Source organism: Danio aesculapii, chromosome 19 (assembly GCF_903798145.1).
Source record: "Danio aesculapii chromosome 19, fDanAes4.1, whole genome shotgun sequence".
Lineage (NCBI taxonomy): Eukaryota > Metazoa > Chordata > Actinopteri > Cypriniformes > Danionidae > Danio > Danio aesculapii.
The window spans coordinates 41,740,168-41,843,121 of record NC_079453.1 but is presented as its reverse complement, the minus strand read 5'-3'; the positions used below and the strand labels follow the sequence as shown (position 1 = coordinate 41,843,121).

General features: G+C 36.2%; 2 protein-coding genes across 3 annotated transcripts; both read right to left on the bottom strand.

Annotated features, from left to right (window-relative positions):
- Positions 1-8,247: 8,247 nt before the first annotated feature.
- On the bottom strand, positions 8,248-54,626 carry LOC130246321 (zinc finger MYM-type protein 4-like). Its single transcript, XM_056479199.1, is given in 35 exon segments — positions 8,248-8,873; positions 10,580-10,703; positions 10,775-10,864; positions 10,867-11,010; positions 13,843-13,957; positions 14,048-14,199; positions 15,503-15,633; positions 15,762-15,855; positions 17,409-17,672; positions 17,753-17,924; positions 20,185-20,294; positions 20,401-20,500; positions 20,635-20,666; positions 22,813-22,941; positions 23,340-23,508; positions 24,492-24,667; positions 24,772-24,922; positions 25,516-25,740; positions 25,824-25,843; positions 25,846-25,938; positions 27,622-27,772; positions 27,854-28,069; positions 30,376-30,505; positions 32,593-32,767; positions 33,193-33,241; positions 34,295-34,340; positions 35,180-35,235; positions 35,325-35,380; positions 37,637-37,745; positions 37,747-37,895; positions 37,898-37,933; positions 38,906-38,941; positions 38,944-38,986; positions 40,281-40,538; positions 54,251-54,626. Coding segments are annotated over 35 exon segments (4,521 nt in total). The 5' UTR covers positions 54,551-54,626; the 3' UTR covers positions 8,248-8,653.
- A 2,090-nt stretch (positions 54,627-56,716) lies between these two features.
- Positions 56,717-100,885, bottom strand: zmym4.1 (zinc finger MYM-type containing 4, tandem duplicate 1). 2 transcript variants are annotated; one of them, XM_056479517.1, is made up of 27 exons: positions 100,714-100,885; positions 95,551-95,883; positions 93,705-93,739; positions 92,657-92,821; positions 89,686-89,749; positions 89,344-89,578; positions 87,641-87,770; positions 86,753-86,968; positions 86,524-86,674; positions 84,360-84,475; positions 82,209-82,412; positions 81,315-81,465; positions 79,570-79,745; positions 79,305-79,470; positions 78,032-78,184; positions 75,822-75,847; positions 75,570-75,714; positions 74,428-74,534; positions 74,179-74,350; positions 70,957-71,166; positions 70,657-70,754; positions 64,552-64,705; positions 62,041-62,192; positions 61,731-61,845; positions 59,363-59,596; positions 59,153-59,282; positions 56,717-57,369 (listed from the first exon to the last, which is right to left on the bottom strand). In XM_056479517.1, the coding sequence occupies exons 2-27, from the start codon at positions 95,759-95,761 to the stop codon at positions 57,153-57,155; spliced, it is 3,933 nt and encodes a 1,310-aa protein (XP_056335492.1). In that variant the 5' UTR covers positions 95,762-95,883; positions 100,714-100,885; the 3' UTR covers positions 56,717-57,152. The 2 variants fall into 2 exon arrangements, with proteins under 2 accessions (XP_056335492.1, XP_056335493.1); XM_056479518.1 differs by lacking the exons at positions 56,717-57,369; positions 59,153-59,282; positions 59,363-59,596; ... (1 more) ...; positions 62,041-62,192; positions 64,552-64,705 and adding an exon at positions 68,233-69,044.
- Between the last annotated feature and the right edge of the window lie 2,069 nt (positions 100,886-102,954).

Below are 102,954 nucleotides of genomic sequence, written 5' to 3'. Positions count from 1 at the left end.
ACTGCTGTCAGCTAAGAACAGGAAACTGAGGCTACAATTCTCACTGGCTCACCAAAATTGGACAACAGAAGATTGGAAAAACGTTGCCTGATGTGATGAGCCTTGATTTCTGCTGCCACATTCAGATGGTCGGGTCAGAATTTGGTGTCAACAACATGAAAGTATGGATCCATCCTGCCTTGCATCAATAGTTCAGGCTGGTAGTGGTGGTGTAATGGTGTGGGGGATATTTTCTTGGTACACTTTGGGCTCAATGCCACAGCCTACCTGAGTATTGTTGCTGACCATGTCCATCTTCTGATGGCTACTTCCAGCAGGATATCGCACCATGTCATAAAGCGTGAATCATCTCAGACTGGTTTCTAGAACATGACAATGAGTTCACTGTACTCAAATAGCCTCCCAGTCACCAGATCTCAATGCAATAGTACCTTTGGGATGTGGTGGAATGGGAGATTCGCATCATGGATGTGCAGTCGACAAATCTGCAGCAACTGCGTGATGCTCTCATGTCAATATGCACCAAAATCTCTGAGGAATATTTGAAGTACCTTGTAGAATTTACAACAAGATTAAGGCAGTTCTGAAGGCAAATGTGAGTCCAACCCAGTACTAGTAAGGTGTACCTAATAAAATGGCCGGTGAGTGTGCTTGTATGTGTGTATGTATATATATATATAAATATAAAATCTCTAACCTAATTTGAGGAACACCTGCTAAATATGCAGATTAATTTCATATTGTAAAAATAACCAAAAGCAGATATTTTACACACACACACACACACACACACAGCATATAAAGATACTGCTGTAGTATTTGCAGTATAAAAGTGTTATTTGTGTGTAAAAAGCCTTACACCATTTATCTGATAATTGTATGAGTTAAATGTCCATACTTGTGAGTTTTCTAACATAGTATCAACTATCCGAACTGCAATTATAAACATATCCATCTACATAAAATAGTCCTGTTCAATTGTCTAAATTACTCTTTAAAAAACAACGCAAAAATAACACTACATAGTTCCACATTACTTTCATATGTGGGCATAAGATTGTAATATATAACTTTTCCTCCCCCAACACTGGTCTTGTTTTTATTTGCAAGTTAACTTGCCTTATTATTTATTTTTCTAATTTTGTGTGCTTTATGTTTGTCTGTTTTTCTTGCTCCCCACTATTATGCATGTTGTCAAAAGCATAAATACCACTACTAACAATAATAATACTATAAAATAAATTTGACCCTCACAAGTATAGCTAAACCAGCGCACGCACACACACCTCTGTTTCTTGTTGTTGGTTCTAGTTTTCGTCGAGTTGGTCCTGTCAGACCGTCTGGTGAAAAATGTTCACAGCACACCCGCAGCGCCCGGATTGATTCAATGGCTGAGTTTATATCCAGTTTGAGAGCAAGCAGCTACAGCTGCTGGATGGAGTCGTATTGCTTTCTCTTGTTAGAACCACCAGAAGAAAAAAAAAACCACGCGGACCATTTCAGAAAATAAATCTCTTAAATGGAACGTAAAGCCGCCATGTTTGGACGGGCAGAAGCGAAAACACGCTCGCAAGCTAAGGAGATGTCAAGATATCTCCACGAAAATGCATTTCATTCGTCTCTTTTTGTGAGCTTTGAAATTAACTCGGAGGCAGTTCGTTTAGACGAAGACAGCCATCCACTTTTACACGAAAAAAAAAATCCTTCTAGCGGATGGTTACAAAACAAAAAATGATGCATTTGCCCCACCATAGCGGACTGGGGCTGTAATACAAGATATAGTTAAAGAATCACGCCCCTTTTTGGAAATACTCTTAATTTTACAACTGCCCCCTAGAGTTAAACAGGTGAGTTTACCATTTTGAATAATTTCAGCTGATATCTGGGTCTGGCAGGAACACTTTAATGTTTGCTTAGCATAGATCATTGAATCAAATTAGACCATTAGCATCTCACTCAAAAGACCAAGGACTTCTATAAATTTCCTATTTAAAGGTCTTGTGAAGTGCTTTGAAACGTGCATTTTTATTTGATGTTTGACTTAATCTCAATAGAAACACGATGAGAGGATGGGACAGAGTAGCTCATCCTCTTTTTAAAAACAAAACAGCTGCTAGAGAGCTATTGAGGGGTTATAATGTAATGAGAAACTGTCAGGTCTGTGAATCACAATGATCCATTAGGGCGGAAGTGACAAACTAAGTTTTATTACATGTTTATATCAGTTTTATATCTTCTAAATGTGAATTTTGTCACTTTATTTTAATTTCATGCAACCTTTACAGCTTTGGAAATGCAAGAAACTATGCACTACCTATCAAAACTCTGCAACAACTAATACATACTCTACAAGCCAACTGACCCTCAGTGATGGCATTTCACAGCTACCGAACAACAACAGCAGTGCTTTTTTTTTTAATCTGCTCTTTCAAGGGAACTAAAATATGGATGTTACACTTACAGACATGGGTGATGATCCACTTGGTCCTGCCTGTACTCTGAAGATTGTTGGGATGGCAGTATCCTTTAGACGCCGTCCCGTGGGACTGTCCATGTTTACCCAATAATAGTCATCTGGTTGAAAATGCTCTGAGCAAACACGCCATTTCTTGATCGTTTCTAACGGTGTTTTGAGATCTATGTTCAGAGTAGCCAGCCATTGATATTTTAGCATGTCGTTTTTCGTTGGGATTCTATGAAACATGATGGTGGAGTACACCTTCGACTTATTATCACAGCCCTTTACTGCGCACATAACCATGGCTACACTGGTATAATCAGCCAATAACCAATTTGTCGGCTTTAACTCTACACAAACTTAGTGCAGGTCACATTCAAAGCTAGCTGGGGAGTTTTTTCAGGTGCTGTGTAATAATTGCGCCTGCTGTAGCCATGGTAATGCAGCAAAGTTCCTTGATTACTATGCCGAAATGAGAGTATAGTTCCTAGCCATATAAGCCTAGAAAATAGTAACTTTTAATTAAACATTTGTCTTAGTACACGGAGATTTGAGCTTTAAAAAGGAAAAATATCAAAACGTTTGAGTGAGATGGTAATGGTCTAACCCGATCCAATAATTTATGCTAAGCTAAGCTAAAGTGATACTGTAAGACCTGGAGATCGGCTGAATGGATTTAAAAATGGCAAAACTCGACTGTTTAACTCTATAGATGTCGTCAAATCAGCCTATTATATTTATTTTCTTAAAGTGTAGTGTTCGTCTAAAGAAAGTGATTTTATAATATTACCAAACGACTAAAGGATCACTAATGTACTAAAATAATACTTTTAATTGCTTTAAACTGCACGTAGAAGAGTTAATTAAGGTTATAATTAACAGGTTTTATTCTAATTTGAATTAAACGAGCGATAAACTTACATTATACTTGAATAACAAGTTACCTGCTTCGGCTGAAACATCCCCGCAGGCTTACAAACAGCAGACTGTTATATTGGCTGTCCCTGATTTTGCTTATAATACTCGAAGCTGAATTATCCACTGCACATCAAGCGTTTAATATATCTTTTCTTATTTATATTAACATCTCAGCAAATCGCGATCAGCCATAGCCTCAGCAGCTCGGGATTATTAACGTTAACAGGGAACGTGTTAAATTCTACAGGCAAATATCCAAGCTCAAACCCTCGCACGTAATCTTTAAGGGAGCATTGCGGAGATACACACCGGGATAAAACGCCGTATTGTAACCAATAAATATGTGTGAATAGCTAAAACAGTTATTCGGGGGGGATTTGCTTTGTTGTTGTCCAGCCCTCCCTCGCTAACTTCTTCTGTTGGATTTTTTTTAAACGATGAACGCAATCCCGCCACCCACTGATCAGGAGAGCTCTTCTCGATCCAGTTAAACGGGTTTTTTTTCAATGCCACAAGAACAAGAGGTATTACATATTTAAATAGTTTCTAAAATATAATAATAATATAATAATAATAATAATAATAATATAATAATAATAATAATATACACATTAAATTAAATGTTTTCAGAGCATTGCATGTTTTCAAGTGTTTTTTGTTTTGAGGTTGTTCTAACAGATTTACATATTATTTGAAGTCATTCATAAAATGTGGAAAGTTTGGTTTACATTGAGCCCACTTATTCTTATGTATATGGTATTTTCCTAACAATAAACACATTAAATTATGCATTACAATTTAATTTCTTATGATCAGAATAAAAACAATACATCAAATAAACAAATTTCTATCTTTTACTCCATTTTCTTGTTAATAAAGAATTTCAGATCTTTCCAAAATATTCTTAAATACAATGAAAAAAAAGATTAAAAAAATATATTTTCTTGACCACAAAATTCACACATATATGAAATATTAAGTTTGAATCTTTGCAAAACATGTTTAGCAGGAGAAATTTGAAGTATTTTGTAAGACACTTATGTTATTCATGTAAAACTTATGTCAACTTCCAAGCTTTAACCCAAGAAATAATCAAATAATGAAAGCCAAAATATCTTGCTGTAGGTAGAGACCAGGAACAGAGAGCATTGCTTATAATCAGGCCCACGCGAAATCTGCACACAAAGAAATCCGCAGATTTTCAGCCAATTGAGTGCATTTATTTAGTTGTGTGTAAATTTATATTTATTCAGTTTTTAAATTAATTTTTGTAATATTATTGACTAATTTGAAAACGTTCATATGATTTACTTACAATACAGTTTCTTTTAGTAGATATATGGTAGATATTAGATGAGACTTGCTTCGTTTATAAACATATCTAATAGGATTTGCATTGTAAACATTAAATACAAGTAAAAAAACTTTATGACTTATTATTTCATATATTAAGTTTTTAAATTACGATACACCCAAAATCATTCCGCATAAATTCACAGATTTTTGCAATATTCTGCGCAGAAATAGCAAAAAATGTCAGCGATTTTGTCTTGTTTGACACAGGTGCCTGAAAAGTGCTTCTGCATACACCCTATTAAACCCTTTCTTTTTAATTTCTTGCAAATATTTCCATATACATTCATAATTTGCGATCTTTTGCATGAATAATACACAATAGCAATAATAATAATAATAATAATAATGTGTAAATAATAAAAATAGACAAAAAGTAAATAACACTGGTCAGTGCAGTTCAAGAATTTGTTAGCAAATTCTATCACAACTTTTATCTAATCTTCTTACCTGTGCAATGCCATTCTCCACTGCACAAACAAACACCACAGAGGTGGTATTGACCATGTTAATAATGTCTGCATTTTTTTAAACAAGCCCTTTTGTTCATTGAGTGACTCATTTGAAAACGTTGTACCCGTTGTCTTCTTTAGGAATGCATTTTTACATCATGCGTCAAACATCAAGAAGTCAGTCATGAAGTTGTCTAGATTCTAGATTCTACATTCGGCAGCCACTAGAAGTCAGTGGGTTGAGTTTATAGTTTGAAATTTAGAAACAATGTGGTTACAAAAACAAATCAATTTGCTTTATAAGACATGTTAACCTGTGTATGGGTCATATACACTGAAGATGAGTGAGTAAATTATGGGGCAATTTAAATTTTTAGGTGAACTACTATTCCTTTAAAGGGACAGCTCAACAGAAAAATAACTCACCATTTACTCACCCTCAAGAGGTTACAAACCTTTGAGATTCGTCTGTCGAACACTGAAAAATTATATTTTGAAGCAAGCTGAAAACTTGTAATGATTGACATTCATAGCAGGTAAATATAATTACTATGGGAGTTAATAGTTACAGGTTTTCAGCTTTCTTCAAAATAGTTTCCTTTGTGTCCAACAGAAAAAAAGAAACTTTGGACCAAGTAAAGCTGAGTAAATTATGACAGAATATTCAGTTTTGGGTAAACTGTCCCTTTAAGCATGCCAATAATACACATTTATACTCCGAGCCATCAATAGAGTTTTCAGTGTAATCTTTTCTATCCCTATACAAGATGTCTTGTCCTGAAAATCTTACACCAATCGTATGCTCCATCCACTTGACAGCTATAATATCACTACCATCTCTGTTCTGTAAACCCCTACTTGTTCAGAAACTCATCTATTAACTTAATAAACTAGTAGAAAGTATGGGACGATAACAGTTTTGAAGTTATACCGCGGTTTCGAAAAGTCAAGGTTATAAAGCCGTCAACATTTTCTGTTATACCGTTCCTAAGGTATGTGTACGGTTTTATTTTTATTTTTTTAGTTTTTAGGACAACAGTATCTCCAGAAGAAAAGATATCCAAAGATGCCGTTTAAATTGTAAAGAAATCTGTGTTTTAATGAAGACAAAGCCAATAAGGACGCTCCGATCGATCAGCCAGAGGTCGCTGTCGACTGACTGACTGACTGATCCCCCCCATCCACACTATTCCCTAAAGCCAACTGATTGTGTTCTCAAAAGCACCAATTGGCCAGAGCCCACCGCCTTTCCTAAACCCAACCAATAGTGTTTTCAAAAGCATCCAGAAAAAAGCCCTCGTCTCAGCCTGATTTTTACCACGTTTTCAGATCTTACCACATTCTCATCCTGTTATTTACTTGCTTATTTTATTTTTTGCCTTTTGTTTTACCTGCTTTCTGCAACTGTTTTTCGCCGGACTCGAACCCTGTTGTTCTGGTCAACTCCTCTCTGAGTCTTAAGTCTTTTGACGTATGTGACGAGCAACTGGGCAAACTGGTGACAGCGGAAAAGCTGTCCACACAGAGGTAAGCGGTCAGCTGGTAGCACGAAAAGAACAGAATCCGTCTGAGGCATCATACCGCCCCTTAGCGTTTGCTTTTAAAGAGGAAATGCAGCCATACGTACCTCTGGCTACATAATTCGCACTCTCCAGAAATGAATACAGTGGTACGTATCCACAATGATGTTAGATAAGTTATTGGACAACAATGGGTCATCCTATAGGCTAGGGGTTTTCAACCTTTTAGGCAAACTGCAGTTAAAGTTGAAAAATTATGAAACACTCAAAATGACATGAAACTGTGCAGGAAAAGTGGACAGTGTGGTGACGTAACATTTAAAAAGCACTTCATGTAAAAACCTTCTTGTCTTATTCAGATTAAGGCAAATAACTAGATTACTGCTCTCCATAAACATAGTTAGTAGTGTCTTCAAAGTAAGTAAAATCAAGAGTTCACACTTGTGCTTGGTATTAATAGCAGGTTTGGCATGCTGTCCCAGGAGAGAACCCAAGCTCGGAGATAATTGAGCCCAAGGCTCCCACCTGGTCTATAAGCATTTAAAGGGGGTCCGAGATTAGGTAGGTCTCCAGAGCTCCCCTTATAAAAGGGAGAAAAAGGAGGAGATGGGGTGGAAGGAGGGCTTCTTCCAAAACAAAGATGAGGCAGTAGGCTAAAATCAGACTATTTAATGTAAATTGGGATCAGTCTGATTGGATTATTGCTGATTACGGATAAGAAACCAGTCATGCTCAATCATATCACGTGCTCCTCTCGAAATTAGTTTGTGAAACTACACTTAGGTGTGAACATGTCATGGTCAGAATATAACAGAACATAATAGTAAGAAAATTTACTAACAATGCAATTTGGAAACATTGCAAATGATGAAAGAAGAATTCAGCGTCTCAATCAAGAGAAAGTTGGCACACGGGCATGTTTGATGCATGAGAAGTTAAAATGCACACCTATAAATACTTTACTTACTAAAAGGAAATAGGCTTATAAACTACTGTTTATTGCAATGATTAAATTACAAGAAGTTATATGATTAAATATTTATGTTAAAAAATATAATTTTAAAGTTTTTTTTAATTCATTTAATATTTCCAGGCAGGGTTTAGTGAACTTAAAGGAATTGAGAGTTCTGTGTTTTTGACAATATTTTATGTAAAAAGGCCTAAATACATGCAGTAGCTGCGGTGTTTAACCCAAGTGCGCACGTACATCTTCCTCTGCTTATAAATGCATAAATAAACATTTGCGGTCCGTTCATGAGATCGGCCAGATGAGCGAGTAACAATCGAGTCATCAAATGTGATTATCGTCCGATACCGATCTCCAGCCGATTGATCATAGCATCCCGAAACAACAACATCCATAATTTCTGGAATATTAAAGATTGAAGACTTGAATTAGTTTCTTAGTGTTTTTTTTCTCTCCATAAAACAAACAATGATATCAATAATTTCAGAAAATAAAGATTGAAGGCTTAAATTAGTTTCGTAGTGTTTTTATCCATAAAACAAACAATAATTTCAGAAAAATAAAGATTGAAGGCTTGAATTAGTTTCGTAGTGTTTTTATCATCCATAAAAAAACAAAAACATCCATAATTTCAGGAACATTCATTCAATACATACTAACATGGTTTGCGATGAAGAACAGCAAATGTCAAAATAGTGTTTTTTTGGAATGATGCTGCCAATGTCTTTAATGTATCGATAGAATACATAATGTGGTGACTTACAATAATCCCACTGGTGTTTAATGAGTGATCAGCTTCCACTACTGGAGGAGTTCAAGCATCCTGGACATCCGGGAGAAACTTTGAAAAAATGAAAGATGTCGGGGAACAAGACATATTGGTATCTAGAGCCAGTAATATATAACAGAATGAACGACAACGGACACAATAACAAACCGCTTGCTTTCCAGAACAACTTCAGAGGACGTGCTCTGTTTTGTGGTCTTAAAACTGATTGTAGTCAGAGTCGCTGTCTGAATCGGTGTCAGCGGTTGTTTGCTCTGTCTCCATATGAAGCTCTCTGACTGTGAGGAGGCGGGATAACATGCTGTCCAGAGCCTCGTCGCTCAGAGCACTGATGGAGAACCACGTAGGGCTGCTGGGAACACAGGAGCGCTCGGGGCTAAGGTAAAACTTGGTCGCGTGATGCCTAATGCCTGGCGAGCTGCAGGAATAAAAATTATACATAAATAAACAAATATAACAGTTTGATGACAACGTTAGGTAAGTTCAGTCAAAACAGAAATGAATAACTAATGACATTATTAAAATAGTTTTAAAATGATCTGACTAATTGCTGAAAATGTATTTACCCAAATTGATGTAATTAGACTCAATACTGCTTAACCATCATCTATCTATCCATCCATCCATCCATCCATCTAAATGCACAGACAACAGAGATGACATTTTTAATACTTTTTAAATGCCACGATTAAAGAGAAAACTGAAGTGATTGCGTTTGGGAACAGAGATGAGGTTCTCAAGGTGAATGGGTACGTTGGCTCTAAGGGTCGAAAAAAAAAAATAAGGTCAAGAATCTTGGTGTGACTCTGGAGTCAGATATGAGCAGTAACTAAATCAGCATACTATCATCTCAAAACATTGCAAGAATTAGATGCTTTGTTTAAAGGGAGGACTTAAAGAAACTTGTTCATGCTTTTATCAGCAGCAGAGTGGATTACTGTAACGGCCTCCTCACTGGCCTTCCCAAAAAGACAGCTGCAGCACATACAGAACTCTGCTGCCAGGATTCTGACCAGAACCAGACAATCAGAGCACATCACACATGTCCTCAGGTCTTTACACTGGCTCCCAGTTACATGCAGAATAGATTTTAGTATTATTGTCTATAAATTACTAAATGGCCTAGGACCTGAATACAATACAGATATTCTCACTGAATGCAAACCTAACAGATCCCTCAGATCATTAGGATCAAGTAAAGTAGAAATTCCAAGAGTTCTTTCAAAGCAGGGTGAATCGCCCTTCAGCTCCTGTGGCCCCTCGCTGCTGGAATCAGCTTCCAGAAATGATCAGATGTGCTCCAACATTAGGCACATTCAAATCAAGACTGAAAACACATCTGTTTAGCTGTGCCTTTACTGAATGAGCACTGTGCTACGTCCGACAGATCACATTATTGTCTTTCTTTTCTTTTTCATTCTATTAAAATCTGTTTTTAAACACATTTGTTTTTATCTGTTTTAATCACTTTTATTTTCTTAAACTAGTTTCTTTTATTTCTGTTTATGTAAAGCACTTTGAATTACCATTGTGCATGAAATGTGCTATTTAAATAAACTTGCTTTGGTGCCAAATGAGGCCTTTTAGTTCCAGTTAGTTTCAGATAAAAGTAAAAACTTAAACAGAAATACTGCACACAAAAAAAAACAGTAAAAGTCAAAACTAGCAGAGTCAAACAATTAATCACATCCAAAAAAAAGTCAGTATTAGATTAGTATATATTAGCCATATAGATTAGTATTTTAACTCAAATGGTTTGTAGTAATCGGTTTCCTCAAATGGTCTGAGTTGCCTTAACTTATTAGGTTTTACAGTAGTCAGTTTGTTTGAGTTCTTTTCGTTTATTGGGATTTACTGTGCTCAAATTGCTTTGTTTACTCAAATGGATTAAGCTCACAGTACTCATCAGTATTAAATTCTGAAGGATTACAGAATGATTACATTTATTTTCAGTATTTAAGGCAAGTATACTGTAAATTACTATAATTAAATGACCAATAAATTAATAACAATCCCTTACTTTAGTTTTGTCAAAGGAGAAGTCATTTAATGACACAAACAACAACCAATTAATTACAGTGATGACAACCAAGAATCATTTAAAAAAAAAAGCTTCCAACATACCATTTGGAGAGATAAAATTCGTAAAGCCTGACGGGACAATGGAGAGGATTATCTGAATTCTGCCCTATCTTCAGCACCCTTTGCCTTTCATCGTCCTTCTTTCTTTTCTTTACAGGGACGCCATCTATTATTAAGAAAAATGATTAGCTGTTACATAATTAACAACAGCTTATTAAAGTATGACTGATTACTGACCATCACTTGTGTCTTCTTTTGGTGGGTAGAAACGCAGAAAGGACACTTTACTATTGGCTGGCCCACGAGTGTAACGTTTGACGTGAGCGGAAGGAGACGGTGCTGCTCCACGGTCCTGTAGTTGAAGTACTTTGTGAAGAAATAGATTAAAGTGTTAAGCAGAACGCCGGGTGAAAAGGCCCCGAGCTGCTTACAGTTCCACAGATACTCCTCTTCCACACGAGAGTGAACATAACCTGGAAAAAATAAATAAACGCTGATGTTTGCAGAGTGACAGCCAAACAAGCAACTCATTTATGAGGCTCTGTTTCATAAACATGCATTTTTAGTGACCTCAGGACAGACTAGTGGACTATTTTAAGAAATTCCTTCATAAAGTCTACATGAAATCAAAATGTACAATGTTTATTATGCTAGTTTCTTTAGGTGAGGAATTAATCCGCTGAATTTTGTTTTGCATCTTCAATCAGTCAGACCATTTACTTTCAGGAGTGGTGGTGCTTTCCTGTTGACGTTAGTTTGATGGCTTCAGCTACAATATCTTTAAAGAGAACCAAGACATGTACTCCTTAATATTATAGTACTGGTGCCTCTTTGAGAAATATATAAAAAATCCTGACATTTACTTAATAAAAAAAAAAATCCACATTTATTCCAGTTTGTTTTGGACCATGGCACCTTTTTGATGACTTAATTTGACGTAAGATGACTTAATCAATTCCCATTAAAAGCCCAAAAGTAGTCATACAAATGCTCCCACAATGCCACATACGCTGCTTTTGGTTGTATTTTTCCCCTCAAAGGGATCTTGATCCGGACATTAAGTGAAATTTACATTGAGAAAATAAGTAGCCAATAAACACGCCAACGCTTCATAGCGATCTTAAAATGCCCATACATGTCTTGATGCCAGTTTTTCCCGTTAACCTGCTCCTCTTACCGTTAGTTTTGCTAGGAAAAATGTACAAAAGGAAAGCCCCGACCCCCTACCTAAAATTAATTTTAAAGCACATCAACATACTGAAATAAAGGTCTCAGCAACTTTCAGTTTATGCAGACTTGATTATTTCCTTGCTGTTTTTTTAAATTGACCCTTCCCTCACCAAAAAAATCCTCTTAGAATGTTCTTATAAATTTTAACTAAGACTGTTCTCAAGACAAAACCATAAGAAGAATTATAATTATTTTTATGCAAAGGTTAAAGCTTGTAAGTTTTATCACTCTTGGGGCTGTTTGATAGGCTATTTTGAAAGTGACAAGGTTTTGTTTTCATCCAAGATGTAATTATCAGGAACAAGGATATTTCGATACAAACGGACAGCCCACACTTCTTTTCTATGTATGAGTGGGAAAGGGTAAATATTTTTGCTTTGTGTATGTGACCTTGTAGGAACATTGTATATAATTTTGATTTAAATAGGTCTGCTTATGTTGTCTCTCTATTCAAAAAATGTTTTTTCTGAAGGAAAGTTTTAAAAATCATCTTAACTTAGTCTTATATGACATTTTCTTTTTCAAATATTAATATTTTTTAAATGACACTTTTAAACAATAAAAAAAAATTAGTGCTGGGCAAAGATTAAATCGCATCCAAAATAAGAGTGTATATTAAAAGTGTAAAAGCGTGTATGTAATATATTTATTATGTACAATGTGATCGAAACAGAACTATACAAAACTATTCTGTTACATAATTAAGCTGTAGAAGCTCTGTCACGAAAACAAATTCCTCGTATGTGTGAACATACCTGGCAATAAAGCTCTTTCTAAAGCTCTTTCTGAAATATAACAATGTATATATAAATTTGTATCATATTATATTATATCATATTATATATATTAGTGGTCCTCAACCACCCGGGCTGCGAACCGGCACGAAAGTCAAGGGGTACCGGGCCGCACCAGAAATCATTTATTATTTCCATTTTGAGTCTAAACAATCTTTTATTTAGAAAAAAAAATTATTTAAAAAAAATGACCGTATTCTCTTGCTTACATCTCGGTCACTCGAGTGCCCAAATTTAACCCACAAGCAGCAAAATGAGTAAAGAAACCAACCATCTTCGGAAATTTTCTTTGCGAAGGGCAAAAGGCCCAGTGAAGGACCCACGAACTGCTAAGGAATAGATCCACAACCCATTTGTCAACAAATCAGGTGAATCCAGCATGTCTGTACAAGAAGAAGATCAACTGATGGAGATCACTTTGCATATCCCTTTTCTAGAGTTCGCTCAAGTTCGCTATTTCCAATGGAGGTGAGTGGTGTGACACACTTATGCCTTCCAGACGCACCTAGTTGAATAACGCCGGGAGCGCACCGCGAGTCCACGTTACAAGGAACTGACCGATCAGCTTGAACTTGTATTGAATATACATATTTCGGTAACGTAATTATTTCAAACAAACACAGAAGACTGAAACACTGCAGTGCTTTGTAATTTTCTCCATAAAACTTGTATCAGAGTTACAGCAATGTTTTGTCAGCTTGTCATCCTCTGAGAAAATGGTTGAAGGTCACCTAGCTAGCAACCTACGAAACACCACCCCCCCCCAGGAAAAATCGTCCAGCGTTGACCGTCTGCAGTCAAAATGGTTGGGGACCACTGAGAGATATATATACACTTTATATCTAAACATAAATAAACATTTTGTCAAATGTATACATACATGTGTGTATTTGTATGTACACATAAATATACCTATTTTGCTGTCAAAATAAACTTAATTTGGATGCGATTAATCTCAGAATTAAAAATTCTCATGTCTAATTAGTGCAGTAGTCTACTCTTTTCTGCAATTAAATTCTCTTTGACAGTTAATGTTATTAAAAATGCTTTAATGCTGTATCCTGGTAGCCAATAATTTCTAGTGCTTTTCTTCTACTTTGAAAATTAATTGTTACAAGTTGTCATCATTCTTCAAAATATCTTCTTTTGTATTCAACAGAAAAAAAGCAACTCAGAAATGTTTGAAGCCATACGAGAGCAAGCAGTGACTAAAATTAAGTTTTTGTGAGAACCGTCCTTTCATTACCAGGTGTAAACAGGTCATGATCAAAAACTACTCACCACTAGGCAGAATAGTTGGTTTCCACCCCTTGAGTACGTTGCTCATTTCGCAGCAGAATTTAGTGTAGAAAACGTCTGAGAAAATGTTCTCCATCCTATTGTTCTCAAACAGGTACTGCAAGCATGAATGACGAGAACTAAATCAAATCAAACCACACAGCACGGACCGATTGTGTTTAGTTTGTGCCTTTTCTTCTGGGTTTACCTGCTGGATGCCCAAGCAGAGGTAATAGATGCTGTCAGGACTGTATTTCTCTCCATTGGGTCGGCGGACATCAGTAATGAACTTACAGAGACCGTAGCTTAATTCTGCCGTGCAACACTTCAACACGTCCTCCTTTAGTGTCATACTGCGCGCTGTAGGAGATAAAAATAGCGTTTTTAAGTAATCTGTGCCTGTCATTAAGAAAAAAAATAGTTTGCCCTTGCAATCTAAAATTAAAATCTGAAAATGCACTTCCTGTTTGTTTTCAGTTACATAATTAGATTAAGTGATTGAGGTATTGGGCGTGGCTAACACACTAAACACACCCCTCCAACAGTCAGTTTTGGCAACAAACAGAAATGGCGAGGAGATGTCTGTTAGGTTGTAATAACTCTCCCCAAACCCTCTTTCTGAATGAAATACCTACTTTACTACATCCAATCAGCTTGCAGCAGAAAAACAAGCCATGCCACTGTTGTCATTTCATATTCGATTTCAATAAGAACTGTGTCACAGTACGGAAAAAAAAAGGCGCCGTTTTCGCTTCATGTGGACTTTATTATTATTATTATTTTTTTATTTATTTATTTTTTATTTTTTTAAACCAATAAAGTCCACATGAACAAACTAATAAAAATCACAACTTTTCCAGCTAATTAATTATAACGAAACAGTCTGGGGGAAAAGCAAACAAACAAAAAACTGAATTACAAGTTTTCTGAAATGTTTCAACATGCAAATGATACATTACTTAATTTGCATACAGACAACTAAACCTCAACAATCTAAACTGCTGAATTTATTCTGTGTACAAGTAATTGTCATAAATAGTGATAAAGAGGATTTACTTTTTTTTACACTGATATTGTTTTCAACTTGTTCCTCGAAGTAAAAAGGACGACTTCTGTCACATGTTATTTGTTTTCATTCTACTTGCATATTATTTTGGTATGATAGGGTGAAAAATATTTACTTCAAGCTCTTTTACTTGAAGTGGTTATAAGAAAAAATAAATTTATTTGGAGTTTTTCTTATGTTCAGTTTTTAAAATGTATTTATCTATCTTGTATAAATAATAATAATAAATTTGGACATATCTTTTATCTCTCCATAAGACAAATATTTCTTCGAAGTGAGAGAAAAAAAAAAGTGAAGCTTTTTGAAGAAGATAATTTTGGCAAAAAAAAAACCTAAACTCTAATATAACACACACACACACACACACACACACACACATATATATATAAATAAAAGTAAATAAATAAAAACTCAGGCTGACATCGTGTAGTCTGAACTTGTTATTAAATGGTACAATGTTCCACAAGTATACTGACTAAACCAACTTTCTTTCACTGGTTCATTTACATTTGTCAAGATGCTCCAGAATCAAATATAGTACATTACAGATATTATTTGAGAAATGAAATGCTGGATAAAAAGCAAAACAAGACTTACAGCCAAATTTGGGAGCATCCATGTTGGGTTGGGCGTTTCTCCAGCGCACCCAGTCCCTCCAGGCCTTGACGCCGTACTCGTGTTGAAGTTTGGAGAGGATGTTTGAAGGAACGGATGCACACTTACGACCCTACATGCAAACAACAGACTTTTCAGCATTTTATGATGACGTGAATAATGTCAGGATCAAATCAGATTGCCTTTAAAAGTGTGAGTGTTTAGATGGCGGTTAGAAATAATGCTGCTTTAGTTATTTTACCGTTTCTTCTGAGATAAGCCATCAGGTACTTTCTTGCAAGATCTCCGTTTTCCAGAATCATTTTCCATTTGCTCTCGGAGAAGCGCAATGGTCTCTGAAATGTGAAAGAAACCAAATATACATCAAGTTAAATGGAGGATCATAAACAGCTTTGATTGCGTTTGTTAGGGATGCACCGATACCAGTATCGGATCAATACTTGGTTAAATACTTGTACTTGTATCGTACATGAAATGCCGATACCACAATACACTTCATTTACACTAATTTCGTTTGGTATTATTTGTATCTTTATTTTAATGTATGTTTAGTTGGTCAGTTATCTACAAAATAAACAAGTTCAATAGAGGTGAAGTGTTCAAACCAGTCCACTATATGCTTCAGAGCCAAAACTCAAACTGGTTTGTGAAATCAAATAATAGTATAAATATAAAGTGAATTATTGTTTCAGAGAAGTCTTTATTAAACTGTTTTCACTGTTAATGACAAAAAAAATGTATTTCGCCTGTCAGTTTCAATCCCCTATTCGCAGCACTGAAAATATTCCCAGATTACCTTGGAAGGACAAACTCGTTCAAAGAGTGAGAAAACTCAGAAACATTGCGAGATGATGGTTGCGCGATTTTTAAAATGAGAGTATGTGTATTTGTGGCAGCATGTCAAGATAAAAATCACTTAAAACATCTTAATATTTTAGAGAAAGTAGTCAAAGTTTACATAACCAACTTTTGATCTTATCCTCCCCGCGACCCACCCATATTTAAACATCATGTAGCCTACTTTTTGATTACCTGACCCGTGGATTAACAGCAGAACTCGTGAATATAACGAAGAACCACGCATAAAATTATGCGTCTGTAATGGAGGCCAGCTATTGAAGTGCTGCGCAGGTAAACCTCACTTCTCTCACTTCTAAAGTTGCTCTAATGACAGACGCCATAATCTTTAGCCTCCTTGATAAAGCAACCGACTCCTATGTGAAAGGTTGCCGGTTTGATCCCAGCTCTGAGCAGGTTGGGTGGTGCAGGACCGGCGGGGTTACATTGGTGCCGTGACCCAGATGGGAGTGAGTGTAACGGAGGCCAGCTAGTGAAGTGCTGTGCAGGTAAACCTCACTCCTCTGACTTCTAAAAGGTGCTCTAGCGACAGACGCTAGAGGCCATGGCCTTTAGCCTGCTTATTAGAGCAACCGACTCCCAGTCGGAAGGTCGCCAATTTGATCGGTTACATGTCCCCAATATGCAATGTCAAGAGAGGGACTCCATAAGGTAACATAAACTGCACACACTTGATTATGTAATGTGTGAAGTTGTGGACATGTCAGTGTAAGAATAACTTGTCCGTTTAAACGTCCATGCTTAATCGGTCTATCAATTTACAGGGTTATCAACAATGTGTGTATATATTTGGCTTGGAATAGCCTTCTGTTAGTGATTTGGGTGTTCATTCTTGCTACAAGCAAAACATAATACCTCCTTAAAAATTAATTGCACTTTCATTGCAACCAAATCTAAGAAGTATTGGAATCAGTACTCTGTATCAGTGAGTACACAAATGAAAATACTAGTACTCATATGGGTTCGTAAATAGTATCGGTTCATCCCTAGTGTTTGTTAACTCTTATTAACTCTTCAACAGAAATTTTACCAATTGGGAAATCTGCCTCCAAGTCCATCAGTGGCTCCCCTGCTTTGGTGGAGACAAGTGTCATTGTGGCAGATCTGGATGATGGCGCAGGAGCAGGAGCTAAAGTAGGAGTAGGAGTAGAAGCAGGAGCAGGAGGTGGTGGTGGTGGCTCAGGCTCTGGGGTTTGATCCAAAATTTGAGCAGGAGACACAGGATCCTCCTCCCAGCTCAGATTACTGGAAAGATCTTGCAAATCGAGATCCTCCATAATGTTATCAGTCTGATCTAAGAAGCAAAATAGGACTTTTTAGAGATATAGCTGATTGAGCCCACACACTAAAACCATCAATGCTTTCTTCATTTACCACAGGAGCTGATGTGTTTCTCCTTCTCTGCATCCTCCGCCACCATCTCCGCCATCATGATGAGGTCGGCCTCCAGAGGATCATCAGGGATCTTCTCTTTGATTTCCTGAATGGTCTGTACAATGTGTTCGGCGCTGTCCAGAGTCGTGGGGAAGAACAAGGGTACTGGTACCTGTGGAGAGAATTAAAGGGACATTTACATCATCATGGACTGAAAAATGACATTCAGTGTTTAAATCTTAAACGAAGACTGTAGCCTTAATTCACTTTAACATGCATTACCATTATGTTGTTTTTTTTTGTACACAATTTAATGTCACAGGTGTCCAAAAAAATGTGTCAACTACTGATACCCCACAGGTAATTTATTTTATACAACAGTTCTGTCTGGTTCTCGAATTTAATTGGCTGATAGCCATGCAATATTCCCATAATAATAGCACTCGTACAGCCTTCTTACGATTGTGTATTACTCAGCCAACCTAGAGTGACAGGAGATCAATAAAGCCACTACAGTTTAACAAATATTGCAGCTGTTGGACAACATAATGCACTTTGAGTTTTTTTCAGGTGAGAATGTAGTTGTTAGATTGCAACTATGCAGTTTATTTATAAAGACAGTGCCTATTTTAATTATTTAAAATTTCTGAGATACAGCGCATCGGCATCCATCAGCCTGTCATACTGAGCAGAGCGAAGACGGTTGACATTCTGCCACAAGATGGTGACAGAGATCACAGAGATCAGTTGTACATTTCAAACTACAGCTGATCAAATTATTATAAAACAGGTAAGTGACATTCTAAGTAGATCTCTCTTTTTTGTATGTTGTAGTGCTGCATTTATACTGTAGTAATTGTTGCGTTTCTGGAAGTGTTTGCTTTGCTTTTCTCTGGATTAATTTTTGTGATATCCCGATTGCAACACAGAAATACTGGGAAATCTCTGTAGACTGATGGCATTTCATGCCGTTCAAGCCTTATAATCTTAAAATGTGAGCAAAATCACCTGTTTTGTCATCACTTTAGACCAGGTATGTCAAACTCAATTCCTGGAGGGCCGCAGCCCTGCACAGTTTAGTTCCAACCCTAATTAAACACAGCTGATCAAACTAATTAAGTCTTTCAGTCTTGTTTGAAACCTATACAGGTAAGTGTGTTGAAGCAGGGCTGGAACTAAACTGTGCAGGGCTGCAGCCCTTCAGAAATGTCTGCTTTAGACATTACGCTAGATAATCATTCAAATACTAGCTCAAGTGACGTTTGTGAAGTAGCAACAGATTCTGCTGTCCTGACGTTAGCTGCAGATGTGAAGCAATGGTGGAAAAAAGTAGTTCCTCATACAAAAGGATTTTTAGACTCTGTGTTTGATTTTCTTTTTTATATAGACGATTATGCCATTGAACTGTTGCATAAACGCAATAATCACACTCATACCAGTGCGATATGCACACCTCCCACCAGTGCCAATATACAGCCATATTGCACTGCTACTTGTGTAATATTGCTCAAATAGCATGCTGCAAATGCCCGTTTGAGAGCAAGCATGCAAATGAGCTTCATCTCTTTTTGAAAAGGGGCGGAGACTTTACAGCTGTGCCTCAGTTACTCTGGCATTAACATACAAAACAACTACATGCATGTAAAATCTTGTCATTATTCTTATAAACTCGTATCAAAAGTTACTTCCTTTGTGGAAAAAAATATTTTAATGAGCTAAAAATCTTCTCACTCTGCATCAACATTGGATCAATGAACTTATTTCCTACTGCAGCCCTGAATAACCTCTGTTCAGTGTCAGAGGATCACCAAGGACTTCTGGAAAAAATCTGAGGAGCTTTTCTAGTGTATCTACCTTTCACTTCTTAGTTGCATGCATTTTTATTATTATTAATTTATTTTTAAATCTCTTTGATAGAGATTTTTTCCTATTTGCTTTTGGTAAACAATAAAAACAAAATATTTGTTAATGTTGTGCAATATGCTTTGTTTTACATATATTTGAAAATAAAACTGGGGAAAAAAATAAATGACTTCCTTTGTAACATTACACACTAGAGTCTGGATAACACAGAACACTATTATTTTTTAGCAGCGAGAGGTTTTGTGTGCTGCTTGGGAGCTCTGAATGCCTTAAGTTGAACAAAAAAAATACATAAATGAAAATAACTACAAGAATCATTTGTGTTGAGCGCCTACACACCCATATAATAATTTTTTTTTTAAATACGGCACACTGCTCTTTTCTAAAGTCAACCAAAAAGGCAGTGTTGTGTGCCTCACAATTTCAGATCTGAAATCTGTGTGATTCCACCTAAAACAAGGTAAAAGTGTAGAAAGTAGGAAAGGATCACTTAAAAATATTTGACATGCTCACTATAAACAAAACTATTTGAACTTGTAAAAGTGATGATGAGAAAGGTGTAGATGTACCGGAAGGGGCATCCCAACAGACTTTGGAACATATTGAGAGTAGAGATTCATGGGAACCGGCACATAGACTGGCACCGGAACAGGCAGCACTATCACTTTCGGTGTCTCATCTGCAAGACACAAGAGTTCAGATACATAGCATCAGATTTGAAAATATATTCTTTATTAATAAAGAATGCAGAAAAACAGGGTAAATTTGCATGAAGTAGCCAGTACCTATCTGTATCCCAGCATCAGCGGTGTGGGGTTTACAGGTTGTGGATTTGTTTTTGCTTGGGGATTTGTTCTTTAGGATCTGGGATCTCAGATCACGTTTCTGATAGCAGAAAAAGGAGCAAATGTTAAATTCACATCTAATCGGACTGATCCTAACAAGCACTTTGAGAATCTGATTTTGTTTTCAACTAATATTGTGTTACTCCGAGACAGTTTTTTTGCTGATAAACTCACATGTTTTACGGTCACATCTGCTTGAACAGAGCCTGAGGAAACAAATAGTTGTAAGTAAATGATTTGAGCAACAAAACAAAGCAACACATCTTAAGTTTACAGTACACTGAATCTAAAATTCACACGTTAAAAAATTTATTCGACCTTGCGTTGTGATAATCACACTGACACACTGCCTCTAATACTTTTATCTATCATCAGGTTTGTTTTTTCCCCCCAATTTTTTGCATCCAAAAAGCCATTTTGAGGGGTGTTTTGATAATTCAGGGCCGCCATACAAGTGAAAGGTAAAATCCAAAATGTCACCACAGAAATTAATCCACTTGATCTCGCAACACAAAACCTTTGCTAAGCAAAGACCGATTGTGTCAGGCAATTGCAGAACAGCTTGGAAACCAGGATGTTAGATACCAATTTCAAATTAAATAGTTTGCGAAAGATTATAAACAGGGTTCCCACTCTTTTAAACAGCAAATTCAAGGACTTTTAAAGCACCAATTATTTCAAGTCAAGTACCTTTGTAATTCACACCGCCAGCATATGTAGCACCATGAAAGTCTTCACAATTCCCTTACACTTAATATTTTCATTAAAACGTCAGAGTGATGATGTTTCGAATGTGTCATTTTCCAAAAAAATGTCAAAGTACTTCAATAAAATTTGTTGAATTCAACACTGGTGATAAATATTTATGAAATGTGCATTATCTGTCATAGTTCATGTACAAGATTTTAAGCAAGATTTGTAAATTAAGAATTTCTCATTGCTTTTTATTCAGTTTTCGACAGCAGCACATTGCAATTGTTAAAAACAAAAACCAATAAGCAAATTTAAAGGACACTAATTTGACCACTTTTCAAGAATTAAGAAAAGTCTTTTGTGTCTCCAGAACGTGTCTGTAAAGTTTCAGCTCAAAACACCCATCAGATTATTTATTCGACCTTTCAGAAGTTTGTAATTTTCTGTGTTGAACACAATGTAGCTGTTTTTGTTGCCTGTGCCTTTAATCCTATTCTCCTACCGCTCACCGTTCCCACGTGCCTGTCAGAGTGTGCCTCAATCTCCGGCTGTGTCAGAGAAACAGCACAGTGACAGACATGAAGGAAGCAGCTCTCACTTAACATTTGTGGGAAATACTACAGTAAGAACTTTCCCAATGATTATTTGATTTATTGTGGAGTTTATTCAAGCCTTTCTGCAATGATGAGTCACACACAATGTCGTTCCACGCATACAAACACACACACAAACACGTGTGTACATTACTGGATTACATGTGACAGGATATACATTAATATCCACCGATGTATGGACGTTATGTTAAAAATGTACAAAATAAACCTGATTTAACGTCCACAAACCGGGATTGAAGCGTCTTCTTTTAGAATTGTACAGACACTTTGCGGCTGTGGTGATGAATTACATCGATTTTGCTGTATTTATTGCAAACATGCACCGTTTTAAAAACGTTTTAAAACTTGTAAAACTCATTCTTGTTCACATTTTATGTTGATTGATGATCACAGTGAGCTGAACAGATCTTTTAATCCCAGTTGCTTTGCGCAAGTCCTGTCTTGTTGATATGATTATACAAGTTACAACAGAAACATGTTAGTACATGGCTATCAATCAATTCAGTGGGCAGGGAAACCACACTCCTATTTCATGGTGCGGTGGGCCTCAAAAGGGGAGGAATTTGGATCCTATTTTAAAGACAGAAAAAAATAAATAAATAAAAAAGAGACTTTTATGTCATTGTTTCACCCCAATACGACTGTGGACACATTATACCTACACACAAACTCTGTACAAATAGCTTACAAAAGATGAGTTTCACCAAAGGTGCCCATTAATATCAGATTTAATATTCAAGCACCTGTTTGTTTTTAAGTACTTTTAAGGCCTTAAATTCACATGTCTGAAGTTCAAGTATTTTCAAGAAGAGTGGGAACCCTGTGTAAAGTAAGGTTGGTGAGGTAAACATTAATACAAATTGAATTCGGTGTGCAATTTTGTGCGCATGACCAATTTTTCGGATTTGAATATAAAACAAACAAACAAAAAAAAAAACACATATGAAAATTTCAGACTTCAGTGTACAAAACCTTCTTGTTTACTAGTTCTTTAATCATATGTTATGTAAAAGTGTTTCATTTCAATACTAATATTTCTTATCACCTTTCGTGTTTGTGTTTCCTGAAACGCCTGGCTGTTTGCTGGATGCTCCTGAAAGTGAAACGACACTGGCAATGACCGGCGTGGCCTCTTTAGTGTTTTGCTGGACTGCAGATGACATTGGCTTTGCACCTGTAAAGAGAACATGGGACTCTTTGACTTTTAGCCAGTCAACGTATATACAGTTGAAGCCCTCCTGAATTATTAGTTATTGTATAACAGTGATTTGTTCTGTAGACATACGAAAGAAAAATATTGCTTAAGGGGGCTAATAATATTGACCTTAAAACAATTTAAAAACAAATTTTAAAAAAGTGCTTTCATTCTAGCCGAAATAACAAATAAGACTTTCTCCAGAAGAAAAAAAACATTATAGGAAATACTGCGAAAAACTTCCTGTTAAACATCTTTTGGGAAATATTGAAAAAAGAAATTCACAGGAGGGCAAATAATTTTGACTTTATGTAATGAACAAAAGTAGATTAGATAAAAGCAGAGCGATCAAGCCAATGATCTGCATGTGGACATACACTGTGTGGTCAGAGATTTGCTTGTTGCCTTGATGACGGCTCCAGTGATGCCCTGCAGACTGCAGAAAAACATCAGGCACCGCAGGCTGCAGAAGTGCTTCATCTCTCCCAGCCATTTCACAGACTCGTTCATCTTCTTGATCTGCCTGCACATTGAGCACTTTATTTCCTGTCAAAATTGTGCAACAGGAACATTTACTGTTAATTTCAGAAGCCACATCTGTTGCATAAAGTGTAAGGTTGCAGCACAATGATGCTTACAAAAAGAGAGCAGAAATAGCTCACATTTCTTCAAATAAATAGGCAGTGATACAACTAAACTACCAATAAATGTGTAGTTAATTGAATAACTAAAATATATATTAATATTGCTAAAAAAAAACAAAACAAATAATGACAACTAAATTGCCTAAATAAGCCAAAACAAAAACAACTAGATTCATATTATTGGAATTAACTGAAATTAACTACAACCCCCAAATCAGAAAAAGATGGCACAGTATGAAAAACAGCAGTGATTTACAAATTTACTTTGACTTGTATTTCATTGGAGACAATACGAACACAAAATATTTCATGGTTTGTCTTGTTGAATTCATTTGCGTTGTAAATGTACATCCTTTCCTGTCATTCAGACCGATAAATCATTCCAAAAAGGTTGGGACAGGAGCAATTTAGGGCTAGCTGAACTACGGTGATCTCCAACCCCTCAGGCTGCACTGCATCAAGAATCCTTATATATCTATCATCACCACATGGGCTCAGGAATACTTAAGCAAACCTTTGTCAAGTATCAATATACATAGTTATATCTACAAATAACAGTTCAAACTGTACTGTGCCAAAAGGAAGCCATATGTTAACAGTGTCCAGAAGCACCGTCAGCTTCTCTGGGTTCGGATGCATCTGGGATGGATCTTTTATTAATTCTGTTTTCCATACTGTCCCACCACATTATGATTTGGAGTTGTAAGTTTAGTTGTTGGGTTTAGTCAATCATGTAAATATCAACTACCTAATTTAATATTTTGTTATGCAGTGAGAGTACTTTTAAGTTTTTTGTTATACAACTTTTTAATATATTCAATATTTTGTATGTTGGCTGGTTTTGTACTTGTTGGTTTAGCTGGTTTAATACATTTAAAACATTACCTGACGGATCAGTAAATTATGTTGTGACAAGCAATCGCTCCCACAGAACTCCTCCTGCTTGCCATTAAAGACTTCTGTCACTACAGTCTTAGAAGTGCTGTTACAGTGGAAACAGTTGCTACAGTGTTTCGTCCCCCAACGCTTCACCAGGTTTTGCTCGAAGAGTGACCTGCATTCTAGACAGAAAGGAAAAGCACATCTTCAAACTTGTGGTAACAAATCTTGCATGACAGATTACCAAATGATAAAATAAGACGATGATAATTATATGCATGCTCACTCTCATCGCAGAAGGAACGGTCAACTCTGTTTATCCTTCTCACGACTTTGACTCTTTTATTGAGGTTGCAGTTTTCACAGCGAGCCACCACACGGTTGACCTTTCTGAACTCATCGATGCAATCGTTACCGCAGAATGCATACATTTTCCTCTGGAAATAAAATTAAAAAAAAATTATGCAAACCTGCAATCAAACTAGAGCTTCACAATATATGACAAAAATGATTGTTAGCATGACAATAGTATATTCAATATACGCATCACAGACAAGTGATGAATTACATTTATTTTATGCATTGGATGTTTATCTTAAACCGATGAGGCCATACTACAAATTGAAATAACAATATAAATGACATGCATCAATTCAAATACCCCCTCCACACTTAACGACAGTGTTTTAAAAAACTTTTTAGTCTGAATTACAATGAATTAAATCTGTAAAATATCTTTAACCTGTTTTTTTAACATCATTAAATAAATTCTTTTAAAACATAGCTAACAAAACAGCCTTTTCTATGAAAATATTGTTATCACAATTCAACGTTTGCACATTTTTCCAGTATCATGCAGCCCTAACTCAAACAAGTACAATAAAAAAAAAAATAATAATAAATAAATATATATATATATATATATATATATATATATATATATATATATATATATATATATATAATAATAATAATAATAATAAAAATTTGATAAAATAATGATCAGCATAATAAAGTGAACCAGGAGTACCTTATACTCCATCAGTTCTGGCTTGTGGAAGAAGGCATTCAGACATTGACAGCAGGGGATTTTAGTGACGCTTTGGCCTTGACCACTAGGGGTGCTAGTCTTGGCTGATGAGCTGGAGTCTGATGAAGCAGGTTTGGTGGGAGCAGCTTTTGCTGTAGTTGTGTTGCTGCTTGTAGAGGTCACGGTGTTCACCTGTGTGTTAGCTTTGTTATTATTCAAGGACTCCTGAAGCAAGCAAAACAAAGATCAACATATTAATACCATCACTTATGTAGAAAAGATTGGTGCCAGATTTTACTGAACTGTACCTGATATGCTACTACGCAGGAAACGTGCAGAAGTTTTGAACGGATCCTTCAGACATGGCTATGTGGTACTGAGGCACTAATTTCATCTTGCAGTTGTTGCATTCCACTGGAGCAGCTAGATTGCACGCAAACAAACAAACAAACAAAAAAAATCTTAGAATGAAAGAGTGGTGGCCAAAATGAAAACACTTAGGATATTTAAGAGGTTTCATTGTTTTAATTAAATTGGCCATTACAATACCCACAATGAGGATGATGATTTTTAAAATTTAATGCCATGTCAGCAACAAAGGCTATTTTCATGGCTAGAACATTTCATTAAAGGTGCCATATACTGCATTGGTTTAATAAGTTAAATTGTTCTCTAATATCTATATAGTAGGTTTACGGCTACAGTAGGTTAAAAAATAAAATGTCCAGAAATGGTTTAATAAGCTAATTTATTACTCTATAAAACACCCATAGAATCAGAAGGTCCATTATTGACCATATATGGTTCGTGTCATGAATATTAATGAGCTCCGCTCTGATGTGCCGCTCTTATACACACACAGAGCATGATGTGCCGCTCTTACACACACACAGAGCATGATGTACACTGAACACAGACAAAAATAAACCCAATCAGAGTAACATTTGAACATGCCTTGTGCTGTCGTTGCTCAGGAACCCACATTAAACAATTTGAGGTTTGCATTTTCAAAATAAACGTTCATAGTAAGTGCATTATAAATGCTTAAAATAACTGTGGGAGAAAAATCATCACGGTTGTCTTACTAGAAAATGTTTGGCTTATCAAACGCAGCCTGAGGCATGCATATTAATGATCTCAGAGCTGCATGAGCCGTAGTCTCTTGTGGCTGGTTGTCAGGTCCGGATGAATGACCCAAAGTAGGCATACACACAACTACGGAGAGCATGGTGTAGGAGTCTCGTCACAGTTTGTTTGTCCACCGGGCTTTTATACTTGTAGAATTTACATGAGAACGAGAAAGCAGTGGTGTCTCAGGCTCACAGTATGCCCATTTCCAAATATCGATCTCTTACTATTCTACTATGCCTTGGTATACCCAGATATTTATTACAGGGCACCTTTAACAAATATAAAAAGGTATGACTTTTTGCGGTAATAAATGATAAATTTTACAATTTTTCCTGCTGACACTTTGCTAAAAAAAAAAAAAAAAAAAAAAAAAAAAAAAAAAAAAAAAGAGGAGAGTTCACTTCATAAAAAGCCTTCTGCAGCCATTAAAAGCAGGAGAGTACAGTAGAATGCGTTTTACTGTAAGAGGAATTTTTACAATACCCACAAATTGAATGAAATGGTCACAATAATGCTCAATAAACTGCTGAATAGAGACATCATAAGGAGATTTAAGTTATATTCCTAAAGAAAAACAGGTCCTAATTCACTGTCAATGTCACACAATCACAGAATTCAAAAGAAAGCCTTTGCTAAAGGAATAATTATATGTTGAAGCTCTTAGGAAATACACAGACACATTAGAATAATGGTCTGTGAGTTAATATATTTACTAAAATTAAGTATGAATAATCGTGTAAAGCATTGATTAAACAGTTCAGCATTGACTAATGCATTATTAAAATTTAAAGTCATGCGAGTAAACATGATCCAACGTTATTAATAACTAACTAAAACTAACAATGAATAAATACGGTAATAAATGCATTACTAATAGCTTGTTAATGTTAGTAAATATATTAACTAATATTAACTAATGGACCATTATTTTAAAGTGTTACCCACTATTCTTTAGTGAGTATGTGGCCATAGTACCTGACAAACCGACAGTCTGATCTTTACTCGCAGTGACACAGGAGACAGAGCAGAAAAGCTCCCGGATTCCCTCTGCGTTTGGACTGTCCAGCGCATCTTCTGCAGGCCTCAGGGCATGACACGTCTTACAGGTGACAAGTTTCAGGCTCCTCTGTAAATAAAGATCAGTTCATCAAATGTATGCATGCTTTAATAGTAGTATTTCAACCAAATGGCTTCCCTTGCAGTTAACCTTTTTGTAAGCTGTAAGGCATGTTTGGCTGCAGAACTTCATAACTCTGTCCTCCATCCGCAGAGATGGACACTGAGCGTCTGTGCCGTAGCAGAATCCTCCACAGTTCACACAGCTGTTCATGTTCAGCTTATTGGAAGAGCGGAACTGGTTGAAGCAGCCGTCGCTGCACAGCTTTTGAATGGAGCCCCTGAAGTTCACCTCATGAACGTGTCTCTACATGAGAAATAATGCAAATAAAAGATCTTTAAAAGGGGACTTGTGCAAAAATTACTTTTATAAGGGGTTTAAACAGTTGTGTGGCAACAGTTTGTAAATATAAACCAGCTTCAAAATGGTAAAAACTTATTTTATAAATCACACTTCATAAAAACAGTCTGAAGTAACAGGTTGTTGCTAGATCAGATATGCTTGCTGCCGGACGCTAACAAGAATTATTTTTATAATTTATTAAACAACCCATTAATTGGTTTTATTAACATCTACCCCTTGTGCGCATCAGAAGGAGAAAGCCCCGCCCATTAGTGACCAAGTCTCTCATTAGCATAGAATGTTAGTCTTGTTTTTGAATCTGCTGTATTCTGACACATAGGAATTTGTAGCTCCGCCCTCTTTGAAAAAGAACACAATCTGATTTGAATTTAAAGTGACAGTCACCAAAAAGGCACAATTAGGATGAAAACCTAAAAGGGGCAGTTTTAAAGAAAAATAAAACATTATTTGTATGGTATTTTGTGCTGAAATTTCACATCCATACTCTAGAGACATCAGATACTTACTTTAGATCTTGTAAAAGGGGGCATAATAGGTCCCCTTTAAAAGGTAGAGTAAAAAGTCCTTTAAATGCAGATTTTTCCCCGTAGTTTGACATCATCTCAACTTACATCGACATATCAGACAGGGTGAAACAATATAGCTCCTCCCCTTTAAAAAAAAAAAAACCACCCAATAGCATTTAGTTATAAAATCACAGGTCTGCCAGTTATAGTAGAAGCATTTTAAACAGGGCCAGACATGCCAGATACTAGAGAGCGTTTGATTGTAACGATTCACCCTGAGGCGGTTGAAAATTGACTTAAATGTGTGACTATTCAAACCTGTTGAAATGTTGAATGAATCCTAATACACGTTGTAAACAGGCGGCGCTGTGTTTACAGGCGCAAGCTCGCTTTACCTGCAAATCAGCTGCGAGCCAGAGGTGGAGCGGCAGAGTAAAATGACAGCAATGAAGTGCGCTAGACAAACTGAGCAAATACTGCAAAAAGACGTTTTTTTACACTAACAGAAGAATGAATATGATGCACATAAAGCATAAGCACTGTGAAAAACTACTGTCCCAGACGTCTATACGCAAAAAAAGACTATTAATAAGCCAAACCACACGGAGCAGATGATTTGCAGCTCCACTTGCTCCGACGAGTGCTGTGGAGATCACACAGTGCATCAGGTATTCATAGCGAAAGTGTGAAGATGTTTTTTTTTTTTGACTGAAAAAGACAGTTGTTCTGATACATAACCTGGTATTAGATTATTTTATTGAATATTTATTATTGAATATTTAAAAATGTTCAAGATTATCTCTTCTTAAGTGTATCACACTGATACTTACACAAATTAATTATACAAGTAATGTTAATCACCTTTATAATCATGTTCAACTCCTGTCTCTAGTTTACTTTATAATTAGTAAATTTATAATCAGTATTTTATGCCAGCGGTCAGTCCCCTGGAGCAGAGGGCCTTATTGGCCACCTCTGTACACACTTCTCACTGGTTTAGAAAAGGCTTTCCACTCTACACCAGCCATCTCTGTCCCCAATGAAAGAGTTCCTATCAGCAGGGGATATTGTAACGATGCAAAGATCTCAGCTTATGCCAGAAAACATAAATATCCTGATATATTTAAAAAAATTAAATCCCAGCACAGTTTTAGTTTGTTTATATTAATGTGTTTTCTTTAGTTTGTATTATTCTTTTTTATTTGTTTTTAAAATAGCAATTCGGTTTTAGATAATACATTATTTTGCAAAAATGTGCAGCATTTAAGACAGAAAAAACGAAAGGGCTCTTCACCTTAAATTTGTTTCAAATAATTTGGTTTAAAAATCGTGACTAAATCCTGAATCGGGAGATTAGTATCGTGAATCGTATCAAATTGTGAGTCAGGTGAATCGTTACATGCCTATTTGATTAGTCAGAAGACTTAATAAGAAACTGAAATATGAGGTGATGTCAAATAAAATCGTTGATTCATTTCACAAACTGCATCATCTGGCCATCTAAAGAATGAAGAACCGATACTAATATCGAAAGAGCTTCATTTTCATATTACGGGACCTTTAAAATGAAGAAAAAAAATCTGAGTTTGTGCGCACACTTGTAGCTCTGTTTTCTTTAACAAAAAAAAAAAAAACATGAATAATAGCATAAAAGTGGCACTCCAAAGCAAAAATATATTTGGTGTTTCACCTTTTTCCAGCAAATAAGTTTTTTTTTTACTTAGAACAGAGATGGTTACTCACTATTCCTGCCTTCTGACACACACTGCACTTGAAAGTTAAAGCGTTGCGGCATTTCTGACTGCAAAACTCCTTCCCAGCCCCTGACATGTCCACTGGGGCAACTATAATGCTGCTGTCTTCATGAATCTCTCTGAAGGGAAAGAAGACATAACATGTTACTGAATAAGCTATGCATAATTAGTCATCTTGAAATTTTAAGGTTTACTTTTGTTAAAACTGACAAACTTACGTTGTGATTTGTTTTTTAAAGGGGTGCCCAAACTCAGTCCTGGAGGGCCGCTGTCCTGCTGAGTTTAGCTCCAACTTGCTTCAACACACCTGCCAGGAAGTTTGTAGTATATCTAGTAAGAGCTTGATTAGCTGGTTCAGGTGTGTTTGATTAGGGTTGGAGCTAAATTCTCCAGGATACCAGCCCTCCAGGACTGAGTTAGGACACCCCTAGTTTATTACAACGTTGCACTCTAACCTGGTTCTATAAGGTTCTCTTTGTGAACCAATCAACACTTTGAACGCATAGAACAGGACCAATCAGGATCTTAGAGGCCCGGATGAGTAACATATATGAGTGCCATTTGGTCTGTTACAAAATGTCACTAGCAGATGGAGATTTTTTTTTTTTACTAATGGCAACAATGTTTAAAATAATTACCCATTATATTTCTACTTAAAATTAACTTCTGGACAAAATATCTAGCAGTTCATGCTTATTTTTAAAAAAAAGATGCGTCCTAAAATACAAAGCAGTATTAATGTAATTTTCTTATACACGATGACACTGTCAAAATACTAATAGTTTTAAAGGACGCATGCATTAAAACTAATAAAGTTTTTCATCAGAGGGTTTGGAATCTATTTAAGCTGTCCCAAATGATTTTGATATTATACATTTCAAATACATCAGAATCTCTCAATATGCCATTTTCATGCATGAATGAGATTTGCTCACAATATATTGCTTCACAAAAAAATGTTAAATCTTTCAATCTCAATATCACAAAAAAAATGCTCAGAATGCAGATGAACCTTATACACCACCTGACAAGTCTTGTTGTTTTAGTAACAACAAATAATAACTTGACTTCTAGTTGATCATTTGGTATCAGAAGTGGCTTATATGAAAGGCAGAGACCTCTAGATTAGGCTTATTTTACCAAAATAAAATATGATCATGTCTTGATTTTTAATGTAGTAATTAGGACAGTAAGGTCTGACTTTGCTTAGACAAAAGTCTTGTTACTAAACAGAAATAATGTACAGTATAGAGTATGAAGTCATGGTGCAGTGGAAAAAGAATGAATATTGTGCATGACTCCCATGAGCTTGGAGGACTGCATCTATACATCTCTGCAATGACTCAAATAACTGACTAATAAAGTCATCTGGAATGACAAAGAAAGAGTTCATCAAGAGTCTTTTTGGATTAATTTTCAGTGATTCCTCCATCTTACACCAGACATGCTCTATAATCGTAATACGCCAATCCTGGAGCACCTTGACTGTCTTTGCTTTCAGGAACTTTGATGTGGAGGCTGAAGTATGAGAAGGAGCTCTATCCTGCTGAAGAACTCGCCCTCTCCTGTGGTTTGTAATGTAATGGGCAGCACAAATTGTCATCTTAGAATTATAAGGTTCTATCTGCCATTTTTTTGTCAAAATTGAGTTTTTGACATATTCTTATTAAATGATAACTTATTTACATTATGGGATGTGTTGTGTTGTTTTTTAAGTTGTTTACATTAAGACTTTTTATATTAAAAAAAAAATTGTTACACATACTGTTTGCTATATGGAATGCAAAAACATTGAAGCTCAATATCTCAAAATCATTCAGAATGCAGATAGAACCTTATAATTCCAAGGTGACGAAATGTCTTGATACCTCAGGCTGTCAATGTTGCCATCTACTCTGCAAATCTCTTGCACACCGCCATACTGAATGTAACCCCAAACCATGATTTTTCCTTCACCAAACTTGACTGATTTCTATGAGAATCTTGGGTCCATGAGGGTTTCAATAGGTCTTCTACAGTATTTGTGATGATTGGGAATGCAGTTCCATCTGAAAAATCTGCCTTTTGTCACTTTTCTAGACTTGAAGTCAAGTTATTATTTGTTGCTCTTACAACTGGGATTGACGATTTTGTCAGGTAGTGTATATGCCAAATAATATACTTGAATTATACATTTAAAAAATAGTTATAGAACACTGAAGCATACTTGAGACAGTGGTGACATGCTTTATTCTTGGTGCTCCGGAGACATTCAAGCGAGCAGTAAATTTTAGCAGAGCCACTGCGCTGGAACGCCGTTTGTCCCTTCAGCAACACCTTATTACAGGCTGTGCACAGAACGCCAAGTCGCTTGAAATTCTGAATGGACTCCGTTTGTGCTCCTGTGACATGAAGAGGAAACTTTAAGAATGCAAGAAGTGATTTCAGACCCTAAAGACCAATTCACACTGGAATCTCTGAGAAGTGATGTGCTTGTCAGTGTGAATTGTCTTTCAAGGCAATGCAAGTTTATTTATATAGCACATTTCATACACAATGGTATTTCAAAGTGCTTTACATAAATATCAATAAAAGAAACAAAATACAAGTATAAGACAATAAAAACAAGAATAAACATGATTGAAAACAGAATAAAATGTGTTAAAACAGGTTTTAATGGAAAGAAAAAAGACATAAGTGTGATCCTTCAAAGGAGTTGCTCATGCAAAAGAGATGATTTTTATCCTGTTTTTTAAGGATGGTTAGTAAGAAATGTGTAATGATGTCAAATTAGTTGTAAAGCTAACAACTGTTATAATGCTCATACCAGTGGATGCATTATTTACACCAGACACCTGATGATACGATCCAAGCCTCTGTTGTCAAAATCCTAGAATAGACAAATTAACACACATTGGGGAAAATCCATAATCATTTATAAAATCTGCATGCAAAGTACTTAAAAACATGTGGCAGACATTAGAATATGAATACTGATTTTATTTTATTTATTTTCACAATTCACACATGTATTGTCTGTAAATGCTATATGCCATGCCATTATCTTAAACAAAATATAGAGTATTATTCAAATGTTTGTAGACTAAAAATACAGACTGCTGCTAAATATTTTTCTTGTCCCCAAAAATAGGATTCTAAAATGATTAGAACACTTAAAAGAACGCCATATACACTAACCGGCCATTTTATTAGGTACATCTGCCCAACTGCTCGTTTATGCAAATTTCTAGTCAGACAATCACATGGCAGCAACTCAATGTATTTAGGCATGTAGACATGGTGAAGACAATCTGCTGCAGTTCAAACCAAACATTAGAATTGGGAAGATTTAAGTAACTTTGAATGTGGCATGGTTGTTGGTGCCAGACGGGCTGGTCTGAGTATTTCAGAAACTGCTGATCTACTGGGATTTTCACGCACAACCATCTCTAGGGTTTACAGAGAATGGTCTAAAAAAGGAGAAAATATCCAGTGAGCGGCAGTTCTGTGGGCACCAAAGCCTTTTGTTGATGCCAGAGGTCAGAGGAGAATGGCCAGACTGGTTCCAGCTGATAGAAAGGCAACAGTAACTCAAATAACCACTCGTTACAACCGAGGTCTGCAGAAGAACATCTCTGAAACCACAACACATCCAACCTTGAGGCGGATGGGCTACAGCCAACAGAAGACCACACTGGGTGCCACTTCTGTCAGCTCAAGAAAAGGGAAACTGAGGCTACAATCACACTGGCTTACTAAAATAGGAAAATAGAAGATTGGAAAAACGTTGTCTGGTCTGAGAGTCTCGATTTTGCTTGCCACCTTGGGATGGTAGGGTCAGAATTTGGCATCAACAACATGAAAGCATGGATCCATTCTGCCTTGCATCAACGGTTCAGGCTGGTAGTGGTGGTGTAATGGTGTCTGACCATGTCTATCCCTTTAATTACACAGTCTACCCCATCTTCAGATGGGCTATATCAGCAGGATAACGAGAAATGTCAAAGCGTCAATCATCTCATGGTTCCTTAAACAAGATAACGAGTTCACTATACTCAAACGGCCTCCACAGTCACCAGAACTCAATCCAATACAGCGCTTTTGGGATGTGATGTCACAGGGGATTCGCATCATGGATGTGCAGACGACAAATCTGCAGCAACTGCGTGATGCTATCATGTCAATATAGACCAAAATCTAAAAAATAGACCAAAAGTAATATTTCCAGTACTTTGTTGAATTTATGCCACGAAGGATTAAGGCAGTTCTGATGGCAAAACTAGTACGAACCTAGGGCTAGTAAGGTGTACATAATAAAGTTGACTGGTGAGTGTATTTGCATATGCATTTTTTGTTAACAGGCCTTTAGGCCTTTAATGTCATTTATAATCAATTTAATGCATCAAAGGAATTAAGTTTTTAAGGGTAGTTTAATTAAATAATTTGCTTCATAAAAAGCATAACTCTAGTTGGAGATATAGAGCCCATAGGTGTAGGTTGAACTTATACAAGAAATCTTCTGTACCCTTTTCAGTGGGTTTATTTAACAAGAGTTTATTTTATTTATCAAAATAAACTACTGTATTTTTTCTTATTGTATGTCTGCAGCAATACAGTGATCTCATTAAGAACTTTCCTTTCAAGGACCATAATGTTTACTACTACTAATTACATGGCATTAACTAATCTCAGCACACAGAAAAAATGTTTTCAATTTCTGTATATTTGATTAACCTCGTCATCCTTAATGTTTCTCAGTGGACTTTGAGGTGTTTTCTTCCACTCTCATCCCATCGGTCATCCTTGATCTTCACAGGTAAAACGTCAGAGGGGTCGAATGCTGCAAATCTTTATCAGCAGCCTGTGTTTGCTGAATAACAGAGGAAGATTTTATTTGTCTAACTGTATTGCTCCATGGATTAGCAAACAAACATTTAACATAAAGGTTGCTGTGTTTACCGTGACGGCAGATGAATGTGAAGGTCTGCTTTTAAGGCCTTTGGCCCTCAGTGCTTCTGTTGAATGAGAAAAGTATATAAATCAGGTTTAAAGATATTATAAGAAACGTTTTCATTTATTAGCATGAATTGGCTATGAACAATAAAATTATGAACTACTTTAACGTCTCGGATTTGCTACTAGGATGCCGATACAGAGTACAATTCTAATGCTTCAAGCTTTATAATGCATTAAGCACATTTTCCCTCTAAGTATAATACTTAAGTGGAGATCCTCACCTTACCTAAGACAATAAATTAAAGATGTTACATATATCACACCTATTTTAACCATTTAGGTGTGAACATATCATGGCCAGAAGCAGCTTTACAGAAAACAATAAAACACATATAAAGAAAATATTACTAAATACTATTAAATTAAAATACAATAGTAGGAAATATTACAAACAATCGCTCCGCTCGTGTCACAGCAGCTCAAAACATGGTAAATACAATGATTGAACTTGCAATAAAGAGACTATCACTAACACGTCACACCGCATCTGTATATATTTTAGCTGTTGTGACGCAAGCGTATCGATCGCTCACGCCTCCACACATCATTTATCTTCTCAAGTGTTGTAGCTCTTGTAGGCTACGTATAATATATGGGAGCAAAAGTGTGTCTACCTCAGCTTGTAAACTCCTAAACAAACACTTGTGATCAGTTCATGAGATCGGCTAGAATTGGCAAGTACCGATCGAGTCATTAAATGTAAATATCGGCCGATACCGATCTTCGGCTGATCGATCGGAGCATCCCTATTTGTTACTATTAGGTTAGTGTTTGGGGTAAAATTTTTATTTGGGTTTCATTTTATAAACTACCGATGACATTAAAAATTTCAAACAAGAAAAATCCCATTTATTTGCAGAACAGATGTTTAATTCCATATGCATTTGCATGTTTTCTGTTGATAATTAAATGGGCTGTTTTAATCCCTTTAATATATTTGCTTAGTTACTGTACTTTATAATAATTACAGAGCCCCTTTTATGGGTTTTTGAAAATGACCTTCTATGCAGTGTGTAACACAGCTCTACGTGAGGGGAAATATCCAGCTAAGGCTTAAATCTGAAAGTGCCGTGTTTAAAACTATTGATTCATCTATAAAAGAGTCGACTCATAGTGTTTCAAATTAAATCGCTGCTGTAACGAATCTTTAGCCATGTCGGTGTGACATCGATACAAAACTTAAGCTCCACCCATTAGTTGCATGCACAGACCCCGCCCCGCCCACAAACACTATAAAAAGAAAGAGGAAAACAAACACTGTAGCATGGTTCAACCAAGTTGCGAAGACGCTGTGCTCTGAAGTGTGAGGGAAAGTTAGTGTTATTTTCTCTACCCAAACATGAGGCTGTGAAGAGTCAGTGGATGAAGTTCATTTTTGCAAAATACCTCAGCATTAAAGCCCCAGCCTTGTACTGAGTTCCCGTAATTTTTTTGACGGGTTCTTCAGCGATCTACTTGCTTAGAGCGGGGGATTCATCGGCCTTTGTTAAAGGAAGAATCAGACCATTGATGTATGGGACTTTATCAGAGCTTGACAGGAACTTTACAGTACACAGTTCATGGATCAGTTTCTTCCTCCATTTCACAAGTGTAAGTAACTTGAGTGCGATTAAAACGGTTGCCTCCTTGTTTTCTCTAGCTTGCAAATTATTTGTATTTTTTGTATTTAATTGTGTTTTGTTACTTGTAACCGCTAGTACTGTATCTGGTTAACTCTTTATATTCTCATATCGAGTCTAAAACCATGCTGAAAACGTGACGCGTGCTGCTTTGACTACGGATTTAAATGCATTTGTGAGCTTGCGATCCACTGCCATTTGTCCTTGCTATGGCTATGTCAGCTGCTCCTACACATGTGTGGTCAAGTTTCAAAATAGTTCAGCTTTTGCCACAGTGTGGATTAATACTAAATGTGTGTTATGGTTAAGAATAGAGCAATATGCTGGTGTTTAACTGCATTGCTTTAATGCACTGGGCACACATACACTCTGACTACTTTAACAATGTTAACAATGTTGATCAGCGCAGATTAGCATCACGCTGAGGAGTATGGAACAAATGAATCGCTGAATGAATCATATGAGAGTCGCTGGGATAATTAGGTAAAAATAAATGCATATTATAAGAATGAAAGTGTTTTTTGACATTGCATGCATATCAGCCTGTTATTGGACCTTTTCTAATGCACAATAGGGGCCCTTTAAATCATGTGGGTAACTGATGGACCTGTAATGCTGTCAGCGTTGAACATTTACCTGAATCTTCTGGTTCATCCGTGTCCATTTTCCCACTGTAATTCTCATTCTGATCAAATTCACTCTCATTTGAGAGGTCCTCGACTTTAGTGATCACAAGCTCTTCTGAAACACTGTGCATTTTCTTCTGTGTTGATCTCTTTGTCCTCGTTCTCTGAATCCGTGGCATCCTCTGGCGATTCCAGTACACTCCTTTTAAATCCTCTATCCTGGCTTGATGGGTTCGTCTTTTCTGGTCTGCTTCTCCGACACACATGGAATGTCCTTTAGAAAGCTCATTGGTCAAAAAGCCACCAGCTGCAGATGTAGAGCCCAGCGGTGAATGTGGGGAAATTGCAGAAAAATTAAGATATTTGGCTAAATAACACAAAGTTAAATGCATTTTAAAATTAGTTTTATAATATTTAAGCAGTGGTTCACCTAATAATGAAAATTATGCCATCATTTACTCAACGTTCACATTGTTCAAAACCTATTTGAGTGTTTCTTATGTTAAACACAGTGGCACCCACTGAGACGATGAGTGCCAACAATTCAGCATTTTTCAAAATATCTTCTTGTGTGTTAAACAGAAGAATGAACAAAGACTACAGAACACACAAGAAGTGTCACTCGAAAAGGTATGATTGGGGAAAAGTGTAATGGTTAATATAGAGAATGAAGCCCTGCCTACTAGTACAGGAGCCAATAATCAATCACTACAGAACTGATGTTTCTGCGGGGGAGAAGCTCGGACCAGACGTGTGCTTTACAACAGTTTATGTGGTCAACAAACGTACTAAAATCTAATGTCTTGCTCCACAGACATAAGAAATACATCCAAATAAAGCTTGAAATCTCTACTTTTAAATGAACCAACAACACTTCCTTCAACTGGTAAAATTATTACAATTAAACTTTCCCTTATTTTTAAGTTCAAAGAAAAATGGACTATTATTTGTTATTATTATTTTGCTGTATTAATTGGTTACTGAGCAGCAATAAATACCACTTTAAAATATAAGGAGTTTTTCCATGTGATTTTCTAAACTAGTAGTGTTTTAAAATTAATGAATGCATAATAATCGTGATACCATGATTATTCCTCAGACTATAATCGTACAACCATAATGAATAATCGTTGCACCCCTAATAACAAGTAGGTAATTAGGCCTACTTCACCTTCAACAATATTTGTTAGAGATGTTACAATGTTGGCTGCCTCTTCAATCAGGATAGTGGCTAAATTTGGAGAGGCCAAACTCACAGGAATAATAAGATCTTTCTTGCCTTCTTTATTAGCAACAAAATCCATGTTGACGTTTCACTGAACGGTTCTTCCATGTGTAGCCCAACCTTTGAAGGATCATCCTGTCAAAAACAACAACAAAACAGTTACTAAAGCAACAAGACAGTAAAACCGCACAACAATACTTCATCCCAGCTAGCCTAAACTATCCGCTTGTTAAGTCATGACGTATGGAACACGATTTCTAGGTCCAAGCCGCTAGTCAGCTGAATTAAGAAAATATTAGTTTATGACCCCTTATTAGTCATATCACACATTAAAGTGTTTTTTTTTTTCAATGTATTCATTTTTTCATATACCAGGTAACTCTGGTAAATTTTAACAAGAGTGGGCGTCTAACAATATCGCTCCAGAGCACTGCGCGCATCCGCATGGATGCTGTATGTATGTATGTATGTATGTATGTATGCATGCATGTATATTTGTGTATGTATATATGTGTACGTATATATATATATATATATATATATATATATATATATATAATATATATATATATATATATATATATATATATATATATATATATATATTATATGTGTGTGTGTGTGTGTGTGTGTGTGTGTGTTTGTATGTGTGAATGAGAGAGCGTGATGCTGTGTGTCGCTTGTTTGGTGCTGTATGTGTGTGTGAGTGAATGAGAGAGTGTGTTGCTGTGGCATTGCTGGCTTGGTGCCTGTCTATGTGTGTGTGTGTGTGAATGAGAGACTGTGTTTGCTGTGCATTGCTGGCTTGGTGCTGTCTATGTGTGTGTGTGTGAATGAGAGAGAGCGTGGTGCTGTGGTTCTATGCATGTGTGTGTGTTCATACAGACAGCTTGTTATTGGCTGTCTGGACTATCATCTAGCTGGGTGTTTTTGGTTTTGCTCTTCTGTTTGCGAACACATCACCCCCTGCGTAGATCTCTAATATGAACAAGACAAACAGGTGACCGCGAACCTAAGGTTGCATATACTGTATTCAGTTTCTTAATTGGTTTAGGCACAAGCCAACCAAACGCTGTCTGAGCCTTACATCTTTTTTTTTTTATTAATACCGAGGTAAAATAGGGATGAGGTTTGACGGTATCAAAATTTGGATACCGCCCAAGCCTAGTGTACACAACAGTCTCTGGACTGTTCTGCATTCAAGGCATCAATAATTCAACAATTTATAAAAATATATCACATTTGTTTAGCCATCAGATATTAGGCATGGACATATATATTGTGATCATGATTTTTGAAAGCATTCAGGTGCTTTGTAAACGTTTATTATTTCCACTTGTTCAGCCCACCCGTACAGTTTGATAGAGTGCTTGGATCCGGAAGCTGCTTCGCGTGTGGTCACACTTAACAAGCGGATGAGAGGATTTACCATTTGGTAGTACCACGTGGGAGAAAGAGCATAATAGGTGCCAAATACAGATGGAGGTGTAGATGGTTCGGTAGATGGATTTGTAACGGTTAAAATGAGTCTGGACTGAAGACGTTCACCAGGGCACGATCTGGGATTCTTTTGCCTTACTAAAGTTGTCTGAAAATCATCCTCATCATCATCATCAAAATAGGCCTCTTCATTTTCAAAATCAAAGCTGTCATCAACTGATTGGGTGTCTGGGTCAATCTCAGTCTCCTGAAACAGAAGCAAATGAACGGTTTTAAGGAGGAGTTTAGCCAAACATGATAATTCGGTCAGTACATACACATCCTTATGCAGTTTCAAACCAGTCCAATGAATACAAAAACCACAGTTTGCTGTGACAAAAGATACCGTCAAACACCAAATTTGAAATGTCCAAAGCACATAATACAGTCTTTGTTTTTGTTTATTCCATGCAGTTCTGAGAGCTGATGCATATTTTGATTTTCTCAGACATATCAAGGTAAGTGCGCAAAGGTCACTCACACACTTCCAAAATGTTTAAACATGCTATTAATTAGCCACTCTTGAAAAAAAAAAAAAAAAAATAGTAATCTTGATCCAGCTTCACTTATAACTACAGGCCTATATATAAATTGCCTTTTATTTCAAAAGTTTCAGAAAAAATAGTCGCCATGCAGCTGAATATTGTTTGAAGGCTCATAATATCTTTAATAAATTTCAGTCTGGTTTCCGTAAACCTCACTCCACAGAAACTGCCCTTCTCAGGGTCTCAAATGACATTCTAATGCAGGCATGGGCAAACTCGATCCTCGAGGGCCGGTGTGCCTGCAGACTTTTTGCTCCAACACTAATCAAAACACACCTGAACACCCTAATTAGTGTCTTCAAGATCACTAGAAAGCTACAAGCAGGTGTGTTTGATTAGGGTTGGTGCAAAACTATGCAGGGACTCCAGGATCGAGTTTTGCCCATCCCTGTTCTAATGGCTGCCGATGCAGATGAATGTTCTGTGCTGGTTTGCTGGATCTTAGTGCAGCTTTTGATACAGTCGATCACTGCACTTTAATAAGGAGGCTGCATTCTCTTATGAGTCTTACTGGGTCAGCACTGAGTTGGTTAACCTCCTATCTTGCTGAGTTTTTCTGTGTCCATAGGAACTCGTATGTCAGACTCCATTACTCTGTCCTGTGGTGTGCCTCAAGGTTCTGTCCTAGGCCCTCTTCTTTTTAATTTATATATGCTCCCTCTCAGCAAGATTGATAGTAGTTTTAAGGTCAAGCTTTTAATTAACTGTATTAGTGTTCCTGTATTTGAGTTTTTTACTTGTTTTAATATGTTTTTACATGTTTTCTTTTATTGATATCTCTTCCTTTACCCGTTTTCTCTTATTGTAAAGCACTTTGTGACTCAATGTCTGGGAAAGATGCTATAAAAAATAAACCTTTACTTACACTCACACACACATACTTTAATTTGCTGTTATACTCCATATAAAATATGTGTTGCCCTCGATGGACGTTAACATAGCTGAATACTGTAATAAATACATTGTTCATTAATTATTTGTTCAGCCTTGTAAAGATAATATTAACATTAACTAAAGGAACCTTATTATACAGTGTTACCCATGCAATGTCAATTTTAAATGCATTTGGTAAGATATTTATTTAGTTTACTTTGTCCCCGTAGGAAAATTTCATTTGCAGCATACACTCAGAGACTTCTGACATTTCACACTTGGCATATATAAAATAAATATTTAAAAAACATGGTACCCTAATCTAAATAAATGTCCACATTACTAGCTATCAACTGCTACTGAGGGAGGAGGAATTAAAAAACTTAATTGCTTGGGGCATACATCACTTTCATATTTCTTAAGCATCTGGAAACTTAATATCGATGACCTGATGGGAACAATTGGAAGGAGTTTTATAAAAGATGTCTCTCATCATTGACAATCATGATAGCCTTATTTAGTACTCTTTCTTTGTATATACTATCAGTGCTCTTTAGTTTTATTCCCAACAACTTACTAGCTGTTGTTACCACTTTACCCAGTGACCTCTTATGGGCCTCCGAAGCATTTCCATACCAACAGGTTACACAACATGTTACAATACTTTAGATAGAAGCACTATAAAACATGATCAACAATATTTTGTCAACATTAAAAGACAAATGTTTCTTTAATTAGTTAATTCTTTGTTGAAGCTTGTGCACTTAACCCTTTAACTGCACCCCCAAGAGAATAAACGTTTGGATTGCATTTCTTAGCTCCTACTGGCGCTAGTTAACACACTCATCGCATTTTTTCCCAACACATCCCATAATTTCTAAAATATCAACCAACTGACATGTCGGTTTATAGTAAAAGTAACTGAATTAATACAAATACTATGAAACAATTGGAAATATGAAATGTAAGACCAATTTATTTTAAAACAGTCAAAATAAAACATTTTTGAATACTAAATCAGCTTTATTTTTTTAAGTATGCCATAAAATATTTCTGATTGTCATTTAACATGTTTTCTTGGTTTTCTTTTTTACAATAAAACCAAACTCGAGTGTAATAGTGCAACAGGATTGTGTTTGTTTGATTTTTTTGTAACCCAACAATGCTGTGTGTGTGTGTAAACCATTATTTAAAACGGTCAACCATTTGTTAGAGCAGGCAGGTAAAGGGTTAAAACGGTTCTCTAACAAACGAATTACAGTATACGAGTTTTTTTTTTTTGTGTTCTCCAGTCGTTTAAAACCCACCGCATTCGCATTGAGCTCAACGCAAACCTCGTTTGGCTCAAACCCCTGAACAGAAAACAGGCACAGCGGACGATTTCAATAGGCGCCTGATCTGTCCCTCGTCTGGCTTGTAATCCCCTGGAGTGAAATGTTCACTGCACAACCTGGAGCCGTCGATTTTTTTCCACGGTGTGTTTACATCCCAGCGAATAGCGAGCAGCCATTGCGTCAAGCGCTCCGGGTCATTTAGAGGGAATCTGTGAAATGTTAATTTTTCGTCTCCTGTTGACGAGGACGCGCGCAACCTTACTACTTTATTCAAATTAAAGCATCCCGGATAGACGCACGAACGCACCATTTTAAGACGAATCTACAGAGACAACTCACTTCTGTTTACAGTTACTTCCTCGGAGTTGAAAGGGCGGATGGTAAACTCTAAAATGCGTCTTCCGCCACCTATAGAACGGGCGTACAGAGCAAAAAAATTACGTATACACTTACCGGCCACTTTATTAGGTACACCTGCCTAACTGCTCATTAACGCAAATTTCTAATCAGTCAATCACATGGCAGCAACTAAATGCATTTAGGCATGGTCAAGACGACCTGCTGCAGTTTAAACAGAGCATCACAATGGGGAAGTTTCAAGTGTCTTTGAATGTGGCATAGTTGATGGTGCCAGACGGGTTGGTCTGAGTATTTCAGAAACTGCTGATCTACTGGGATTTTTACGCACAACCATCTCTAGGGTTTACAGAGAATGGTCGGAAAAGAAGAAAATATCCAGCGAGTGACAGTTCTGTGGGTGCAAATGCCTTGTTGATGCCAGAGGTCAGAAGAGAATGGCCAGACTGGTTCCAGCTGATAGAAAGGCAGTAGTAACTCAAATAACCACTCGTTACAACCGAGATGTGCAGAAGAGCATCTCTGAATGCACAATATGTCCAACCTTGAGGTGGATGGGCTACAGCAGCAGACCACACTGGGTGCCACTGCTGTCAGCTAAGAACAGGAAACTGAGGCTACAATTCTCACTGGCTCACCAAAATTGGACAACAGAAGATTGGAAAAACGTTGCCTGATGTGATGAGCCTTGATTTCTGCTGCCACATTCAGATGGTCGGGTCAGAATTTGGTGTCAACAACATGAAAGTATGGATCCATCCTGCCTTGCATCAATAGTTCAGGCTGGTAGTGGTGGTGTAATGGTGTGGGGGATATTTCTTGGTACACTTTGGGCTCAATGCCACAGCCTACCTGAGTATTGTTGCTGACCATGTCCATCTTCTGATGGCTACTTCCAGCAGGATATCGCACCATGTCATAAAGCGTGAATCATCTCAGACTGGTTTCTAGAACATGACAATGAGTTCACTGTACTCAAATAGCCTCCCAGTCACCAGATCTCAATGCAATAGTACCTTTGGGATGTGGTGGAATGGGAGATTCGCATCATGGATGTGCAGTCGACAAATCTGCAGCAACTGCGTGATGCTCTCATGTCAATATGCACCAAAATCTCTGAGGAATATTTGAAGTACCTTGTAGAATTTACAACAAGATTAAGGCAGTTCTGAAGGCAAATGTGAGTCCAACCCAGTACTAGTAAGGTGTACCTAATAAAATGGCCGGTGAGTGTGCTTGTATGTGTGTATGTATATATATATATAAATATAAAATCTCTAACCTAATTTGAGGAACACCTGCTAAATATGCAGATTAATTTCATATTGTAAAAATAACCAAAAGCAGATATTTTACACACACACACACACACACACACAGCATATAAAGATACTGCTGTAGTATTTGCAGTATAAAAGTGTTATTTGTGTGTAAAAAGCCTTACACCATTTATCTGATAATTGTATGAGTTAAATGTCCATACTTGTGAGTTTTCTAACATAGTATCAACTATCCGAACTGCAATTATAAACATAATCCATCTACATAAAATAGTCCTGTTCAATTGTCTAAATTACTCTTTAAAAAAAACGCAAAAATAACACTACATAGTTCCACATTACTTTCATATGTGGGCATAAGATTGTAATATATAACTTTTCCCTCCCCAACACTGGTCTTGTTTTTATTTGCAAGTTAACTTGCCTTATTATTTATTTTTCTAATTTTGTGTGCTTTATGTTTGTCTGTTTTTCTTGCTCCCCACTATTATGCATGTTGTTCAAAAGCATAAAATACCACTACTAACAATAATAATACTATAAAATAAATTTGACCCTCACAAGTATAGCTAAACCAGCGCACGCACACACACCTCTGTTTCTTGTTGTTGGTTCTAGTTTTCGTCGAGTTGGTCCTGTCAGACCGTCTGGTGAAAAATGTTCACAGCACACCCGCAGCGCCCGGATTGATTCAATGGCTGAGTTTATATCCAGTTTGAGAGCAAGCAGCTACAGCTGCTGGATGGAGTCGTATTGCTTTCTCTTTGTTAGAACCACCAGAAGAAAAAAAAACCACGCGGACCATTTCAGAAAATAAATCTCTTAAATGGAACGTAAAGCCGCCATGTTTGGACGGGCAGAAGCGAAAACACGCTCGCAAGCTAAGGAGATGTCAAGATATCCACTAAAATGCATTTCATTCGTCTCTTTTTGTGAGCTTTGAAATTAACTCGGAGGCAGTTCGTTTAGACAGAAGCAGCCATCCACTTTTACACGAAAAAAAAAATCCTTCTAGCGGATGTTTACAAAACAAAAAATGATGCATTTGCCCCACCTAGCGGACTGGGGCTGTAATACAAGATATAGTTAAAGAATCACTCCCCTTTTTGGAAATACTCTTAATTTTACAACTGCCCCTAGAGTTAAACAGGTGAGTTTTACCATTTTGAATAATTTCAGCTGATATCTGGGTCTGGCAGGAACACTTTAATGTTTGCTTAGCATAGATCATTGAATCAAATTAGACCATTAGCATCTCACTCAAAAGACCAAGGACTTTCTATAAATTTCCTATTTAAAGGTCTTGTGAAGTGCTTTGAAACGTGCATTTTTATTTGATGTTTGACTTAATCTCAATAGAAACACGATGAGAGGATGGGACAGAGTAGCTCATCCTCTTTTTTAAAAACAAAACAGCTGCTAGAGAGCTATTGATGGGTTATAATGTAATGAGAAACTGTCAGGTCATGTGAATAACAATTGATCCATTAGGGCGGAAGTGACAAACTAAGGTTTTATACATGTTTATATCAGTTTTATATCTTCTAAATGTGAATTTTGTCACTTTATTTTAATTTCATGCAACCTTTACAGCTTGGAAATGCAAGAAACTATGCACTACCTCATCAGAACTCTGCAACAACTAATACATACTCTACAAGCCAACTGACCCTCAGTGATGGCATTTCACAGCTACCGAACAACAACAGCAGTGCTTTTTTTTTTAATCTGCTCTTTCAAGGGAACTAAAATATGGATGTTACACTTACAGACATGGGTGATGATCCACTTGGTCCTGCCTGTACTCTGAAGATTGTTGGGATGGCAGTATCCTTTAGACGCCGTCCCGTGGGACTGTCCATGTTTACCCAATAATAGTCATCTGGTTGAAAATGCTCTGAGCAAACACGCCATTTCTTGATCGTTTCTAACGGTGTTTTGAGATCTATGTTCAGAGTAGCCAGCCATTGATATTTTAGCATGTCGTTTTTCGTTGGGATTCTATGAAACATGATGGTGGAGTACACCTTCGACTTATTATCACAGCCCTTTACTGCGCACATAACCATGGCTACACTGGTATAATCAGCCAATAACCAATTTGTCGGCTTTAACTCTACACAAACTTAGTGCAGGTCACATTCAAAGCTAGCTGGGGAGTTTTTTCAGGTGCTGTGTAATATAATTGCGCCTGCTGTAGCCATGGTAATGCAGCAAAGTTCCTTGATTACTATGCCGAAATGAGAGTATAGTTCCTAGCCATATAAGCCTAGAAAATAGTAACTTTTAATTAAACATTTGTCTTAGTACACGGAGATTTGAGCTTTAAAAAGGAAAAATATCAAAACGTTTGAGTGAGATGGTAATGGTCTAACCCGATCCAATAATTTATGCTAAGCTAAGCTAAAGTGATACTGTAAGACCTGGAGATCGGCTGAATGGATTTAAAAATGGCAAAACTCGACTGTTTAACTCTATAGATGTCGTCAAATCAGCCTATTATATTTATTTTCTTAAAGTGTAGTGTTCGTCTAAAGAAAGTGATTTTAATAAATATTACCAAACGACTAAAGGATCACTAATGTACTAAAATAATACTTTTAATTGCTTTAAACTGCACGTAGAAGAGTTAATTAAGGTTATAATTAACAGGTTTTATTCTAATTTGAATTAAACGAGCGATAAACTTACATTATACTTGAATAACAAGTTACCTGCTTCGGCTGAAACATCCCCGCAGGCTTACAAACAGCAGACTGTTATATTGGCTGTCCCTGATTTTGCTTATAATACTCGAAGCTGAATTATCCACTGCACATCAAGCGTTTAATATATCTTTTCTTATTTATATTAACATCTCAGCAAATCGCGATCAGCCATAGCCTCAGCAGCTCGGGATTATTAACGTTAACAGGGAACGTGTTAAATTCTACAGGCAAATATCCAAGCTCAAACCCTCGCACGTAATCTTTAAGGGAGCATTGCGGAGATACACACCGGGATAAAACGCCGTATTGTAACCAATAAATATGTGTGAATAGCTAAAACAGTTATTCGGGGGGGATTTGCTTTGTTGTTGTCCAGCCCTCCCTCGCTAACTTCTTCTGTTGGATTTTTTTTAAACGATGAACGCAATCCCGCCACCCACTGATCAGGAGAGCTCTTCTCGATCCAGTTAAACGGGTTTTTTTTTCAATGCCACAAGAACAAGAGGTATTACATATTTAAATAGTTTCTAAAATATAATAATAATAATAATAATAATAATAATAATAATAATAATAATAATAATAATATACACATTAAATTAAATGTTTTCAGAGCATTGCATGTTTTCAAGTGTTTTTTGTTTTGAGGTTGTTCTAACAGATTTACATATTATTTGAAGTCATTCATAAAATGTGGAAAGTTTGGTTTACATTGAGCCCACTTATTCTTATGTATATGGTATTTTCCTAACAATATAAACACATTAAATTATGCATTACAATTTAATTTCTTATGATCAGAATAAAAACAATACATCAAATAAACAAATTTCTATCTTTTACTCCATTTTCTTGTTAATAAAGAATTTCAGATCTTTCCAAAATATTCTTAAATACAATGAAAAAAAAGATTAAAAAAATATATTTTCTTGACCACAAAATTCACACATATATGAAATATTAAGTTTGAATCTTTGCAAAACATGTTTAGCAGGAGAAATTTGAAGTATTTTGTAAGACACTTATGTTATTCATGTAAAACTTATGTCAACTTCCAAGCTTTAACCCAAGAAATAATCAAATAATGAAAGCCAAAATATCTTGCTGTAGGTAGAGACCAGGAACAGAGAGCATTGCTTATAATCAGGCCCACGCGAAATCTGCACACAAAGAAATCCGCAGATTTTCAGCCAATTGAGTGCATTTATTTAGTTGTGTGTAAATTTATATTTATTCAGTTTTTAAATTAATTTTTGTAATATTATTGACTAATTTGAAAACGTTCATATGATTTACTTACAATACAGTTTCTTTTAGTAGATATATGGTAGATATATTAGATGAGACTTGCTTCGTTTATAAACATATCTAATAGGATTTGCATTGTAAACATTAAATACAAGTAAAAAAACTTTATGACTTATTATTTCATATATTAAGTTTTTAAATTACGATACACCCAAAATCATTCCGCATAAATTCACAGATTTTTTGCAATATTCTGCGCAGAAATAGCAAAAAATGTCAGCGATTTTGTCTTGTTTGACACAGGTGCCTGAAAAGTGCTTCTGCATACACCCTATTAAACCCTTTCTTTTTAATTTCTTGCAAATATTTCCATATACATTCATAATTTGCGATCTTTTGCATGAATAATACACATAATAGCAATAATAATAATAATAATAATAATAATGTGTAAATAATAAAAATAGACAAAAAGTAAATAACACTGGTCAGTGCAGTTCAAGAATTTGTTAGCAAATTCTATCACAACTTTTATCTAATCTTCTTACCTGTGCAATGCCATTCTCCACTGCACAAACAAACACCACAGAGGTGGTATTGACCATGTTAATAATGTCTGCATTTTTTTAAACAAGCCCTTTTGTTCATTGAGTGACTCATTTGAAAACGTTGTACCCGTTGTCTTCTTTAGGAATGCATTTTTACATCATGCGTCAAACATCAAGAAGTCAGTCATGAAGTTGTCTAGATTCTAGATTCTACATTCGGCAGCCACTAGAAGTCAGTGGGTTGAGTTTATAGTTTGAAATTTAGAAACAATGTGGTTACAAAAACAAATCAATTTGCTTTATAAGACATGTTAACCTGTGTATGGGTCATATACACTGAAGATGAGTGAGTAAATTATGGGGCAATTTAAATTTTTAGGTGAACTACTATTCCTTTAAAGGGACAGCTCAACAGAAAAATAACTCACCATTTACTCACCCTCAAGAGGTTACAAACCTTTGAGATTCGTCTGTCGAACACTGAAAAATTATATTTTGAAGCAAGCTGAAAACTTGTAATGATTGACATTCATAGCAGGTAAATATAATTACTATGGGAGTTAATAGTTACAGGTTTTCAGCTTTCTTCAAAATAGTTTCCTTTGTGTCCAACAGAAAAAAAGAAACTTTGGACCAAGTAAAGCTGAGTAAATTATGACAGAATATTCAGTTTTGGGTAAACTGTCCCTTTAAGCATGCCAATAATACACATTTATACTCCGAGCCATCAATAGAGTTTTCAGTGTAATCTTTTCTATCCCTATACAAGATGTCTTGTCCTGAAAATCTTACACCAATCGTATGCTCCATCCACTTGACAGCTATAATATCACTACCATCTCTGTTCTGTAAACCCCTACTTGTTCAGAAACTCATCTATTAACTTAATAAACTAGTAGAAAGTATGGGACGATAACAGTTTTGAAGTTATACCGCGGTTTCGAAAAGTCAAGGTTATAAAGCCGTCAACATTTTCTGTTATACCGTTCCTAAGGTATGTGTACGGTTTTATTTTTATTTTTTTAGTTTTTAGGACAACAGTATCTCCAGAAGAAAAGATATCCAAAGATGCCGTTTAAATTGTAAAGAAATCTGTGTTTTAATGAAGACAAAGCCAATAAGGACGCTCCGATCGATCAGCCAGAGGTCGCTGTCGACTGACTGACTGACTGATCCCCCCCATCCACACTATTCCCTAAAGCCAACTGATTGTGTTCTCAAAAGCACCAATTGGCCAGAGCCCACCGCCTTTCCTAAACCCAACCAATAGTGTTTTCAAAAGCATCCAGAAAAAAGCCCTCGTCTCAGCCTGATTTTTACCACGTTTTCAGATCTTACCACATTCTCATCCTGTTATTTACTTGCTTATTTTATTTTTTGCCTTTTGTTTTACCTGCTTTCTGCAACTGTTTTTCGCCGGACTCGAACCCTGTTGTTCTGGTCAACTCCTCTCTGAGTCTTAAGTCTTTTGACGTATGTGACGAGCAACTGGGCAAACTGGTGACAGCGGAAAAGCTGTCCACACAGAGGTAAGCGGTCAGCTGGTAGCACGAAAAGAAACAGAATCCGTCTGAGGCATCATACCGCCCCTTAGCGTTTGCTTTTAAAGAGGAAATGCAGCCATACGTACCTCTGGCTACATAATTCGCACTCTCCAGAAATGAATACAGTGGTACGTATCCACAATGATGTTAGATAAGTTATTGGACAACAATGGGTCATCCTATAGGCTAGGGGTTTTCAACCTTTTAGGCAAACTGCAGTTAAAGTTGAAAAATTATGAAACACTCAAAATGACATGAAACTGTGCAGGAAAAGTGGACAGTGTGGTGACGTAACATTTAAAAAGCACTTCATGTAAAAACCTTCTTGTCTTATTCAGATTAAGGCAAATAACTAGATTACTGCTCTCCATATAAACATAGTTAGTAGTGTCTTCAAAGTAAGTAAAAAATACAGAAGGGCATTCTGCTGATTTGATTCAGAAAGGCACTTTTTTTGTAAGATGGCTCCCGGGTTTTACTGTCATTCACCATCATTCATTTTAAAAAGCCACCGGTCCATTTTATTTGTATATATTTTACTCCAACACAATAACTCTACAGGTGCCTGAAAGTTAGCCGTGTGACTAACGTTAATCAGATTCATTCTTGTTAACATAAAAATAGTCATCATAATTTACTGTACGAGTGTTTACGAGTGTACACCTTAGGTTCTCGCTTTAACAGGTGCGGTGTCTCTTGTTTTCAAAATAAGAGTCCCACATTTATGATAAGTTTGAAATAAACGTTGATAAACTTAAAATTAATGACCTAAAGTAAATGTATTTTTTAAATTATTTATTTATCGGCCGATATTTTAATGACACTTAATGACTAAGTAGGGTATATGCCGAAGCATGCTAATAGGACTTCATCAGTTACCTGGGTTAACACTTCCGGTGAACTGTTTGCGATTGCAAAATTGGCGCGTTTAAGGTCTGTTTTCTTTTTAAAAAAATCAGCGATCTCCACCGGCTGAGTAATATCCGATATAAAGTGGGAGAGAGAGAGAAAGAGAGAGAGTTTTAATTTTATTGCCATTTCAGCATCTATGGCTATGTCATGGCAAAAAAAAATAGATCAAATTTACCACGTTTTATAAATACCAATTTTCTATAATTATAAATATATTCTAACAATTAAAAGTAATCAACAGCAATAAATAATACACAAGGTAAAATATATAAATAATAATAATGATAATATATAAGATAAAAATCTAAAACAGTTTTTTAAGGTTTCTTTTTGATAAAAATTGTACAATTTTAGACGAATTCGATATAAATCAGGTCTCAGATTGTACAAGCACTGCGTTAAATTACATTTCCCCCGCCATGTCTTTATAATATGAACATTTATTTTACCCCAGTATATTCAATGGAGCTTCTGCGCTAGCCTGCCGATTCTGACAGACGTGTGCGAGTAAACGGCTTTTTGTCTCCTTTTACACTTGTGCAACTGAATGAATGTCAAAGTCTATTTAACTGATTGTGTTTTAATTACATTACAACATCGATGCTGTAAAATGAATCGTATAAAATGAAAAAAAACTCACAATAACGAGTCACCAGAAGTTTATAAGTAAGGGAATAACACTAGTTCAGCATATACCCTATTGGTACTCGCCAATCTGGCGGATCTCATGAACTGATTACAAGCGTTTGTTTACGAGTTTACAAGTGTGAGCGATTGCAGCTATAATATATACCGATGTGGAGCAACCTCTGTTTACAGTCTATCATTTATGTATTATTATTTATGTTCACACCTAAATGGTTATAAGATATGTTAAAGGGATTATATGCTGCATCCTTAATTTATTCTCTTAGGTAAGGACCATACTTTGAGGGAAAATGTGCTTAATGCATTATAAAGCTTGAAGCATCAGAATCGGCCGACCACCATGACTAGGAATCGGTACTCTGTATCAGCTGCAATAATCCTGATGGTAGCATGCCTAGAAGTCAATGGTTGATTTGAATTGCTCAGCCTGACGTGTTTACAGCTCCAAAATATTTTAAATGTTTACCTAATTAAAATATATGGTGTTCAAAGGGGAAGAAAGTAGTTTATTACCCAGACATTTAAAAAGCATTTAAGAGCAGTAATCGCTGCACTAACGTAACATTATACCGTGATATTTTTATACTGTCAGAATCTTATACCGACCCAAGCCTAGTAGAAATACCGCTCAAACACTAATCGAGTTTTATAATCTTTAAATCCATCAGAAAAAATAGAAACTATAACATTGTTTTATCATTATTAATTTCTTTCTAAGGGGCGATGCAATGACTCATTGGTTAGCACTGTCGCTTCACAGCAAGAAGGTCGCTGGTTCGAGTCCCGGCTGGGTTAGTTGGCATTTCTGTGTGGAGTTTGCATGTTCTCCCTGTGTTGGTGTGGGTTTCCACCGGGTGCTCCGGTTTTCCCCTCACAATCTAAAGACATGCACTATAGACCATTTAGTGAGATGTAAACAAAAACAATGGTCCCAACTTATTTCCTGTTTTGCATTTTAATAGCTTCTGAGAATCCAAAAAAGAGCCACATATTAAGAAATACTCCTATGAGAGCTACTTTAAAATTAATGATTGAATTGCCTCTTGTTACAGTTATGAAATAGTTTCATGACAAGTAGGAAATGTTCAAGGGCCAATGACATGACCACATTGAAATGGTCTATAGGTAAGCTGAATAAACTAAATTTGTCGTAGTGTATGAGTGTGTGAATGAGTGTTTATGGATGTTTCCCAATACTTGGTTGCAGCCGGAAGGGCATCCGCTGTGTAAAACATGCTGGATAAGTTGGCGGTTCATTCCACTGTGGAGACCCCCGATGAATAAAGGGACTAAGCCGAAGAAAAATTAATGAATTTCTTGCTAATTAAAATCTACTAATAGTAAAGGGAATAACCAAAGTGGAAAGTAACCCTCAAGTGGTTTCAATCCTTTATGTTGAACACGAAAGACAATATTTTGGACAAAGCTAAATCCGGTAACCATTGACATCCATAGTAGGCGAAATCTTTTGTGTTAAACAGATGAAAGCCAGTCAAGTCAAACAGGTTTGGACCAAGTGAAGGGTGAATAAACGATGAGACTTTTCAGGGTGAACTATAGCTTTAAATAGTGCTTATCAAGTCCTTCATTATATGCTAAATAATACACGTCTGTAGTGTTTGTAATTGGAATTTAATGTGTCTTTTTTTACTGTAAAGCACTTTGTGACCTCTATAAATACATTTTACTTAAATGATTTAGCGGCTTACACCTTTTCTTCCCGTGATTTACACAACATGAATAGGGAGAGCTACATATTCTTTGGTACATTAACACTGCGACGCATGCTTTTGTTTACATTAGACTATGACCAAAAGGCGCGCGTACTGCTAACTGTTCGACACACAAGGGAAAGCTTACATATCCTAAATATATAATAAACATGTTACTGACATAAATGGTATTGGAGTAAATTTGACTTACCACAAATTGCTCCGATAAATTCATAGGCACTGCCCATGCTTTCAGTTGAACTATACTTCCTTTGGTGTCTTTGAAATCAAACGGGGAGAAGTGATCGCTACAGATTCTCCTCGTCTCAAGTACACTTAGTGGAGTGTTGATATCCAGACCAAGTGCGAGTAACCATAACTTCAGCCGCTCTTGGTCAGACGTCGGAAATTTGTGGAAAGTTAATTTACCAGGGTGGAATCTTGACTCCGAACGTAACCTTAACGTTTTATAGCGATTGTCGCATCCAGGACAAGCACAGGTAATGACCATTTTGGTAAGCACACGCTGCTCCTCGCGGACTTGGTAGTATCCATCTGCAGGCCTGCAGTTTCAGAGCCTAGTTTTTGAACCGCGGCCACAGAACAGGAAGTGAAGGGGCGGGGCTAATTAAGCATGGCGGCAGCGCTGCAGACTGAAAGATGAAAGAGGGCTTGAGAACGATTATATATGCACACAATACATTTCTACGCGTGTTGCCACATGGTTATTGCTATTTGTTTTTTTAGATATGCAACAATATATGCTGGCGATATTTACAGATATTTCTGTCAATTTTTTAATTACTTATAAAATTCATACTAATACTTGTTGACTATAACTTTACTTATTCCTATAAAACATTTATTTTGTTGCTTGTTTGTACGTTTTAGTTTTAGTATATTTTAAAAGACTAGCTACATGCAAAATAATTGGTGCAAAATGCAGGTCATATTACAGGGTTTCTGTAGGTCTTACCATGATAAATTTAAGACATTTTAAGACATTTTTAAGACCATTATGAATAATATTGTAGACTTTTACAGGGCTAAATGCTTAGGATTGTATTCGAATATCCCAGTTGGAAAATATTTTCACTTGCCCTATCAAAATGTATTCGAATTTAATACATTTAATAATACAATAACAATTTAATAATAAAACAAATCTGTCAGGACAGTATCCTCAGCAGTAAATAAACAGAACTTTTAAACAAATTTTAATGTAAGTAAAGTAAATAAACAATAGTTTATATAAAAAGTTATCAAGATTGGGATTGTTGGTGATTGGATAGGTGTTAATGGCCAGATTGGTTAGCTATACATGAACAAAGGAAAACTAAGACCTGTTAGCAAAATATTTAAGATCTACTACACAACATTTTACAACACAAATTTATCTTTGAGATTTTAAAATTTAAGACTCCGCAGAGAACCTGTATTAATTGTAAATTTAAAACAACAACTTTCAAAAGGCATGTCTTAAAGACAATGGGCCTTATCATACACCCGGTGCAATTAGGCGCAAGACATGTTTGGTGTGATGTGTTGCTATTTTCAGACCAGCGCAACAGTAATTTTCACGATTTGTGCCACGTTGTTTCAATAGCAAATCCATTTGCGCCACTTTGTGGATGGTTCCGGTCTATAAAAGGAAATGTGTTAAGGTGCATTGTTGGCATGTTGCTACTTTGAAGTACTGAAATAAACTACATCATTGACCATCTAACAATCTGCAGATCTAAAGTCCAGTGCAGAACGCATTAGTTATGTGCTTATGCAGGTCCAAACACTCACACATTGCTTAATACACACAGGATGTACAGCAATACACAAATATCTTTATAAATGAAAAAATTAAAGGATTAAAAATGTTACAAAAATTATTATTTTCTACATAAATATAAAAACCCACTGCCTCCATGCCTTCATGTCCGGGGGGCTTTTTTCAGTTTATTCATGACAACATGTGTATAACATTATTATTATTATTAGCAGTATTATTTATTATCTGCAAATTTATATTTGTTTTAATAAAAACAAGTTAGATTAGTCCACCTTTTGGGTTTTGGAGACGTCTGCATCACCATATGGGGCATAAGAAGTGTGTTTGGATTTAACTTTTTTTTACCACACTTTATTATTGTTCATTTATTCATTTGCTGGAAATTAGAACTGAATTTAGAAACAGTTTTGAAACATATGTTTGCACTTAAACTAAATTAAATATGTAGGCTCATGGATGTCTTCAGTGGAGTGCGTACAACACTGCTTCCTTAACGACAAAGTAAAAAGGCAGATTGGAGGAGGCTCTATCTTTATCATCGCGCTGCAGATGGTCTGTTAAACTGTTTTCTCGCTAGTGAAGTGTTCAGTTTTTCCTCTTATAAAGTCCGCCATGTAAATAGCACATGCGCCATGGCGCGACTCAACTGACTCTTACGGGGATCGGGAGATGAGACTCTGATTGGTTTAATGCACGTTTTGCTCAAAAACACCCAGAACTCATTAAGAGAATAAGCACAACCCTGTTACACCCATATTAGACCATGTATCGCGGCAAAATAGCAAAAGTGGATTCGGACACGCCCTTAATGCTTTTGCGCCATGCACTTTAGACTTTGCGCTTTGATCGTTAAAGTAGATCCTATAGTCTGAAACAAAATGAATGACTCCAAGATTCAAGTTGTACTGTTATTTTTTTATCCAAGAAAGGAAGAAATCATGAAGCGGTAATGTTGCTAATAAAAAAAAACATAAACCTAATCTCAAATCACTAAGGGTAGATAACACAGTCACTGTTTATAATGCCTGCTGTAGATGCTGTCAATCTCTTTAGTGTTTCAATATAATACAAAGAATCTTCAGTGATCCCATTAATGTTCACTTGTGTGTAACATGGCAATGCGTAGAATTCAGCACCGTCCTTTTCAAAGCAACCAAATGCACATTTTGAAATGTTTTCTGTGACACCAGCATATATACTGCAATTATGGAAATTGCACTGACAAAGCACTTTCCTGGGATCTCCAAAAAGCCCGTTCACTGGTTTGTCTAGGTTGTCAGCTTTGTGGAATCACACTGAAGAACCTAAGAGATCCAAGACTTTTTCAGCATCATGGACTGAAGTCAGAGTCGCTGTCTGATTTATTGTCAGCGGGTGTTTTTTCTGTGTCCAGATGAAGCTCTCGGACTGTGAGGATGCGGGTTAACATGCTGTTTAAAGCCTCGTCGCTCAGAGCGCTGATGGAGAACCACATGGGGCTGTTGGGCACGCAGGAGCGCTCGGGGCTCAGGTAGAAATCAGTCGTGCGCTGTCTCACACTCGGTGAGCTGAAGGAAAAACAAGACAGTATATTTGAATTGACAAAGATCTAACTTGGAGTCCTTTGACAGCTTTTACTTCATTGTAAATGCTTTTGTTTCTGAGCCTCTTTACACTTGGTCACTTCATACACTTTCTAATCAGATAGCAATCTTATCATGAAATGGGCAGAAGAAGCATTCGAGGTGGATAAAAATTCAATCTCAAACCACTCCAGGAGGTGGTCTGGGATGCATTTCAGATGAAAGTGGACAGGTCTAAATGCATATGCTCGTTGCAATCACATATTTAAACAAACAAACAAACAAACAAACAAACAAACAAACACATGCGCACGCACGCACACACATGCACACACGCACACACACAGAGGGGTGAAAGTTCATCTTCCAGCAGTACAATGACCCAAAGCACACCGCCAAAATATCAATAGAGTAGCTTCACAACAACTCTGTTAATGTCATTGAGTGGCCCAGCCAGAGCCCAGACCTAAATCCTATTTAATATCTCTGGAAAATTCTGGAAAAAGATCTGAAAATTCTGTACACCATCGCTTTCCATCCAACCTGATAGAGCTTGAGAGGTACTGCAAAGAGGAATGGGCAAAAATTCCCAAAGACAGGTGTGCCAAGCTTGTGGCATCATATTCAAAAAGACTTGAGGCTGTAATTGCTGCCAAAAGTGCATCAACAAAGTATTGAGCAAAGGCTGTGAATACTTCTGTACATGTGATTTTTCAGGTTTTTTATTTTCAATAAATTTACAAAAATTTTAATAAATCTTTTTTCACATTGTCATTATGGGGTATTGTGTGCAGAATTATGAGGAAATAAATGAATTTAATCCATTTTGAATTAAGGCTGTAACAACTAAATGTGGAAAAAGTGAAGCGCTATGAATACTTTCCAGATGTACTGTACATTGTACTCCTCCCCCCCAAATAAATAACGTAAGGGCACACGTATTGTGAGCTATATGACCGTCAGATATACAAGTGCAAATACATGAGCAATAGATGGCCAAAGATGACAGTTTGAGATGTTTTTTTAGTTTTATTTAAATTTTTTGTTTCATTTTTTTTGACTGTGAAATTATAAGATTAAACTGTTAAACTAATATCCGATGGCAGCATTAACAACCAATGTTAGGGACAGTTACTTTTAAAGTAATGCATTGCGATATCGTTTTACACCCCAAAAAGTAACTAGTTGCATTACTTGGTTACTTTTTATGGTAAGTGACGCAGTACATTATTTTTGAGTTAGTGTTGCGTTACTTTTTATAACCTTTACAACCAAGTACTGGGAAACACCCATACACACTCATTCACACACACACACACACTCCGGACAATTAGCTTATTCAATTCACCTATAGCGCATGTCTTTGGACTGTGGCGGAACCAGAGCACCAATCAAGGAGAACATGCAAACTCCAGATAGAAATGCCAACTGGCCTAGCCGGGATTCAAACCAGCGACCTTCTTGCTGTGAGGTTACATAGCTAACCACTGAGCCACCGTGAGACCCTCTTCTTTGGGTAGATGGCGAATCAATTTGATTCACGTTTCCGATTCAATCCAAGAATGATTTTTGGAAATTCTGAACGATTCAATTCGATTCGCAACTAAATTTGATTCGATTAACTGTTAGATTCTGTGGCCTATATATTTAATCTTTTGTATTGGAGTAATTTTCAGGAATTTTATGACCAGATGAACACATTTGCAGCAAAATCATCAAAATTTAAATGTATGTAAATGTAAACACTGCAAGTTTCAATCAAACATACCATTTTGAGAGATAGAACTCATAGAGCCTGACAGGACAGCGGAGAGGATTGTCTGAATTCTCCTTTATCTCATACACGGTTTCATCTTCCTCCTCTCCCTCTTCTTTCCTCCTCTTTGCTGGGACGCCGTCTAAATTCATCAAAAACAAACAAGTGATAACACACAGCAAGCACACAAATAGACAATCAGATAAAGACAACGCGACTGACCTGCTTCATCTTTCGGAGGATAGAAACGCAAACAGGCCACTTTTGTGTTGCCTTTGCTCCGAGAGCAGCGCACGATGTGGCCGAAAGAGAGGAGACGGTGCTGCTCCGCCGTCCTGTAGTTGAAGTACTTTGTGAAGAAATAGATTAAAGTGTTGAGCAGAACGCCGGGTGAAAAGGCCCCGAGCTGCTTACAGTTCCACAGATACTCCTCTTCCACTCGAGAGTGAACATAACCTGAAAACACACACACAAACAGATGTTTAACAAGCTAGTCATACTTCAACATCTTGGATTTCTCTTCTCTTGAACTGTATAATTTAGCCAGTTTTAGCTTACAATAAAATCATAGTAACTGAGATCATTACTTTCATTATTTTGGTGTATTAAATTTCTTTACAGCAGTGCTTTTCAACTCGATACAAACTCATTAAACCAAGATAAACCAAGTATGCTTAAAGTCATGGCCGGCCCAAAGAGTTTATTTAGAAGGTATTTTGAAGAATGCTGAAAACCAGCAGCCATTGACATCCATAGTATTTTGTGTCAATTGCTATACTGGTTTTTACAACATTCTTCAAAGTATCCTTTGTTGTGTTTATCAAAAAAATAAAGAATTAAATGTCAAAAAGACCTGGAAAGACTTGAGGGTGAGTACATTTACATTTTTTTTTGGGTGAACTATTCCTTTCAATGTTCAAATACACATTAAAACAGTCAACAAGCTGTGTTTGGCAAGTATTCGCATGAACTTATGTCTAAGACAATCAAATGTGTATTATTTTACTGGATCTTTAATTAACAGCAGCCTAATATACCGGATCATACCAAATCAAATAACACTGACAAAAAAAATAAATAACTTCTGTGACTTAAAAAGCCTTCAATAATCTTTTCTGCATTTGTCATATTGTTTGGAATTTACTTTATTGTATTACTTCATTTACTGCATTAGTATGGTAAAAAACAATAACTTAATTTCACGTCTACATAATATAATACACTCACCGGCCAGTTTATTAGGTACACTAGTACCGGGTTGGAGCCCCTTTAGCCTTCAGAACTGCCTTAATCCTTCATGGCATAGATTCAACAAGCTTTTGGATATATTCCTCGGTGATTTTGGTCTATATTGACATGAGAGCATCACGCAGTTGCTGCAGATTTGTCAGCTGCACATCCATGATGCGAATCTCCCGTTCCACCACATCCCAAAGGTGCACTATTGGATTGAGATCTGGTGACTGTGAAGGCCATTTGAGTACAGTGAACTGATTGTCATGTTCAAGAAACCACTTGAGATGATTGGCTCTTTATGATATGGTGCGTTATCCTGTTGGAAGTAGCCATCAGAAGATGGGTACACTGTGGTCATAAAGGGATGGACATAGTCAGCAACAACACTCAGGTATGCTGTGGCGTTGACATGATGCTCAGTTGGTACTAATGGGCCCAAAGTGTGCCAAGAAAATATCCCCCACACCATTACGCCACCACAACCAACCTGAACCATTGATACAAGGAAGGATGGATCCATGCTTTCATGTTTTTGATGCCAAATTCTGACCCTACCATCCCAGTGTGGCAGCAGAAATCGAGACTCATCAGACCAGGCAACGTTTTTCCAATCTTCTATTGTCCAATTTTGGTGACCCAGTGCGAATTGTAGCCTCAGTTTCCTGTTCTTAGCTAACAGGAGTGGCACCTGGTGTGGTCAATGTTGGACGTTCAGAGATGCTCTTCTGCAAACCTCGGTTATAACGAGTGGTTATTTCAGTTACTGCCTTTCTATCAGCTCCAACCAGTCTGGCCATTCTCCTCTGACCTCAACAAGGCATTTGCACCCACAGAACTGCCGCTCACTGGATATATTCTCCTTTTCAGAAATTGTCTGTAAACCCTACAGATGGTTGTGCGTGAAAATCCCAGTATTTTCTGAAATACTCGTTCAAAGTCACTTAAATCACCGTTCATCCATATTCTGATGCTCGCTTTGATCTGCAGCAGATCGTCTTGATCATGTCTATATGCATCGAGCTGCTGCCATGTGATTGGCTAATCAGAAATTTGCGTTAATGAGCAGTTGGACAGGTGTACCTAATAAAGTAACAGATGAGTGTATAATATAATATAATATAATATAATATAATATAATATAATATAATATAATATAATATAATATAATATAATATAATATAACATAATATAATATAATATAATATAATATAATATAATAATCATATAATATAATACAATACTTGTCTAAGATTTTGGTCATATTGCTCACTCCTAATTATTAAATAATCATGATTACAGTTAACAAAAATAATGATGATTCTGATTTGTGCCATAATTGAGCAGCTCTACTCACCACTGGGCAAAACAGTTGGTTTCCAGCCACTGAGTATGTTGGTAATTTCCTGGCAGAATTTGGTATAGAAGACGTCTGCAAAGATGTTCTCCATTCGACTGTTCTCAAACAGATACTGCAAGCATGAATGACAGAGACCAAATCAAATAAACCACACAACATGAATAAGTAGCGATGTCTATAATTTTAGTAAATAAGTGTGTGCATATGTGTTTAGTATAGCATTATAGTATAATGTCAGCTTGCATATTATTAAAACTATTTCCTTGTTATAATAGCAGACAGCTTGTGTCTTTTCTTCTGGGTTTACCTGCTGGATGCCCAAGCAGAGGTAATAGATGCTGTCAGGACTGTATTTTTCCCCATTGGGTCGCCGGACTTCAGTGATGAACTTACAGAGACCGTAGCTTATCTCAGCAGTACAACATTTCAACAGGTCTTCTTTTAGTGTCATGCTGCGTGCTGTAAGAGATGAAAAGCAAGAGTTTAGTGAAAGGATTCTGTAGCTGAAGCCAAATATGTTTAACGGAAAGATCACATTTCTAAACATAATGGTTTTACAGTTTCGCTTGGTTGTTTACACACAATTACTCGTACTTCAGACACAATGACCACAACATGTAACTGATGTACCAACCTCCTGAACCAATTCTGCTAAACTACAAGGACAATTCATGCTTTACACTCAAACTGCAGGTTTAAAAGACACTTTTTTTCAAAACACTACACACAAGTCTCTGCATTTGGCACAATTTTCATGCAGAAAATCTCGTTTTCACAAGGAACACACTTGCTATTTTTCCATCCACCTATTTTTATGCACATTTTGCATATGCACTATAAAAAATGGTTGATGGAAACATATATTTTGATAAAATAAATTTTGAAAATGAGTAGGATAAACTTTTTATTCGATAAGAAAAGATGCGTATAAACTACGATGGAAACACTTTTACCGCACAAATTTCAGTATGCGCACTAAAAAAGGTCATGTGATTTTGTTATAAGAGATCATGTGATGATCAAAATGTGTGTAAATGGACAAACAGCAGGCTGAGCACACTGTAAAACATCTGAAATGTTGTTTTGGTCATTCTAAAATGCCTTACCATTTAAGTATTAGTGTTATTATATTAATAATGACCTCCAGAATCAAGAGCGTCTGTGCTCCGCTTCTGACACCTTCAAACGCTACCGCGCGTTCACTGTGTGTCAGGATTGCCTTCTGAGGCGCAAGTCATTTATTAGATGAAGAAAAGATTGACACAGCTTCTCCTACCGCAGTAAATTCAGTTTTTACTGTTAATATTTGGCACCAGTTGATCAGGAAGTGACGATTTTGTTCGCTTTGACTCGTTGGATGGAAACGCTGCTTTATTCGCACGTCTTTAATGCGATAATCCAGTTTTGCGCAAAGTTCATTTGCAATTTTTGGATGGAAATATAGCTACCGTCATTCACAATTGTAAAGTCAGTTGGCCTGCTTTGCGTACTAACTCATCACATAGGTAAACACCTGTCACACAGATCTGCAATTTAGAAATCCAAGCTCATCTGGTTCATAACTGGTTCGCTGCCCGCCCATTTTTCAGTTGTTTATCTCCCTCCATACTCTCCATTTCTCAATCCTACAGAGGATTTTTTTTCTGCCTGGGGTGGAAAGTGTATGACCGAAATCCACACACACGTATACCCCTTCTCCAAGCTATAGCAGCTGATGCTTTTCATGGCTGGATTCGCCAGCAAGGTGACATTACCGCTGCTGCTTGGCTAGACCAAAACAGAAAAGAGGATGCAGTATAGCTGTTTCTTTGTTGTTGTTTTTTTGTTTTTTTACTGTCACTGTATTCTGTAAATACTTCTGTTGATGGCATATGTAGACCACGTTATGTGCAACCTTGTGTTGGTTAGGATGAACACTGTGTACACCGTTTTTGTGAGAAATATACAGTAAAACATATTTGGTACAGTGTATTTGTGTGTTTTGTATAAAACAATATTCTGAAATATTTTACAATGCACTTATGTAGGCCTGTGTACTGTCTGTAGTAAGTGTCACACTGAAGAAAAAGGCTTACAGTTAGTCATTATGACGACTGGAGAAGTGGTCATAGTGTTTCACATTAAGCACATCAGTGATCAACTGGGTCTTATAAATGTCTATTCATGTGATGGTTTGAGTGTGTCACTTGAAAACAAAATACCATTTTGAGAAGAAATCACAGAGTTTTGAATGTAAAGTTTAATTTTGCAGGAGAATTGAAGGGTTTCGCCCAATGTGTGTGTGTGTGTGTGTGTGTTTTGTGATTTGTGTGTAGAGTTCTGACAATGAGACATGCTTTCAAAAAATGTGTGTAAACAATTGGGAAAAACTGTAATAACTCATTTTTAATAACGGATTTCTTTTATCTCCGCCATGATGACAGTAAATAATATTTTACTAAATATTTTTGAATAATTTATTCAGCTTAAAGTAACATTTAAAGGCTTCATTAACTAGGTTAATTAGGCAAGTCATTGTATAATGATGGTTTGTTCTGTAACAAAATATTGCTTAAGGGGGCTAATAATTTTGACCTTAAAATGATTAAAATCAAAACTGCTTTTATTCTAGCTGAAATAAAACAGATAAGACTTTCTCTAGAAGAAAAAATATTATAGGAAATACTGTGAAAAATTCCTTGCTCTATTAAACATCAATAGGGAAACATTTAAAAAAATAAAATAAATAAATAAATAAATAAATAAATAAATTCACAGGAGTACATTTTGAGTGGTCTGAAATCTTCTGTAATGAAATGCTGAATATAATGTGACCTACAGCCAAATTTGGGCGTCTCCAGGTTGGGTTGAGCGTTCCTCCAGCGCACCCAGTCCCTCCAGGCGGTGACTCCGTACTCGTGTTGGAGTTTGGAGATGTTAGAGAGGTTTTCTGGAGCTGATTTGGATGGAAGCCCTGCTGCAGTCTTACGACCCTAAATTTCAACAAAAATAAATGACCAGACATTATAATGTTAAATTAATTCAATAAGTAAGATTCTGAAAAAGTTAAATAATCTTATATTTGTTAGTAGATAGTATTATATTCAAAAGTACACATCAACTTGGCTTTTTCTTAATAAATTATAATATTAAGTAAGCAGATTGAGCTTTTCCATTTCATTTACCGTAGTATATTAGTATCAAACGTTGTGATTTATTACTTTAAAATAGATTACATTCAATGCTGTGGAAGGGTACAGATATCGACCTAGCTTTTGAAATAATGTCAGCTGATGAAATGCAAAAAAAACAACAATCAGGCATTTTAATGTTATTATTAATTCAACAATTAAAATTATAAAAACTTCAATTTAATTTTTTTATTATATTCAAAAGTGCACAAACTTAGCTTTTTGTTATACTAAAATATAATTTCAAACAGAATAAGTCAGTCATTTCATTTACCATAGTATATTAGTATCAGCTGTTGTCATTTATAATTTTTAAATATATTACATTCAATGGTGTGGAAGGGCAGAGATATTGGACTAGCTTTTAAAACTGTGTGAGCTGATAAAATGTAAATGTATCTTAAAATATAAATGTGCATAAAATATAAATGTGCACAACCCTTCCTACTCCCAAGAACTGTACTTATCCAAAGCGAGCAGAAGGGCTGCCAAAATCACTCTGGACCCCTCACACCCAGCACACTGCCTCTTTGAACTTTTACCTTCTGGTCGACGCTACAGAGCACTGCACACCAGAACAGCCCGACACAGAAACAGTTTCTTCCCTCAGGTAATCCATCTCATGAACACTTGATGATAATAATTGTGGAACCAACATCACTACTGCTATACACTTTTATACACTTATTTAACAACACACTTACATGCCAATTTGCACATAACAGCTGCTCATATAAAATTGTATATAGTAATAAACATGTACATACACTTGTCAATCTGTATATTTGCACTCACTACTTACTTCTATTTTTTTATTCTTTTTTAATATATTTATTATCTGTTTTTTGTCCTGTCTCTGTAATGCTGTTGCACTGTAGAAACTGTCACGAAAACAAATTCCTTGTATGTGTGAACATACCTGGCAATAAAGCTCTTTCTGATTCTGATTCTGAAAACAAAGGAGACAGAGCTTTTTCAGTCTATGCTCCAAAACTTTAGAACACATTAGGTGCGTTCGACTTCATGCAGCGTCTTGCAGTCTTAAAACGGTGCATGCCGGTTAGAAATGTTGCCCGGGTTGACGCTGCATAGACGCCACGTGACTGTCACATGTGGCATCAAAGTACCACGACAGTGCTCCAAAATCAGATGACTGATTCAGCCAGTGCAGCATCTGAAGAGCGACTGCTGGACCGATATTACATGACTGGCTGTGTTGACTGTATGACAACAACCTTGTGTGTTTCGGGTTTATTATTGGACAACTTCTGTCTCACAAGTTTCAAAACAAACAATTCACTTTTCATGCCATCTCTATCTTGTACATATTGAACTTATTAAAAGACTACAACTATTTCACTGCAGTATCATCTTATGTTCAATAATGTTCATAATGACGAGATTGTTTGCACAGGTTTATTTGGCCTTTTTTATACAGACTACTGTATTCAGCTCTATAAATGATTTAAATGATATATTTTAGTAAATAACCTAAACATCATCTTAAATAATCTTACAGACTTGTAATATAATAATTATCCCTGATGCTGACACCCCTAAAAATCTTAAATTAAGTTAAAATATATATTTTATTAAATATAAAAATATATGATTCTAAAATATTTGATTTCCTGTGAAGCCTTTATGCAGAATTTTTAAAAGTGACATTGATGTACCTGCTCTTTCTGGGAAATTTCTACTTAAAGTGTAGCTCATTCATTTTGGTCCTTTTGTTCAATCTTTTTGGATTAAAGTGCTTTTTTAAAAATGCTTTCATTATCCAAAACAATCCTGTTAGTGGATATTTATTTATGTTATATAGGCTACTTAAATTTAATTCATAATTCCCTTAGCGTTGAACTAAAATGAACTATAGTTTGTAGAGACAGTATTCTGATTTATTTGTACTGTATATCTTTTTTTGTCATTTCAATAAATAAATAAATGATTTAAATGATGACCGTGGGATCCGTCATCATGACTGCAGCAACTTTGAGCCCCCGAAGTGTCCAGCTTGACGGCTCCGTTTTCAACTCCGCCCCCGCTCGGCTAATCTCTCTTGATCATCGGCTGCAGCCGTGCTTCATGTCGAACGCACCTAATACCTCTAGAAACTACAGCTTCATCTACATTCATTTTTAATTTCAGTATGCGCACTAAAAAAGGTCATGTGATTTTGTTATAAGAGATCATGTGATGATCAAAATGTGTGTAAATGGACAAACCAGCAGAGCGCACTGTAAACCATCTGAACTGTTGTTTTGGTCATTCTAAAACACCTTACTGTTTAAATATTAGTGTTATTATGTTATTAACGACCTCCAGAATCAAGATCGTCTGTGCTCCGCTTCTGACATCTTCAAACGCTACCGCGCGTTCACTGTGTGTCAGGATTGCCTTCTGAGGCGCAAGTCATTTATTAGATGAAGAAAAGATTGACGCAGCTTCTCCTACCGCAGTAAATTCAGTTTTTACTGTTAATATTTGGCACCAGTTGATCAGGAAGTGACGATTTTGTTCGCTTTGACTCGTTGGATGGAAACGCTGCTTTATTCGCACGTCTTTAATGCGATAATCCAGTTTTACATTTTTCAGTTGTTTATCTCCCTCCATACTCTCCATTTCTCAATCCTACAGAGGATTTTTTTTCTGCCTGGGGTGGAAAGTGTGCGACCGAGATCCACACACACGTATACCCCTTCTCCAAGCTATAGCAGCTGATGTTTTTCATGGCTGGATTCGCCAGCAAGGTGACATTTCCCCTGCTGCTTGGCTAGACCAAAACAGAAAAGAGGATGCAGTATAGCTGTTTCTTTGTTGCTGTTTTTTTTGTTTTTTCACTGTCACTGTATTCTGTAAATACTTCTGTTGATGGCATTTGTAGACCATGTTATGTGCAACCTTGTGTTGGTTGGGATGAACACTGTGTACACCGTTTTTGTGGGAAAATTACAGTAAAACATATTTGGTACAGTGTATTTGTGTGTTTTGTATAAAAAACAATATTCTGAAATATTGGCTTATTGATATAAATTAGTTTTCTTTTTAGGACTCATTGATTATACAGATTTTTTAAAATAAATTTTAGTTTTTAAATTTTATTGTAGCATATATTGTCCTGTCTTTTTAATTGTTTATTATTGTTGGCAAGTTTGTGAAGCACTTTGGCCAACATTCATGTTGTTTTCAGCTGCTATAAATAAAGTTGACCTCTTGTCTGGTTTGGTCAGTACAAGATAAGTGTGTTTTAAAACAATCACATGACTAAGTCGTTTCATAAAACAGCTTTATTTAGTCCCATTTGTCAGTCACATAAAAACATTCATGCGCACGTGCGTTACAATGCGCGCACACACAATGCACTACATTAGTAAAAGCATGAGTAATAGACTCCTTAAAGAGTTGTAAATGAAAAGATACATGAGGTTTTCAAAATTCCCACTATAAAATAAAAACATTTACATGTCGTCTACTGTTCACAACGCCTGTAGCCAACCGTGTTTCTTGGTGAGCGCAGGAACTCATTGATTCTGTCTTTGATGCATTTCCGGTCAACATCGGTTAACCCGGGGAATCTCTGCGAAACCGTATCAATGATGAAGCTCCGCAGGTTTACCGGCAATGCGCATTTCCCCCTTGAGCCATCCCAGTTGGTATTGGACGCCCATTCTTTATACTTGCTTTGAGGTAAAATGACACGAAATAGCAGGCATCCGTAACGATCCGCACGCTTCTGACTCTGATTAAACAGGGCGTTCAATTGCTGCTTTGAGGGAGGATGAAAGTCGAAATTGGGATGGCAGGACTTTTCTGTTTGCATCATATTGTCTTGACTGCATGAACTATGGCGCTGGGTCCGTTGTGTTTGTGTTTTGTCCAGTGCATCTCTCAGTTGCAAAATCACAGCCATGTGCGCCTCCACGAGCCCCTTATGAGAGATTTTCAGATCGGTTAGAGCTGCTTTTGTAGTCTCATAAACCTCCTTGCAGTAGCGCAGCTTCCTCCTCAGTCCTGCAATCACCACGTCTCGTCTTATCAGCCTATGACTTGAGGAGCTCAGTGTTTTCTGTGCCTGTAGATCAGCACTTGAGTCTTTAACACTCGACTCCACTGACATAAATGTGCATGCGGATGAAACAGCCTTGGAGGAGCATAAGAAATAGGGCTGTCAATTGTGGTAAATCAGTGCATCAGTTCAGGTGCGTGTGATGATTAGCCATATTTATGCCGATTTTTTGCGCCTTATGTAAAATGAGTGCTGCCTTGGCTTTATTTGAAAATAAATATGATTCCCAATGCACACAAACTTCCCAGAATACTATTTATGAGAATACAGCTTTACTTATTTTATTTTAAACCAACAAAAACTAGTTTGGACCTGCTTTATAACACTAAAAATCTACATTTTGGCTTAAAGGTTCAAGAAACCCTTGAGTACTTTTGAGTTTTTAACAGATTTGTGGATCATTTAAGACAACGTTAGCACCGGTCAGCTTTAATTGTGGAGAAACTGGATGATTTTGAGCTTTTGTCGGCTAAATTCATCTTCCTGGTTTTAAATCATTATTGAGGGGGGGATCAAAATCGATCTGCCTGTCCAGAGATGACGTGTCAGTTTCTCATTATTATTCATAGACTAAGTTTTCTTATCCTATGAGAAGATGCTGCTTCTTAGTAATTATTGACTGCAAGTGTTTTCCAATGACAGACCCATATAGATAGACCTGCCAAGCTGTGAGGCCGCGGCCAGGCACGGCACGCAGAAGTTAGTCATTCATGAAGGGTCGTTTGTGTTTGTTTCCATGATCCACTGGGTTTGTTGCATGGCTTTCCCCGCGATGCTGTCAGGGCCGATACAGCAAAGCTGTTTGTGTGTAGCAAGCATTGTTGCCAGGAGAGCTGTACGAGAATAGGAGAATGGCGGACTTGGTCTTATATCAGTCGAGTTCGCTGTGTTCTCCTATGTCTAAAATCTCCTGATTATCGGCAGGGCTAATAGTTGGATAGTTGCAATAGGCCTGCTGCACTGCTATCCACTGTGTTTGCATTCAGACCTGGGGTCTCATTTATAGTGTTTATGTAAACATAATTATCTTTATAATGATAGAACAAATTGTGGTTGTATGTATATTTATTCATTCATTCATTTTTCATCGGCGTAGGTCCAATCCCAATTCTACCCCTTCCCCTTCCCCCTCGTTTTGCGCATTCCCGTGAAGGGGTAGGGTTGTCCCAATTCTCTTTAGCTTGAAGGCGTAGTGCTAAGGGGAAGGGGTCAATAGCCCTTCGAACGAAGATTTTTCAGGACCACACTCCCAACCAAGAGGTAAGAAAATTTCCCAGAATACACCAGCCACAACTGCACCCGGAAGGAGATCCACAAATTTGTTTTTTTGTCATTATTATGAATTTTTACAACAAACAAGCATGTTTTAATATACTCATAACCACATTCGTGGTTTACCAACATGCTTTAAAAAAACAAACAAAAAAAAAAACCTAAAATAAAAACCACTAAATTCCATGAACTAAAAGTAGGCCCACACGGAATCTGCGAGCGCAGAATTCCGCAGATTTGTAGCCATCATTTATTCTGTTTACTTACACGAGTAAATGTGTAAATCTATATTTATTCAGTTTTTAAATTAATTTCATTTTCTCTCTTTAATTACATTTTTGGGTGAACAATCCCTTTAAAGGTTTTGAATACTTTGACGGAAAGTCAAGAATAACTTATAAGCCATTGTTCTCACCCGTTTCTTCTGAGGCAAGCCATCGCGTGCTCTCTTGCGAGATTTCCGTTTGCCTGTCGTCTCACTTGGGGTTTGTTCTCTGAAGAGTTCAATGCTCTCTAAAACATAAGGACAAATATACAGCTGAAGTCAAAAGTATTAGCTCTCCTGTGATTTTTTTTTTTTTCAAATATTCCCCAATGATGTTTAAACGAGCAAGAAAATGCTTCAAACCATCAATATACAATGACTTGCCTAATTACCCTAAATTAACATCTTTGATTGTATTTGTGAACTCTTAACTTCAGCAGAAGCTCTTACCGATTGGGAAATCTGCCTCCAGGTCCATCTGTGGCTCCTCTGCTGTGCTGGAGACGGGGGTCACCGTGGCAGATCTGGAAGGAGGAGGAAGACGCTCCGGCTCTGGGGCTTGATCCCACGTCTGAGCAGAAGACGCAGATTCCTCCTCCCAGCTCAGATTACTGGACAGAGCTTCCAAATCAAGGTCCTCCATTATGTTTCCAGCCTGATCTGAATAAAAAATATTAATAAAAAAAGGTTTGTGAACAAAAAGAAAATGAGCCTGGTTTCTCTCAAGGTTTTTTTCTTCACTTTCATCAATTGGTTTTGTTTTGCTTCTCGCCATTGTCGCCATCGGCTTGCTTGGTTTGGGACTTGTGGAGCTGTGGATTGATGGATTTGCTCTTCAGTGTTTGGACTTTCAGCAGTGAAAATTAAAACACACAGAACTGACCTAAACTGAACTTCAACTCTGAAAACTGCACTGACAGTTTCAACGTACAAGAACTTCTAAGTTCAACTGCTTTGACAATCTACATTGTAAAAGTGCTGTAGAAATAAAGATGAATTGTTGGCGCCAATAGCTCAGTGGTTAAGTGCCCCTAAATATAGAACCATGGTGCTCACAGCGATCTCGATTCCCAGCTCGAGATCGTTTTCCGACCCTTCCCCTCTCTCTGCTCCCAACTATTTTCAACTATTTTCCCTGCACTATTCTTTCCATTAAAGGTTAAAAACCACTAAAAATAATCATTAAAAAACATTTTATTAATAAATGTTTGCATTCACATATTTGTATTTCTATAATTTATACGATGTTTAAAATACAGTGCATACAACTGTAATGTCAACTTGTCATGCAAAGACAGATTCTTTCAAACTATTACATATGAAGTGAATCAAACATCTTTCTAAATTGTCCAATGACAAGAATGGGTGCTCAATAGTTTTCAAAAAGACCACACATGGAAGTATATAATACAGTATAAGTTCCAGACGGTCTTAGTTTTCTTATTTCTCCAGTCATTAATTTTCCTTCGCCTGAGTCTCTGATTTATCAGAGGTCACCACAGCTGAATGAACCACCAACTATTCCAGCATATGTTTTACGCAGCGGATGCCCTTCCAGCCGCAACTCAGTACTGAGAAACACCCATACACATTCATTCACACACTATTCAGGCCAACTTAGTTTATTCAATTCACCTTTACCACGTCTTTGAACTGTTGGGGAAACTGGAGTACCCGAAGAAAACCCACACCAACATGAGGAAAACATGCAAACTCCACACAGAAAAGCCAACTGGCCCAGTTGGGACTCGAAACAGCAACATTCTTGTTGTGAGGTGACAGTGCTAACCACTGAGCCACTGTGCTTCCCTATTTTGCCACTATCTGCTCAAAATAAAATGAAATTAATGTAATTAAAAACAAACATATCCTCTGAAAAAGAGAAAACAAATTATTATAAAAACATTACGCTAGGTTACAAAAATAAGTAAATAAAAGTAAAAATAGACAGTTTAATAGATCCCTCCAGAGAGCCAATATTCATCATTTCCAGAGGTTTACTATGTATTAGAGCGGATATCAACAGAACAGAGCAAGTCTTTAATATAGTCTAAAATAGGTTTCTAGGGCTTGTAAAAAGATGGAATATTTTGCAAGTAAACATCTTAAAGGTTCACGAAACACCAAAACACATTTTATGATATGTTGACAGTCATATGTGTGTCTAACGCTGCTATATATATACACATATATATATATACACTTCACTAAAAAGTAAAATTAGATTTTTTGCATTATTTTGAGAAAATTCTTTCTTCCGGTTTGAAACAACTATTTGAAGCTGTGTCACGCTGATTAGATACATGCTGGAATATTGTGTATTGCAGTGTGTAGACTGGATGTCTGTACCTGCGAGTACATCGTGACGTCTCTGAGTGTGCAGCATTAATTCATGAGAAAGAAACCAATTAGCACGCTCTATTGTATGTGGTGCAACTTCTTTAATATGCATGATATAGTTTCAAAGACTGTTTTTACCCGTTGAAGTGTTCAGACGGCAGAGAGACGGCACGTTGCGTTGCCAAAACAAGTGGAAGAACGAGAATTTGAAGACATGTGTCATCAGTGTTGCGTTTATTAATGTGCTGCAACGAAGGTTTTGTTTTAATTTTCCCGCTATGAGAGAGCAGCTGGACTCACGTGTGGATTACAATGCACGCAACAGAAATCTGTTAGTAAGAAACATTTTTTTTTAGCAGAGAGCTTTTTCACATCTGTAAATAATGAAATTCGGATTTTCCACTCGTCTCCTTTTAAAAAAGACCCGGCCCCAGTTTGGGCTGATTGTCCGGTCTCTACAGATTTGGTAAGTGTGTGATCAGTGCTCTTTGTTTGTTCATTCAGATGGCAAAGTTAGTTCATATCGTCAGCAGTACTCTTTCAGTTTTTAAAGACAGACCTTAGTCAAAATGATTTAGCTACTAGGTTTACAGTATGTTAATATAACTGCAATATTATAGTACAATATTATGAACTGAAAGATCTGCTTTAAATGCTGCTTTCCAAATGTAATCACCTTAATCTTAACCTTAAATTACCGTTGTGTAGAATTTTCACCGCATTTTGTGACAGGATAGTCTATACACACGGCTTTCTGACGCTACCTACTGAGTGAATCTAAGTTACAGAGAAATGCGGAGGTTTTTTTCTCCCACTTGCCGTGCGTTATCAAACATTCCATTAAAACAACACTCTTCCAGCAGTTCATCCTCGCATCCAAGATCTCATTTGTCATAGGGGGCATGCATGAAATGTTTCTGAATGAAAGAGAAAGTGCCAAACTGCAGTTAAAGTCAACAAATTAAGAATTTGGCAAATAATTTGATTACTGACGACCATGTAAACAGTAACTGTCTTTCTCCCCTGCGTCTGTGTTTGTTTTGCCTCTGTTAAAATCAGCGTGTGCCCAAACGGCAACTCCCATTTTTATGCAAAATCTTCCCTCTTTCCCTCCCCCAACACTCCCTCCTAAACAGAGCTAGACACACCTACTTTCCTGACTTTTTCCAAACTAGAGGTGTAAAAACACCCTGCTGAAACGGGAGTTTCGTGGCTCTTTAACTTCACCTGTTGAATGACCCGTTTCCAGTTGATGTTGTTTAAAACAACTGTAAAATAGTTGCACATATTTGAAAAAACAAAACAAAAAACCTTCAAAAGTGGAGTATTTACCACTGGAGCTGATGTGTTTTTCCTTCTCTGCATCCTCCGCCACCATCTCCGCCATCATGATGAGGTCGGCCTCCAGAGGATCATCAGGGATCTTCTCTTTGATTTCCTGAATGGTCTGTACAATGCTCTCTGCACTGTCCAATGTCGTTGGGAAGAACAAGGGCACTGGAACCTGTACATGTGGTTGAATTGACAATAAAGCTGACTTTGAAATAAGAAGATCTGGAAAGAGAAGGTTGAGATGCTCACCGGCAATGGTAACCCTACAGACTTCGGCGCGTACTGAGTGTAGAGATTCATAGGAACGGGAACATAAATGGGGACCGGCACAGGAAGCACTATCACAGAAGGCCCTTCTAGAGGACAAAAACACCAACAACAAGAAAAAAACATCTCAGTGTCACATCATATATTGTTTATTTATTAATTAATATCATGTCAGCAACAACGGCTATTTTAATGTCAAAATCATTTCAATAATACATATACAATTAAAAACCCACAAATAAATGAATACATACACTTACAGAAAAAACAAACAAAAAAACACATTAATTTATTATAAAAATGGTGGAACGGTGGCTCAGTGGTTAGCACTATCGCCTCACTACAAGAAGGTCGCTGGCTCGAGTCCCGGCTGGGTCAGTTGGCATTTCTGTGTGGAGTTTGCATGTTCTCCCCATGTTTGCATGGGTTTCCTCCGGGTTCTCCGGTTCCCCACACAGTCTAAAGACATGCGCCATTTGTGAAATGGGTAAAAAAAAATGGCCAGAGTGTGTGTGTGTGTGTGTGTGTGTGTGTGAGAGAGAGTGTATGAGTGTTTCCCAGTACTGGGTTGTGGCTGGAAGCGCATCCGCTGTGTAAAACATACTCTGGAATAAACAGCACAAATCAGTCCAATGCACAAAAAATATTAGCAAGTCTTTATTGACATGGCTATTTCTTAAAACAGCCATGTCAATATGCTGGAATAGTTGGCGGTTTATTCCGCTGCGGAGACCTCTGATAAATAATGGACTAAGCCAGAGGAAAATGATTGAATGAATGTTATAAAAATTGTTCCTGTTGACACTTTGCTGAATATCTTGAGTAAGTTCATTTCATAAAAAAGCCTTCTGCAGTCATTGAAAGCAGGACCGTCCAACAGAAGTGTTTTACAGTCATATTCATTTTGCAGAACAAACAATGAGTGTGATCTTCAACCTTTAACCTAAAAAACCTTGTTAGCCTTGGATGTCCAATAGGACATCTGGTAAAAATCACTCGTCTCAAAATGTATTAAAAATCTATTTTGAAATTCCAGGTTGTGTTTCATACAATTCAATATTCTTTTCTGTCATCCCAGTGTCAACATATTGCAATGCTCACTAGAAACATGTACTTCCAAGTACCTGTTTGTGAATCCATGTCACAGACATTGGGTTTGCAGGATGTGCCTTTGTTCTGGCTTAAGGGTTTACACAGTAAGGCTTTGTTTTTCAGGATTCGAGGTGGAGGAGCAGAAGGCTTCATACCCTCTGTCTGTGTGCTGGCCGCCTGGGAACAAAAGAGACAATGACTGATATGACCGAATGAATTATTGATTCACATGAACATGTCAAAATGATAATCAGCTGTTTTAATGTAATGTGGGAAAAACTCACATTTACTGAACTTTTTGTAGCAGCAGCTGGAACAGAAGCAGAGGAAAGAAAAGATAAATCCGAGAATTAACCACAGAAAAAGGAAGATCAATAAAGAAAAACTACTGACATTACATAACATTCAATTCAAATAAACATGTACGTTAGTAGTGCAGTTAAACATGTATTTGGACTGAAAATTGTTGGTATTTTTTAACAAATGGTGTGTTTTTTTAGCCACTGGATGTATGGAACTTAATTTGAAACTTTTTTAAAGGGCACACATGATGAAAATCAACTTTTGTAAGTTGTTTGGACAGTACTGTGTGTAGGTATAGTGCAGAGATGCCCATAGTAGGGCCCGGGGGGGCAAAGGTTGCCCATTGTAACCTTTGATTTGGCCCACCATTCCATCTGAAAAGAGGAGGGAGAATGATGGGGAGGTGGTTGGGGCGAATTCCTTCAACAGTGATCGCCATTTTGAATTTAACGTAACCTTTTGCTTCTTTGTTTTATTACTAAGCTACAAAAAAGCCAACTGAAATTAAACGATTCAATGAAATACTGTAAATGAATCAGACGTTTAAATTGTAAATAGTGTTGCTTGACAGATGCACAAGACGTCTGAGCAAATCGAAAAAAGCTTGACTAGTGTATGCAGTACTGAACTTGTTTTATAAACGGGATTATTTATTTTTTACTGTAATAAGTTCATTATAGAATGTTTAAAATGATTCTGCATTAGTCAATATGATTTAAAGCAACGTTTTCTAGTCATTTTTAAATATTAATAAAAAAATTTGAAATTTACCCATGGCAAATTAATATATATGGTTTGGTATATAGTCCACAGCCCTCAATCAAGTTTGCTTTTTGGCTTTTCGTCTGAAAAAGTTTGGGCACCCCTAGTACAGTGCGTCCACAGTTATATTGGAGTGATAGAAACACAACAAATCTCTTTTTTAATTTTCCCGATGTTAAAACAGGATCCAAATCCCAGTGATTTTGAGGCCCACCACAACTTGTCGTAGGAGTGAGTTTCCCCACCCACCGAATTGATTGACAGGCACCATGTTTGTATAACAACATGTATACACACATCCACAGACATTTATTTGCAAAGAAACTGAGATTAAAATATCTGTTCCAACTCTCTGTGATCAGCTGCAACTCAATAATTAATTTTACAAGTTTAAAATGTTTTTAAAACAGAGCACGTTTGTAATAGAGTAAAATCGCTATCTAATTCTTAACCACTGTAATCACCACGGCCGCATGGTGTAAACGCGCACATGTGTGTGTGTACTGCAAACAGCATTTGTGTGAGATTCATCTAAGAAAGGCTTAAATAAACTCCACCACAAATACATCAAATTAACTTGCTTGGTATTTTGACTAGTGACCTTATTTCAGCTTAATTCATGTCTGTCTCCATGACTGACTGCTGTTTATCTGATGCGCAAGTGCAACGGTGGGCGGGGAGAAGCAGCTCATTTGCATTTAAAGGCACAGGCTACAAAAACAGCTACACTATACTCAGACACCAAAATGGTCAGATTCTACATTATATGATAAATAATTTGATGGGTATTTTGAGCTGAAACTTTACAGATACATTCTGGAGACACCAAAGGCTTATCTTACATCTGGTAAATAAGGTGCCCTTTAAATTAATACATGTTTGTCCTTAAATCCTAACATCTGAAAGATTGTTTTGTTTCTTTAGAGAAGCTAAATAAATTACTTTTAATTCTTTCCATTTTATCAGGATAATTTAAAAATTTGTCAAAAATATTTAACTTTGCCTGTTAGTGACATCTTAATTATTAAAATTATTAAAGCTGTCAATTAAAAAAACACCCGTGTAAATTATTTTATTCCAACAACAAATCAGAACCATTTTATAATTATATTGAGACATTAATATAAAAACTGGCTTGTGTATCTTTTATTTGAATTTTTATTTCATTTTGAGAGTTGATTGCTTTTTAATCATTTGTAGTACTAATTCTATTTAGATTTTTAGTTTTTTAAAGAAAGTTCATAATGTACTCGGATTTATTTACAAGCCATTTATTCAGTAAACCACTGATTATTCAACCATTTAATGTCTACTCAACTAATAATGTAGCAAACCAAAATACAAACCAGGTACATAAACATGTTTTGTGCATCATGAAACTCCTGTATCAGGTTATGGGGATTATAGAAAACAGATTACAGATAGTCACCTTGCAAAACACTGTTTCCCAAAACTGCTGGCTGCCCATTGGATGCGTTTACAAGCGAGATAACATTGGCAATGACTGGCGTGGCCTCTTTAGTGCTTGGTGACACCAGATTCACTGTACTTTGAGGGGCTGGAGACGGTGCTGGGCTTGTCCCTGAGGAAAACAACCATCAAAATATAAGACACAAGCTGAAAAGAGAGGAACAAGTACACCCAGATATCAAAGAGAAGTAATGGTGCACGATATATCAGTGACTATATAGTTATCGGCTGATAAATGCTACATTTAATGGTCAATTAAAATCACTTTTACCGTCACATCAGCAGCAGCGTGTGTGCCATGAGTGAAATTCTTAGGTGCAAAATACAGACAGTGGAGAGCAAAGACAGTGCAAAGTACAAAGACTTACACCAAAACAAATCTATATACTTTTAACAATGTTGACAATAAATATGTAAAAACAATAAATAAGTAAAAAGAAGATTATTGGTTCTATTATAAAATTAGGCCAATAAATGTTGTATTTTTTCCCAGGTTGAACCACTTCACATGTTTTCTGCCTGCCATTTTTATCACTTTATTGGTGTTTTGGTTAATTTTCAGTGAGATTTGTTTATTAATGCAATATTTTTACATTTTTATTTTTCTGTGTCAGGCAGTAGATTTTATTAATAAAAAAGAAAGCTTGCAATAATAATAAAAAAAATACTGATTATTAAAGCTCAGAGATCAAGTCAAACTTTGAAACAAAGTTAAATGTTTAAAATAAAATCAGTTGGTCATTACCTAATGGACTATTATGTTACCATTGTAACCATTATTGTTTCCAAAAGTTTGAAAAATGTATATTTCTCAGCTAATATATTGGCTATCAGCCTCCAAATCTAAACGGTGAACCTAGGAGGAAAAATAAGAGCGAAAACAGATGACTATGGCTGAGTTATACCATAGGCAGGTTTTGGGTAAAGCTCAGAGTATTCCGTCAGATGATTCTCATCCTATGCGCCATGAATTATCTTCTCCCTTCTGGTATTTGATACAGAACTGCTATTAGTAAAACAAATCGGTTCAAACTTTCATTTATCCCCTCAGCTGTAAAGCTTTTAAATTTAGGGTAGATTTGTATTGTACAATGTGTTTTTGTGTATTATGTGTGACATGCTTGTATGTTGCAACCAAATTGCCTTCGGGAAATGAATAAAGACTAACTAACTAACTAGTTATTAATATAAAAAAATCCATATCTGTGCATCTCTAAAAAGATAAGACATACCTTGAGTGGGCTGAGGTTTGATTTGAGGTTTGACAGTCCCAGTGGTGCCCTGCAGACTGCAGAAAAACATCAAGCACTGCAAGCTGCAGAAATGCTTAATCTCTCCCACCCACTTCACCGTTTCTGTCATCTTCTTGGCCTGTCTGCACATGGAGCACTTGATCTCCTGTCAGGAATATTCTCACTGTTATTGTGATTATTGTTGCAGAATGAGAAGCCTCATACAATTTGGTTGACATTAATAAAAATAAAATGGATGCATTACCTTCCGCAATAACGAGGTATGAAGCGATAAGCACATGGTCCCACAGAACTCCTCCTCTACATTATTAATGATTGCACTGACTACGGTTTGAGCCGAGCCGCTGCAGTACAAACAATTGCGACAGTGTTTCTTTCCCCAGCGCTTCACCAGGTCATGCTTGTAGAGTAACCTGCATCCTGTACAGGGATCAATCGATGCATTAGAGCCTCTCAACTTTTGTTCCAGGAATTTTCCCTCATTCATTTATCAAGATATGAAAAATAAAAAAGTTTGTAATGTAGCCGTCCTTTAAAGGGATTTTTTGGCACATTTTTTATGTTGTTGACAGTCATATATATGGCCCACATTGCTAAAAACACTATTAAGACACTATTAGGACACTATCAAGACACTACTAAGACACTACTAAGACACTACTAAGACACTATTAGGACACTATTAGGACACTATTAAGACACTACTAGGACACTATTAAGACGCTATTAGGACACTATTAAGACGCTATTAGGACACCATTAGGATACCAATAGGACACCACTAGGACACTACTAAGACACTATTAAGACACTATTAGGACACTAAAGACACTACTAAGACACTATTAGGACACTATTAAGACACTATTAGGACACTATTAAGACACTATTAAGACGCTATTAGGACGCCATTAGGACGCCATTAGGACACCATTAGGACACCACTAGGACACCACTAGGCCACCATTAAGACACCACTAAGACACCATTAAGACACTACTAAGACACCATTAAGACACCATTAGGACACCCTTAGGACACCCTTAGGACACCCTTAGGACACCCTTAGGACACCCTTAGGACACCCTTAGGACACTCTTAGGACACCCTTAGGACACTCTTAGGACACCCTTAGGACACTCTTAGGACACTTAAGACACTCTTAGGACACTTAAGACGCTCTTAGGACACTTAAGACGCTCTTAGGACACTTAAGACGCTCTTAGGACACTTAAGACACTCTTAGGACACTCTTAGGACACTTAAGACACTACTAGGACACTTAAGACACTACTAGGACACTTAAGACACTACTAGGACACTTAAGACACTATTAGAACATTTCGGACACTATTCGGACACTATTCGGACACTATTCGGACACTATTCGGACACTATTCGGACACTATTCGGACACTATTCGGACACTATTCGGACACTATTAAGATTTTGTTATATTTATTATATATTTATTTGTTATACAAAACAGTGAAAATTGGTTGTTTTTGCGAAATTGAGCAAATTCGTTCTTCTGTCTTGAAAGGAAATTTTGAAGCTGCGTCACGGCGATGAGATCCTTGTGTGAATTCCAGCATGTAGAATAGCTGTCTGTACCGGTGAGTACAACGTGACGTCTTTGAGCTTTCAGCATTTATTCATGAGAAAGACTTGGTTCGAACCAATCAGCGTGCTCTATTGTCAATGACTTCATTAATATGCATGATAGCTTCGAAGACTCCTTTTGCCTGTTACAGTGTTCAGATGGCAGAGAGATGCTATGTTGTGTTGCCAACCGCAATTATAATAAATGGAAGAAGAAGAATTGTTCAGAGACATGGGTCGTCAGTGTTGTGTTTATAAATGTGCTGCAACGAAGGTTTTACTTTATGTGGATACAGTGCTCTGCTCATATTTAGTAGAACGAAAAATAAAAAAACATACATACTACATGCAACATATAAACATTTAGATGTTGCTCTTAACACTTACCCTCACTGCAGAAAGATCGGTCAATTTTGTTGATCCTTTTCACCTCCTTGATAATTTTGTCAATCTTGCAGTATTCGCAGCGAGCCATGACGTTGTTGATCTGCTTGAACTCCTCAACACAAGCATTACCGCAGAAAGCATACATTTTCCTCTGAAAGGTCAGGAAAAAGCGCAACCAATTAGGGTCAATTACAAATTATGAACAAATAAACCCTTGACTGTTAAACTAAATGACTGTTAATAATATTTCAAGAGTTCACACTTAGCTGATGATTGGTAATAAGCTTGTTTAGCATGCTGTCCCGGGAGAGAGGCCTGAATTTATAAGATCCTCAAGCCCTGGGCTCCCTCCCTTTTTAGCAGGGCAAGAGGGAAGTTTGAGCTCAGGTAGATCTCGATGAACTCCCCCGACTTATTTCTGGCTAATGACAGATATAGGGATGGCTAAGGAGAGATGTACGGTTTACTAAGAGCTTGACTATGATGCCAATTTGGTATGTTCAATTTACTTAGGTTTGGACTGTTGGAGAAACCCGGAGAACCCGGGGAAAACCAATGTGAGCATGGGGAGAACTAGCAAACTCCACACAGAAATGTCGACTGGTTTAGTAGGGACTGTAACCAGAGGCATTCTTGCTGTGAGGCAACAGTGCTAATCACTGAGCCACCATGCCGCACATCTAGAAAGGAGGGGGAGTAGGGGGTATTTTTCAAGACGAAGATACTGAGATAAGAAACTCTGATTATTTATAGCAAGTTAGAAAACATTTGATTCGTGAATCAATCGTGAGCTAATGCAAGACCAGCCGTGGACAATCATTAGCACATGATCCTCTCGAAATTAGTTTATAAATCAACTATACAAATATAAATAAGAAAGCATGATATCTTTACCTTAAAATCCAGCAGTTCTGGTTTGTGGAAGAAGGAGTTGAGACATTGAGAGCAGGGGATCTTTGTGACGTTCTGAACTTGACTCTTGGAAGTGTTAGTCTTGGTTGAGGAGCCGGACTCTGAAGAGGCAGGTTTCAGGGTTGATGCGTTCGTCGTAGAGGTTACGGTGTTCACCTGGTAGTTTGGCTTCTTACTAAAGGACTCCTAAACAAAGAAAATGAAATCTTTAGATAACTTTACTTGACATATTCACGCTTCTTACCCTTTCACACAGTGATACCGGTAAATATCCGGAAAATTACCAGACTGACTTTACCGGTAAGTTAAAAAAAAAAGCACCATTCACACAGGCAAGGACATTCCGGAATATATCCGGAAAAGATCGTTCACACATCTATTTCAAAATACAGGTAAATTCTGACATCAACCAGAAATGAGCTAAAAATGCAGCTTATCCAAAGGCAGATGTGCGAACCGCAGCTAAGTATTGTGCACAACTTATATGAAAACATCTGGAGGAACACTTTCACATGTCGAGATGTACGGAGCACTCCTGCATTTCACGTGCACATCCGTCAAGCAACTAAAGCAGAGCTTTAACAAACAACGGTTTATCATAAGCATTTTATCAATAATTATTTACAGAGTTGGCAATAAAAGGGAAGATAGAAACGTTATCTGACTAACATCTAGCAGCTAAATATGTCTGGAAAAGTATCTAAAGGCTTTAATTTTCATAAACAGCGCGTATGTGAATGCGTCTGATTGGCTGGAGCAGACGTATCACGTCAGCGCGTTCTGTGTGAACGCGCTCTTTCCAGCAATCTTCCTTCTGTGCTCACACAGCGCAGCAATCCGGCAAATTACCGGTAATGTTACAACTTCTCTTTCCGGAACGAATTTAACGGTATTTTCAAAAAAAGGCCTGTTCACACATACAGACCTTTCCGGAAAATTGCTGGCAATTGTCAGTAAGGGGCTACTGTCAAAATGTAAGCACTTTTTACAAGTATTTCATAGGTGCATTTTTAATATTTTCCAGCAAATTACAAGATTTGACATACATACACATCCTTCATAACATTGTATCAAATTCTAATCTTTATAGTATAGTTAAGAATTTTTTATGGCATGTTTGCCCCAAGCCCAACATTGAATTACTGTAATTTGCTCTATTAAAATGTAATTTACCTGCATCTTAAATGTCATATTTAATTTAAAATTTACATCTATTTTGATTTTAAATGGTACAGAAAAAAAACAAAGGCAGATTAGGAGCATATAAAGTCTCCAGAGTTTTCATTTTTTACTTAAATAGTTAATTATTACAACCAATTTAGTAAAAATAACATATGAAAGCAACAAATTTACATTTTCAAGCACTATCCAAAATCGAAGGACTTTTAAACCTGCATGATATATCGACAGCCATATCGATATTTGTCGATAAATACTATTTTTAAAATGATCGTTATCGATTCAATATCAAAATTAGGTCGATATCTTTAAACCGATGTAATTGAACTGTAATTGTACAGAACTGCTTGCCTCACACATGCACAGATCGAACTTATTCAGTCTTGTCCGGTGCACTATAATGAAGCTTTCCTCACATTGTTTATTCCTTCAAAGTCCGTCCTTTCTTTATGTGGTATTGCTGTGAATTAATAACTTGATAAGTAACCATATTCCTTATCATTGTAGATATGTTTGATAGTGTCATTGTGTTTTATGGTTTCAATTGCCTCGAGGAAAATATTAAGTGTAAGTGTTAAGTGTAAACATTTGATTAATTTTCCCAACCAGTACCTGCTGCTCGTTAACCGAATATTAACCTTGAAGTGGTCAGATTAATATTGAACTATTATTTGAAAAAATAAACAAACTGACGTGTCCATTTTGTGTGACACATAAAATCTTACATTTTAAAATACTGATTTATTTTAGCATGTGAGCAACAGCATACAGAACATATATCAGTTATTGGCTTCCAAATCTAAAGAGTTATTGGTATCAACCCAAAATAATCCATATCGGTGCATCCCTAATTAAAATTCAAGCATTTTCTAGAATTTCCAGCACTCGTATGAACCGTGTATATTTCGAACCCTGTATATTTTTAAAGAAATGAGTAAAATCGCTTCACTTTACCTGATATGACACTACACATGAAAAGGAACAGAAGTTCTGGATGCTTGCGTCAGACATGGCCAGATGGTACTGAGGCACCAGCTTCTGCTTACAGCTGTTGCATTCCACTGGAGCACCTTGTATGAGCATGCAAACAAAAGACACATTTGAACTTCTAAAGAACACATTATAAATTCACTTTCTCATCAATATTACATGTTTCTGGAAACACAGTGCAATGCTGATTGCGCTTCACAGAGATAAGTGGGCTTGACAAACCACCTGTAAAGCCCTGGTACTTTATTTATTTAGGGTATTAAATAAAGGAGTCCAGCACAATATGCACCAGACCCTTTCTTATAAGAGTCCTCTCATAAAACACTGCAATTCTGAGTGTGCTCCATGCAGATCAGTGGACTTGACAACCACCTGTAGGTAACAGTCTTTTTTAGGCATGTGATCAGCTGAGGACCAAAAAGGAGGAAGACGAGACCCTGCAAAGACACGCATATATATATATATATATATATATATATATATATATATATATATAAAAATTTATAATAAAAATAATAATTCTAAAAAAAAAAACAAAAAAAAAAACTAAAAATAAACAATATTCTTTATATAAATATTTGTTATTAGCCACACAATTTATTGTCTAGCATTAAATGTTTACCAGTTTAATAGTGGCCTGAGTAATATTTAATAGGTTAATACTTTGTACCTCAATGTCGGGACAGACTGCCGCTAGATGGCGCCACTAACTCAAGACACTTTCTTATAAACAACTGTACTTATACTGTGCACAGTAAAACACTGCAATTCTGAGTGTGCTCCATGCAGATCAGTGGGCTTGACAAACCTGTCCAAGTCTTGTTCACCCTTTCTCATTCATTCACAGAATTTGTTCTACCCTCAGTAACTGAAATCTGTAGTCTTAGTCTTAAATCCAAACCCTCTACCTGCAGGTTAGACCCCCTACCTACTACTCTTGTAAAGGCCATACTCTCCTTTTATCACTGACATAATTCACTGCTCTCTCACCACTGCTATTGTTCCTTCCTCTCTCAAAGATGCTGCTGTTACTCCAATTTTAAAGAAACCTGGTTTAGATCCCAATAACCTCAATAACTTTCGTCCTATTTCCAATCTTCCATTAATCTCCAAAATTCTTGAAAAAACTGTCGCTGATCAACTTCACACTCATCTTCCCTGAAATAACTTATACGAACAATTCCAGTCTGGTTTTCGCCCACTTCATAGCACTGAAACAGCTCTCCTCAAAATCACTAATGACCTCCTCCTAGCAGCTGACTCTTGTTCACTATCCATTCTTCTACTGCTTATTTCCACCTTCAAAATATAAATCATTTACATCCTTCCCTCACACATCATTCAGCTGCCATTCTTGTTCATAGTTTAGTCACATCCCATTTAGACTACTGTAATTCCCTTCAGTTTGGCCTCCCAATTAAAACTCTTCATAAATTGAAATTCCATAAACTGGAACAAAAGGCTGCAGCCCGTATTATCCCAAAAACCCCTCTATGTCACATCACACCCATTCTACAACAGCTCCACTGGCTTTCCATCTCTTTCAGAAGTAATTACAAGATACTTCTCACTTTTAAAGCCATCCACAATCTTGCTCCTCCATACCTTGCTAATCTTGTTCATATCGCCACACCTTCTCAAACACTCAGGTTTTCTTCTTCCATTCACCTCACTGTTCCCTCTGTCCGCCTTGTCACCATGGGGAGAAGATCCTTCAGCCAATTTGCTCCTCAGCTTTGGAATTCCCTTCCTCCTGATCTCCGTAATTTAGACTCTCTTTCACTATTTAAATCCAAACTCAAAACACATCTGTTTATTCTCTTTAACGCATTTTTAAAAATGTGTATAGTATTATATTGACTTTTGAGTTTTTACTTGAACTGATTGTTCTAACTGTCTTGTACGGTGACCTTGAGTGTCAAGAAAGGCGCCTTTAAATAAAATGCATTAAACCACCTGTACGACACACTCTGTACTCTCCATATGGTCAGAGGAAAAGTATGAAATAAATAACTGGAAGAAAAACAACTTGGGATGGTCATATCATTTCTACTCTGATGATTTAAAGAGTAAATGCTAGAGTTAATTCTATATAAACGATGCATCTTGGTTGGTATATGGGTGTTACCTGAAGAACTGACAGTCTGGACTTTATTCGCTGTGACACATGCGGCAGAGCAGAAAACCTCCCGGATTCCCTCTGTGTTCATATATTCCACCATTTCGGCAACCGGGTGCAAAGTGCGACAAATTTTGCAGGTGACAGGTTTCAGACTCTTCTGCAAAAAGGATATTCAATTGAATTAATAGTGAGTTAACAATAGCAGGCTCGTATTTACGCATTCATTTGAGGTTACCTTTTTGAAGGCTGTAAGGCAGCTCAGCTTGCAGAACTTCATGACGATGTCCTCTATCTGCAGAGATGGACACTGAGCGTCTGTGCCGTAGCAGATTCCCCCACAGTTCATACAGCTGTTCATGTTCAGCTTATTGGAGGTGCGGAACTGGTTGAAGCAGTCGTCGCTGCACAGAATATGGATGGAGTCCATGAAGTTCACTTTGTGAGTAAAAGTCTATGGGAAACACAAAAGGCAACATCTCAAACTGCTGGATTTTATTTGTTTGTACATCATACAAGCAACCATTTAACATCAAAAACTTAAAAAAAAACATGTTGAGAAATCCTTTTCAGCGTATAATAAAAGAAAAAAAAATGTCTAATAAAAGGTTTATACCTTCACTTTTGTGGATAAGGAAGCAGTGTTGTATACACTCCACTGAAATCATCCATTAGTCTACATATTTAACTGTGCTTGTTAAGCACAAAGATTTTATTTCAAAACTATTTCTAAGTTCAGTTCTAATTTCCAGCAAACAAATAAGCAATAATAACAGTGTGGTCAAAGTTATATCCAAACACACATCTATTCTTATGCCCCATATGGTGATGCAGACGTCTCCAAAACTCATCATGTGAACAAATCTAATCATGTTTTTATTAGAACAAATATAAATATGCATATAATAAATAATCAGAATAATAATAATAATAATAACAACAACATTATACAAATGCAAATTGTGATGAATAAACTAGTCGTGTGGACAAAAGAGCAAAACAATATTACACTTTTGCGGATCGACCTAAATCTATTGGCATGTGAATGCGGCCTCATTTTGTAGGTGGTAAATTCAGTAGTAGAGCTTTAATACACAAACGTCAGCAGACAGAAATAGCAACTTACCGTTCCCGACTTCTGACAAACGCTGCACTTGAAGTTTAATAAAGTGACGCATTTCTGACTGCAAAACTCCTTCAGATTCCCTGCCACATCCACCGGTGCACTGATCACATCCTTAGAATCAGTAATATCTCTGTGGGGAAAAAAAGAAAACATTGCACATTATTGTTTTAATTTTAATTAAACTCCTAATAAATTTCATTTGAACTTTTGAAAGAAATTATTAATTAATTATAAATGCTATTTGTTTTTCTATTGGCATATCAGTAACTTGTGGCAATTTCATGGCAAGATCAATATAAACAAACAACTTCTCAATACGAGATACAAAAAAAGGACAAAAAAAAAGCACATTAAAAACATTAGATATGATTTATCAGCTTAATATATGATGACTAGCTTAAAATTCTTCCAGGGATAAATTTTTAAAAACATCAAACCAAAATGCTCTTAGTATAGAGTTAAAGGGTTGTAACGGATCACGGTTGATCCATGATTCGTACGGATCTCAACACACATGACCTGTGGGACACATACTTTTTTTCAAACTTGTAGATGAATCCTAAATTTGTAACGATCACAGAGAGATCATCTCACGTCATTCAGATCACATGTATGAAAGCATTTAGGTATTCCTGTAAAATATAATGATGATATAAATCATGGTAGGTTATTCGGGATGTGGTGGGTTTCTTAGGTTATTAAAGGTGTTTTCCGTCACTACTTATTTAGTCTGCATCAATGCATTCAATGTAAACTGCACGATTAATCATTAAAAGATCGAGATCTCAACACCCACGCAACAAATGATAATTTATGATGATTTGCATATGTTTATTAATCCTTCGAATCGCTGCATTCAAATCTGAAAACGCAAAAATTAAGAGAGATTCAGTCTTTAGTCCTTTGAGTTAGTTACAAACAGACTAATAACACAGAAGTACTGGCATAACAGTTTAAAGTTTAGATAAAACCACTGATGTTTATGAAAAAGATCAATGTTATATGCATTTAACGATGCTCAAAAATGAAAGTTGTAGGCAGCAACTATATTATTTAATCAAAAAGTGGCAAATAATAAATAATAATTATAATAATAATAATAATAAATAATTTTTTTAATAAATAATTCTTCAAAAATGACACATCTAACAATGAAACATGAGGTTATGACTGAATAACTGAATCATTTATTGAAAATGAGACTAAAAATACATATGGATTGTACAAATTATGTTAGATTTCTACATTTAGCATTATCAGCAACAGTAATAGTTACAGTGAATTTTTCACAGTTCTGAATATTTTACTATTTATTTTTATTCAGCTGATTATTTCTTCATTTTATTTGTATTAAAATTACAGCCAAGTTGTTTGTTAAAACCAAAAGTGTCTTGCAGTGCTGTTTTTGTAACAAATGGAAAGCAAATTTTAATTTGTCGCCTCCCATTTTTGGTGTATCTGAAAAATGGTCCAATTCTTCACTAAAAAACCAGTGTGATCTGAACCGTGAGACTTGCGATCTGTTACACCACTAATAGAAATCTGTCTAGCTGTCTTTAAAAATGTCACATTTTAATAAATTATGTTTTATGCTGAGAAAGGCTTGATGTTGTTGATGTTGGCTTGCATGCTACTTAAATTCCTGGAAGTCAATCTGAACGCACAACTCGCACAATATTTGAAGCCAAGGCCTGTAAGCTTACTTGAGGCAGAAGTGACATTTCTTGGGAGGCATCTTGACCACCACATTGGAGTTGCTACAGAGACACTGAGGAGAGCAGTAGAGTTTAGGACAGCCTTTGCGCTGGAAAGCCGTCTGTCCCTTCAGCAGGACTTTATTGCACCCTGTGCAAACCACACCGACCGGATTGGCTGGAGCTAAAGTTCGGAGGGACAGCGTAGGGACTGGTGCTGGCTTTGCTGAGACACCTACTTGAGCTGTAGTCACATGAAAATAAATATGTCAGAAATATAAAATCTAACTTTAGCAGTCATCATTAAGTCCAATCACCAAATGATGACAAAAATCACTCAATCCATCATACCAATGGGTGCAGGAGTTCCTCCTACAGAAAACACCGCACTGATCTTGATGGCACCAGTCTGGTCCTGAAAATATGAACACAAAAAACATACTTTATATCATTTTGTACCCTTGTGCTGATCTTGATGGCACTAGTCTGGTTGAAGTCCTAAAAATGCTAACAAATAATTATACTTTATATCCTTTTGTACCCTTATTTAACCTAAAATGTAAGTTTTTTTGTTGTTGTTTTTTTTTAAATAAAGCACGTTTAATTTAGTTTTCCCCCATTTATCTTTAATAGATAGGTGGCACTGTGGCACAATGGGTTGGCTGTCATCTCACAGCAAGAAGGTCGCTGGTTCGAGCCCCATCTGGGTCAGTTGGCATTTCTGTGTGGAGTTTACATGTTTCCTCCAGGGTGCTCTGGTTTCTGCCACAGATCCAAATACATGCACTATAGGGGAATTAGGAAAACTAAATTGGCCGTAGTGTATGAGAGTTTTTGGGTGTTTCCCAAAGAAAAGGATTGCATCTGGAAGGGCATCTGCAGCGTAAAACATATGCTGGATAAATTGGCGATTCATCGTGCTGTAGCGACCCCAGATTAATAAAGGGACTAAGCCGAAAAGAAAATGAATCTTTAATAGATTTAAGCATTATGTGCACAAAAATTGAAACTGTAAACTCAACTCAAAGAAGCTTTCCTATAGCATCAATGCAAGTGACTACAAACTATTTTTACAGTATTATACATTACAGTACTCTTTGCAAAGCTCAACTTTCGAACAATCAGGTGTTAAGCGTTGAGTTTAATCTCTTTTCATTAATTAAATTAAGTAATTAGCATATGAATTATAGCAAACAACTTAGCAAAAAGCTTTCCTATAGCATCAATGCAAGTAACCAGACTTGTTTTACCGTATCGAAATATTACAAAAATCAAACCAAACCCAAACTTTGAACAGTCAGATGTGTTATTGGCTAATTTAATCTCGTTTGTTCATTAATTAAATTAAGCAATTACTATATAAGCAACATTTAAAAAGCTTTACAAAAAAGTATTTTAAGTATAGAAAAGTTTGACAACCTAACTAAATAAATACTGTGAAATTGAACATTGTAATAGACACTAGTATTGGGTCGACAGACGATGCAATCCTCCACCCCGCCCCTGTCGCAGCAGCAACCAGCTCGCAAAAAATACACACGGCCCCATTTACACTAATACGTCTTAGCTTTAAAATGGCATTTTAGAATACAAACGATCCACGTTCACACTGGCGTTTCATCTAGCATTTCTGATGAGACCTCCTTCCACACAATACCGCTGAAAACGCAAATCACGTGACCACACACACTCTGTCATGCACTCTAGCGTGCGGCTGAGCTCCAGCAGTCAGCAGGTGCTTTGAGCACAAAACCCCAGAGAGCAGTGCACATCAGACAGTTTATCAAGGATGTACCGCTGGATCGCATCTCTCTATAGTTGTTAAACGTGATATTTAATTAATCTTGTCTCTATGTAATGACTCTTCGGTCTTTTGAATCTATCAGGTAACATGTCACAGCGTCAGTACACTGCTTCAATCTTTCGCTTTCCCGGTTGTTCTTAGTAATTTTAGCAATAACCTCAGATACCGTTGGTTGGTTTCTGTTGGTTGTGCACCTTTTTTACCAAGTTTGTTGACGCCATTTTAACAACACAGATCACTCTGCCTATTCATGCCAGAGTCCCACAGAAACAATGATTGACAGGTGGTAATGTGTGTAACTTATCTTTATTTGTTTATGATTTGGTTATGGGTAAAACAAAGACCACGCGGGTCAGGTAGTTGAAATGGTAGACTACAAATATGAATTAATTATATAAATTATATATTACAAATATAAATAATTAATTCACTACCGCCTACGACAACGATGCCATCGTGATGTTTCACATTAGACATTGTACGATGCCAAATTGGCCGACATCATCCAACCATAATAGACCCCCAAAAAAAATAATTTAAAAGACACTGTGCACAAAAAACAAAGCATACAATCCTCAAATGCACTGCTCAAACTGTTACTTTAAAAGGTGCAATACGTAAGATTGACATCCAGTGGTCGAACTAAATAATGCAGTTCAATTTCCAAAAAAATTAGTTCTCTTCTGATGTAGGTTGCCAGATAGACACCACCAATGAGAGCATGCCTGATGATCAAGCCTACACCATAAATACACAATACAAAAGGAATATTTTTCATATTAAAAGGAGCTTTTTCTCCAAACGATTACCTGACATTTCAATTTTAGAAAAGGTTTCTATGTCTCGCAGCTAAACAGCATACACTTCTAAGACATTGATCAGCCTTAGATACCGATTGTGCTTTTTTTTACTATTAAATGCTACCAATGAGACTTTTGAAGGCCATTTGCAGCAGCAGATCCTAAATAAACATATCTGAAAATGAATGTTAGACCTGTGACTCAATGCAAACCACTAAGTATCAGTCACTCAAGGTGTAATATGCATTAATTAGATTTTAATCCTTACCACTTCATTGAAGTGCAGTGAGTGCACTATTCTGTGCTTCTGAATGGCTGTATTTAAATGTTGTATTGCGTCTGGTGCAGAGTCAAATTGCTTGTCTCCGCAATAACAGTGTTACAACGTAAACATCTCAGCTAATGTTTAAATTTGTAATATTTATAAAATTTGCTAATTAAAACCACCTAATGTGGACCTTTATAACCCCGAATCTGATCTAATTAGTAAACTGGCAGTGGGCAGGTTAAGGAGACTAAAACAAAGACAGACATTCTGACACAGAACACATATTTCAAAGCAGAATATCTGACTTTAGCATTGTTTTTCAGATAAACAAGTTCACTTAGCATGTTTCTTAAATATCTTCAAACATAATATGGTATTTTTATGCTCTCAAAAACGTCCATACATCACCTTCATACTTCAATAAAAGCAAATAAAGAGCAGAAAACTTACCGCTGCAGTTTCGGGTTCATCTTTAATGTTTCCCTCTGTGCGCAGCGATACTGATGCTTTCTCGTACTCCTCATCCATCGGCTCGTCCTTCACCTTCATCGGCAGGTCCACAGAAAGCTGGTCCGCTTGAGGCTTTATATCAGATTTTACTGCTGATTGTGTTTGCTGGATTAATAAAAGTTATATATTTTAGTTTTTGGAGTGTTTGGAGTGGCTAAGGGATTAAAATCTAAAGCATACTGTATGTTAGGGCTGCACGATATTGGAAACATTTTACATTGCGATACATATTGCGATATAATTTCATCAGATGACTTAAATAGCTTAATTAAATAGCTTAATTAAAAATAACTTAAATTTGCAAAGTCATTATTTGGGATGATTTTGTAGGGGAGTGAAATATAAATATATTTTATGTATTTTTATTATATACATAAACTACAGTCATAAATAAACACGATTGAGCAAATTTTTCAATTAAAAGACCTGTGCTTTATGGTTTTCTGGAGAGAGCAACAGTATTCAGGTACAGAAATTGATAAATTTGGTAAATTGGTAAATAGCACTGTATAGTCTTCACCATATAAATAATTTTATAAAATTATTATTTATGCACTACCAAAATGCTTTAAACTCTCATCAAATGCTCACACAGTCACAGGCCCCAAAAACACAAGCAGATGATAAACTTTTACTCTATTATGGTATAATTCTGCAGTGGTTTTTGGTCATCTATATTCATAACTCAACATTGCATGTCTTGTGACTATTGCAGAAGCACACATAGCTAGACTGATGCTCAAACGATATATTATGCAGCCCTATTGTGTGTGAATTTCATCATCTAAAAACAATGCGTCTACTGCTGGATTTTGCGACAGACTTCAATATCTGCACTTTGAATAGTTTTTACACTAACTGCCCACAAGGTGTCAACATAACAAATTATTTGATCTTGCATACAACTATTTATGTGGAAAAGACAAAGTCAATCATTTTAAGAGGAAAAGAAAGCTGGTAAATAGATAAATATAGAGATTATGCTCACCAATGCAGGTGGTTCTGTTTTCTCCATTTTAATGTCTTCAGACAACAAACAAAACAAAATTAGCTAGAATTAAGTCAATTCTGGTGTAAAAAAACATACAAATATTATGCAGCATGCTCAGTTCTATTTTCAGCCTTTTATTAAGACATGAAACATTATAAAATAAAGTATAAAAAAAGGAAGATATAAGTAAAATCTGGTGTAAAAAACTAAAATATTATGCAGCATCTTCAATCAATTATAAAAACATTAAACATTATTATTATTATAAAAACTAAAAAAGAATTTAAAAAAAAATTCTGCAAGAATAAAGTCAATTCTGGTGAAAAAAACACCAAATATTATGCAGCATCCTCATTTCTATTTTTAACTTTTTATTAAGACATTAAACATTATACAAACATAAATTACATAAAGAAAAAGTAAAAAATATATATATTATTATTTTGCAAGATGCAAGTCAATTCTGGTGGAAAAAAAAACAAATAGTATGCAGCATCTTCATTTCTATTTTCAACCTACTATTAAAACATTAAACATAATTAAAAAAACTAAATAAATAAAGGAAAAAATGTAAAATTTTACTAAGAAATACGTTAATTCTGGTGCAAAAACACAAATATTATGCAGAATCTTCATTTCTATTGTCAACCTATTATTAAGACATTAAGCATATTAAAACGCATATGAATAAAGAAAATAAATAAAGAAAGAAAGAAAGTAAAAACTAAAAAAATAATTATTTTGCAAGAAACAAGTCAATTCTGGTGTAAAAAAAACACATTAAATATGATGCAGTTTCTTAATTTCTATTTTCAACCTATTATTAAAACATTAAACATTATAAAAACAAATTAAATAAAGAAAAGTTAAACAAAATATCAGAATATTGCAAGTAGTATGTCAATTCTGGTGTAAAAACACACAAATATGCAGCATCTTCATGTCCATTTTCAAGAAAGTACTAAAACTTTGAAAAACATAAAATAAAATAATAATAATAATAATAATAATAATAATAATAATAATAAATAAATAAATAAATAAATAAAAGTTTTTATTATTAGAAATAAGTTAATTTTGGTGTAAAAACACACAAATATTACGCAGCATCTCAACTTCTATTTTCAACCTATTATTAAAACATTAAACAAACATAAAATAAATAGACAAAAGTAAAAAATAAAATAAATAAAAAATAGCAAGAAAAGTTAATTCTGGTGTATAAAACACAAATATTGCAGCATCTTCATTTCTGTTTTCAACTAATTATTAAAACATTAAACATAATAAAAAACAAAATAAATAAAGTACAAAATAAATTATTATTTTGAAAGAAACAAGTCAATTCTGGTGTAAAAAAACAAATATTATGCAGCATCTTCTATTTTCAACCTATTATAAAAACATAAACACAAAATAAATAAAGTTTTTATTTATATATATATATATATATATATATATATATATATATATATATATATATATATATATATATATATATATATATATATATATATATATCCATTTCTGTTTCAACAAACTATTAAAACATTAAACATTATAAAAACAATATAAATAAATGTTTTTTAGCAAGAATTAAGTCAATTCTTATATAAAAAGCACAAATAATATGCAGCATTTTCATTTAAATTTTGAACCAATTATTAAGACATTAAACATAATAAAAACATAAGATAAATAATAGTAAAAGAATATATAAAAATAGAATACATTTTGTCCTTGAAAAGCTCCGTAATCAACACACAGAAAAATCAAAGCAGTTTTGCACCTCATTATATGTTGAATTAAAAGCTGCAAGCAAAATAAACAAGCTCAAACCAACCTGCATCCTCTGATCTGGACATTTCATTAGTGAAGTCCTCCACTTTAGCAACCACAAACTCTGCTGAACACTCTGGTTCTTCAACTTCCTTCTGATTCTTTGTCGGTCTGCTTTCATGCTCTTCCTCCACCTCCTCATCGTCGATCTGATGGCACTCCATCAGCATGTTTTCAATTTCTGGTTCATTTGCGTCAATCTCAGTGGTATCCATCTTCCCTGACTCTGCTGTTTCTCCTATAAAATCCTCAGTGGAAAATCCTATGTGGACACCGGCTGCAGACGGAGAGCCCAGCGGTGAAACTCACTCAGATGGTGACGGGCCAAACTTAGCTCCTGAAAAAGAAGAAATTAGGACTTTAAAGAGCTCCTATAATGGGTTATTGAAAATGAGCTTCCATGCAGTATGTAACATATACACATATATATATAGTTGAAGTCAGAATTATTCGCTCCCCTTAGATTTTTGATGGCACTCCATCAGCATGTTTTCAATTTCTGGTTCATTTGCATCAATCTCAGTGGTATCCATCTTACCTGACTCTGCTGTTTCTCCTATAAAATCCTCAGTTGAAAATCTTGTGGACACCGGCTGCAGACGGAGAGCGCAGCGGTGAAACTCAAACAGAATTATTTGCTCCCCATAGATTTGTTTTCTTTTTTAAATATTTCCCAAATGATGTTTAACAGAGCAAGGAAATTTTCACAGTATGTCAGATAATATTTTTTCTTTTAGAAAACGTCTTATTTGTTTTATTTCGGTAAGAAAATAAGCAGTTTAATTTTTTAAAACTCATTTTAAGGTCAAAATTATTAGCCTCTTTACAATACTTTTTTTTCCCGACTGTCTACAGAACAAACCATCGTAATACAATGACTTGCCTAATTACCCTAACCTGCCTGGTTAACCTAATTAACCTAGTTAAGCCTTTAAATGTCACTTTAAGCTGTATAGAAGTGTCTTGAAAAATCTTGTCATGACAAGGATAAAAGAAATCAGTTAGATAAAATAAAACTATTATGTTTAGAAATGTGTTGAAAAAAAATCTTCTCTCCATTAAACAGAAATTGGGGAAAAAAATAAACAGGGGGGCAAATAATTCTGACTTCAACTGTACACACACACACACAAATATACATATACACATACATGCATACATACACACACATACATACACACATATTAGAAATGCCACGATTCTCAATATAATATTGAACCGTTCGGTACGACATCCACGGTTCAATACGCGCTTGTAAATTGCGTTTTTCTCGGTTTTACGTTCAAATAATTTGTGCGTTTTATATCTCCCCGAATTGACTGTTTGTGTGTGCCTGTAAGTCTACGAGCTGAAATGAGGAAACTCCTCCCCGCGAGTAAATATCCAATCACTATGCTCTAAAGTTAGGGGGTGCTTAACCATCATTCAACACTTTAACATGGTGAGCGGCGGTGAAGTGAGGCAACAGTACGAGGAAGCGCCGGCGTCTTTCAAATCTGCGGTGTGAGGACATTTCGGTTTTGCCGGTAAGTATAATGCCAATGAAAGAAAAAACGGTGGACAAAAAAATAACTGTGTGCAAGCATTGTTTCACACGTTTAACCATGACTGCACATCTGCAGCGCCATCTCCCAGCAATATCAGAAGTGCCATGGGATTTTTAACGACCACAAATAGTCAAGACCTCGATTTAAGGTCTCATCTGAAAGACAGCACCCACTGACAGTATAGTGTCCCCTTCACTTTACTGGGGCATTAGGACTCACACAGACTGTGTGAACAAAACAGATTTGTTTACATGTGGATTGGTCAGAGCTAGCCCATATATGCAGAGCAGAGGTATGATACTGTGCTAGAGATGTTTAATGCTTAAATGGACACAATGCAAAATGTTTAATCCTTACGAAGCAAACCGTAACAATGTGATAAAGTATAGTTTATAGGGAGTAAGTAATAACTTGTATGTGAATAATATGTTTATGAATGAACTATTTATATGTATAATTGTGCATAATACACTGTTTAATGATGTTGCAAAGACTGTTATAAGTATTACTGTAGCATAGAAGTAAATCTGAATGATAATACATTGTGATCAAATGTCCGTAATAAACATTACTAGAGAAACTCGACTATGGAGCAACAAAACTCTGACCGTCTCATATTTCTCTTTTAGACATTTAAACTGCAGCACTGCCAGCTGAACGCCGGGCGTGCTACACTGGCCAGGCTCAAGCCTGCTTAGCCTCAGTGAGCAACAGGTCTGGGGCTGCAAGGTGATATGTCCGTTTCCATGATGTGTTATGGTTTAACGTTAGTTTGTTGGTAGCTGTTGTTACACTGTTAAAAATCATTACACAACCTTTGCAAATACGGACAGTTTTTGACAATTCATTGAATGAATCCATAAAATCCATTCATTCCGATTACGTGAAATGTTTTCAATGAACGTCTTGGGGTTTTTTTATGAAAAAAGGCAAACACAGTGATAACAGGTTACAATTAAAAGTAGGGCTGCACGATTCTGGCGAAAATGTGAATCACGATTTTTTTTTTGCTTAAAATCAAGATTTTCTCACGATTCTGTAGATGTAAAATAAGGGTTAATATTCTAGGCTATTATTATTGTTAATTCTCAAACATATGGTAAAACAACACCAATAATATTAGGCCTATGTGTAGCTCTACCGTTGCTTAAAATGCTACATTTTGTACAGTCGTTATGGTGGACTGGAACAGACTTTAAATTACGTTCTCGGAAGTAAACAAACAGCTTGCGGTCAGCTCACGTGTGATTTTGCGGCCACGAATACATCATTAAATTTAGACAGAAATGACATTTCTGGGTGAATTATACCTTATAAATACAGTATGTGACACTTTTAACGCCATTTTGAAGGTGGTTATGTTGCTGTGAAGACTTGTGCGACTGCCTTTACGCTTCTCTCCTGACCTTGAAAATATAATTGGCTGAATCGTAGAAAAGCTGAATTAAGATTGTGTGTAGGGTCGAATTGAGATCGTGATCTTTTTTTCCTTTAATCGTGCAGCCCCAATTAAAAGCTTAGCATTTTACTCACATAATCATTAAAGTGAAGTTACCAAAACTAGGCATGGGATAACTATTTTCAAGGTATACTGCGGTTTGGAAAAGTCAAGGTTTTAAAATCGCAACATTTTCTCTTATACCGTTCCTACGATATATGTAAGATTTTTTTAAGCTTATTAGGACAACAGTATCTCCAGCATTAAAGATATCTAAAGATGCCGTTTTAAATTATAAAGAAACCTGTGTTTTTGAAACAATTGAAGACAGCAGAAGTGAATGATTCATTGTAATTATTTAGCCTGACATGTTTACTGCTCCAAAATATTTAAATGTTTCCCAAATTAAAATATATTGTGTACAAAGGGGGAAAGGTGTTTGTTTTTTACCCAGACATTTAAAAATATAGATATATTTTAGAGAAGTATTCACAATACCATGAAACCATGATATTATTATCCTTGGTTATCATACAATCAGAATCATATACCAGCCCATGCCTAACCAAAACAAACCCACATGGCTTTGTAATATTAATTACTGTTTCATAATGCATAGGTTAGTCTTTCATAACTACACTGCTTTCACAACATCACCTCAGAAAATGACTAATTTAACATTTAAATTCTTAACCATGCTACTATTGCAGAAAACACTTTAGTAATACATTATAAACATGCATCTTTTTTTTAGATTAGATTAGATTCAACTTTATTGTCATTACACATGTACAAGTACAAGGCAACGGAATGCAGTTTAGGTCTAACCAGCAGTGCAATAGCAGCAAGTGCAGGATACAGATATAACTTATAAAGTGCAGTTATAGAAAAACTATGGTGATATTTACAGATGGATGTACTATCAACATTATATACAGGTTGTATTGACTATGATCAGAGATTTACAATAAATTAATATATGTACAGGTTGCTATTAGTAATCAGAAGTGTGCAGGTAAACATAATTACAATTGTATATGTACAGTGGGTGTACATATACTCTGGTTAACTGAGAGGTGAAGTTAGTTTTATATTCTCACATTCATAACTTGTCCTTAATAATATCATTTCTGAAAGGTATTCTTTGCTAATAACAGATTGTGAATCACATTAGAAGCCAGTGACTGTCAAAGTACAACCTTGTTCACGGTCAAATGAATAGTGCTAATGTTTTGAAGTCATACTTAATGTGATTTCAGGCCCAAATATTCAAAGTACCATGGTAAGCAATAATGGGAACGAATATGTCAATTTAAAGCAACTTTACCACTGAGGTAAAGTTGGTTTTATATTCACACATTCAGACTTTCTCCTTAATAAAAAAAGTATTTTTTGTAAAATTTTAAATAGTAAAACCATATAAGCAGCCACCGACTACCAAAGTACAAGTTCACAGTCAAATAAATGGTGCTAATGTTGTTTTGAAGTCATCTTCACATCTGATCTCATACCGAATATTCAAATGATCATAGTAACGTTTAACACTATAGGGAGCGTGTCACTTTACCTCAATTATTCCTTAATGTCTGGTTAATAATGTCACTCGTTGCTTAATCATTCTCAATAGAGGTAAAGTTGGTTTTATATTCGCACATTCATTCATTTAAAAGTCTCTATATTGTTTACCATGTTACTTTGAATATTTGATCAGAATTAGCATTCACGTATGACTTCTAAAGAACATTAACACTATCTAACTCACTGTGAACAATGTTGTACTTTGATAGTCATTTGCTGCTATGATGATATTCCTATTTAGAATTTGTAAAGAATACTTTTCTGAAATTATATTATTAAGGAGAATGCCTGAATATCCGAATATAAAACCAACTTTACCTCTATGCATTCTCAGATCCCCCTTAAACTCGCATCAACCTCTGTTTGCATCAGCAAGGAGCATGTCTATTGTGCTCAACACGACAACTCGCGAGGATTATATCTATAAACCATCCATTATGTACATTTAAAACATGAATGCACAGAATTATTAAACTAGAATACCGTATACAAACGAGCAATACTGTAAGACATGCATGTTTCTGCAGCGAATCTCTGCACAGATGATAAACAACACGCGGGCCACTGTTGCCAACTGTTTATATACTCAATTTAAAGCACTCACACGTGTATTGTTGACAAGCCCCTTCAGACGAGTAATAGCACACGACGTTTGCAGGATGCACGATAGCTCATTTCTGCATCAATACATCAGATGAAGGGACAAAGTTGAACTGGATCAACTAGCTGGAAAGACTAGCAGGCTCTCCCGCGAAACCACTTCCCCCTATGCGTGCAGCAGGGAATTATGGGAGATGCGCACAACACACGTGGTGGGGTTGTTGCTAGAAGAGATACAGCTGCGACCTGAAACGAGAATTGTTTATTAAATGATCCATTAATTGTATTTTATTAACACCTACCACTACCCCAGCAGTAATGTAAAAACAGTATACCGAGTATTATTCACATTATTTATTAAATTGTCCAAATTGTATTTTATTATCCCGACCCAACTCTAATTATGTTTAATTATACGTTTAACAAATAAAGTACCTAACAAGAATTATTTATATTATTTATTAAATTATGCATTAATTGTATTTTATTAACGCCTACCTCAACAGTAAAACAGTAATTATACGGTGTATTATTCACATTATTTATTAGATTGTCCGTTAAATTTTATTTTAATGACGTCTACTCCCTCTCACAAACCTCATAGTAAAGTAAAATATTGTTGTACAGTGTCACAAAAATGCCATATCGACGTGCGTACCTGGAGCTGTATCCCATCTAGACTTCGTGCAAATCAATTTCTTCGAGCAGTTGAGTTCACTTAAATTAGTCTTTAGGCCTAAGGGACCGCTTTATTTTAAAACCACACTAAAACGTGCCTGAACATTTTCAAAAAAAAGTTTTTATCTATAATAAAAAAATGCATTGTGTCATAATTGGAAATTAGCAATAACTTTAATGCTAACGTTAATTTAAACAGCAAACTGTTGGAGAGCTAACGTAAACACCACGTTTAAAGAGGAAAATTTAACTCGACGTATTTCTTAATTAAATGAATAACCAATCACTCAATGAGTTCTAACTTTAAAATTTAACATTGAATATTTAAGTAAACTCACTTTAAATGCCAAACTATCACTTACCTGAAGCATGTCGGGGGAAGAATGTCAAACTAGCACAGAAATCTTGGCAACTGAAGTGTGGCGTGCCACGTTACATCTTTGTTCAGTTTCGCGTGTTTTCCAAATGATATTGATATACCGATGTCAGCCATAGCTGATCCTTACTATGATCGTATGTGTTTTTTGTTAACTGGCCCACATACTGCAAAAGGAGCTGTGAACCAGATCGAAGAACATTCCTGCCTATTCTGAATGTTTATGTCAAAAATAATCTGGCCCATATATGTTCAGCCATGCCAAACGCCACATGTGCCAGCTATCACCCACATTTGGCCCAAATGTTCTTGCCCCTCACTTTTAGAGACAGACCATTTAGAAACAGGTGATTAATAATTATATGAATTTACGATCTCAATTATCCACAGTTTGGTGGGAACTTAAAAAAATGGATGTGAAGATGATCAACAGGGCAGAATCCACATATCAGTAAGTGTCCTCCATTAATGATGTTAACTTCTTCACAAAAACAGTAGTAGGGAGTGACAGAACAAATTTTATACAAGGGGTAGCCAAGGGATGACTATAACTGAACTCATACGGTGGAAAGAATAAATTTGTGTCAGCTGAACACACAAAATATATTAAAAAACCAAAACATTCTGAAGAACCAAAGAGATAAATAGCATTTGCATTGTAGATGTGCAATATGCTGAATTGTGTTTAATTGTAACTGTGCCACAAGAAACAATCATTCTTGCTTTTCTTTATTTTTAAAAACAAATGTTTTGTTTTTATTGTGAACATATACATGAAAATACACATTTTGTAGTTTAGAATGAAGTCCTACTCTTATTATCAATATGATATACCATGTGAATCCGTGATGTGCCACAGCCTCTCTCCTGCCCCAAACACAATTATTCCATTGCTAATGTTAGTTTACGTCTGTTAGATTGAAATGTGAATCTCTCGAATCTGATTAACTGCTAACTTGTTATCATACACAGTGAATGATAAACATCACTCAGAAAAATGAGCAAACAACTAATGATTAACTATAAAAATTGCTTCATATAACATGGTTTATTATTTGTCTTTATCCTGAAAACATATTCTCTAGTCTTCGGGTCCTCCTCGATTTGAAAATAGCTAAACATAAACTTCTTTAAACAAATGAGTCGTTAAATAGCAACTGCCAGTATAGGGAATTGAATTTTGGGGTGGGA

What these genes read in the sequence shown, in the direction of transcription:
- zmym4.1 (XM_056479517.1), bottom strand. Translation starts at nt 95,761, where the DNA reads ATGGATACCACTGAGATTGACGCAAATGAACCAGAAATTGAAAACATG. An exon ending in CAGAACTGCTGGATTTTAAG is followed by an intron (nt 81,466 to 82,208) that starts GTAAAGATATCA and finishes CTGACCTTTCAG; the next exon opens with AGGAAAATGTATGCTTTCTG. An exon ending in TCTGCTTGGGCATCCAGCAG is followed by an intron (nt 61,846 to 62,040) that starts GTAAACCCAGAA and finishes TCATGCTTGCAG; the next exon opens with TATCTGTTTGAGAACAGTCG.